Genomic DNA, 139,603 nt, shown 5'->3' with positions numbered 1-139,603 from the left:
GTATTGTATCATGAGTTACCCTGCGATTCCCACCCCTCGTCTGCATAACATTGCATCCATCTTTACCATAATTTCAAGTAATTAAGATTTGAAGGTGTTTTCAAAGATTTTCATAGATGTAAATATGTTTTGTTTTGATCAGTCCAGCTGACGCCCCCGCATGATGTAGAGGTCGAACTAACTCCAGAGACTGTCAACATCACTTGGAAAAGTGGGTATGAAAAGCACAAAGTCTTAGAAGATACCCTTGACTTCGAGCTCTTGCTTCAAACATCTCAAAGCACCGAGGACAGAGTAAGATCCAATGTCATAAAGAGCCATACTTTGAGCATATGTTCTGCAATAATAACGTCAGACTTTAATCATTTCTTTCATTGTTAATCTCTCTGCAGTCTCTTCGTCTCAGTAGACAGACGTCTACCTTTATTCAAAGATCACATCTCAACCAGGATGCTACATATTGCATTAAAGTGAGATCTATACTTAATCAGAAGGACTACAAAAGGAATTTGAGTGAATGGAGCCCATCAGCATGCATTAAAATTAAAGCAGCAGAAGGTAACGTGTGGTTTTTCTTTAGTACAAAGTGTCAATGATGCATGTAGATGCCCTGGTCTATAGTTTTATGTGAGAGTGAGAGTCTGAATGACCTTCCACAAACAGTTAAGATGTCCTCCTTCGTAGAATAATTCAGCTAATTCATGGATATCAGCCACACAGTAGACGCACAGTAATCTTGGTAGTATGACTCAATAATTCTGTATTATTCTGTGCGGCTTTCTCAGAACAAGATAATATATTAGTCATTTTGATGAAATCTCTGGGCCCTGCGTGTGTGGCTGTTGGCGTCCTGCTGTTTGTATTCAGCAGTCCTGCTGCAAGGTAATTTATCTGTACATTGAGATGTTAGTTAAACTGGAAATCTAAGATTATTTTAATCACTCATAATCTGCTCCGGATAATGATTGCTTGCTTTTTAAAGTACAGTGTGTTTCATTGTTCTCATCTGTCTTCGTGTGTTCGACAGAATGAAGATAAAAACTCTGTCCCACACCCCGTCGCCAGCCCCGTTCTTCAAACCTCTGTACCAACAACATGAAGGAAACCTTCAGGTGGGGCTAATACAATGTCATCCTGTCAGTTATCTGTCAGACAGCTGTGTCTCTTTTTCTCAAGTTCTCAAAGGAGTTTGTTAACAACATTTGCTATTTAGCACGAGTACAGCTAAGATGGTAGATAACGTATTTATCCACGTGTATGAGGTGTCAAAAAGGTCATGCAACTTCTCACACCTAATGCATGTCACTGCTGCTGAATTTGCAGGAATGGCTGTCACCTAAAGGCAAATTTCTGCTTACATACAATCCTGAGGAGATCGTGACAACAGATGCTGTGGTTGTTGTGCCGAAACCCGTTCCAAAGGACCCAGAGGAGAACCAGGTCCTCCAAAAACCTTCAGTAACACAACTGTTACTGAGCCAGTGCCCAACCTCTTACGTTGGCTTACCTGGGATACACGAGGCCTCCCCGCCTTTAACCATGGTCTGCCCAGGAGACATGCCTTACACTCAGCTGCCCTGCTCTGTCTGGGGGGTCAGTGTGGGAGAAGCAGAAGTCGTCTCCACTCCAGTGAAAGATTTCCTGAACATCAGCCGCGCAGACTCTGGCTGCAGCTGTGAGGACCTGCCTCTACCAGACTGCAGTTTACCAAACAGTCCTGTCGATGACAGTCCGCCGCCATGTTTCTGTAATGACTACTGTATTCTCAACAAAACAGCAGATGGCTTTGCTCCTGTATTAGTGTCAAAGGGAAGCAGCCTTAATGTTCAATCTGATTCCCTGCAAGAGGATGACAGCTAAAATATTATATAGAGTGCAATGTAGGAACTGGTGTTAATCAGTCTTGATGCTTGCGTGCGCACATATATTTTACTGTATGCTGTACCTTATAGTGCTTCTTATTTAGCCAATGCAGGCTTTTTGTTTATATGCCATTAATTTCCTTCATATTTGAACTTACCTCTTAATCTCTCTTTTAATGAAGCAAACATAAACACAGCAGAACATGTATGTATATTAGGCTTACACTTGATGACTGCAGAATGTGATGACATATGAATGTTCTGAATCTTTTTTAACGCATAGGTTACACTTTATATTTGCCTGGGTTTGTACTTCCCTTTCACCCATGAATATGAAGAAATTAAAGTTATTGAAGTAGCAGTAGTCTCTTCGAGATTACAACAAAGTAGCTTTGTGACTGTTAGCTGGTTAGAGATGCTTGTAGATACCTGCTTGACCATCATCAATCTTTTAAAGGTTTTTACAGCGATATACAGAAACTACAGTCATATTGTCTCGGTGAGGCCAGACAATTAATGAGGGGATTAATAAAGAACAATCTTAATATGAATGTTTCTATTTATTTATCGATTAATGCTCAAAGGGTAAACATATATGTGTGTGTGGAGGACTATATTGAAAGAATGGTTATATTTTGTGTACTTATTAAATAATGAAGATGATAAAAAGAAGAAAAAGAAAATATAAGACATTTTATTTATTAAGCACTTTTCCAGCTTAAAGATAAACTGCTTTCTAGTTTAGGGGATTCACAGAATAAAAAATGTGAAATAAAAACCCAGTGAAATGGAAGTGCGAGAGCGAATAAACGTAATAAGTTCTTAGACAGTATAAATCAGAATAAAAATGGTGAAATGTATCGACGTGATAACCAGTTGTGTATATAAATAGGATATCAATAATAAGGGATGATCTCATAAAAAGAATACATGCAATTGTCCTGAATAAGACAATTACATATATGGACAATATTGTAGATTATACCTACTTGAATGTCAATAAAATAACAAAATGCTGTTTAAATACTTTTACTTAAATAAAGTTGTACTTCTTCACCACTAGTAATGAATTGACAGTTGATATAATGCTCTTTTTAAATCGATTGAATTATTATTTTATTTCTTTTAAGTTTGAATTATTAATAATAATAATTAATTGACTCATTTATTGGCACTACTTTTCCAAAAAAATAAAAAGCATACTATAACAGGCACACTTACACCAAAACATGCAGTTCCGCAACAGTCCAGTAGTTGGCGGTAATACAGCTTTTTAAACCGTCGACTCAATTAAACTGCGGATCCAAACCATAGACGGACGACATGACAGTTCCCTAAAAGTGAAGCCAAAACATTTCGGGCGCCCCCTGCTGACTGTTAGCAAGTGGGACATGGGTCAAACTATAAAATCAAAATACACGCCCAATACATTTTTCTCAAACATGGTTTCTGTCATTATAGCTAGTTCTTATCGTGCTGATGTCCGTCCAATTGTTCATTTTTCTGACAAGTTTATTTTTAATTAGTTATTTGATGCTGTCAAAATGATGATTGACAGCTCTGTTGACAAATTCGGCTCCTGCAGCCAATCAGTTCCGGGTGAGTAGAGCGGAGGACGATCCGCGAGTGGAAACGTAACTAAAACAATCACTACAGTCATTGAAATTTCCACACCTGTGAACGTTAACCTCAGACCAACGCAGAGAAGCTGTTCTGCTGATAAACACGCAGCCCTGCGGGATCCTAGCTGTTTTTTCGGTAAGTTAAGTCTGTGTTTGGGTTAGCGGAAGTGGCTACGGCCGCTTCCCTCGCCAATCTCTACTGCGCAGACTCTGGCTCCATATGACGTCGCCATCGCAAGATGGCAGCGCCTATCACAGGGGGCTATTTTGGCATCAATTTCGTACAATGGGAACAGATGGAGATGCGTTGTCCATCTATATATACAGTCATTGATCCAAACACACTAGAAAAAGAAGGTGCAAGCAACGGTCGTCTGACTAAACTGTTGTCTAATAAAAAGTCTGCCAACTGTAAAGCATTTAGACACCACACTGTGTCTGTGGGAAATTTATCCTGAATGTATTTATGTCGATGTTTGTGTCGCTCGCTGGCAGGAGAGCAAAATGGGGGGCAGTGTCGGCTCATGAGTGATAATGTTATTAATCACCACCTGTTTAGGATGCTTCCAAGTTGGCTCAACGAAGACGAGGTTCTGGCCATAGATAAAGCCACCAGGACGGCTATGAACGTTTGAAATGAAGGGGGTGTGCAGGCAGCGCGTACATCTTCAGAGAGCTAGAGGACCTGAAGTACGGTGGCCGACAGGGACGGAAGGTGAAGGATCCGGAGGCTGGAGAGCAAGATGGAGAAAATGAAAATGTAAGCCAGATGTAAATTCCTGTGGTGAGCAACACTGGTCGATATTAAGAGTTTAGTATATGGGGTGATAAAAGACGACACCTCTGTAGATCCACTTGAGGATGTGGTCAGGAAGCCCACCCACTCATTTTTCAAATAATTTATCGTTCATCAGGTATAGGTACAGAATCACCCACTCAAATTTCCGCTATGTGTCGTGTCATGGCGTTGGCTTTTCCCCACCAACATGCCCAGACTGAGGAACCTTCACGGGGGCAGAAAGAGCAGCTGAACGCACCACCTTCCTGGTGAAAGAGGAACCCTCTGACTTGGCGACGGTCATTACATGGCAGTTGTGTAAGTGAGTTATTTCAATGTTTTTTGCCTAAGCACACTGATAAATCTGCAAAATCAAATTTTCCATCGCACAGGTTGTTGCAGACCAAAATATTGTCTATAAATACTGTGATAAAAGTGATCTGCAGACATCGCTGTCTTGATCTTTCTCTCCTATATCAAGTTGAGCACAAACAGTCCGGAGGTGATATAACTTCCCTCCCACACTGCTTCAAGTTTTAGTCATGTGTGGTTGGTAAACTGGTAAATGTGCCCACTCACTTTTACCCATGAAAAACCAGAGATAAGCTAAACATTCAAACGTCTTAGTGTTTGTTAAACACTCTCTCCCCTCTAACAAGGGGGCACAGACAGTCTGACATATTGGGGGGTTTTAACTTGTCGGTCAACTGCTTTGTTTTTTTCACTCTTCAAGACTACTTCCCGTTTTTTTGTGCTTACAGGAGGGTGTTACACAACTAATGCTTTCGAGGAAAATTGTGAGCCATCAGAGAGAGATTACTCACAATAAATTTTAAGATACTTAAGAGAAAAACTGCTTTGTGCAACGGGTGAATTTAGAATTTCTCTGAATTCTGACTATTTTTATTATTGAGCAGTTGTCAAATTCTATCTTTTTGAATTTGCCCCCACATGCCTGACAGCTCTGAGCTTTTCCACTGTCAAATCAGCAAGTATACTAACGTACAACTCTATAGATGAAGTAGTTAAAAAATAGACATAAAGTTAGAAAGAGAAAAGCTTTCATTCTGTTTTCCAAAAAAAATACACACACTTGTCAATAACCTGCACCATTGCAGTATATCCTACAGTACGACAGTATACTCTTCTAGGCTTTACAGTTTAGTTTTTACTGAGAGATAAAGATACACCAAATTCAGACATCAAATAAACAGCAACTTTTGCAGTGACTTTCTAGTAAACCTTCACCCCTCTTCTCTGAGGTGTTTCTGTAGCCAAGTGATAAGAAACGTTATCTCTGGAAACTTTACAAATAAACGGGTCTAGACCATATACTTTGTTATATTACAAATATCAATGTAATGTCATGTATTTGGCAATTAGTTCTGATAAAGAAAGAGCCTTGTTATTTAGTTGAGTTACATTACACATATATTACGTTATATTGCTGGAGCCCTATTCAAGGTTCTACCAACTCTTAGCTCACCTTTCCTCCATACAACCCAAAGTACCTCACACAGGAACAAACAGACAAATTGACAACAGATACAATTTAAAAGACTAAAACAAGGAAGTAGAAAGTAATAAAAATATTTTTAAAAGATAAGAATAAAAGATAAATTAAAAATTGAATCACTGCATCAAAATACCACAGATAAAACTTTGTATGAAACAATGATTAGAACTTTGGAAATAAAATTACACCAAATTTAAAATCAGATTAAAAAGAAAGTCTTTAATTTCCTTTTAAGAATAGAGACAGAGCTTGCCGTTACGTAACACCGCTAACACGTGTGCAGCAACACTTGACTTGGCTGTGTGTAACTTATTCTTTAGGTGTTCTAGTAAGATTTGATCTCTGAAACGATAAGAGTCCTTCTTAGAACTTTAGGTGCCTTTGGTTTGCTTCCTCTTCTGTGAACCACCAGTGTGTGGTTTGCGTCTTTCTGCCCCTCTGTGAAAAGCTGCTTCCTGCGTTGGCGTTTGCACCAAAAATGTAAAAGGCCATTTTTCTAAACCAAAAGTGACTTAAGTATTTTTGCAAGTTTCATTCAACAGTAGCAAAAAAAGCACCACAAGTTTAGCTTTGACTTTGTTAATGAAGGCTGACGATAAACTGCCTGGTCACAGTTGTGGTGACATTTTTTGGATGTCATTTAGAGTCTCTTAAGTCGAGAAAGTATAGTTTTTAGTAGCCATGGTTTATGTCGCAGATGAACCGATGCTTTGATGATGTCCTATCAGGTTAGAGCTGCTGTTGCTTTTCTTATTGAATACAAACAAATCCCAAACACAAAACAACTCTACCTTCACTCTCTCAAACGTTGTCTGTGACAATCTGCCCAAAGCCCAATCTGGCAGCACAAACTTTTAAAAATTCACAAATATCATAGTTTAATTTCTTTTTAAAGAAAAAAATGTTTACTGTTGTTTTGGCAGCAAATGTTACTCAAACAAAAGTTAAATTGCATTTGTATGAATACACATTCTGCATGAATATTTACAGCAGCAGGACGGTTTATGAGTCCACGTAGATAAAACTGATGATTATCTGGGATTCTGCTGAAATAATGTGATTTTCTTAAGTAAAATACAAGCTGTGAAATGTTCCTTGTTGAGTCCAGACAACCATTTCTGTGTTTATAAAGTAGTAGCAGAAGTTTTGAATCCATTGTGACTTTAAAGGCTCTTCTGCCTTTACACACCTAAAAAACAAAATTCAAAATGTGCGGTGTCACAGCCCGGCTCTTAGACTGTGACAAAAACGGGAGACACACGGGTATACTATTATACTATAAAAACAAACAAAAGAGCAACGCAGAAATGTGTGGTGATAGGAGGTCTGCTGACTGGCTGCTGGTCTGGCTTAAATACATGAGGCACACTGGGCCCAGGTGTGTCCCATTCTCCTGATTAGGCCGCTTCCCAAGTCTCTTATTTGACATCTCCTCGCTCCTTGCTCCTCGCTCGAACCGGAAGTAGTTCCGGATCCGCCATATTAAGGACCGTCTTAATATCATGAGCGTCTTAATAACATCTGAGTAAAAATAAGTTAATTGTCTAAAAATCAAAAGTAGCAAAAAGAGATTCATTTCTATTTAATTTAATTAAAAAGAAATACCTCTTGTCATGATCAGTTATTCCTCTGCTAACTTTTATTACGGATGAATGAATGAATTCAGAGGGAGCAGGAGAGTCTCTCTGTCAGCAGGTAACACTTTTGTTACATGTGAGAGTGATCATCAGTGAGGTCGGGTTTGATCAGTGTGACGTGATTTCTATTTATCCTGAAACTTTTAGCCTAATCAATAATGTTCGTAGTTCATGAACAGACAGTATTTGGGCTTATTAAATAATTAATTCAGATTTATCAGTGATCAAAAATGTAAATAATGAACAAATAATATAAACACATAGTGCTGGTCAGAAGTGTCCGTATGGCTCTGCAGCAGGAACACAGAGTGCAGCCTGTTCTTCATGTGCAGGTGTTTGTTACACAGGTAACAGGATACAGAGAGGAAACACTGTTACTGTGTGTTTCATTAGAATGAATACAGTGCACATGTGTGCAGACACAAACAGCTGTTAAAGCAGACTGACAGCTGATCCAGCGGTGATCAGCTGACGCGATCATCACAAACGGACGTCGCTGCACGTGACGCTTCATCGGAAAGGACGTCTCATGTCTCTTAAAAAACATTCCCTTGTTTCTTCTCTCCTCTCTTGGTTTCCTCGCGTCTCTCCATGCATCTCTGGTAGGAGGGACTAAGGCGCAAGTGAACGACGCAAGTGAAGGAAGCATGGATGCAAATTAAGAGACATGAGAAGCAGCCGGAGAGCAAAACAACAGTAGAGCGTACCAAGTACAGGAGCCGTGACATGCGGTAACAACTTCCTTTCAGTTCAGGTAGCAAGTTGCAGTTTCCTGCATGAATAGAAAGTAAGCATCAATCACAGCCTCAGAAGTGTCTGCTGCAGGCACTGATTTCTGAGGCTACAGTGGTTTTATATGTGTCTGCATTATACAGCAGAGAAGGATTTTCATGACTGTTCTGTGACAGCCATGTATCTCCAGAACTTTTTATGAGCTTAGAGAAAAAGTTCTGATTCTTACATTGAGTTATACCAACATCCCTGTAAACATCTCCATGTGGTGTTCTTCATGTGCTACAAAACATATCAGGGACAACATCAGCAGTCATCTCCATGGCTGGGCCTGTCTGCTTTTAAACTGCAGTGTACCAAGGACAGGCTGAACAACACGATTTCAGATCGGCAGGTTTGAGACGTCACAAACCTAAGGAGCCAATCCCGTTAATGGACGGGGTGACGTTATGCATATCATTATGTGCAACCTATGGCAACCACTTCGGCGATGCACGAGCAGCTGTAACCGTCATCGTCATTTTTGCAAACTCACTGCTGACTACTAACGTTTACATGCTGATGACTACATTTTTGTTTTCTGCTGTAATTTTACGAAAGGAGAAACATAGCACATTGTGGGCGGGGCCTATGCAGATTGGGTAATTTTTAACGAGGGAGGAGGAGGAGATGGCTTGGGAGGATTTTTACAAGGTAATTCAATGTATTTTGCAGAAACACGTTATTATTTCAAGCAGAGCATTTATATGTCTTAAAACATGACCTGGCCTTTAATGCTGTTTTATTTTTATGTCTCTATATGTTGCCCTATTTTATATTATTTCTTAAGTTCTTCTTTTACGTGTGTAATTGTATCTTTTATTTTTAACATTGTTGGAGAATGTTTGGAGATTTTAAAGTTTCATTACAAACGACTGCTTCTGCGTATTTGTTGTGCACATGACAAAATCTCAATAAAAATCTAAAACCTTATATCCTACTATTTGTTAATTAAAAGTAACACAAATTACAGCTGAAGATGGTGGCAGTGTCACTGGTTCTGCAACAGAAGTATTTGGCAGGTGACAATTCTGACCTCATGGTGGTGCAAGAGACAATGTTTAGGGATTACCGAAATGATGGTGAGTGTTCATTTCTTACCTCCATAGTGTTCCTTCTTCTGCTCCTTGTTAACACAAAGTCTGAGTGTTAATATTGTGATCAAGAGGGCGAGTTTATGCGTCTTCATTGAAATCTTATTTTGCAGAAAGGCAGCCTGACTTGGAGACAAAAGCTGAAAATCCTGAGATGAACCAATTGATGGCAACAGAGTAATAATGCAAATGCTTATCCCATCTAAAACATAGATGTTTACACCCTAATAGAAAATTCGCCTACAGATAGTTTGTTTATCGACTAGAAACCCTGGTAAAAACACGCTTCCCAATAAATAACCACAGTATTTTAGGGAGTTGAGCAAAAATGCAGTCTTTTGTTAGTTTTGTGAGTGCTCAGTCTTGTCTGAAATAGATTCTTGGAGGTCTGATAATGTGCTTTGACAGAAAGCATTTCCTGTAAAATCATAATTTTGAATGCAGAAAAATAAACTAATGCCACCTGCCTGAGAGTAAGGATGAGGAGGTTTTCAGGCAGAGCTGTAATGCCTCTTAAACTTAAATGCGCCCCCCCCCCCCCTCATCACTTTTAAAAAAAATTTACTTATTTTTTTCTCTAGGAAAATAGGTTAGACTGTTTGTTAATAACAGTAAATATGTATTAATTGCCACAACACTTCTGTTTAATGTTTGATCACTTAAAGACAGACATACAAGCCACAAGGTGGCGCTGTGGCCGACATCCACTGACAAGCGGCTTCAGCGAAGAAGTGGACGACGCAGGAAGCAAAGCTTCATCTGATGTAGTAGATTCAACTTCGGCTAAATAAAACTTTGACTTCTGTTTATTTCTTGTTATGTTTAACGGAAAAGCTGCAGAGTGGTGTATTGCATGTACATATTTTATTTTAATTGACATTGTGCGCGCGGATTATGTCTTTTGAGCCGAAGCGTCTGACAGCTTAGCATCCTTGTTGTTAGCCTGACGCTTTCCACATAGCTTTCTTAGGTCAATACAGGTTGGCTTTGAGGATGAATTTGCTCAAAAACAAAGCTTTGCACCCACACCTGCGCGACGAGGAAGCTCTGGTGGTGGAAAACGCCATCCGTCTGGCGGTGGACTCGATAATAAACGTGCTGTACGGTGTAAACAGTGCCAGGACTCGTGAGTACCAGCGGATGGTGGCCGACAGGGACAAAGAGATCAAGCGGCTGGAGTGTAGACTGACAGAGATGGAGCACGAGCAGCAGGTGCTGCGCAGACAGGGTTGCACGTGCGAGCTGTTTGAAAAGGAGCACAGCCTGGTCGGAGGATCACAGAGCTCCGGTGACCCACAGGGCAGAGAGCAGGGCGGGTTTGAACCAAGCTGCATCGGCACTGAGATGACAGCAGGGCAGCAGGAGTGTGAAATGAGTATTTCCTGTAAGTAAACATTAGTGAAAAGAATACATCCTGTATGGTTTTATAAATACAAGTCTGCCAGGTGATGGGACGAGTGCTTAATTTTATATTATAAGGAAGCAAAGTATTTGAATTGTGACTGTAACACGTTTTTTATTATTGGCTTTACTTCCTCACTACCACTCTGTGACTGTTGGTATATTTATTTATTGGCCTGTGTTTACAACAGTCAGAAAAGTGTTTCAATTAGTAATCCATTTGGAGGCATATAACGATGTACTCTAAACCCTTCGTTAACAGTAATAGGGGCTAGCAGTGATCTATTTCTTCAACCACTGAAAATACCCTGTCCTTGCCTCCTTCTCCACAGTTGGCCTTTTTGCCCGCCCCCCCTCGCACGTCTCCTCCCAAAGCCACGAGTCGGCTCTTCCGTCTTCCCCCAGCAGACTGGGTGTGGACCAGACCTGCACCTCCCGCTCCTCCGAGTCCTCGGGTGTTTCAGACGCAGCCCGGAATCTGCTTACATCTCCCAGCAGCAGCGTCGTAGTCAAAGAGGAGCCGTGTGACATGGACACGGTTTTAATCAAGTGGGAGTTGAGCGAGGAGAGATTCATGGAGGGTCCAGAGAGCACAAGCAGTCTGTGTCAGGACATAGAGAACCCCAGTGTGACAAGTAATGTATAATACATTTAATTCTTATTATACCTAATATTGAAAAAATCTCAGGGAAAATGATCTCTTAATTTAAGCTTGGTCTATGCATGAATGGTATGAAACATTTCCAAACAAAGCCCAGCCTTGTTTAACAGCCCTAAAAATTCTCCCCGTATAAATGCATTAGCAGGGCAGTGGCATTGTGTGATTAAGAACGTGTTCATTCTCTTTGATCTCTTCAGAAATACTGGAGAACCGAGACAGAAGAGAGTTACAGGAGAACGCTCATGCAGAACCTGGCGGACACATCGTCACAGAGGGAGAACACCTGAGGTGGGCTATTTTATATATTCAAAACTTCGGAACCGATTGTTGGCATCAGCTATGAAATATTAGGAGCTTCTCAAGGACTTTTTCACAACCAGCATGTTAATGGGGTTCTGATTTAGCTCAGTTGGTAGAGCAGGGGCCCCAAATACAGAGTCACTATTCAGCTGTTCTATCAATGAAGGCAAAAAAGCCTTAAAACAATCATCTTTACCAAAAACGTTAATAGGTGAGAAGGCAGGATCTTTTCATCAGTTTAATTAAAAGTTTAATCAGTAAAGTTCCAAACACAATATCCCACAATTTCTAACTACAAGTTTGAGTTATGGGGCCCTTCAGGAGCCATGTAGTAGGGTAGGTAGTATCAGCCTTGTCAAAACCTGGAGCTCGCATGAACTGAGCCTGGGTCTGTTGATGGTGACGATGCTGCATGGGATGCTGTGACCACTAAGGGTCATGTGGTAGGTAAGTTATAGGTGTTAGGATGAGGGCACAGTGGGAGGGGTTTTTTCACTGAGCGATTATCCTTAGGGCACAAGTATCTTGTGTTTAATTCAAATTCTCAGACCCACATGTGGTCTCTTCAAATGTCCTCTTTTCACTTATTAGGTTTTTTGCATTGCAGTCAGAAGCCATGCTCACTACTACATTCGCCTGTGATTGAAACATAATTGTCTTCGGTAGACAACCAACAAATATCAGGCGAGGTAACGGTAAAAAAAAACCCAGCCAGAATAAATAGTTGAGGACAAAAGCTGCCATTTTATACAGTCATGTAGATAAGTATCTTTTTTTATAATGGTGGATAGTGTTGTGACTCTCCTACTTGTCGAAGAGCAAAAAACATTTTCAGCCTGCTCACATTGAAAAACATGTAACAGACAGTTTATACATTGTAAAACATGATCATCTTTGTTATTTTTAATGTGCTCTATTGAGACTAAAGTGTTAAAGAATGTTTGTAAACTGTACACCTACTCATCAGTGTGATCCTGTCTCACCTCTCAACCTCCTCAGGAACAGTAAGAAGAGCGTGCCCATGTCCGAGCTGCCGGAGGAGGCTCAGAGACTAAAGAGAGCAGCCTGGAGAGCAGCTTCCAAGCGGTATTATGCCCGAAAAGTAGCCCGCCAACAGGCAAACCCCTTACGCCCCGCTCCCTTCCCCCACATCACCGACTCCCGGTACTCACACCCGATCTCTTTTGTGGATAAGAGGAGAAGGATGCTGATATCCGAGTTACCTGAGGAGTTTCAGACGCAGCGGAGGGAGGCGTGGAGAGCGGCGTCCAGGAGGTATTACGCTCGAAAAGTAGCTCGCCACCAGACCGACCCCACACAGTATCTGCGGCAGAACAGAGAGCCGTCTGGAGAAACACTGGGACCGGACCGAGGAGGAGGCCACACCAACAGTGGAGGAATCATGTGCAGCTGATAGACAGTTGATGAGGTTTTCTATTGGTTGAACACTGGACTTTATGAATGTTCTCTGATATGGTCTGACTGGTTTTGACGTGCTGTTTTCAATCAACACAGTTTAAATGTACAACCAGATCCCCAAAAAACAACTCTGCATTATTGTTACTTCGGCTGTAATCTCACTGCACTTTTCTTTATTTCAGCCATCTTTTACTACAGGGGTTCTAAAACCTTTTCAGCCAGCGAACCCTTACAGGGGGAGAACATTTTTCAAGGACCCCCTCATAATCGTAACGCCGATTAAGCATATTGCTACCATTTGCACTCTTACATGCCATTGGAAGTATTTGTCTTGTAAAACGTATCAACCTAAATACTTTTATTTGAATCATGTTAATAACACTTATATGCTTTTAAACAGAGAGTCATTTTTTTCAAACTGCTTGTGGACTCACATTTGCATTAATCTTAAAAGCTTTCAGAAAATTAACATTATGACAGCGGCAGGAACGGTTCGCTTCGACCTGAGTGAGTTGAGTGATTCATGACAGATTGACGTGATGTGTCACAGTCATATCAGTTTCTATTGGTCCAAAGCTAACGTGGTCGGGAGCAATGGACACAATATGCTTGTTTCATTGGTGTAAATGGTCCTCATCTGTAGACATGCAGTTTTTTATGATACAACACAATTTTATAGTTTATTTTAAATTTATTATAATTTGTGGACCCCCACTTCTCACTTTGAGAACCACTGTTTCAGTGACCTGCAATGCACAAGGGTTTAATAAAAATACTGATGTGTGTCAATACAGCGCCCCTGGAGTCCAACATGTGCAACTACAACCAATCATCTCTAATGTTAAAAGGATGAGCGTTAATGTTGAAGAATAACCAGCTGATTTTGTTTTTATTGCTTTGACCTTAAATGTATATTTTGTTCTTTTTGGAGCATTTTAAATAATAAAGAGAATATTATTGAATACAACTGTGGTTCTGTCTGAAAGCACTTCCTGTAATCAAAGCATCATTTATGTTACACTGTATCTCTATGTAACAGAGCAAGAGATACAGCAACAACACATGTTCATCTGTTTTTGCACCAACATTTATTTTAGTTTATCAGCAGGCAATCATTTGATTTCATGCAGATTTAAAGTAAAAGCCTCCTGACACGGGAGTGATAAACGCTTGCTTTGTTCCCAAATATCACATTTTTCTGTGGAAGTCAACTTCAACTTTATTTATTTGTCCCCAAGGGGCAATTTGTTTTGTAGCAAAACAAAAACAACAATACATAACAACACATACCCGAGTACAATGATATGAGAGGTCCACCACACCGGGAGGTGCAACCGCAATCAACAAAAGAGAAAAATAAATACAATAAATATATGTGAAGGATAAAATACATAGTGCTAAAAGGACCATATGCCTATTACATAAGTTAAAACTGTGGCCACAGTAAAAAATAACTATAACACTGTCAGGTAAAAGCCTGCTCAGGTAGAAGCCTGCTCAGGTAAGAGCCTGCTGACTTCTCCTCTGTCCTGAATTTAAAATGGAGATGGCTGTGGGGATAAAAGAAGGTTTGTACCTATTGCTCTTAACAGGGGGGAACCTCAACCTGGAGCCAGAGGGCAGGGTCTGAAATTCTGTACAGGGGGTGGCTAACATACGACCTGATGCTATTAGCCTTCCTCACCACCTGTCTGTCAACAAGAAAGAGAGTGTGCTCTCCTGCACACCTAGAATCCTGCTACTCATCTTCTCTATTTTAGTGAGATTTTTTTGCCTTGATGCTGAGGTTCCCATACCAGCAAATCAGTGAGAATGTCCGGACAGATTCAATTCAAGATTTACAAAAAATAGTCACGAGGGACCTGTCCACATGAAAGAATGACAATTTCCGCAAGCCGAACAAATATTGGCCCTTGATGGTGGTCTGGGAAGATGTGGGCTGCCGCCTAAAGTCAATACACATCTCCTTAGTTTTAACAACATTTAGATGCAAGAAAGACTCATCACACCACTGGACGAATTCATTTACCACAGGGCCACGGCTATTCTCATTGTCACATAGGAGACTTACAGAATAACCGAATCATCAGCAAATTTTAAAATAAATCTGTTGTCATACTGACTCTGACATTCGTTAGTGTACAAAATGTAAAGGAGTGGTGAAAGGACGCAGCCTTGAGGGGAGCCAGTGGATGAGATTAAAACATCTGACAAGTGCTCAGAAGAAGTTATGCAGAATGAAAGCAAAGAAGACATGTACTTTAATTTCTTTTCATTTTTATTTTAAAACATTTACACAGAATTAAATCAGACACGTACAAATAGCATAAAGGCTTGTTTACACTACACAACCCAGTTTATCCGCAACAGAGAAAAAATACATCGGTCGTTTCCTTTAAATAAGTAGTAACTTGCCTTTTGCAGAACAAGAGTAATGTGCAAACACAATTCCTACTAAATATTCATGTTAATAACAGAAAGTCTCGGTGGATTTGTACCCACAGCCCCGTGCCTCTTGTTCAGTTTTACTCACTGCCTCGGGACATTGTTGTGTCTCAAACCGTCAAACAGCGCTCCTCCTGCCCCCCAGCTAAAAAAAACAGAGCGTCTTACAACAGCGCCTGTCTGTCAGCCTGGATCCTCAACATTACACATTTTGACCACAGACAGCTGGTGTTGCACAAGTGTAGCTGCATCAGTCTCATATAGAACTGTGAGTATTCATCGCACTGTGCATTCAGTCTGAAATACGATCTGTTTGACAGCTGCTGCGACATGTGCACAATGAGGACAGGCGTGCGTCCGGCTGCAGCTCCGGCTGTGCCCTGGTGCTGAAACAGGCTACACATGCGCACGTTAGCTTGACGTGGAAGGTCGTTTCTGAGCAGATAACGAAGGCTTTGTCATTTCTAACGGACACTCGTCTTTTCATTTCTATTTTTTCTTCATCTTTCCACTAAAAGCGCAAGGGGGACAGGGCTTCTGTTGTTCTGCTGCTGCCTGAGGCTTGGAGTCTGAGAGGGGATGTAGGGTCTTAAACCTGCTGTAGACTCAGGTCTGGACACGCTGGGAGGTAAACGCCCATCTTGTTTGTGACTATATGTTGCTGTAATATAGCTGCGACGTAAACATAGACGTCAGCTGGGATCTGAAGGGAACAGGATTGTCCTTTAACGCTCTGCCGGCAGCTGCCAGCATGATTTGCATAGACGTTTATTATGGGGAAAACAGCTTCAACCGCCGGCGCAGTCTTCCCCAACCTCCGAGTCTGTTGGATTCGTCTGCAGGAGTTTTCATGGAATGATTTTTTTGTTCTACGAGACTTTATTTATTCCTATTCGAGCCTGGATAAAGGACCAGGCTGTGGCTTGTAGCTGGACTGCTCTGGCGCACTGAGTGGTTGCGTTTACTGCTCAGGTTTTTGCTTGTTTTATGGTTAGTGTTGGTCAGAAAGACAGAAATGTTAATATGTAGCTATGCAACTCTTCTGTTTGTTTCAGGACATATATATTTAAGTACATGATATGTTTAAATACGTGACGTTGAAGCTTTGCTGTCTGAAGTACCAGTTGCGCCATTTGGTTCAGTTTTCTCGGTGCAGTTTGCTTTCAAATGGACCTTAAATTTGACTTTCTTCGAGTTAAGCTTGCATTTTTTACACATAATTGTTTCAATATAAACACAATCAATATTATAATTACCTATTAAGCTGGATAAACTTCTCCTTTTTTCTTCTGGAGCCTTCAAAAAGCTCCCTGTGCCTTTGGATACACCTGCGCACTTTTGGAGATGCCCATTTGGATCCAGAGCTCTCCTTTGGCCTGATTGGATTTTTCGCGCATGAAAACATTTTTCTTCCAGTTTTTTTGGTACAGTCCAAAAGAAAAAGGAGTCTTTGACTCAGAAATACCATCAATGGACTATGTGTAGCCTCCAAAAGCTGCTCCAGGGCTTAGGAAACGCACAAAAAGCGACGGAAAGTGTCTATGAGTTCAGCTGCGTAGTGACTGACAAATGCGCTTCAGTATGAACTGTATGCCTGCTGAATGGACCAGAATAAGTTGAAAATATAGGGGTAGGACATGGTGTATTTGAGGAGTGGGCTTTGCTGTTTAAGGCCAATAAAATATTATTTTAAAATCATAATTTGGCGCTTATGTATATTTGGTGCCAAAAGGGCCAATTTGGGGTTCTAGGGGCTCTCTGGGCCCTTAATAAATGGTAAAGTCCAATTTGGACACCCCTACACATTAGACACACATGGAAGTGTCCTTTTTTGCAGTGATTGCTGGGAAGAAGAAGGAGGCTGTCGAGGTTGGGACTTTGGAGAGGGAGGTATAGGCAGAGCCAGGCTCAAAAAGGTAAGTAATCCTGTCTTCTGCTTTGGCCAATGGTGCCCAATGTTGGCTGGAAGGCAGATGGAGACTGTATACTCAACATTTAGAGAGAGAAATTAAACTTTTAAGGTGTATTATGGTGTATTTTTGGTGTGTTAGAGAAGGGAGGGTCAGGGCATTATGGTGTGCATTAACAAGGAAATATGGAGGCACGGCTAGGGGGAGCCATAGCTGGCAGGAAGGCAGTTGTCTGGCCCTGAGTTGCAGGAGAGGGGATGTTGGGCTTAATTTAGTACTCACAGACAAAGAGGAACTCCGGAAGATTCCTCATTGTTGTATGTTAGTCTTCGTTTATGTAAGTTGTTGTTTGAACAGCATTATCCTGAAGGGTGTTCACCTCCTTAGAGAAGTGCTCCAACTGCCACACAGGCTGTCAGCTGTAAATACACAAAACAAACATGAAGAAACGACAGATATTTATTAAAATCAGTCATGAAAACGTAAATTGCATGATTTAGGAACAGTTTTAAAAGAATATAGTGTGTATATTCGGATTAGCATTAGCATTGCTGTGATCATAGAAAACATTCAAGATGGCCACTTCACTGCAGTGACATGAGCATGACACTTCCTGATTGGACTGAGATAGCCGTCTTATTCACAACCAACATGTGTTAAAATGTATTTAAAGGAGTGATTAAGCTTTGTATCTTTTTTAAGCTCATTTTTGTATTGAAACCCAGAAAAGCAGAAGCTGAGTCACTGGAACAAAACTTAACGTCATGACTTTGAGTGAGGTGTGGGTGTGTCTGCGTGTCGTGGGTTCTTTAAAGACCATGCTGCTACAGAGCAGTGATTGGTTAACCCATGGACAAACATCTTGATTAAAAAAACTGTATTATTTAGTATTTATGAGCCTTAATAACATTTTTATTATCGTAAAAGGCCAATATTATCATACATTTATCTTCAATTGTGTTCAGATTGATTAAAAATGGCACAAATTAATCAAACTCACTCGTTATTTAATGTCTTTAAGTGAATTTATTGCTAATTTTACCGACACTAAGGGTTAATTTAACTCTATCGGGTTTAACTGCAGCAGTAGGACGCCTTTAGGTTCACCCAAAGCATCCAAATTTAGATAAATATAGCACACATTATAAAGACTCTAAAATAATGTTATACCGTATTGTTATAGAGAGATAGCTTGTGTCAGAAACCTGTTGTTAACCCTTTCATTACCTGCATCCGCGCTTGGAGTTTGCCCTGTTGTGCCGGGACATGGAGGGTTTCCTGTTGTAGAATATCATCTGTAAAAGCAACGACAAATAAATAGATATTTAGCACATAAGAATGACATTTGTTTATGATTTATTTGCAATTAAATACCAGCAGTCGTACTAGGAAGTAGTAAAAAAAAAGGATTAATGGGTAGAGCAGGTGGCTTTCAGTATAAATGCAGAGAAAATATGATAAAAATGATGAATAAAATACGCAAAAGTGACCTTTTAAGAAGCTTTAAATGAAGATTTAATTTCATTTTTCATGTTTATTCAAGTGTAGGTGTCATACATACTTAAATAAAGTGAAACATTTGTGTTGAGTTTGTGCATTTAAACATATGACCTCGAGTTAACCTGAAGCTAAAGGGTTAAATCCTGCTCCTGAGTGCCACTGTCGCTGTCAGTCCACAATGGTGGTGCTGAAATCAGATGGTGGAGAACATGGAAGGCCATGTCATTATAGGTAAATTAGTGCCCCCTCTGGAAGACACAGGTATTTCAAATAGAAAGCAAACACACACACACCCACACACCAGCCTGTTTATCACATAGCATGTGTGTTTGTGTTTCAGGGCCTGTTTGAACTTGCACAGCCTTGTTCATATCAGCTGTTTGGGTCCCCATTGTTGTCACAACGCCAGTGTTATCTTTGTTAGTAGATAGATCTTTGAGTGTCGGTAGTATCAAAGCGTGCATGCTGAGCTATAAAAGACTCACCGAGGTGAAGTGGATAACAGAACACTTAACAAGAGGGCTTGAACCACATTTAACTCAGTGGCTGATTTTAATGTCTAATTTTCTGCTTGTGTCTGTGGAAAAACACCTCAGTGATCCTGCTTCATGCGATATCGGTTAGCTCACAAACTTTTGACTTAAAACATGTAAATCCAGCCTCTAAACAAGCTTGCAACCTCATACTAGTTGCTATAACAGCTCCTGTTATGTAATAAACAAGTCTTACAGCTCAGTCAGCCATAGCATTGTTTGTTTTCCCAGTGTACTGCAGCTGAGCGTCTCTGCGTTACGCCCCTGAGCTGCTGTCTGCTAGCGTCTCAACTCGCCTGCTGCTGAGGAGCTATCAGCTCGGCCCATAGAAACGCACAGAGAGCAGCCTGGTGCTGAAAGGCTCGAGTGCTGCTCCGTGAAGCCGTGTCGTACTGAAGCAGAGAGGCTGTTAACTCCTTCACTGCTGAAAAACGGCAACAGCAAAAATCTGTCCACTTCCTGGTTCAAAGAGACAGAATGAAGCAAAATCAGCATGATGCGTCCTCTGGGTTTGATGCATTCAAACTGTGTCTTGTGTCTGAATCTGTTTCTTTTTTGTTTCAGGAATCACTGATCAGGACCAGAGTCATTTCTCACCGTAAAAGCCCAGGAAGAGGCGACTGTGTGAGCTTCAAGTGAAGCTTTTAATGTAAGAAGCTACAAATGTCATCCAGCATTTCACAATTACAAGATTCAAACTGCCTTTAAATGATTATTCTTGTTCTTGGAGGCTGCCGAAGCAGTAAGAGAAACATTCCAGGCTACTGCTGGAATGTTCTCTAATAAGATTTCCTGGAGAGATCTTTGCCACATGACGCTAACTTTGGGGAAATTACACATTTCCTTGAAAGAAAAGCTCAATTTAAACACAGGAAAATTGTATTCTTTACTGAACATTATGTTAAATATCTTAATGACATGTTTGTCCATAGAAACCCCCCTTGTTATATGTTCAGCTGACCTGCTGTGTGCTTATAAAACACTCTTAATAATAGACAAGCAGATAATCTAACTATTAAAGGTAATTGTGTAGGTTTAAGTGCAGCTGAGACAGACGCCCTCACCACAGCCCATTAGTATTGCAGCATCACAGCATATACACCAGACTTGTTAAAGCAGCAGAGGCTGAGCTCAACCACTGGATCCTACATTTCCCATAATGCAAGTGTTTTTTTTGTCAGATTCTTTGACTCCTAAATACCAACTTCTATTAAACCCCACATTAGAGCTGTCACTTTTCAACCGAAATTCGAAATATCGTTCGATCCTGGTGAAATATTAACAGTTGCAGAAGCTGTAGCAGCACGCAGCCAGCAAGACAAGGGAGCGCAGCGAAGTCGTAGGCTTTATTATGCACAGACACAGCCTGAGCTGTACATTAGTTCTGTTGTTCATACAGCTACCGATCACTCTTATCTCTGCTCTTCCGCTGCTCCGGTCCCCGACACTTCGCGTAAGCCGTGCACAAACTCTTACGTTCTCTCTCACTGCCGCTCACTTAGCCCTTCCCAAAACAGAGCTCTGCTTCTAGTATGAGACCGTGCTACAGAATGGATCATCTCAACACCAGCGCACTTCAGAAGTGTTGTGTGTACCGCTACATACCCAGTTAATTCATTCAAACTTCACCTGGCAACAATACCCCCCAAAACATCTGTGAATTAAACTGTGATCTTTCTCTTTCCATCTCTTTCACAGACGTCCAAACGGTGACATCGACACCTGCAGCACCTTATAACCATGACAGACGAGGAGATCTTGGAGGACCAGGCCACACTGAAGCAGGGCCTGTGCAAAGTGCTGCAGTGTTTGGCCACCATCTCCTCGGCAGCAGCTGTCGTTAACCCCATTTTTGGCGTGGCGGGTTCCCTGATCCGGGTGGTGCTGCACCATGTGGACGACGAGGACATCCGCACCCTGAAGCGCGAGTTCGGCTCGGTGAACCGGGCGCTGGACAAGCTGTCCCAGGTGAACCGCAACACACTGGCTCTCATCCAGAAGGAGACGGTGGACAGCCAGTACTGCCAGGTGGAGGAGAACCTGAAGGACCAGTTCAAGATGTTCATGAAGATGGTGGAGGCACCGCAGAAGGACCGTGAGCAAAGGAAGACCGACTTCATGAAGAGGTACTCCAACGACATGGGAGACCAGAACCTGCACACGCTGTACGATGGCGTGGTGGGCACCCGGAAGATCTTCAGCCAGCCCATCCTGAACGTGTACCTGGAGCACTCGCAGGGCGATCGCCAAACTATGGAGCATCTCTGCACGCGTCTCACCTACCTGTTCCTCATCGGCCTCATCGCCTTAATGGCCTTCACTGCCATCATCGAAGATGACGAGGAGGAAGTGAGAGACTCGTGGTCAGAGAGGATGGAGAAAGTGCAGGAGAAGATGCAGGAGGCTCTTCGCAGTTGCAAATGAAGAAGAAGAAGAAGAGCTTTTTTTCTTCTCGGCTGCTTTTCCTTCATAATCAGGACTCACATGTCCACATTCGCTCTGCGTCTCCTTCGTCTTCCTCTCTCTCTTTGTGTCCCTATAAGCACTTTGAAAAAATCCTCTCCACTGTGTGATATGAGCAGCAGCATGTCTCATTCTTTCTAAGACACCATTTGCATTTTCTGACATTTTATTTCCAATTTCACTACATAATTGTTTTTGTTTATTTTTTACTTTTTAAATGTTATTTTTCCTCTTCCTGTTTTCGTCTGTGCAATTCCCACTCTCTATTTGATGTGTCCTATCGCCCTATAGCAACGCAGGAGGTGCACCAAGTGTGTTTGTAAAATAGAGATGCATTTATCAGTTGGTTTCTTTGGTGTTTGGCCATTTAGATCAAAACAAACATTTATTTTAAGGGTTTTTTTAAGATACATTTCGACTCTCATTGTATACACGTCCTCCTCTGACCAACAGTGCCTAAATGTGCCATTTATTTTATATCATTTCTTCTTTTAAGGGTTTCTGTCTTAATCATTTAAGTGTATTTTTATGTAAGACGTTATATTTTTAAAAGGTCTTTATGCGACAGTAAGACTTCAGACTTTTGCTTAAATAGTGTTTGTAAATGTCTTTGTTTTTTATTTTAGCGAACAGATGGTATCAGTAGTTTAAGGTGGGTTTCTTTCTGCACTAGAACGGTTCAAGTCATCAGGTAATAGACAAAACATGAGATCACTCAACAATCAAACAACAAACATCTGTTCATCATATTTCACACAGCCTGAGGTCCTGTTTAACTCTCATATAGTTCCAGTACATAACCCTGCCTTTAACTGCTTCATGGATCTGTGGCTTCGTGCCATCTCTCTTATTATTACATCACATTCAATGTAAGGCTGCATAAAGAGTATACTGTCAAAATGCTGGAATGTTACATGAACCTATTAAAGGCTTTGTATGAAATGTCCCATGTGAATCTGTTGCCTTTTTGTGCTGGTTACGCCTGGTTATAAATGTACCACTATAAATAAACATGGGTGATCAATGGAGATTTGAAGGAGTCGTTATTTACGATGTTAAAAACAGATGTGTGGCTGAAGAGCTGCAGCTTAAGGAAAATATTAGTGTTAAAATATATAAAGAAAATGTCTCTGGGATGTGGACCGAGCTGTATATATAGATCAGGTTTAATGTGGTGTGTTGTCAGTGTCGTCTCAATTATTTATTTTATTTTATTTATTTATTTATTTACCCTTTATTTAACCAGGTAGTCCCATTGAGATTAAGAATCTCCTTTTCAAGGGAGACCTGGCCAAGACAGCGGCAAAAAACACAAAGTTGCAGACAGACGCACAAAACAGGGACAAATTAAAAAAGAAAAGAAAGTTGGAATCTGATGGAATCTGCCTCTAAGTCTTTCATCTTAGATGTGAAAGCATTTAGCGAGAGCAGTTCCTTCAGTTTCAAGTCATTCTGCAAAAAAATTCCACGCTGAGGGTGCAGAATATCCATAAGCCCTTTTCCCAATTCCTGTCCGGGCATTTGGGACAGAGAGTAATATGAAGTCCCGAGAACGCAGTAAATATTGTCCAGCACTTTTCTGCGTGATAAAAACACATAAGTAGTGTGGAAGCAGACCAAGAATTGCCTTATATGTAAAAGTGTGCCAATGTGTGAGCCTACGGGTCGCCAGAGGAGGCCATCCTACCCGAGAGTATCATTCATATTAGTGAGTCAGAGCTTTACAGTTGGTAATGAACCTCAGGGATGCATGGTAAGCTGTATTAACCATATGAAGACACTGAGCAGAAGCGTGCATATACAAAAGATCACCATAGTCAAATACAGGCAAAAAAGTAGCTGCAACAAGACGCTTGAATGATACAACTCACAGTGATATTATATCCACTGCTTCCAACTTCATACTTGACTGGCATGGACAAAACCCTGACCTCAACCACACCAACTACTCACCAGACTTCACTCAAGCTCCTGTGGCTGAATGAGAGCAAACGCCTGCAGCAGGTGCAGAAATAAAGTGCAAAGCTGTGCGAAAGCGAGTGGACGCAGTTTATGTCCAACTACAGGTGTCCTCACACTTTTGTCCATGTGTACTTTTTCTTCGGCCTGCAAATTTAGCTTTATCAAATTCAGATAAATCTGTTGTAAAAACACCAGAAAAGCACAAAACTAGACTTGTGAATTATTATCAGAAAATTAACTTTGTGCAATTCTTTTAAATCGTATGTACAGATGGTTTTTTTCACTAGAATATTTATGGTTATAAAAAAAATGGTTGATTGTTCTCTTTATTTAGAACATGTTAATTTAATAAAATAGATTATTTAAAACAGAAATAATATATAATATAAGTATATATAAGTAAATCTGAACCACAATTTGTACTCAACACAAAGCAAACAGCACATGTTCAAAAAGGAGCAGAATAACGTTTATATTTATTCCTACCACTTTTTACTTTTTACTATAATGCACGCAGACGTTTTTCAAACATACGCCCAGTGTCAGCAAAGGAAAGAGAGAACATCATGAACCAGCGGTCACAACCTTCCCTCCTCCCTGCACCCGTCTTTTTTTAGTACAATTTCTTTAACAGAATAAAGTTCTTTGAGTTTCAGGTTTCTGAATATTCGTGAGAATTTTTAATACATTACTTTTGTGCTGTTCACTTCAACCAGATCCATGAAGCAAGATGATTTTAGAGTGTTGGTGTGTTCCTGGTATCCACATCCTTACTGCTCTCCTTTTTAATATACATACTGACACGTAATGTTGGGTGCTTTGCAGGTCTTACCACAGACCTCAACACAGTAATGACTTTACTGAGGACAATACGAAGTAAGCAGCACTTATGATCAAGAATGTCTTATGTCATCTTATATAGTGTACATCATGGATACACACAAACACGGACACACTGCACTTTGACATTTTATTTCTAGTTTTATATTCTTTCTATATTTATGCATCTTCACAGTTTATCCTTGTTCTGCGTGTTGTCATTGCGGTACAGACTTTTTACTGCCCGTATGAGCGTGTGACAAATATCTTGACTGTTAAATGTCGTGTGAGGTTTCCAGCAGATTTTAAGGTCTCATATCACACACACAAATTCACTTTGACATTCTATTATAATATTTTCTACCAGTATTTGTACGTTTATGTCTATTGCAAAATGTTCAAACATTCACTTTGTTTTGTTTGAATTAATTGATTAATAATTAGTTCATGTAAAAAGAGATTTCATTGTTGTTGCACAAACAGACTACAACATTGTTGTTTACAAGTTATAGGTTTTGCTTTTGAGGTAATTTTGTGTTTGTAATTATTTTCATTAAGTTTGGATAAAAAATATTTCTGTTTGACTTTTTGGAGATTTTGTCGACTGGTTACAGAAAATCCAGAATATCAAAATCTGAAACAAACAAGCTGCTCGTCCCAACGCTGTGATAATAAAATATTTAACACACCTCAGTCCATTATTTTCTAATATTTTATTTATATATACACCATATTTTTTACCCTTCATGCAGCTTATTTGGCATATCTAAAAAATCAGAGGCCTTTAATGCTGTTAAATGTGTGTAAATTGAGGGATAGATGTGGAAAAAGTCCTCTGGTGGTGCATTATGAAGGTTAAGGTGCAACTTGCTATTGTGAACGCAAGAGGGCGTAAGTAGCTTGTCTCACCAGAACACCTGTTATCGCTGATCTGCCCGGGGGCCCCCGCAGGACTGAAGCATGTTTTCTGTGTCTCCAAATGACGCGCTATGAACGCCTGCCTCCATAAACCAAACAGATCTGCTACGTGACCTGCGCGGAGGCGATCCAACATAAACGTAAACGTTAAGGATGAAAAGCGGGGAAGAATGTACCTGAGGTAGTAAAAGTAAAACGGGCACACGGCCTGGGTTAAGTACCTCTGGAATGGCCCTCATGCAGCATTTTCCAGCTGAACAGGTTTGACTCAGCGCAGAGTTGGGGAACCAAACAGGAAAATGTGCATTGTGTGCGTTTGAAAAGCAGATTACTGAGAGACAAAGATTTAAGGTTCTTACCTTCCCCGCAGACTGAAGGATGAGCGTCTTTCACACACTGACGCACCTCGTCTATCATGTGATGGAGCTCGTTTTCTCTCCATGACACGAGCTCGTTTCAGAGAATCCATTTCCACCTGAAAAATGAGAATTGTTTCAGAAATTTAGACAGAAGTCTAGAGCATAAATCAAAGAAATCTTCATACATGCCGTGAAGCCCTTTATTGTGTGGAGGATTAAACGATTTGCGTAATGATTTTTTTTTTTTAAGGGAGGTTCAGTCGGAGCGCTCACAGGGCGCGTCGTGTGCGCGCGGATGAGGAGCTGCGAGGTTTCATTATAACATCAAGAAGTCATTTGAAACATTAAAATGCTATTTGGTTTTAAACACGATTTTAAAAACATGTTTTGATCTGCTCTATTTCTGGTGCATCTGATACAGTTGTGAAGCACGTCTGTGCAGTGGCTATAAATACACACAGTAACAAATTCCCTCCTGCACGTTGAAATGTCAGTTTATATTAGATGTAGTAAATTTTATAACAAATCCAAACGCCATAGGTGTGTTTCAAATCACAGCTGTGGATTTACAGGACATGTTCCTGTGATTTCAGATGTGGCTGTGGTAAATATTAAGACTATAATGATGCTGATCGAGGTTTTGTGTTTAGATACGACAGAGACAAAACACGAGAACAGTTTTCTTATTGTCTTACCTTAAATCTGAATCCTCAGACGTTCAAATCAACTGAAGCGCAGAATGCTGATGAGACATTTGCACCAAATGCGCAAGAGACCTCTCCCAGCAGAAAATCCGTCGAAATCATGTGAAATTAAACAAAGAGGGAAAAAATGTGTAAAATCAGCTGCGTTTTGTTGGAAGGAGTCTGAAGCGTCCTTTCATGGCGAAGACTGAGAAGAAAATGGAGCCGAACACATATCTCACCTCTTGCAGTTTGCGCTGTCAGTCTCTCTCTCTCTCTCTCTCTCTCTATCGTTCCCCTTCTCCCTCACCTCCCTCTCTCTTTCTGTTCTTTGCAGATATTCAGTGCGCATCTTCTTCCTCCTGGTTTTGGACCCCTCCTCAGCTGAGCGGGTGAGAGAACCGTGGGAATTTTCTCAAACTTGGAGAGGGGCATTAGTTTGCAGCTGTTGGAGCTCATCAGGCGAGAAGGAGCAGCTGTCATTTCTTTAAGGTACAGGGAAAAAAAGCAGTTCCTGTATGAATGTGATGAATGTCCTTATCTTCCACCAGAAGTGGTGAATATATGCAGTAAGGTGTGTCCGATGATCTCAGGGGGTTCGTGCGTAAAAAGGCTGCCTTTGCGTATTTCTTTTGGATGCGCATGACTGAATGTGGTGCAGTTTGGACACATGACAAACCGTGTCTTCATATATTTACTTAAAGCATGTTTGACGCTCAAACACTTAATTTACTAGATGTTTGATGATCAGATTTAGATTTGCCATTCTTTTTAATAAATATCGAAAATAGCGACGGTGTATTTGTTTCTTTGTCGAGTTTGGTGACGCAGAATGTGATCTCCATCCACAGACAAACACACGAACACAGAGGTCTCGGTTATGTATGTGCGTCAGGTTGCAGGCAGGGATGAAAGGGGACTTTTAAACATGCTTTGGCCTTCGTCTGCTCTGCCTCTCACGTGAGTCATGTGCAGACCCAAGGACATACGTGTCATTTTCTCCTCCGAGTATCTCAGGCCCCATTTTGTTTGTATGACATCATTGCGTGCGTCTTTCTGGGTGGGTAGTTTTTCTAAGATGGACTGTATCAACGTTTAAGAGCAGGCAGGGTCAGGGTTAACATTTGAACACATTTTTTTAAGCCCTATTGAACCTGATATTTATCCTCGTAAACCTTCATATTGAAGACGTGATGTCTTTCCTGCTCGTCTGAACTAAATGATTGTTTTATCGATTAATCTGCAGATAACTTTTACAATAGATTGTTTCTTGTAAAATAAAGAGATTTAGAAAAAGGAGTTCCTTTTTGTTTTGTCGAACTAACACTTTAGTTTATTATCACATTAGACAAAGACATCCTCACTCCGGAGAAGCAGCAAGCAGGTAACTGAAACTACCGTCTCTGAAATGTTTGACGGATTTGTTTTGTCTTGACTGGTGGACTAAATGTATCGGCTCCAAAATATATTGATACTTATTTACACATGTACAGTAGCCTATATAATAGTCTAGATGAAAGTAGTGTTGGTGTCATGAACTTGATTGTTATATTAAAAGTGTATTATAATATTCTAGCATCTTGTTGTATTTGATGTATTTTCTTGTCTGCTACTAACCTCTCAGTTTCCTAAAAGCCCTTCTAGGGACAGATGGTGGAAACTAGCAGACACTATAAACACTAAGATACTTGCATTGGATAGCCATTGTCAGTTTGTGTATGTGTTTTGGATGTGTCCCTATCAGATAAACCATAAATAAAATAAATAAGATCAGTGGTTCTGACCAGAGAACAAAGGGTAGATTTTAAGGGCCTAATAGTTTCAGGAGCAGGACCACACCTCAACCGCACCTTTCCGGCATTCCCATCGATTCAAACGTACTTTCGCTCTCGCATCCTGCACCCCTCCCTCCCACCGCTGCTCTTTGTCTGTTTCTTTCTGTCCTCTTTTCCCCTGAGCGGGTTCGTCGTGCCAGGGTGCGACGGCGGATCCCCCAGTGAAGCTTCCCCAAAACGCTGACCGCAAAAACTCTGATCTCTCCAAGTCCAAGCGTCATTATCATCAATCTCAATAATCAATAACTTGTTGGATCGCATCTTGCTGAAGGTGTGGTTCGTGTTAGTTAAAGGATTATCTATTATTTATCAAAATATACAAATGAAACAATCCCAAAACTTTAGAGGGAAAAATCCCTCTTGGGCCAAACTGATCACGATTTATAGACACTATTTGCGGATGATGTTAGCCAGCCTTTGCTCAACCAAATGCAGGTCAAGTATCCAAAACTGCCCTTTTCAGGGTCTATTTTTAATGAATACCTCAACAGCGCACTTCCTATCTTTCTCCCACAGGTTGAATCTTCAGGTTTTGTCCTTCTGTGTCTCAGAACATGTCGAGTCCACTGGAGCGGGTTGTGGCCGAGAAGAAGGAGTCCATCGAGGCAGTGATGGACATGTTTGAGAAGGGGGCCGAGGTGTTGGCCAGCGCTGTCGGCGAGCTCTTCCCCCTCTGCGAGGCGGCCGCTCCGGTTCTCCGCCTGGCCTTAGACAACGTCCAAAGCAAGGAGGTCTTCTACGTAAAAGAGCAATTCCTGACGGTGAGGAACAGGCTGGACATTCTCTCCGCCCAACTGGAAGACATCGACTGCGAGATCAAGAAGGGGAGGCTGGACTCTCAGTACTTCTCAGTGGAGGAGAACATTAGGAACCAGTTTCGAAAGTACATGGACATCATTGAGGCCAAACAGCAGTTCAAGGAGGTGAAGACCAGACTTTTCCTGGAGCACTTTTCCACAACTGGAGGAGAGAAGAACCTGTCTGTGCTGTGTGATGCTCTGATGGGGACAACCTGCTTTGGAGAGCCGGTTCTGGAGGTGGTAGAAAGGTAAAGTCTTATTTCATCATATTTATCTGCAAGGCATTCTCATCCCAGGTCGTCGTTATGTACCAACGATTTGTCACATCCATATGGAGACTTTAGAAGCACGAGGTAGTGTCTGCTTTCTACCGCTCTTAAAAGTGGTTCACGTCGAACAGTTCAGATAGCTTATGTCACCGAAAGCTAGTGGTCTGTGAACATTTTTAGTCATCTGGAGTAGGGATGTGAGATATTATCCGCACTTTATCGGCTTGAAAATGATCAGCATCAGCAGATATGTCATTTTTGTGCCGATATTTTCCACCGATAAAAAAACGCTTTAATTCTGCCTAAATGCTCGATGATTCCCTAAAAAAGCTTGATGTAATGCTACGACATTAACTCGGCGTGCCTCTTCCGTCAAGCGCGAAGAAGGGTGCAAGATGTCTGCGGTATGGCAGTTTTTGGCCACTACAATAAGAGTAGGCATGATATCAATACCACTACAGGGGAGACTTGATGTTCTCTGCAATTAGGTGGAAACAAAATGTGCTGAATACATCGGTATTGAAATCGGCAATTTGCAAAAAGGGTGGGAATATATCGGCATATCAGATATAGGCAGAAATTCCAAAATCGTGCATCCCTAATCTGGAGCAAGATAGTTCTTGTAGAAGTTTTTGTCCAGTGACCTGCAGAGGCTCATCTCTTTGGCTCAGTCCACCAGTCGGTTCTGAACCAAAGAAGCGTCTGAAGGTGAGAGACGAAACAACCTCAAGAACTTCAACCAAGCCCAGCTGCCTTTTCGATTAATGTAGAAATCTAGAGTATCTAGCTTCCGTATCGTGACATATTTCTGAGTGAAACAGGACGTGCAGGCGGGACATATCATTAGAGGGATTTGATTTGATCGTTGAGAAGTGGGTGTAGACAGACGTTCTCCACAGCGCAGTAGCTAGCTAACTGACCGAGCGTTCTTGGTGCTCTGCGGCTACATGTTGCAGATTGATTGGTTGAAATTGTTTGGTGCTAACTTACGTAAGCACGCGTGAAATTTAGTTTTACCCGAAGAAAAAATGATCGGATTTTGATATAAGAATACGAAGAAATTGATTTTTTTTTTGGCCTATATTGTCAAATAGATGCACAATATTACCGGGGATGTGATCTTAAAGGATTAAAATTACATTTTTCATTTCACCTCAACTTCAATATTGGATCCTGTGTTGTTTGACCAAACTGCGAACCCAAACGGACTTTATCGTTCTTTCTCCTACGTCACTGACAGCTGTCTTCTCTGACTGTCGAAATCGGGTGTGGATGGGTTAACGTTACAGTAATTTCCAGCCCCTGTGCAGCCCCAGGCGCTGGAAGTTACCTTGTGCGACTTATTGTGACTGCACTCCATGATAAAACAGTATTTGACGACCTGGGAAGGAGAACGAGCTGGGATTCCTCGCAGCTCTCATGTCTTTTCACCAGGGTCATTGCAGATTTCTGGTAAGAGGAGAATCAGATAAATCACCTAAATGTACATGCAAATTATTTTCTGTTTTGCAGGTATGTCGCAAGGAACCGCCGCCTCCTGGAGGATTTCTGTGTCCGCATGAAGGAGCTCTTGTGTTTGGGCCTGATTGCTCTGCTGGGACACAGCGCCTTAACCCAGGGCCAAGAGGAAGAAGAGGAGAAAATCCGGGAGTGGAGCAGCCAAATTGAAGAGGTAGAATCCAAGATGAAGACAACTATCGAGTCCTGCGTCGCTGCCTTCCCGGAGCAGGCGAAATTAGACTCCCAGCACCTCCTGCAAGAAAACGAAGCGGAGAACCTGCAGGATACGACTCAGCAGCTTCTGGAGTTCCTGGTGAAAAAGTACGATTGGGTCAGCTGGTCCGTGCGGCTGATCAACCACTCAGGCAGCACGTACCGGAACTGGCGAGCGGGGGAGCACTTCCACCACGTGGCGGGACAGAACTGGTTCGAGGTTCTCCAGGTGAACAACATCAACCTGGTGGTGTCGTTCAGCACCAAGCCCCAGCCGGTGCCCCGCGACTTAATCCGGCAGGTGATGGAGGGCCAGGGGAAGAAGGGGAACGCCCCGACAGTGGTGGAGGTGTTGGAGAAGCAGCTGTGCGGGTATGTCGTTCACGCTGTCAGTCGCCACAAGGAGTCTGCGGCTGCGTGGAGCTTTCCGGAAGACAGTCACTACTGGGAGAGACACAAGAATGTGGCGGTGTGTGTGCACTCAGAGTGAAATTAAGAGGCGGTAGTTTTTCTTGTTTGTCCATCTGCAAGACAGGCCTTAGAATATCAGTGTGGAGGTTCTCAGACACGTCGGACTCAGCGGTTCAACATGCTTAATAGGTGTGAGTGACGATAAAGCAAATCAGGTACAGATACAGCCATCCTATGTAAAACCTTCCCTTAGTCATCGTGTCTTTAACTTCAATCATTCCAGTTGCATGCAATCTCTGACTGAATTTTGAGCAACATGCATTGGCCCCCAAAGTATTGTCTTTTTCAAGTATTTTTCAATGTTGGGCAGCAGTCATTGCTCACTGTAGCCATGCAAAGGGATTTTTATAGCAGGTATTTTCTGTTCTGCTGCATCAGCAGTGAGCTTATGCAACAGTATAAATACTAACCAATAGCATCGAGCTAACAACTCATAGACGTCTTAAATAAAAACTAGCTACCTGCTTGCTGTAATGGAATGAAAGCATTGGTTTAATCCTGAATTACACATTATAATTTGATTATTTATATACTTTTTTAAATCTTTGTCCAAGTAGAAACTACAGAGAGTTAGAGGTATATATACATATATATATATATATATATATTAAGTAGCATAAAAAAGATAAATGGTAAATGAACTGCAGTTACATTGTGTTTGTCTCGTCTTCAGACCACTCGAAGCACTTTAACACAACATGTCACATTCATCCTTTCACATGCTGCCAATAAGCTTATCATTCCCACACATTCACACACCGACGGGTATGCCTTTGGGGTTCAGTGTCTTGCCCAAGGACACTTCGATATGTAGACTGCAGCAGCCAGGGATCGAACCGTCAGCCTTGTGATTGAAAGACGACTGACTCTACCACTGAGCCAACAATAATCATTTTATTTGTAGAGCACTTTTAAAAAAAAATACAAAGTGCTCTCAATAAAACAACAAGAACAATAAAAGAAATGATGGGCTATAGATAGGCAGGTAAAAATATAGATCACTAAAACATGATTTACATAAAATGCTGTGTATTAAAGGTGCAGTTTGAGGAGAGATTGAAGCCTAAAATGCTCTGACAGGAAGTTCCAGTACAGATACGCTCAAGTTAAATAGCAGTAGCTTCACCATACCCGAGTCAATACTTAAAAGTAAAAATGTCTCCTCTCAGATCCACGCACAGAAACAGTTAAATAATCAAAGATTTAAAGGAAAAGGAAAAGCAGCAAATCCCGAATGCACTTTAATTCGCTCTCTGGTTGTATTTGAGTTATAGACACGGTTTTGTCTGCTGACTGTTTTCATATTGTTAACCGTGTATCTGTTTTGTTTGTTTGGCATTTTATGAAATTTTACACTAACACTGTAAATAATGCAAAGCGTCTGAGCTTCAACCTCAGCTGCATTCACTAATAATCCCTCTCCCATGAGAAAACGCCTCTGCACCTAAAGAGCAGCTTTTGCTGAGGCTGCATCCACTGAGCTGTGCTCCCGTTTTTGTCTCCGCTCAGCAGGCTGGCCTACATAACTCTGACAGGGGGACCGGGGTCACTTTTTCAGGCGTGTAACACAAAAGCGGCGCAGAGTTTGGCACCGGAGACAAGACAACGTGCCTTGTGTTTTAAACACATTCAAACCCTTTGAACCAAAACCTGAGCTGTGCCTGTGGTTACGCCGAGCTTCATGTCAGCCTGAATGAGACGTGACACGCTCTGCATTTGTGCATTTCATTTTTGGTGTTGTTTTGCACCACACAATCGTGATGCATATGCAGGTTACATTTCTCTTTGTTTTTAATCACATCTTTGCTCTTTAATTTTTGTTACAAATTTGAAATCATTTTACTCTCCGGGTATTAAAGGATCTTCTGAGGTCAAGGAAATCTATCACCAGAAATGTTCCACTTTTACAAACGTTATGTTATTGAAATGAGAAATAAAGTAGGAAAATCTGCATTTTTATATGAAAAATTGTCATTTATTATAACTAATAACACATGTTCAAACCAAATAATCTCAATAAACTCAGTGCATGATCATATTGTTAATGCTTCCTGACGTTCAATGACAGAATATGAAGAGCTAATGTGTGTAAACAAGTATAATCTAATATCTGCCTCTGATTTCTTGTTCACATGTGAGTTACGCAGCACGGTTAGTGCCTGTATCCATTAAAACAAGGTAGTGCAACCTCAGCAACAGCAATCCGCCTAATTTAATTGATATTTACACATAAGTCAGCGTTTCCTGACCGCAGCTCTAGTTTGATAGTCCATGAATAGCCTCTGGCTGAGCTAATACCCTGCAGACGAGCAGCAAAGTGCTTGTCTTAGCAGGAACGGATCAGTCATAATGCATGGTGGAGGTGCAGAGCGGGCGGAGACGGCCATCATTTCATATCTCAGTGGATCTGGAGGGTCTCTAGCTGCTCGGCTTCTGTCGTACATCAGGCCTGTCCGAATCAATCAAGTGTTATCTGTGTAATGCAGCACAGCGCAGGAGGAAGTAGGCTGCATCTTATCGGCTGAGATTTCCCTGCGTGCAGTGGAAAATAACTGCTGATGACGGGAAGATGAGGCTGTTATAAAGTTTCAGAGGTACGGTTTAAAGCATTTCAAGAGATACAACTATATTTTACAGAAGATAAACTTTGTACAGAAGAGAAATAAAGTTTAATTTCAGCCAATATTCAAACTATAAATGCAACAAAAGAAGAATTTGTTTGTTTTGGTGAATCTATTTGTCATTCTCGGTTATCACGTGATCATTTTCCTCGTGTATTTATTCGTCTAATGTTTATTTGCAAAGGGACGGGTACAAAACATAAATGTGTGAATTAAGAGGAATAAATCTCCTAGAATAAAAATGTGACTGTTTGCCTGATAGCAGGGGTCCCTGATTCATCAAAACAAGTGTTTCAGGAACATTAAACCTTTTTTGTCTTTTAGCTTTAAATAAATAGTTTTGGAAATAAGTCTTAACATATTCGCGTACATGTCAAAAGTGAGATGAAAGATTAATATCACTCTCACGTCTATGTTTTAGGTACCTAGCTGCAGCCAAGAGATGATTAGCGTGACTTAGCATAAAGACAGCAAAAGGAAACAGCTAGCATGGCTCCCTCCCTCTTCAAAGATCAGAAACTCAAAGGCCGGCACCGCTAAAGCTCACAAATTTTACACCAGTTCCGCTCAATTTTTACAACAGTAGAAACAAAAACTGGACGTTTTATGTGTGTGTGTGTGTGGTGGTGGTGGTGGGGTTTACAGGTGGACTATTTCTTTAGGAACAATAACGTCCTGAAATCACCTCTGTCTGTTACTAACATAACCTGCTTGTCACTTTAGTTACTGTATTGGTAGAAGAAATTAAATATGATGTGCTAAATGATAAACTTTATACGTGTGGCAGGTAGATTTAGTTACTTTGGACAGAGCTAAGCTAGCTGTCTCCCCCCTGATTCCAGTCGTTTTGCTTAGGTACGCTAACCAGCTGCCCCATGTAGCTCGATACTTAGCGTTCAGACATGACAGTGATTTCAATTCTCAATAAGAAAGCCGCTAAGTGTGTTACCAAAATATCAGTTTATCTCCTCAATTAGTAAGCCATAGCTGTGTAGGTAGCTATATTCTTTTACTTTGGAAGATGCCAAGCTAGCTGTTTCCCTCTGCTTACAGTCTTTACGCTAAGCTAAGGTTTTTTGTTTCCTGACTCTAGCTCTAACCTTGGATATGACAGTGGTCAAGAAGCAATCGTCTCATCTAACTCTGTCAGAAAAGTCCACAAAATGTAATAAAATTAAACTAGTCCCTTTGATTTGTGGGGGTTCACTTCCTTATTTGGTGAAGAGAGTAGAAATCTTAATGCTAACGCTCAGCTGGACTGTGAAACATGTGGGGAGGTCGCAAAATGGGAAGAATTAAACATTTGTGTGTACACCCTGAGGGTGTTTTCACATTTGACACGATTGCTTCGTACCGTGCCCAAGTACAGTACACAGTGTTCACAATAATCTGGAACTGGACTTCAAGTGTACTCAGCTCCGGGCCTTCCCCCCCAACAGTGTCAGTCTACCACCGTGCCAGACGACAAAAGGAAAGCAAATCATTGTTCAAATACTTGTGTCGCTGACACTGCACCTGTTACCTTTTTATAATTATCCCAGACGGTGACTAACACAGTTTACTACCTTTGAAATATCAGGGCTTTAATCCTACGCTGAAAAAGACAGACGAATGGGTGTGCCAGACTACAGCTCAGTCCTCAAACGCACCACAGAACCAGTCCAAGAGAATAGACCACTGAAATGTAGCCACACAATACAACAACAAAGAACTGAAACTGGCTGTGTTACACCTGCACCTACTGCTGGACGAAGGCCTGTTCCCCTTTTGTTATACACTTCTGCTTATATTAAACCGGCATCGACATAATCGCTTCATTTTTATCTTCTGATCTAAAGCAATGGATGGAGTGCAAACTATTTCCTCAGTGTTTCTCCTGTGTAGACCTAAATAGCAGCAGCCTGTTCTGTAAGCCAGAGGATTCATTAGTGGTTGTGTGGGCTTTGCCTAGGTAACAACTATTGATCCGAGAGGCTCTTCCCCTGCATAAAAAGCTTTGCCTGTGGTAGCCCGTCAATCCTGACCGTCATTATAGGAAGACTGAAGCATGTGTTTACTGACAGGATCTTCTGCAGCTCTCTCAGGCCGCAGGAGCCACAGTTTGTGTGTTTTGTGGTTGAGGGAAGGATAAAGTAACGTTTTCTGGATAAAAGAGTGAAATCTGACGAGGAGATGGCACCAGAGCGGGTTTGCAGACAGAGGGCGCTATAAACATACAGATCTAAAGGCAGTCATGGTCTTTCTATGAAAGAAGAAGGGAGCTGTCAGCCCGTTAAGGGCTTACCTGATATTAAAAAAAAAATGTAGTCCTACAATTTGGATCATTTTTACCAACAAAGATTATTAAATAGAGTGTAATGCTTTTGCAGCTGCTTCATGTTTTTTCTCATTCATTTACTCTCACTTTGGACATTTTAAAACACAGTAAAAGTGCAGAGTATGGGAGTCAAATTTTCACTACAGACTTCTGACGACCCTGGTCCAGATTTTTATGGTTCAGCGGAAATCTTATCGGTTTCCCTTTTCTCTCCGGGGACTTAAAGGAGCAATTCTTCCCTGGAAAAAGCCACAGTCAGTCAAAGCTGGTGTTCTCTGTAATCAGTAGAAGCAATAATACAACACCCAGAGTGCATTGCGCCCCTTCCTCTGGAAGGAACGGCCCAGCGAGAGAAACTGGAGTGAAATACTGCCATTTTCCAAGGACATAGATCGCTGCAGGCAACGGCTCAGAGCGGTACAGAATCCGAAATACGACGAGAATATACCGGTGGATCGTGTAAAAAATCTTCAGGTCTGCAGTCTACATTTCAAAGCTGACGATTTTGAACTAGACAAGACATCGGAGGCGGGCGTCCTAGATTGAGGAAGTGTAGTTTAACAAGCTCCCTGGCCTCCGCCAGATGACGCGTTTTACGTAGTCTGGTGGAGGTTTTCCAGGGCTCATTGGAGAAGCGAATAGCGTCCTCCAAAGGCACAGACCCAAATTCCCTTTTTTTCCTACCATAATGGCATTAGCTTCTCATAATAGCATGATAGGACTGAGGTCAAAAATCACTGGCCCTTTAAGGCTGTGGCTCAATAAAGCTACTTTTATCCCTTAAACTTTAACGTTACGAAGCGCCCTCTAATGTGCACATAAAGTGGAGAAAACACAACAAAGGGATGTCTAAGGTACCCTTCCAGTGGGGGAGTCCACAGCTGAAAACTACTCATTAAAAAATATGACTGTTGTGTGATTATCATCCATGATATATGCTTAGTTGTTCTGTGCTGAAAAATATCATAAAAAATATTTAAATCAACTTAAATTCCTGCATCTGAGTCCTTCTAAAAACATCTAAAAAGGTGAAAAATATTTAGCTCCTTTTTTTAATATTTGGGTTTTACAGGGTTAACGAAGGACGTAAAAAAATCCATTATGATGTAATTGCAGAAATAAACTGATTACACACCCCCACATAAAAAACAGAGGTTACAAAACCTCAAACAAGACCTTCTCCAGCATCCCCCACACGCTCCCCTTCCATCAGGCTCAATCTCCTCATCTCCAAGAGGAGATAGCAGCCAATATCAATATTTCATAAACAAATGAAACAGTGGATGGAGGCGAGCGTCAGAGTGGCCCTGGAGGGAAGAGTCGATCAATGGTAAGATAGGTCTGTCCGCTGGTGTCTGCCAATCCCGGCCCACACAGGATAATGCTATTACCCATCAGCCCGAGTGGACCATCGACCGGCCGGCTGCTCTGTGAGTGGACTAATCCGATAAAAAGCATTAAAACATTTGTTCAGTGACACACTGGCTGCAGGTCCGAGCCCAGAACTCTGAAGGACTGAAGACTGACAGTTGAAGACATAAAGAAGATGGATTTTGCAGACATTGTGTAGTTTCATGTTTCACATTTTATGGGACCAGTAAGTCTAACATATGGCAGTGTTCAAAGGTTGCTTTAGAAGAACCAAACATATGGAACCTGACAGGTTGGCTTTGGGTAGGTGTAGGCCAATTAATTAATGCTCTTATTTCATGTAGGTATCAAAAATCTAATGACCCTGACCCTAAACAGAGTAGCCTTTAGCATTGACAGTTACTGTATGATTTACTGAACAGCTGATGATATTAAAGTGAGAACTAATACAATCTAAATCTCTTATTCTTATAAATGTTCAGCAGGAAATAAACAGTAAGCATTAATTTCAAGCTACTTGCTGTAAAGGGTACTACTCCCACGGCTAGTAGGCTAAAGGCCACAATATCAGTAGCATATGAGTGACATTTTAAGGAACACTATCACCCAAGTGTGGTACAGTACATGGTGAGGAGTTACCACCTCTGTCAATATAGTGAATATGCAACTACAACTATTAGTTTCTGCTTAGGGATCAAGAGCGGAGCAGCTAGCAGATAGCTGGTTAGCCTACAAGCTAGCATCTTTAAAATGTATCAGATGAGGTTTTTCCAGCTAGCTTTCTAACAAAAACAGGACAGAAAGCTAGCTAGCAGCTAATGTATAGGGGTTGCTTTCAAGTGCAGATTATATCTTGAAAAATCAGGCTTCAGTGTTAATAGTCTGATAAGTTTTCTATCAAAAACAGCACAGAAAGCTATAGCAGCTAGCATCCAACTTCCTTTGGAACGTTCACAAGTGGACATTGTTTCACAAAAAATATAACAAATGTGGGCTTTCAGTTTTTGAATAATAAAACAATCAAAATAATAATCAAGGCAGTAAATAGTTGTGTCTACTTAATAGAGTCAGGCTGACTGTGTTTTACCGGTGGAAATGCAGGTGTTCAGAGGCTCGGAGCTGACGTCCTCCAACATGGCCGACAGATGAGTGGACATTGAAGAAAGAATGTTTTACCAGTGACCTCAATGCTAACTCACCAAAGAAGTAACTTTTAAATTAACTTGCAGACATTACCAGGGGCACACAGGGTACATTTTAGCAAAGTGCCGTCCTCTGGGTGTTTTACAGAAAGTGCAACAAATCATACAACAAGATGGCTGCCTCTGTCAATTATCCAATCAGATACAAACACATCAAGGGCCTGTCTCTTAAAGATACAGTGACCCCAAACACAGAAGTTTCCAAACCACTCGAGAACATATTACACGAACACCAAGAAGTACCATACAGATAAGGTCTGACTTTACACCTATTTAAATATTAAAACCTGCAAACACAGCAATGCTCTTTTCTTAGTAATACAGAGTATTTTAGTATTAAAGATAATTAATTCAAAAATGTAAACAGGGAGTAAACGTCATCTTTGATGTGGTTATAATTTTGTCACTCTTAGATGTGTTGTTCTTTTATTTTTTATCTGTTTGTACAGTCTGATAAAGTTTCCGACTAATTTAATCATGCATTTATTGTTTTGATTAGATCTCCAGGCGGCTGCAGCAGATCAGAGTTCACCTTTGTTGTTCGCCTTTGAATGGATGTGTTGTGTTGTGTTGTGTTGTGTTTGATCAAGAATAATGTATTCAACTGACCAGGCAACATGAACTTAAATGTCCTTTTATTTATGTTTGAAAGTAAGTAAGGACTATGAAGATGCAGATAAATAGTTAAGCTTTAATTTTACCTGCTGTATACATCCATAGAGGACCTTTATGTGCCTGAATGCGTCATGAAAGTGCGGGAATCCATCTGTCACTGAAGCTTTTAAGTGGAAATCCACCGCCTGGTAAACACGTGTCTCGGCCATCTGCAGAGCCTCAAAATTTCCCTCATATTCTCCAACGCTTCCTCTTCTCCTTGGATGCCATCGCTGTCTGCCTCCCCTCTTCAAGGCCCCGGGTTGTCTCACTCAAACCCCCGAGTGCTGTGTAGTCTAAACCCCCACTACACACACACACATCATTTGAACCATTTCACCTTTACATATCTCACTCTCTGTTTCTGCTGCTAACACATCTGCATTTCCTCATTTGTAGTCTGCAGCTCTTTACCTGTCTGCCTGTCTTCTCTCATCCTGCCTTTCTTTAGCAGCTCCTCTATGTTCTGCTAAAGAGAAAACAAAACACATATTGCAATAATCAGGAAATAATAAATTAAAGTTACAAGCATTTCCTGTAACTAAAAGCAGAAAAGCTTTCATTTTTAAAGAAATCATTTGGTGAAGAAAATCCCCACTTTCTTTGGTTTAATCCGTAACAGCCATAAGTAAGCCAGTCTGTTTGTGCAACATGACTGGGGGAGGTGAATTTGTGGATAATGACCCCAGGGGAGTGGGAGGTAAAAGAGTACGCGTGAGAAAAAAGGAAATGAACAAGAGGAGAACCAGGAAATGCCACGTCACTCCGAGTCGTTGCCTTCAGTGGGTTAATCCCTCACAGTCTGCATCAAATCCTCATGAGAACATCAACAAATACAGAGGATCCGAAGCAGGGGCGGACTAACTGATTTAAGGGCTCGAGGCAAATACCAGAAAGGCCCCCCTGAGTCTGTTTTCTAAAGCAAAGACAAAGCTGGAGCTGACCTGTCCTGACCATAGACTGTATTATAAGATGGATGACATGACAGCTCCCTAAAAGTGAAGCCAAACCCTCTCTATCGCCCCCTGCTGACTGGCTGCAGTATAATGCAGTCATAAAGCCCGCCTCCTCCATGTTAACAGATGGGACATGAGTCAAACTATATAATGAAAATACACGGCAAACACATTTTTTTCAAACATGGTTTCTGTCATTATAGTTAGTTCTTATCCTGCTGATTTATGTTCAAGTGTTCATCTTTCTGACAAGTTTAGTTTTAATCAGTTATTTGATGCTGTAAAATGATGATTGACAGCTCTGTTGACAAATACGGCTCCTATTCACAGATATTCACAGATATGGAAACTTCAATGACTGTAGTGTTAGTGTTACAGTTTGTTACGTTTCCTCTCACCGTTCCTCCTCCACTCTGGTAATACATAACAGATCGGCTGCAGGAGCCGCATTTGTCAACAGAGCTGTCAATCATCCTTTTTACAGCATCAAATAACTGATTAAAACTAAACTTGTCAGAAAAATGAACACTTGGACGTAAATCAGCAGGATAAGAACTAACTATAATGACAGAAACCATGTTTGAAAAAAATGTGTTTGCCGTGTATTTTCATTTTATAGTTTGACTCGTGTCCCATCTGTTAACATGGAGGAGGCGGGCTTTATGACCTATACTGCAGCCAGTCAGCAGGGGGCGATAGAGAGGGTTTGGCTTGTTTTTTGAGAAGCTGTCATACCGTCCATCTTTGTAAGGAACTTCTTCTGTACTACATTTTTGCAGTTGCATTTTTGTCAGAGTCACTCTGTAACTAACGCTGTGTGGTTTCCTGAAGCAGCGACAGTATAATTTTAGGAGGAGGCCTGAGGATGACGATGTGTAACCTCAACATTCAGGGAGGTGCTGGGAGTTTCCCCCCCTACAGCAGGAGTATAAATAGTCCCCTAGGCTTATTTGTCTGTCCACAGAAGCATTAGTGAATTACAGCTGTAATTGCTGTATCGATCTGCTTTGTAAAACATGTTCGATCCTCTGCATCAGTTTCTCTTTTGCATCGCAGCAACATTAAACATTCGGCCCATTTGTTATAAAGATTCTTGTGTTTTATCGTGACTTCCTGTCATACCCGCAGATTATTACTGCAGTCAGCGCTGTGATGTGTCCTGTGCTGCTTCCTCTACATTCAGGACAAAATGACAGCAGGTATCGGCCACATAGTAGTTTTTTGATATAAAGGGATATTAAGGAATAAATCATGAAGTAAATGAAGTTGAATTAGTTTAACTTCTGTAGCTTGATTGATACAAACTGGCCGTCTTTGGAGACATTCGGTAAATCAGCGATACAACAATATGATTAAGCTAAATGTCTGCTCGCTGGAGAAACTGTATTCTCGATTATCTCAGAGCATGAAGGCGGTTTGACTCTCTCGTGTGAGGGCAAAGATGGACTCTTGGGCAATCAATAAGTCGCATTCTTCCGGCAACTAAACCTTTGTCTGTTTCCTCGGATCTAACATGATTTTCTATTGATTTGCTTGAGTGGCAGATGGGCTTATCAAGGCTGTGTGTCGCTGCTGTTGTGCATACTGATCGTTGGTGGGTGACACAGGCTGGTCAAAGTTCAATTGTGATTAAAGCAATAAATAAAGGGCTAGGGAGAGATAAGTGACAATGTGTTGGTGTATGATACAGTCGGTGTAGCTATGGTAACAGTTGATTGAATTAATTGAAAAAATTATCCTTGGACGGTAATAAGTTGTCATGAAGTGCCTTCTTATTCTCTCCTGAGATTTGTTGTCATTTTGGACTTTGGACACGCTTCTTAAGTTTCAACACAAGATGAGCAGTAAAGATAATCAGAGAGGAACGGATAGCAGCTCTCACTTTTCTTTTCCATGAAACTGGCCTCGAAGTGAGCTGAGGAAGCACTTTCCCTCTGGCCCTGCCCTCCCCTGACCTCTTCAGGCTGAGTGATGCTTCAGTCAGACCCTGAGCACCATGTTGTCTGTGACCTGGAAACATCTGGAGAGTGAAGTGGGAGGGCGGGCGGCACTCAGACTGAAAACACTACTGGGTTTCACTCTGCACCTTTTGCAGGGAATATGTTGCAGAAAGACTGGAAACTGAGTTAATCTCATTGAGCGCTTTTAAATCCAAACTGAGAGTTCTTGAGGCCAACTCCACAACATGCACTTGCTTTTTATAATTTGCTTGTAAATTTAATCTTTTTATTTGTCTTTTTGTTTGTGTTTTAACTTTGTAGTTTTGTAACTGTGGTTCTTAATCTCAATGGGATTTCTCCTGGTTAAATAAAGGTAGAATTAATAAGATAAATAAAACTACCTTCACACCTGTAGAAGAAATTAATAATCTTCAGGTCCGATTCAGTGGCTGGTTCAGATGAGTTGTATTCACTGCGCAGTGGAGAGAGATCATCACAGCAAGTTGTAGAAAACCTCTCTAATATATATCTTGGGTGACAGAAAACAAAGGGCTAACCAAAAGGGCTATGCTAATTGAGATAAAGCAGCAAAGGGCAATACACAACCAAGATGAAAGAAGCTAAGGTGTCATTCTCAGAGGGTGGTGTCTGGAGGACCCAACTAACAAGAAGGTTAAAGCTAGCTTCTCGAGGCGTGGTCTCTGGGGTGACGAACTCACAGCCTGATGGCTAAACAAATGTATATAAGGAAGTTCCTCTGGAAACTTCAAAACCTTTATTAACACTGATGTGATAAGAAAAAGAGTACACTCTGTTGTTCTGCACTGAAGTTACAAGACCATTTGTTGAGACACACCAAAACTACAGACTGTTAAAAACAGTGTAGAAAAAAAATCTCTGAAGGCCTGATTTAAATAAAGTCACGCCGAGTCAAATGTGTTTCTTTATCACTACTAGTACACTAGTTTCACAACTTAACTGAAACAGAGGATGCGTCATTCATAGCCTGCGTAGGCCGCTAAAGCCGAACTGAAATGAGACGGTCTGGTCTACAGAGGATTTCCTGTTTGTGTCACCAGCTGTTCCCACCTTTACCCTTACATCACCAAACGCTGCTCCTGACACCTAGCAACTGGTAGATAGCAGGCTAACTAGCCAGCATAACAAGCGTCTTGTAACAATTATTATAAAGATAATCTGTTTCAACATCTTTTTAAACATGTGTAACGCTAGCTATTTGATTGAGTTGAAACCAGAAACTTTTACATTTAAAGTGTATTTCTCAACTGCGTAAAAGTCAGCCATCTCTCGATTTTGCTCGCAGTGAATCTGGGGATACGTTGGGCCTCGAAGGATGCACCCGATGCATCCTTCTAAAATGTAAGTTTTTGGTTTCAGCTTAATTGAAAAGCTAGCGATATAGTGATGTTAAATACACAAAAGGGGCCTTGAACAATTTGTCTTTAAAATAATAGGTTAAGTTACGTGACGGTAGCTGTGTTAGCTACTTAGCTAGCTACCTGCTGCTGGATGACCGGTAACTAGCTTGTGACGCAAAACCCTGGAGTGGTTTCATGAAATGTGGCTGTTGGGCTTCGTCTTTTTTGTCATCAATTAATTTACTTAAACTTGTAAAAAACTGCAGACGACTCTTTGAATCTCTACTCAGCCGGACAGACCCTCTCAACTGAGCGCACTTTCAAACATTCAGAGCATGTACGCATGCTTCTTTATCGTCATCATGTACGTTCTGAACTGGAGGCTAGTAGTCCAGTAAAGTGCCGGCCATTTTGCTAATAAGGGGGCAGCAATTCCCCCTCAAATCAGATACTTTAAGGCACGCTAAGTTAATGTCATTAAACTCAAACAATGCCTCTCTGCATGAAAGGGATGGGTGTGCTCCTTATCTCTGAGTGGTATGTAAAAAGGAGGGGGGCAGCTCATTCACCCTGATGGGGGGTCACTCAGACCCAAATTCCCCCTTTGGGTATGCAGATTTTGGCTTTCCAACTTACAGTGTGTCCTGTTGCAAGTTAGGATCACTTTGCAAGTCAGATCTGTCATTATTTGTGTCATTGGGTGTGAAACAGAACAAGACATGTGTTTATTTCAACATTAGAGTTCATCCTGCAATGCAAAGTCGTTCCCAGTGCTGTGTGTCTCCGAGGTTGAAGCTTTTTCATATGTAAGCAGTCAGTGGAGCATTCCACCCCTCTTCTAATTGACCTCAGCTTCATGGGGGTCCTTTGTGGCTCCTAAAGGCCTGATTTTATGCCCAGAGATCGATCTTATAATCTGTGCCGGGGAAGGGAGCAGCTTGCTTCCTGCTGGTTTCGGCCTCTGGCAATATCCCACAATCCAGATTCCCCTTACACCGGTTTAACGTTTTTATTTTTACAGCTCAGCTTTATTCCAACCTGTCAGCCCCGCCCACTTTTATTTTCCCATGGGAGTCAGCCAAAATCCAGCGTGACGGTTACTAAATCCCGTCTCTCCCACTGACAGCTTTCTATTTGTGAAGCAATCCTTCGATACGCTGATGTAAGATTGAGGTGTGGATGTATGGAGGAGAGAAAATGTCTGTTAGCACACATTACTTAACATCCGTCTCTTTGCAGCTTCTTTCATGTGTCGTGGTTTAGATCAGGTTTGCTTAATGAGGTTGCACTGTTTGTTCAGCAGATTTGCACAACATCCTGGTCTGAGCAGGTACTCAACATTTCTCTGTTTAAAGCTCGGCCATAATTTAAGTTACTATTTTCTACTATCTTAATCTTCCTGTGTTCCGTCCTATGAGCAAACATCTTCGTGTTGTAATGCTCACTCTTCTGTAGAGTTGTACAAATGATTTCTCTAGTCTCACAATCATTGCTATTGATGTTTTCAAGCACCAACCCTTTCCAGAAAATGCTGCATATATTCTCTGATGGGGCGAGCCGCTGGGGGCTTTTCCTGCGAGCTAAGGAGACATCTTGTGGTGAAGAGGAAACACTCGCCTCTGGACAAGGTCAAAAAGATAGAACGTGGTCAATAGCTTCTGCAGACCAGGAAGTCATTTAGCATTTCAGCTTGTCGACAAAAACAAGAAAGACAGAACAACCTGTCGCTGGATTTTGCTATTAGATTTATTGTAACGAGATTGAATGACAGATTGTAACTTTACAGATTCCATGAATCTCCTGACCTCCTCTAGCTTGTATTGTTCATGCAAATATTATAAATAGGCAAAGAATAAAGTTATTCTGAAGCTGCGTTTCCACTGCAGGGTCCAGGGTCTTTATTTAACCCTCCCAAAAGGTTCCTGCTCGGGGTTTGTAGTTTCTGAAAGTAGGCCTACTTGAACTTTTGTGGTAGGATTGCATTGTGACGAATTTCTAACGTCAGCAGACTCATTTTCCTAATATTCCTGCGTATTTAGACCTTTGTAACTCGCAGACAACTTTCGGCTTTCAATCCCTCAAAAAGTAACTCCTGGGATTGAAAGTGTTCGATACTTTGGGTGGAAATGTGGCTTTAGCTTGAAAACATCTATTTACAGCTCTATTCTACTCTATCTGTGCATCAAGAAGTGGACTTTTAAGCATCTCTGTTTCACACAAACATGAAAGAGATTTGCTAACATGCTGAGTAAAGCGAGACAAAACAGCTAGATGCACAGCTGGCTTTCATTATCTCAAATATTTCACTCGTGTTTCCACCTGGTGAGTCTGAACAAAACAACAAAGGCAGAACTTTTCTACTATTCAACACTTTCCATTGACGCTGCAGGCCGAGCCTCTTTAATAGGACTTGTCAGATCTTCAGAGGGATATGTCTGGAAAAAAACAACAGCACAACACTGATAGAGACCAAGAGAGGTACTCCAGCTGAGTGACATCACGCTCAGGCCCTGCACAGTGTGTGTTTACCAGCATCACCCTGCATCACCCATCACGCCACATACCGTTGAGTCCCTGCGAAAGCTGCTCTGCACTTTCTGATGCTCACAAGCGAGTCAAGTGTGAGATCTGACAGTGGGACGACACAGGCGGTGGCGGGCGTGCTCGCAGGACCCTCCTCTTGCTCGGCTGACCAGCATCAGTTTGTTGCTTCCCTCCTCTTCCTGTCTCCGACAGCGACGTTTGGGTGCGCGTGTCACCGCCTGCTTTATAAAGCACAAAGGCCATGAGTGAGCTCTGACTGTCGTGGTGTGTCCTCGGGAACACAGGCGCTCTTTCACTGTGCGGCTCTGTGACGGACTGATTCTGAGAGAGCTGCCTCTGCAGGGCAAATGTCAACCCTCTTTGCAATGCTTTAATGAGGTAGCCAATCACTTTCCATCACTAATAATCAGTCAGAGGGAAGGACGTCAACATTTTCGGGCCTTTCAGAAAACTTGTCTTAGCCTGCATGTCTAACTAATGCATTTTATGTAAGACTTTATGTTTTTGTTGATCCCAACGTCTTGCAAAGAAGCTGAATTTAGTTTTAAAGCATGCACAGTTGCACAAAAGTGAGAGGAAGCAGGGCAGTTGCGATGGCAACCTTGTTCAAGCCACAACAAAAAGGGGTTTGTCCTCATGGGTTGCTTTGCTGGACCCCTCTGCAACTGCTCTCCTTTTTAACTCTCTCTCTCCCTCCCTCCCTCACACACACACACACACACACACACACACACACACACACACACACACACACACACACACACACACAGACAGGGAGAAACGAGTCCCTCTTTTTTTTTTTTTTTTTAAGTTTTCCCAGGGTGCACGGTGTCCCTGCATGGGGAGTGTTTACAGGATGTTATCTGTGTCAGTGTCGGCCCCTCATCCCTCTGAGTGGGTTTCTGAGGAATGCTGTGAACTGGATGGAGGAGTTCCAAAGGGGGAGTGACAAGAGAGAGAGAGAGAGAGAGACAGACAGACAGACACTGGGAGAGAGAGAGGGAGGCTATATATACATCATCAAGGAGGCTGGTTCTCACAGGCACAGCTGGACTGCTGAAAAACTGGACTCTAGCCTGTTGGATATTAAGCAAGAAAGGTGAGTTTTATTTTGTAATTCTTCTTTTTTTTTTCAGCATCTCCATCATCTACTTCATTACATTAACATAAAGTTGGGTTTTCCATAAAATGTAAAGAAAGGAGCAAGAAAGGCAGAAAGAAAGAGAAAGAAAACTCTGATAAGTTTCCTTTCTCCAGCTTCTATCACTTTATTTTAAATTGGACTTCATCAGAACTCATTAAAATCTGATTTAACTGGATTTGTTTTTAAAAATACCTAAATTTCTTCATCAGTGAAATTCTTTCTTTTCCTGCAAAAATTCTCAAATTCTAGAGGAATGCCAGAGGTGGGTATGAGCCTCTTGGGGGACGTGTTCTTGTTAAGGACTGTTGACGTGGTCTCTATTAAAGCCCTGTAGCTGTGTAGCTTATCACACTGAAATGGTGGACCAGTGTTTGATCAAGTGCTGTGTGGGACTCGCCTTTTTTTCCTCTAACAATAAAGATTTCCTACTTTTAATGCTAAAAGAAGAACAAACTTTTTGTTGAAGATATTTTCAAGCACAAATCAACAGAATTAATCTGTAAGTATTTATTTTAAATTGTTTTTTTGTTTTTAGTTGAATGGAATTCGATCTGTTGTGGAAATACACATTTTGAATGGTGCACTTTTTGTTGTTCTCATTAGCAAAAAAAAAAAAGATCAAATGGCTCTGATGGCATGTGAGTGAATTATAAAGTAAATCTAATCAGATCAGTAGTAGAGAAAGGCTGTAAAACGACACCACTGACCTCATCACTGCAGCAATTATTGGTGAGCTTACGTTCTGTTGTGCTATTATAAACCTGTATTTGTCTTTTTTTACACCAAACTCTAAAAAAAACGTTGTATGTGCTTTAATTACATTAAGGCCGTTATAATGAGTGTGATTACTTTATTGGACAAGTGCACTGGTGGGGGTTTTCTTCCCTCAGACTTGGGTGTGCCTTTTACTAAACTGAATACGGCCTCCAGGGAACACGACATGAGTCATTTCTCTCGGGTTCTTTACACTGAAAATCGTACTATCATGACCACATAAATCCCCCTCTTCTACCATGTTGTGAACATCTGTGTTTGCTTTGGGTCTTGGCTATTGTTAGAGCAGTAAAATGACATCCCAAAGGGCCAGTACTGCAATGTTGCACAATAACTTCACGTCATGATTCATGAGTACACACACCATGTTTGATATTTGTTCTGAGTTGCCATCGATGTGTGCCTCGTTTGTGTGCTTTCATGAGCTTTTTGGATTTGTTTCAATGCCACTAAGGCTTAAAAAAAAAAGAGTCCCTGTCATTAGCAGAGGCTGTGAGGGTGCGGCATGAAACTGGATGCCTACGTGTGCTGACATGACCTGCCGTTTGCTTTATTGTAGGGTTTTGTTTGTCAGAAAAATGTCTTGTGGGAAAAAAATGACTTAAAGTCAGCTGATTACATGTGCTTCGTCAAACGGAACTGAAAAACAGAAGAATGAGCGCCATAATTCTTAATGAAATGTCAAAAAAATCACACTATAATGAACTTTACAAGGGTTTCATGTTTCTTCTTCTTTCAGGCTCCAGCAAAGTCTTTGGCTGTGGAAAGCAAAGTAGCTTAGTAAGCGTGAAACACACGATACAAAGATGAACACCGTGGCAGATTGGCTCGTGCAGAACAGGGACAAGGTCGAGAAAGGCGTGGAGATCATGGGGCAAGCGTCGGAGGTGCTCGCTGCCACTGTGGGCCAGCTTCACCCCGTCCTGGAGGCAGTGTTCGTGGCTTCTGCCGAGCTACTCAGCAACCCGGAAAGCAAAGAGGCTCGCTACCTGATTCAGCAATTCGAAGTTGTCAACCAGAAACTTGAGGGAATCCAAGACGAGATTGATCAAATTGCCCTGGAGCTGCAGAGGATGTCGCTGGACAAGCAGAACTTTGATCGAGAGGCGCATATGCTGAGCCAGTACGAAAAGTTCCAGGATTTCGTCAACGCTGATCCAAAGTTCAGAGAGAAGAAGATGGAGAAGTTCCTCATCCAGTACGAGAACACTGAAGGTGACTTGAACTTGGACGCCCTCTACAATTCTGTCACCGGGGAGAACCTCTCAGGAGACCCTATGCTCGAGACAGTCGTCACAATAGAGCAGAGGAGCAGGAGGGCAGTTGAGAATTTTTGCGCTCGACTAAAAAAGCTCTTTGTGGTTGGCATCATTGCCGTCATGGGCCATGCTGCCCTCAAGGAAGGGGAGATTGGGGAGGAGATGGTGAAGAAGTGGAAGGATCGGATGGAGGATGTGGAGAAGCGAATGAAAGCAGCCGTGGACGAGTGTACAGAGAACTTTGCCGATCAAGCCAAGATGGACGTGGAGCACATGCTTCAGGGGAACCCCGGCACGGTGGACAGCGACTTCACCCAGACCATCCTGGATTCACTTGTTAAAAAATACGACTGGGTGAAGTGGTCCATCAGAGCCTTCAACGACAGGGAGCGCATTTTCTTTTTCAACTGGCTGGCAGGAAAGAAGTGCCACGGAAGTGGGGGCTCCAACTGGTTTGATTTTTTGACCAAGAACAAGATCAAAGTGGTGGTTTCTTTCTGCGTTGACCCCAAGCCCATTAACAAGATTCAGATCCAGGAGAACATCGAGGCGAGGAAGCTGAAGGGGAACATGATGGCACTGGCTCTTTCATTGAACACCAGCTTCCCCAACTGCCTGGTCCATGCTGTCAGCCATTACAAGGAGGTGGTGCAGTCCAACAACTTCCACGAGGATTGTTACTACTACGGAAAACACAAAAGGGCCTACCTTTGTATCCACTCTGAGTAGACTAACAAAGAGACTTAAAGAGAAGCGTCATTCTTAGATTCATGAATGTCTTTATCAGAGGCCTGGACATGTTTCCATTAAATTTAGAAATGTATTCATGAATGTCGCCTGTGTTTATGCGTAATCTGCTCTTGAATGTGATTCATTGCCTTACTTGTGATGACTTTTATTCTTTTATACATCTTTCCGCTGTTGATGATACAGAAGCCATACATCTCGATGCCAGCTTAGACTTAGTGTTATGAATTTTATAATCATACCGTCCCTATTGGAAATCAGTAGGGTTGTTTGAAATGATGATATTAGTGTGTTTGTTGCCTGAAGCTTTGCCGCACTTTTATACCGAGGTACCCGTCCACTTTAATCCCTTTAAGATCTCTTGGTATTGGATTTTTTTGTGATTTTTGTGTAAATGTAACGCAGCATCAAGACTTTTCTGTTTGGATATGCAAAAGCTCCACTGTTCATTAAAGGCCTTTCATAGATCCAGATCAAGGAAATTCAAAGGACTATAAAATAACAGGCAGGACTTTAGGGGTTACAGAGTTACATAAGAAGATTAGTGCCGCTCTTTTGTCTGCCCTTTAAATGTGAAGCCAAAGCCAGGAGAGAGTTAGGTTAGCTTAGCGTATGAACTGGAAACAAGAGGAAAACGCTAGCCTGGCTCTGCCGAAAGTAAACTGTTGACCAAAACTTACCAAAAGGTCAAAGTTCACCAATCTTTTTGGTTGAAACAGTATGAAAAGTGTGATCATGTCAATGACTATTTCTTTGCAGTAGCTTCCTGGAGTCGTGTGACGCACAATCTCCTGTAAAACCAAAAAGTACACTTCAGTATTTAAACTGATTTAACAAGTTAGATATTATATGAAAATAAGTACGCTTTTTGGGTGCGAGCCAGGCTGCTTTGGCACTTTATATCAAGCTAAGCTAAGCTAAGCTAGCCTTCTGTTGGTTTTAGCTTCATCTTTAGCTGACAGATGTTATTTTGTCAATTTTGTTTCATAATTGATTTTCCAGAATATAAATCAAATCTATACTAGATCACAAATAAATAACATACTATTGTAGATTATTTGATATCGCCCTTTAAATAAATGTTTACAAATCAAAATTAATTTGAATATTTCTGCTGCTTTCTGTGCAAAAGTATATCAAAATATCTTCCACAATCTTCCATGAGAGTCATATGTATATTTTACTTTCATTTGCAATAAACAACAAATATGAATGTTTCTGTCATCACTGGTAATCATTAGTCCATTATATGTATGCATTATTTAATTTAAACCGAGTATAGTTATTCAAAGTCATGGCTAAGCATCACCTGTAATGTTCTACTGACTATAACAAGCAAATTCAACGGTAAATATTGCTTTAATAGCACGCCATTGTTTACTAAATGGGTGGAGGCTGACCTGTTATAATTTCGCCACAGCAACAACCTCTTATGCTATCAACTTTTCTTTGTCCAACACCCAACTTTTTTTTGTCTGTCTGACTGGGTGTGCCTCTCCTCTGTAACACGAGAGCTACATGACCAATAGGAAGACAAACAGTCTGGAAGCTATACTATTTCTTCCGTAAACTTTTGAAGGTGAGTGTACTCCTGTTAAAAATGCCTCATAGTAGTCAGGAACATTACGATTAACTGCGTGGTAAAGACAGGATACTTTACTAGGACGTGACAGATTCAAAATGATCGACTTTATTAGCGCTGTTGTTACATAATCGATCATTTTTTCCTCCTGACGCAGCGTAATGCTGTTAAAAGCGTCAAATACTCTTGTATATCTTGTTAACGCAGCTTCATTTAATAAAGTGAAGTGGATCATTAGATGAATCTGCAATATTCAACGCACTTCAACAAAAACTGTGTACTTTTATGGGCGTTGGTTGCCAGCTCTGGGGTGGCACCGCTTTACTTTTTCCAGGAAGTGTCAAACTTTCTAAAGGCGTTATGTACTTGTTATGCGACCTAACAAAAACGCAATCTGTTGTGTTAACCTGCGATGTTTGTTTGCCTCTCTGCCCTAAGGCTGCAAAGTGATACAATTAGAGCCCTTGTACACGGACAGATCGATATTGTTTCCATTAAGAGGACGCATTAACAGATCGTTTAGTTGTTCTCTCGGTGGTCAGGCTGAGTGGTCAGCTGGCAGAGGGAGGGGGTGGTCATCTTTGTGTTTAGAGGAAGCTCCGGCACAAAACATAAATTAAACATGAACATATTTGAACCCTTAAAGATGTAGAAGGCAGCATGCACATGATTTGTTTCACTTCCGGTCATTTTTGTTTTTTATCGTAATAACATGAAACAACAACTTTTAAAAGTAGGCTACTTGTTTTGCAGATAAAGGTCCCCTGTGACATACATTTTATTTGTGGTAATATTAATAAATCAAGATGCAGCAATGGTAGAAGTGGAGCTAGTTTTAGACACATTTTGGTTCAAAAACTAAGGATTGGGACCCCGCATAGGGTCACAAGATAGATGTGAGGGGTCCCGACCTGACAAATAGGGTAGGAAAGAAAAACATGATCTGAAAAGTAGTATTAGTGTTTAAAATGCAGTTAAGTGGAATATAAAGTGTCCCTCTTGAAATGAATTATAAAGTACCTCAAAGTGCAGTACAGGACGAGTAAATGTACTCATTTACGTCCCGCTAATGTATATTATTGATTATTAGCGGAGATATTAGTAAAAACAAGACTTTTATCATTCATATCTCTGGTATGCAAACTGCACATCAAGCCCTTTGTCTCTGAAAATTTGATTTCTTCCACTTTTATGTTTGAACTGTCTGTGAAGGAGATTCACATGCACTCAGTCTGCAGTTACATAACCCCTGGGACGCTGAGAGAGCAGAGAACATCAGTGGAGAACAGGAATCACAGTTTTAGCACGGTCAGATCCAATAACAAACCATATCTGTAAATGCTCTAACATCCTGCTGGAATATCCTTGACTTTGTTGCTTTTGTTTTCAACGCTTACATGGAAATTATGATGTTACATATCAGCATTTGTAGAGCTTCATGGTTGATATCAAAGGATGCTTTGTTACGGGACTAGTTTGGTACATTGAAAAATGTTTATTGGCTTTCTTACTGCGAGTAGATGAGAAGATTAATACAACTTTCATGCATGTCCATTAAAATTTTAACTGCAGCAAAAAGCTGGTTAGCTTAGCTTATCACAAAGAATGGAAACAGTGGGAACCTCTAGCTTAGCTCTGCCCAAAGATATTAATTATCTGCCTGCACGCACCTTTTAATCTCACTAACTACCAACTAACTAACTTACCAACTAACTAACTAACACGCTTTATGCTAAGGTAGCTAACTAGATGCAGGCTATTACTCGATATTTAATAGACAAACATGACAATGTTACCAATTTCATCATCAGCTCTCAGCAAGAAAGCTAATAAGTGTACCTTATGTCAAACTATTCTTTGAATTTGAGCAACATCAGACAGATCCGTGTCCATGCTGGAATTTGATCACTAGACATCCTTCTTGTCTGCAGATGTGTCTAACTGCTGCAGAGGTGTGCGATGCATTGGGCTGATAAATAGGTGCTACCCTCTTCTCACTGCTTGAAAACCCCGCAGAGCAGACCTCAGCAGAGACTCGAACTAGCTGACTGATTATTTTCCGTTGTCTTGTTGCCGTGGTAACATGCTGAGTTTCACTGGGAAACGCACCCTTGCCCAGCAAGTTTAACCTCTTATACTAAATCACTTCCCACGCCTGCTGCACTGTTATTGACTGGGCTGGCTGGGAGAAACAACACTACTGCTTCTCCTTCAGTCACAGTTTAAATACTGAACATGAACAGCACTCTGACGGTCAGAAACTTTAATGAAAACACGTGACGACAGGTTCTCTAGACTGCACTATAGACAATGAATGTGAGACTCAGTTTGTGGAAACAGTGGATGACTGTACCGTTACTTTGTGCCAAAGTTGGATTTCCACCAAAATAACACATTTCCAGTTTTGCATAAGGACATGCCTGAACATGCCCAGGCAGACAATCTGGTTGTCTTTAACAGTCAGCTTTTTCCCTGTTTCCTGGCCTCAATAAGGAGTTGTTATTATGACATCTTATTATCCAAATCTAATAGACTCCTAGTTTTTTTAAGTGCTGGAGAGGAAGTCATTTCCTTCATATCAACAACACACGTTTTTTTACTATCGTGTAAGGGCCACAAAAAACCTTTAGAGGTTCACTTACAAACTTTCAAACATATAGCAGCCTTATTCCTTTTGAACTCATCCTTATTAGCTGAATGTTGTTATCAGAAACTACAGACAGTGGCTAGTTAGCCTAGCCTAGCCTAGCCTAGCCTAGCCTAAAGACTGGAAACAGGGAAAACAGTTAGCCTGTCTCTGTAAGAATACAATCTCATGTACAAAAACTGGAGACTGCAGGAAGTAGGACATAGCCCCACTTAAAACTGCAACTGTTATTTTGACACTTGGCTTTTTGAACACATAAAAACTAAGAGCTATAACATGATCAGTGAGATGAAGAGGTGCTAACAGTGGGATTTGTAATCTTTGGACAAGGCTGGCTAGCTGTTCCCCCCTGCTTCCAGTCTTTCTGCTAAGCTAAGCTAACAGTCTCAAAGCTATTGTGTCATATTTAACAGGCAGTTGTTGGAGAGTGTTATTTATCTTGTCTTGTAACTCTGGGGACGGAAGTTAAAATTCCAAAGAAGTTTAACTATTCCTTTAAACATTAAAGTTCAGACTTAACCTTGAGAATGGTGCAGGCAGCGAGTCAGGGGAGATAGTGGCACATATCATACACATAATGTGTAACAATCTTTTCTACTTTAAACATGTGCGTTGAGTGATTATAGTTGGTTAGCTTGCTGTTAGTGCTCCTCCATTTTGTCTCCAACAAGTCAAGCTGTACATAGAGTGATACTATAGAGCTTTTTAAGGATGAATATCACCTATTTCCTCATTGCCGTTCTTAAAATGTCAACGATGTAAACTTTGAGCCCTTTAACAGTAAACATCTTACAGTTTAACCCGTACCGGCCTTCCGGCATGGCTGAATTCCCTCTGCGTAGTTGACTCATTGCTCACTGGGTGTGGCCAGCAGCCAGACCTGAAGCTCACTTGGCTGTTTCTCTCTTTCCTTATCAGTTTTTGCTGTGTTGTAAGAGCAGCGAGGGAGAAGGCCACAGTCCAACAACGCAGGATTAGAGCTGTAAGTACATAAAGAAAACCCAACATTTGTGTCATGCAGTAGAACTAACATGGCTGCCTCACTTTGTGTTCAGTTTTTTAACCTCTTACTTTGTTGTTAGAAGTGGTTCACTTGCTTAAATCACAACAGGACCGATGTTTACTGTGTCTGACCATGTAAACATTTTCTCTTGTCAGAACACGTCGGCAAAATGTCAGAACTACAGAGGCTTGTATCGGAGAAGAAGAATGTGGTGGAAAATGTGATGGAAGTGTTTGAACAGGGAGCTGAAGTGGTGGCGAGTTTCGCCGGCGACCTTTTCCCTGTTTTCGCCATCGCCGCTCCAATTGTCAAACTGGCGCTGGACAATGTAGAAAGCAAAGAGGCTAAATACATGAAGGAGCAGTTTCAGAACGTAAGGGACCGCCTGGAGGTGGTCTCAGAGGAGATTCAGCGCATCGCAGAGGAGATCAAGAAGAGCGGATTGAATGTTGTGTACTTCCCAGTGGAGGAGAACATCACCAACCAGTTCAGGAAGTACATGGACATCCTCAACGCCAAACCCAAGTTCCGGAAGGTCAAGAAGGATCTTTTCCTGGACCACTTCGAGAAATCTGGCGGTGATAAAAACCTCGACACCCTCTACAACTCTGTGACAGGAGATAACTTCTCTGGGGAATCCGTGCTTGAGATCACGCTGAACTACGAGGAGAAAAGTCGCCGGCCACTGGAGGACTTCTGCGCCAGGCTGAAGAAGCTCTTCTGTATCGGGCTCATCGCTCTGTTGGGCCACGCCGCTCTGAAGGGATATGATGAGGAGGATGCGCTTCTGAAAGAATGGGGCGAGAAGATGAAGGTTGTCCAGGAGAAAATGAATGCTGTCATTGAAGACTGCATCGTCAGCTTCCCCACACAGGCGGAGCTGGATTGCCGCCGCCTGGTGAGAGACCATCAGGATTTAACCCACCAGCAGCTAGCTGATGCTATCATAGAGAAGCTAAAGAAGAAGTATGACTGGGTGGGATGGTCCGTGCGTGTATTCAGGTCCCCTTCAGGCATCTTAAACAAAAAGAAGACTTTCCACTGCCCGGCAGGGAAGAGTCGCTTCCAGGTCCCTTCATCGGATGAGAAACTGAACGTCGTGGTGTCCTACAGCTCCTCGGCCGAGCCTGTGGATGGGAATCAGATCCAGCAGCTGATCCAGAGTCAGAAGAGACTCTCGGTGGTGAGTCTGTCAGAGTTCCTGTTTGAGAGTTTGCCGGGCGACTGCGTGGTTCACACGGTCAAGATGAGCAAAGATCTGGCCTGCTCCTGGAGCTTCACAGAAGAGCTGCACTACTGGGAGGAGCACAAGCCGCTGTACGTCTGCGTTCACTCGGCTTGAAGTTTTGGGCACTGAAAGAACTCTCAACAATCACTCTCTCAGTCTATTGCTGCCGTTCTGCTTGGCCTTAGCACCCTATTTCTCCTCTCTGATACTCTATTTTTATGTACATTTTTCTCCTTTGCTATGATTTGTTCACTGTTAGTTTCTTGCAGGAGTTGGGATGCATCAAGTCAAGTGCAAATGCAAATTTATCAATGAAGCCAAATATCTCAAAAAGTCCTCTTTGGGGCTCACGCTCCGTGCAGCTCATGACATCCTGGATCCTAAACTCTCGTCTCATTAGGATAAGGAAAAGAAGGCTCCATGAACTTGATGTTAAACTGATAATGATGTCCACATGCAGCTGTACTTCTTTCTCAGAGCAGACAAGAGCGTACTCTTTGTTTAGGCTGTATCAGATCCCAGTGTCGACATAATAACGTGCAACTTTACAGTCGCTGAGAGATTCCAGAAAAAGATCCACAACTATATTTCACATCGACGTGTTTGTTTTGTTTAAGTGGGACATGCTTGTAAAGTTTTTGAAGTAGACTCCAGCTGTCTTACAGAGATAACGTCCTGCTGGTACCGATAAGCAGTGACCTCGCACTGTGGCCATGAGAGAAAGTGTTTCCAGACATTTACAGAGACGGTAAAAGCCTTCATTTGGATTTCACCTCTTTTATTTATCAGACAAACATACCCGTTACTAGCTGCTGTACAACTTTAACAAAGCACAAGTAGGCTCAAGAGAAAATAACATTAGCTGTAGTGAACTTTATTTACACCAGCTGCCACGAGCATGCTGAGGCGTTGTGATCGCATCACTTTGTTTACATACAGATGCCTAGCATAGCTATTTTTCTATTACCTGTGTGGTGGTGAGAAACTCTGAACTTCCTTACTTTTGTACTTTTATAGCGGATTCACTTTTAAAAACAGTTGGTTGAAACTGGGAAAATATATATCTTAGGTTTGGGATCAAAGTCCGTATAATCTGACGATGACTTTGACACTACTTCTATAAAAGGTGTCAGACAGATTATACATGTAACCTTGTGCAGAACTGACCTTATTGTTTTAGATATCCTGCGTGTTGTTGTACACCGCCTGTGTGTCTCTTCCTTGTTTGTGTATCTTTTACGTCAACATCTAAGTCTAGAAAAAGTATTCTTATGTTTTAATATCAGACCAAAACAAGCCTTATATTCACTGTAACAGATCTGGTGGAGTGTTTATGTTGCACAATCTTTATTATTTGTATCCTCAGACAGTATATTTGGGTTGTGAGCTGCCGGTACACCAAAGCAATGATTGTAATAAATCTTCCAAATCAATTCAGACAGACTTCATTTGTTCTTATAGTTCTTTGAATGTCTTGCGGCTTGTCTAGTTGCAGGATTAAGACTGATGGTTTTAAACGTATATTAAAATGTACTAAAATGAGACTTAACCTGTGTAAATGAGGACATCAGCATGAGTTGTAATCAATAACTAACTAAAACACCTGAAACTATCCCAATATTATTAATTCAAACAGTTTTAAATCACAGCCTTTTTTGTATACAGTGGAGCAGAACATGTTCAACATATTGTTTGCAGTAAAAGTCATTCATCAAAATGTGTACCTGCAGCAATGTGTCTGTTAATATACAGTGTACAACAATGATAAGGTTTTGTATGAAGACATAGATTATAACTGTATGTTCCTATAGTGTCATTAATTTCCTGTTAACGAACACCTACAGGGGCCGTTTAATTGTCACATATATTTATACAGGGGATCATGCTGTTGTGCAGCGTAAATAAGAAGATAAATAAGTAATAAAGGAAAGTGGTTTGGCTTTTTCTGAACCTCTTAATGCCGGCCGTTTGACTGTAGACGATTAAATTACAAATGACTACAAAGAATGTTTTAAACTACATCCATCCATCCGTTATCTATACCGCTTATGCTGTTCGCGGTCGCATGTAGGGCTGGAGCCTATCCCAGCTGTCATCGGGCGAGAGGCGGGGTACACGCTGGACTGATTGCGAGTCAATCACAGGGCTCTGAGAGTCAGCAATGAACCTAACGAGCATGCCTTTGGACTGTGGGAGCGAGCCGGAGAACATGAAGGGAACCCACACATGCACCAGGAGAACATGCAAACTCCGCACAGAAAGGCCCGCTACGTCCGAAATGGGAATCGAACCAGGAACCTTCTCGCTGTGAGGAAGCAGCCTTAAAACTACATTATATTGTTAATATTTATTTACAGTATATTATTGCTTGTTTTTTACTTTCCATTAATCCTAACAGGATTCTTAAAGGAAAACATAATAAAAATTGGTCTCCCCCTCCACAGAAGGTTCAGATATCAGATATCATTAGGGCAGATAAACTTCATTTGGACTTGTGTCACTGTCAGAGACCATTCATCATGGCTGCTACTTTACCTGTCAGCCCCTCTGCTACCTTGTCAAACCAGTATCGAACAACAGCGGCAGTGTTATATAACTTTATTTTGGAAGTTTAACCACACCCGTTCAAATATCACATGCACCGATAAACAACAAAAACTCTCTTAATAACCAGGAAATAAGAGAATAAAACCTAATTCCACTGCAGAGAGGTGATACTGACCAACGTATCACTGAGATAACAAACTGTCCTGTTGAGAAATGTAACAGCCTAAAAAAAGAGAAAGAAAAGAGAAAAGGGATGTTTTGGTAAGCTAGTTTGGAAACACCCATAGTGCTCTATAATTATGTGGTTGTGGCTTTTCTATCTTAGGCATATGCAGACTCATGTCGCAGCAGTACATCACACTGACGGGTCAAGTGAACCGACAAAAATGAACAAGTGCAAAGGAAAACAAGTGGGTCAGAAATTGTCGTCTAAATCTATTTTACTACTAAATTTCTTGGACTGGACAGAAACAAAAAGAAACCCTGAGAAATGAAGTAAACAGAAGTCACTACAGGGTGTGTGTATATTGTGTATATGATATTGTCTCATACAGAATAAACCTTAATGCAGAATTATTATACTATGTTGACTTTATGATCAAAGGTGATTATTCACTGTCAGAAATCACAAGTTGTTGCTTCCTGGACGTAGTTTTGACCATTTAACCCTTTAAATATCAAGTGCAATAATAACTTTCAATATCAAGGCCTATATTTATAGTGCGCATTATCATGTGCAAGACTGCTGCTTATTAGTAAATGGTAAATGGACTGTACTTATATAGCGCTTTTCTAGTCTTTGCGACCACTCAAAGCTGCTTCTACACTACATATCACATTCACCCATTCACACACACATTCATACACTGATGGCAGAGGCTGCTACGTAAACTGTCAATCTGTTAACACATTCATACCGTTGGCTATGCCACCAGGAGCAATTTGGGGTTCAGTGCCCAAGGACACTTTGACATGTAGCCTGAGGGAGCTGGGGATCGAACCTCCGACCTTCCAATTGAAAGACGACTGACTCTACCACTGAGCCACGGCCACCCACCATGTACAATATTACTTTAACTTTCACTATCATGTACAAAATTTACCTTCAATATCATTGGCTCAGTTGTTATTACTTACAACACAATGTTACAATTTTATTTTGCGTTTCTGCAAAGCGACGTACACCTGAGAGTTAATACAACACAAGCAACGATCAAGACAGGCGGGAACGAAGTCAGGAAGTGCCAACAAACAGCTTCAAGTGCAATGGGACAGTGGTGCTGACAGGCTGTGCACAGGGCGTTATTCTTTTGTTGTTGTTTTTTAGTCATCATCATCAACTACTTCTTGGTATCACTGCAAATATTTCATATTATTCATCTATCCTTCTGGATAAATTAAGTTATATTCATCTTATTCGATCTAAGTCATGACTGCGAAGATAAAGGTGACCTCTGACCTTTCATGACAGTCTAAAAGAAAAAGCCAAATGAAGACAATTTCCTTTGTTGGAGCTATTTATGTAGATTTCCCGTTCACTAGAAATAACTAGTTAGTCTAACATGCTGGAGAGATAGGTGTCTGTGGAGTTGGTGTCCAATCCAAACCCAACCTGGGTTTCCCCTAAAACTCCAGATATCGAGAGGTCACAACTAAGGTAACAAGTTGGGAAAGAAAAAAATATAAAGGTTTCTGGGTTTTTTTGTGAATTCTTGTGAAGTTTTATCTTCACATTGCTTCTGGAATGACCCAGTCTGAAAAGATAAAACTCACTCTTTGTTTAAAGCGCTTACACATCACAGACATAACTACTTTGATATTTGATTGTTATTGCGGTGACTGGTTTTATTTATGATGTGTTTAGCTAAACTAAGGTTTGGAACCTGTCGAGACCTCTCTGTATCCTGATCTATTCCTCCTCAAGTGCACATTCAAAGTGTTTCATTTATTCACACAGGCCTTTGTGAGTCTAAACACACTGAAAGGAGATTGTGAAAAAGTCAGGCACAGAAGAGTCGAACACACAGGAGAGAAAAAACAGACTGTGATAAACGAGCAATAACTTGGACAAAGACATGGAGTTGAAGCTTTAAGAAAAGGAACATAGAGAAGAGAAAATACAAGCAATTCTGTAATAACATAAATTAAGTGATTTCAGAAAGTCTTTTAATGTTGGAAAAATACTAATTACCAAGCAGGGCTTTCAGAGGAGACAGACTTTGTTGTCTGGATACCTATTTGCCAATGGAACAAAACTGAGACAGAAGGAATTTAAACTTTCCCATTTGCTTCTTAACGAAGCAAATCTCTCTCAAGTGCTTTCCAAATTTCCACTGGCAACTGAGCCAGTTACATCAATGCTCAGTGATCTGAGGCCCACATGCTGCTTCATCAGCAAGTTTCACACAAAGCTTAGAGAGCTTGAATAAGATCAACAAGGAGAAACACTGACAAACATTTGCAATATGGGAACACTTCTCAGAATGCTCTAGATATGTTACAAACAAACTGACGTGAAGTGAACACAACACTTAGATTATCAACCTTTTGAATTAATGTGGCTAACATTTGTGTGTTAACACGTCCAGCTTCTACAGAGCTATGCTATCATTCATTTGTTGTTATATTTGTGTGCATCTGATAATTTAAAGACCAACATTTGAGCCTGTAGCTCAGTTTTGGTCTCTACCAGCTCCTGAGAAATATATCTACTCTGTTAGTGCCCGATCAGACAGGACGCGTTTTAGCAGCTGGGGGCAGCTTTTTTGTCATTGTTTTCAATGAGAGGGGCGCTTTTTGCATGCTGCTTTTGCTTTGCAGAGCGCCTCGCTTTTTGCGCTCTGTGCGCATCGCGTTTTTGAGGAAACGCTCCGAGTGCCTCAAGTTGAAAAAACTTCAACTCAAAGCAGAAAAGCGCACAACCTCATGGCGGTTTTTTCTCATTGTCCAATCGGATGAAAGGAGAGGCAAGCCTTCTGTCAGTTTACAATGTAACGGTTAGGTTAATGACAGCAAATGACTCGGTGGTTTCCTTAACAACAGGGGGGGAAAAGCCGCCCCCAGCTGCTAAAACGCGCTCTGTCTGATCAGGTGTTTACTTTCACAAAAAGGCAGTGCAGTGCACCTCGCGTTTTACGCCTGCAAAACACGTTCTGTCTGATCGGGCCCTTAAGCTGCTAAAGGCTACACGGTGTTCAACAGCTAGCTGCTAACTCTGTGGTGCTGAGCAGTTAGCGTACAGTCTGTACTTTTGAGATAAATATCTGTAAAAAGCTGCCTGCAGTGGCCAGAAAAATGCTGAGAGCTTTTAGAGTGAACTTTTTTATGATTTTACAACTCTGACCTGAACTTTGACCTGTGGGTAATGTTGAGGATGTCATGAGGAGAATAATGTACAATACCAAGACTTAACAAAAGATAACATAAAAACACTAATTAAGGGGAATAAAACATACATAATGCTATTAATGAGCCAACTGACCATATTCACATAGCAGCCATTTTCCTCTGACATCACGCTCAGAGTGGGAGGCCCAAATGTTGTTATAATGTCATATGGCTGTTTTCCAGGTTGTAAGTTGTATAAACTGAGAAATAGTTCATATCATTGTAACACTTCCAGATTCCAACTTTAAAGACAATGAGTGAAAATCAGCAGGGACCATCATCCTTTTTAAACGTAAAATATATTTGATAGCTAGCTACCGTTAAAACAATAGCTAAAGTTAGCATTCTGCCACTTCCTAGCTAACAGTTCCGTTAGCGTGGAATTAAGGGGCTGAATGCTAACATTGCCTTTTGAAAATGTTCAATATGATAGTCGAGTAAGTTTTGTTAAAACAACATAACCCATTAGCTTCTATCAGAGAAAAGCTAACGTTAGCATTCAACCTTTTTCAAGCAATTTACAGCATGTAACAATATTATCTAATAATTTGCTGAATGCTAATGCTAGCTGTAGTCTGACAGTAGCTAACAGCTTATCGATATGTTGTTTTCATTTGAAATATGATCCGATGTCCCTGCAGATTTTAACAGTATATTTTAACTCCATTGTCTTATCAGTTTCGGATCAATTAGGAAGTTGTCAAATAAAAACTCTTTTTAAATTCTCAAATTTAACACAAATAAGAACCTAAAGACACAGCACAACAACATTATAACCACATTATCTTCTCACCCTAAGAGTGATGTCAGACGAAAATGGCTGCCATTTTTTATTTGGTTAATGAGGATCAAAAACTTTTATTAAGACTCTAAACTTGTGCATCTACAAAATTGTGAACCTGAATACCAGATAAGACCGTTCTATAGAAGTCAAATGACAGCAGAAAAAACATAATAGAAATAAAAGCATCATTCATTTTTGGCGTGACCTCTCGGCTCTGTCGTCCTGTCTGAAAGGGCTGCTACAGGCCGGTTTCTGCCTGCGCCCAGGTGGGTTTGAGGGGCTGCTGATACGAAAACAGTTGAATAGGCGAAGTGCTGCTTTTAATCAGACCAGAATTACTCTTCCATGAATATGATTTGGCCACACAGACCTGCATTGAGTCCGGCCCATCAGGTGACCTGAGGAACGCAGACAAACATCACGAGGCAACGAAAAGATTCGCTCGCTTTGCAGGAAGACATTGTGGTGCTACCCGTCACCTCATCTCGGCCTTAATTCAGTCGTCCTGGCAACAAGAATCGTTTTGGGTAATAAAAAAATTGTTTGCATCGGCCTGCTTTAATCAGAAGATTTGTGGGAGGGGCTAGGTTTCTGAGATGCATCATCTGCCCAGGCCCCTGAATGCATCTTACTTTAACATTAGGAGTAGATTAGGGTCAAATGAGGAACGGGACATAGTCTGTTGATGCCATACTAAGTCAAGGAGACTTCAAAGACAACCCAATGAAGTTAGTCTGTTAATGCTGTGCTCCCATGAAGAGTCCATGTTTAATCTTTGATCTACATTCAAGGGACTTCATTGTGTGTCAGATGTTGCAGCCTACATCCAAACTAATTCATCTACAGCTTTCAGTGAGGTACTTTATCAGTGGTGCAGGAGGAGGGGTTGTGGACCTGAAGCTGGCCCCTAGTGGCAGAGTCACCACTCCTTCTCTGCACTGATGAGTGATGTTGAAGAATTTGCAGGTAAAACCACAAACCTCTTGACTTGTTATCACTACCTGTTTTCACTCAGCACCTCTTGGTCCCCACCCCCACCCCTGTCACTCTGACATCCCTGTCTTCCATCACCACATACCAAAGTCTGGGCAAGATCAGACAGGCTTATTTGGCGCTGCTGGCAGACAAAACTCTCCACTATGGCGCTTTAGTGACACCAGCACAAACTATGCAAGCCCTCCAGACATCATCTCCACCTTTAAAGATACTCTTTAAAAGATCTCATGACTGATTTCTCTCCCTTACGCAGCAAACTACTGCAGTGATTGTCAATCTCTTTTTGAGCAGGGCACTGTATGTCCTTAGCAAACAGTAAGACAATGTTTTCCCAGTATTTATAGATAGATCGATCTTTGTTTTCAGTGTTATAAAGACAACGAAAGGCAGTTTAGCAGCTTTTTGGCGGCAGCAGCACAGACGAAACACGGCAACAATGATGAGAACACACTAGTAAATGGCACTGTAGTATAAAAACATGCAAAAAAAATGGGCACATTAATGAATAAAGAATTTATAGCAAAAAAAAAAATAAAGTGCTGGTGCTATGATCGTGGCTGGTACATTTTAGCGCCTGTGGAAAGAAGCTGTTCATTAGCCTGTTAGTGTTTGTTTTAATAGTGCCGTATCTCCTTCCAGAGGAAAGGGAGGAGAACAGACAGTGTCCAGGGTCGGTGGGGTCTTTTATAATACAGCTGCCTTTCCTATGGAGCTGGCCATGTCACTGATGGGTGGTAGCGTGGTCCCAATCACATGTTGCGCATCTTTTCATATTCGAAAAACGCACGTACATGCATCTGGTTTCTTTACACTTCATACATGATCAATTCACATCATGATATTTGAGACCATGAATGTATTCACTTTAATGCATGTGAGTTGTACAGTTCATAAGTAAAATATGAAGAGATATTTTATATGTAGATATCATATTTCATGTATTAAAACATGCTTTTTAAGAAGGGGATCTTAGTAACTGTAATGAAGGCGGTGCAAGCACTGTTACTTCACCTTCCCCACAGATTAAACCTGGTGGTGGAGTTTGAACCGGCATTCCTTTGGTTCACAATCCAGCTCCTATATTTACTTTGCTTCTCACCTGATTAACCCTTTATTTTAAGGCCTTCCACATGCTAAGTTTTAGACCTTGCAGTTGTAAGCATATCAAAACTCACTATTAACTTGCACCTAGTTGTTGCCTACTGTTAGTCTGTCTTAAACAACAGATCCATCAAACCATTTGTGAGTGATATTACATTCCTGGCTGCTGTAGCTTTAAATCCCGGTGACGTAGACACGTTACACGTCATCATTCAGGACTGATACACACACATGAAAAACACAGACATACCTGTGGCTCGGCCTAAAGCCTTCTCTGTGTTTGTTACTATATTGTGCAACAGGAATTCGACGTGACACGACAAGTACGTTCGACGCACCTGCTGTAAAGAGAGCAGAATACTGAAGCTGCACTAAAATAAAACAGGTGCCTTGCTTGTGTTTAGATATTCATCCAAGAATAAAACTGGAAAGTCTGACTCAGCAGAAAAAATGAGCTTACATCATGTGTGGCAGCAGGTGAAATACACATTACAGATTTTGTTTTAGTCAACATATTTCCCATAATCCAACAGAAGCTAGTTAAAGTGACACAGTTTTACAGGAGTTACCTGGGAGGGAATTTAGACTTGAGTGCTGTTAAAAATCAGACTCCCTGAACCAAAGCAAAATATGAAATCAAACTATGTCAGATCTCTGTGTCATTCAGGGGTGATTCAAATGTTATTAAAGGATAATAAATGTTGATATTAATCACACCTTTAAGAGATCTTCACATAGATACTTATATTAAAATGTACCTGTTTCAACAGGATGCAGGCCATGCAGCTTAACTCTGAATATATTTGCCTAAAAACTCTGTAGCGCCAGATCATAAGTACATTTAAATCAGATTAATGCTCAGTCTTGAATTCAAACCAATGCTTTAGGTCTTCAAGGGGCCAGTCAGTGTGTAAGTATTAGTCAGATTATTATCACTTCAGAGACGTGTAAGAAAGAGTTAAACAATGAAAATATGCAAGGCCGCAGCTAATCCGTCTCACAGCCATAACACACTGATAAGTGTTGGTTTAAATAATTTCTGTTTTGTTTTCTCTTGTAAAGATAAACAAAGCGCCCGAGCCGTTTGCTCTTTATCATTTTCCCACACTTTTTTAGTTCTACAATAATATTCCTCTTTTGTACATTTCATTCTTTGTTTGAGTCATTTTTCCCAACATGTTGTCCTTCAACTTTCCTCACATATAATACAGCTAATTATTGAAGTTTGAAGAATGAAAATATAAAAACAGAAAAAACGCAGAAAAAACGTTTTTTTTGTTTGTTTTTAGCCGCCAAAATGACACATGTGATGTTTCTGTTGCTTCCTAACCTGATATTCAAAATTCGCTTTAGGGATTAAAACAAATATAATCAATGTAAATCAAGTTTATATTAATTTAGCAAAGTGTTAAACCTGAGGATGGCATGTGAACGCACAGGCGTCAGGAGGAAAAGCCTCATTTCAGCAGTAAATGTACAGGTAGATATCAGAGAATGAGCACCACCGAGTGGCAGAAAGAGTCATTACAGGTTAAAGTCATTAATCAAATGAAACCTGCAGCAGCCGTTGAATGAGGACAACACCGGCTAATTAGGTTTACCTTAAACTAACGCAGTCTCATACAGCAGTCCTGTTTTAAATCCTCCCTCTATGAAGGTTATTTTGGGATATGAGTTATGATCACCTGACGTTACAGTGGTGCAGCGTTATCTTCAGATAACGAGATAAATTCAAACTCAAAACTTAACCCTAAATTAATCCTCAAAAATCATTCAGGTTTCCCTCATTTGCAATGATGTCGAGATACAGAAAACCATACAATTAAAACAACCAAAAACATAATACCTAATAAAAACAATTGCAAGCTGAGGTGAAGTGGTTTGAGACCATCGCCTTCATTTGTCCGAGAGAAATTAGAGTCGATCCTGACAGTGTGTTTTAAGTAATTCCACATATTCAGAGCACAAAAACTAAAGGCCGATTTCCCAAGCTCAGAGTAAACGCGAGGGACTTGAAGCATAAGACAGTCAGAAGAGCGAGTTTTATAGTTCAGCATGCATGACATGTAGGGCGGTGTAAATCTTTATCACGCCTCTGTATCAGAGGAGACCAACCAACTTTGTTATACAGAATACAATGATGAGTGTTGTAAGGATCTCCAATTACTAATCAATAAGGTAAGATCACGAAAAAACAACCGGAAATTACTTGTTATCAGAGGAAAACAGAGTAAACACAATGTATGGATGCATGTCCGCTTAGGGCTTCCGTGGAAAAATGTCTCATTTGAAAATCAGACGGCCACAAACGCTTTCACCTATTTTACGCTCAGTAGGAAAATAGCTCCGAATGAAAAACAGAGATTATAAGATAATTAAATATGACTGAAAAGATCTGAAACAAAGTCACAGTATTTTTATAGTCTGGATTAAAAAATGTAGTTTTGTCTTGTCCTCTGTGAAATGTTATTAAAAAGAGAAAGCAGACAGACATAGTGTAAACACATTTCAGCCATGTTTTGTCACGGTGGGTCCTGGGATTACAAATGACCAAATTATTAGCATCAATTTAAAATATCTCTGACTTAGAAATATTATCAGCAAAGGTAAATTTGCTCATAAGCTGGTTGGTTGAATTAACATGGTGAGTCCACCAACAGCGGCACCAGGTGCAAGAAAGTGTGAAAAGTGCCCTGTAGGCTGCTCTTCACGTATGTGTATGATGCCCAGGTGCTGCTCTCCCGTTGCTGCAGCCGGCGATTAAACTCACCTCTGTCAGCTTACCGAAGAGCAGGAGAGAGGAGGCAGCGGGGCCAGTGGGCCACTCTGCTGCGTGTGTCAGACTTTGACTGCACTAGTGCTTACACCTTATGTGGAAGGAGGGTGTTCTTCTTCGAGGCCTTCGTGTTTCTTTTGCTGTTTGAAATTTAAGTGACTTGAACTTGTTTTAGAGAGATTGGCTTCTCTTTTGTTGTTTGTTGTTTGAAAGAAGCTCACTTTGTGTTTTACTTTTGCTTTAGGTTGTTAACAACATTTTGCAATTTAATAAACAGTTTTAATGTCAGCCAGGGTGTGGAGCTGTTTCACCATAAATGCATCATGACCGTCTCCTCAGCTGAGTCCTTTTTGTTTTTAACTGGAGCCATTGTTTGTGTGTTCAGAAAAACTCCTGAGGTTCAAATGTGCTGACTAAAGAGGACAATGAAACTTTAAAGAGGAAGCTGTCAAAGTAAACTGTTAGCATCTTTGTTGTAAGGTTCCCCTCTGATTACCGTTTAGAAACAGGCTTTTCATAACTCCCACTTCAGAGTTGTTTCTGGAATAATTCATATGATCAGAGTCCTCTGTTTGTTTAGAGAACACGCCTGGTTGTACAAACACTCTCTTTAACTAGGACAGTGTTCAGTTGGCAGCATTGAAAATGATACTTCCTGACTGTGCTGTTCATTTCTCCAAAATAAAAGGGTCACAACCACAAACTGATGACTTACAAGCGCTCTGCAGCGTCAAAGCCCCGAAAAAGGGAAGCAAATTAAAGGGAAATAAAAGTTGTTTTGTCTAGAAAATGATGTTAGCAGACAAAAAAATAGGGTTTGCCAATAGCCAATTGGAATAATTATAATTTAAAGTAATAAATCCAATCAAAAGTGTCTGTTTCCAGCTTCTAAAAAGGAGTGATTTGCTTCTCTTCAATGCAAATTCAAAGCTATTTCTCCTCATCACTTTGGGATCCAGGAAACTGTCATGGTCACTTTTCATGAAATAATCTGACATTTTAAAAAGCAGGATGTAACTGATGAATTAGAATAAAAAAGCTAAGCTAACAGGCTGCTTAGCTGTAGCTTCATATTGAGCACAAATACATGAAATCTGCAAGTAAACGTCTCTCGAGCTCTTCAAAAGAAGTTACAAAACACGGCAGTGAAGCAGCTGCACAAACTCACTTGTAGAAACTAAACGTTGTTCCACGTTGTGGTTTGGGATCCCTCCTCCTTGAACTTGAACGACCCTGACAGTCCAAATTTTAGCGTTATAGGTGTGAGAGTTACCTGAGCGAAATCATAGGAAATCCCATATTGCCCACTTACGTGTTATCTAACTATGCAAATACTTTTCCTTTTTAAACACAGATTTAGAGACGTCTCTCTCACCAATGACGAAGCGAAAACATTGTCTTTGAGCGACTTTTTTACCTCTTTTTATTCTTTAGCTTTAAAACAGAATTCAAGCTGATAGAAAACAGTTTTAAAATATATTCCGAATCCCCGTTAAAGTGCATGCATAAAATGGTCTTTGTGAAGAAAAGCCGTTGTGATTATTGCTTAAGCTGATATATGTTAAAGGATTGAAAAAATGCGTTGCTGATCACACAGCTACATGTTAGTGTCTGGATGAACTGATTCTAAGCACAAGGACTGGTCAGGAGGGCTTCCTTCAAGTCTGGGTGGTAGATCTCAACATCCCCGAGGTCCTGCAGACACACAACACAAGAAAAATCATGAAGCAACAACACAGAGTCTTTACTGGATCTCTTTTTATTCAACATGACACCTTAAATAGGTGTTACCAGCTGATGACGCTAAAACTGTTCGCCTACTACGACAATACCAGTACTAATAAGGCTTCTGATATTGGTAGGAATACTTTTACATGTACTTTTTACAGCTGTTAAACTAGGATTGTGATCTTTTTTGTGTTGACTCATACCTTTTCCTTCTTCCTGTTGATCAGAGCCTTGATGCCCAGAACAGCAAAGCTGATGCAGACACACAGGTGGAGAACAGTCAGGACGATCAGCGTGATGTCCATGCCTGTCAACAAACGCTGATACAGACAAGAAATAACAAAGAGACAATTTAATGTGACTAGCAGAGGATTTTTAAATACACTTGTACGTTTTAACGCTGTAATACATGGATATACAGAGTATCCTGCACTGTGAAGGAGTGAAAGTCACTTAAGGACTTTATAGCCTCTTTCACACATGCTCAGCACTCCTGAAAATATCCCCACATTGTCTGGATGGGCTGCATGTGAGAACGCAAACAGCTGAATTTTTCACCCTGACTTTATGGAGACTTTTACCTGTCAGCCTCCTAGTAAAATGTCCACAGGAAGTCAGGGTGAGCCAGTGTGTGACCGCAGCAAGTCAAGAACATTCACCAAGAGCAAGTAGGCGGGGTGACCGATGCCAAACCAGGAGAGCGACATAAAACAGGATGATTAAAAACACCCGAGGTTGAAGAAGAGGACTGTAGCAAAGATGTCTGCAGACTGGAGAGATTAAGAGATTCGGGAGCAGCCAGACGATGAAACTGTTCACCAGTTGCTGGGAACGCAGCGTACTTTTTATGCCATGTCCTGCCTCATCGGACAGGGAAAACCTCCCGCTGTGAGGGACATGTTTGAAAGGGCAAGTCTGGAAAATTTCAGGGGCAGACTGTCTTGAAATTGACTGACTGCCACGCTCGTCAATGTCACTTCTCACTCACCGACCAATCAAAATCAAGAGGGGAAGGTATTCCAATATAAACTTTGTGAACAACAATGGCGGAGGAGAAGCTAGTCCTTTAGTTTTTCCGAGGGTAAAATTTCCAGGTGTGGAGCTGCTGCTAAAGCCAGGACACGATTCCTCTCTCTTGTTTTTATGTTTTCTTTGTCAGATTTAACGGTAACTACGAAGGGAAGCCGAAGTGCCGCCAGGCAACGTTCATAACCTAGCAACACTAAGCCCCAGTGAGAGGCGCTCTGAAATTACGTTCAAGCGAAAAAGCGCTGTTAGTGTACACAGGCCCTAATGTACAACAATGTATTTATTTATCCAAAGCATGTTATATATCTATAAATAATCGTATCTTTTTCTGATGATTCCTTTGTGCCATAAAACTCCATTGTTGCCCATAAGTTGTTAACAATACATTAATGTGTAACATGACATGTTCCTTTGTTACAATGTACTAAACCACAGTGATTTATTTTGATTAAATCCCACATTCATTGTCCTCCAGTTGGTGAACATGTATAAATCTGCAGCTGAAAATAGTTCCAGACAAAAGCTCCATCACCTCCTCTAGTAGTAACATTTGCTTAGACTACAGTGGCCATCTGTTTTAAAGGTTAAGGATACTTTCATGACACCAGTGGCAAAAAGTGTACATTTACAATTGTTAACAGATTAGTAAAAACATTGTTTCTCTGTTTTTACTGATGTGGCAGTATAAGAGAGACAGATCTAGAAACCAGCTTTACACTTAAAAAGTTTGCTTACCCTGAAATAGTCTGCCACATAATCACAGGTGTAACTGTGTGCTTCCCAGCCACACAAATTGTTTGTAATGGTTTCACTCAGGTCGATGCTGTATCGCACGATGCCAACGATGGAAACAACAGATCCCACCACGTTCATGAGCACAGCTAAGCCCACCTGAGAAGAAGCGTTTTGTTATTCTTTTGACTTCACGTTTTTATACATTTCCTTCTGTTTTAGTCACAAAGCTGGGTAATCAACGTTTTACAAACAAGCAAGAGTACGATAGATTTTTAAAGTATCCAACCAATTTTTTTTCACACAATTTTAAACATTTTGTGACACACTGAGAATGTCTATAACATTAACTTTGTATTAAATCATGCTGAATCCTGTACAATTAAGTAACCTTTGGTTCTATTTGACATTGACCCTTATTTACGAGACTGTCTTTATGTATGAAATGAAGTTCTGTGCTGAGAAAAGCTATTTCAGATTTAATAATGTCATGCCTGCCCGTTAGGTTAAGTTTTCTTTTATTTTTTCCTCATGTGTCTTGTCTGGTACTTCCTGTTTTATTTTGAAATCACTCACCCCTGTCTCTCCCCCGTCGTGTGCTCACCTGCTCCTGATTGTGCTCTCCCCAGCTGTGTCTCATCACCCTCATTACCTCATGTATTTTACCCCCTGTCTGCCCCTGTCTCGTTGCTAGTTTGTTTGTACCCTTGTGTCGCGTTCCAGCATTTTTGTTCCTAGCTCTCGTGTATGACCTCTGATTCTGACCCTGTTTGCCTTTTTACGTTGCCTTTTGCCACACGTCTTTTGGATACCGTAGCTTGATTTTGACTGCCCTGTCTCCTGTTTCTTTGTCAGAGTGGGATAATGAAAGTGTGTATGCTAGAAAAACCTGCTCCCTGTTTAACAATATCTAACATGAAAAGTAAAAATATAAGAAGAGATTGATGGTCACATTATTACTGTTGTTAAGCAGACTGCGAGGGGAAGACAGGTTTGTGATTAATCTGATGTGAGAATTACCTCATCAACTTAAACCTGCGTTGTCATGGCCTGTGCCTTGGCTGCAAGTGTTTCTCCTGTGTTCCCTTCCCTTGTCTCTAGGCGTCCTCACCTGCTCCACTAATTACCAGCTCCTGCTGCTTCAGCCTGCTCACCTGTTCCTCATCAAGTCATCAGCATCACAGCATCAAAGACCCTGGTCCTTCAGTCACTCATCGCCAGATCGTTCAGTCTACCTATGTGGTCCAACACTAAGGCCAGTCAGAATATTCTTGTGCTTAATATATTGTTTCTCATGTGTAGCCTGCTGCTCTCCTGTTCTACTCAGCCACTCACCGCCTGCCCACTTCTTATCCGCCCCTCAGCCACAGATTTGCTTTTTGTAACTATAAGCGTCATTAAACCTCTTCAGCTGGTACACTGCGTTCTTGTTCTGCTCTCTGGGTCAAACAAAAACTGTCAATCCCATAACATGGGTCTTTCACAGTGTTTTGTGCTTTATTCATCTAAAACCTATTATCATAGTGATCTTAGAAGGCTTTACTACACAAGATAGTGACCAGGGTGTTATTCAATCATGAACCAGACTTGTTGCACTTAAATCACAACTGTCATAGAAGAGTGCATGTTTCAAAAAGGCTTTGTGCTTTACTTACCAAGTAAACAGAGGGGAACCGGCCGGCGAGAACCGAGAGGAGTCCAGACACGAGGCACTGAAGGGAGGAAAGCACACAGAGCAGTGAAATTCATTACAATTATAAACACTTAAATATACATTTTATTTTTTACAAGATAGAGAAAGTAAACATCTTTGTAAAAGCAGGAATTTATCTGTGGGTCATTTTCCAGTATCACTTCAGGCCTCTGTCTAAAAGGCGGTATTGCATAATCAAGCGTGCAAGTCAACGCACCATAATGTATAAGCCTCCCGCAAAATCAACTGGTTTGAGGTAAATTATCTTGTAAAGATAACATTAACCATGTTGCAGTGCTAGCTGAGAGTGTAATGTTAATCAAAGCTAGCAAAATGTGAACATTCAGTGTTTTTCCTCCAACAATATGTACGTTATTTTATCACACTGGTATCAGGTGACGGCTCTGCATCAGCCAATAACAAAATCCAGGTAACAGAATCGATAACGAGAGGGAAAAAAATCAAACTAAATCACTACTTGCATTTGTAAAAGTTGTGGTAATTGTGTCTGTTTAGCTAAAAAAACATAAAACATTCCTACTTTTGCCTTTGCACTCTACAGTAAAGTTAAACTACAGATTAATTTGCTCTTACCACTCCACCCAGCCAGTAAGCCACTCCCAAGTGGCTAAAATCCTCAGGATGCTGGCTAACTCGTCCAGGCCCGAGTCCAATAGTGACCAGGCCCACCATGATCTGTATTGTCTGTAAAGATTGAAAACAATGAAATCAATCAGGACCACCACTTTAACGCTATATATGAATAATAATATTTTAACTTCTCTAACCCCGAGGACTGCAGTCACGCTGGTCTGCATCGTCACTTTGTACGCGGAGCGGCATGAGGGAACGTAGCACAGAGCCTTGAGGATCTGACACACCGGGGGCAGCAAGCTCTTCTTGTCCGTCGCCACAGTGATCACAGTCACTCCTTTGTCTTTGACAACAGTGACTGACATGTCTGACACCTGGAGCAGGACACAGTGATGTGTGGATAGATGGAGTACCTATAAGGACTGTTTGGAAACCACAGCATTACAGCAGCAAGGTAAAATGCTATGTGAAAATGAATTAATGAGCAGACCTAAAGAGATCATGCCCAACAAAGTGTTAAAAAAAACTGATGAGAAGTTGCAAATCAGACAGGTTATTATTTGTCATTACTTTTTGTTTATTTTAAAGCCACTATGAGGACTTTGGTGGCAGCTGTGGACAACACTGTATGTCTTATGTCAGCCCTGTGATTGACTGGCGATCAGTCCAGGGTGTACCCCGCCTCTTGCTCAAAGGCTTTAACTTTCCAAATGTGATGATTATTTACTTTTTCCTAATTAATTTCATAAGAAACTGGATATTTGGGGGTTGTTGGCTGCATAAAACACAATTTGAAGACAAATTGATTAATCGATTATAATCATCAGATGTTTTGATAATGAAAATAATCATTAGCAGCAGCCCTAGATTGCTGCTACTATTGCCTTATTCGTTCCAGGAGTACGTTATAACGTCCAATAAACTAACTCTAAACATGGTCCACTTGCTTTAGATTAACACATCCCTGCCTACGTTGTGTTTACTGAAGAAGAAAGCAACTGAGAGTCATGAATTCAGTAAAGAAAAAAGAAAGCACTTGGATAAAATCATCGACCACATCACAGCTGTTATATGTTATGTGATACGAGTTTCCCAGAAATCACTTCCTTGTTTAGTCAAGCCCCCATCCTGAAACTCTCACGAAATTATGAATCACGGTCTTTAATGTCTAATGACCACACAAAAACACACTTTAACACATACAATTGCTAAATATCGCAAATAGTTAAATCTAATTAAATAAAATACTTAAAATGTGGATAACATCCTTACTTTCTATTACTCTGCCCCGCTATTGCAGACTGTAAACAACATGACGAGTCGATAATTTATCAAATCTTCAGAGCACAGAGGTTGTCTCATTGAGAAGTAGTTATCAAATAATGTCATATTTCATCAAAATAACTATATTCTGTGTTTTAGGGGGTAGATAACTCACCTTGTTCGTGGCAGCACACTCCTTGTAAACGCAACTGTCTGCTTTGCCGATCTGACACTTCCTGTTTATTTCTTCAAAATAAAAGCGAATTATTATCTTTTAAGATTTATTATGGAGAAGAAAAAAAGGTCGTTGTATTCTTTACTTGATCAAAAGTGGAAACATCACAATTTAATTTAAGTAGCCTATTATTATGTGTACACATAACCAGGTAGGCTATTGTCACTATACACAGACCACTTAGTTATGCCACTCATTTGTACAACACTACTGGTGAGCATGAGCATTACCAGTTTTGGAGGATAGACTACTGATACTAGTTTTGGAGGATAGACTACTGATAGACTACTCAGATAGCTACTAAACAAATGTGCAATTTCCCCCCTTTTTAAATGTCTTGCTTTTTATTTAAAAAGGCTATTTAGCTGGATATCTACTGCTAGCTAACAACTTTTAATGAAAAAAAAATGTACCTGAAATGTTTGCACCACTAGCACTAATACACGTTTTATTTCTAATCCTTTCTCAACATCCATCCATGGATATGTTGAAAGTGCTTCTCTTGTTAAATTACTGAAAAATATTGAAACTCATGTGGTGCTGTATTTGGGTTTCATTGCACACCTTAGAGAAAAAAGGGTGAAGAAATCTGCTTGTTGACAAGAGTATGGTATTACAGTCACATACCTTCAACCTTCTTATTTTCTCAGGTACAGCATCTTGAATACAGTCAGCTGCCACAGTGATAGCACAAGGTGGCGTAACGCTCAGTGTGCTCAGTGTGCTCAGTGTTTATAATAATGTGGTAAGTGTTGTTTACATCCTCCATGTTGTATGAGATCACTTTTTCCATTAACTCTAACTGCCATAAAAGCCATAGAGCACATTGTGGTGCTTTAAAAGGTCAGTGCACTTAAAACTTAAACACCTACACGTTCCGAAGAACCTGTAACATTTTGACGCATCTTTTCTCCTTCATACAACTCGGGTGAATTTAATTAAATTGAGTTCTGTGGTGTCTTTTTTCACCATTACATGTTTTTATTGAAGCAACTTCAGTTTAAGAATATTTCACAAAAAGATTAAATGATAAAGTGCTTTAATGGAAGTGTCATTTATAAAGCAGTTTAAATACTTTTAGCAAAGGGTGTTTAAAGCAAAAGTTTGACATGAATGAGCTGCTCTTTCGTAGCCATCATAGCATCGACAGGTAGAAGAGAAGTAGAAAAGTAACAGTTCGTAGTAGTAGTAGAAAAAGTCGTGGTTAGTTGGTAGTTTGTAGAAACGACTTTAAGCACCAGGACTGGTCAGGAGGACTTCCTTCATCTGTGGCTGCTCATCTTCTACATCTTTGCCACCCTGTATGAACAGAGACAAAAGTGACTTCACCAGAAATACAACTATAACACGTTTAAATAACTAATTTGTACAGTTTTACCCTATTACATTCTTTTCCTACTTTGATATTTTCCCTACACTGTGAATTCTAACAAGTTAAGTTTACTTAAAAACAGTTAGGAAACCGATCACCTTGGGAAAAGTAAGTAAAAGAACTAAACTGTGTCAAGTCATGTGAAATGATTGTGTGTTTAGAATGAACGTGTTATTTGAGTCAGCTGTACTTTTTTGAAAGATGTGAGCGCGTAATGTTTCCAAGTACACTGTAAAACCTGATGAGTTAGTTCAGCTCAAACCATTTGAAGAAACCAACTCTTTTACTTATTGTTAAGGTAACTTAAATAACTTGAGTAAAGAGTACCCATTCCATTCAGTGTAATGAACTTTAAATGCGTATTTTGAACTTATCAATTAAGTTAGATGAATTTAGATAAGTTGTTTATCTTAACTTAAAACTCTCCTATGTCTTCTCATTTCAATTGAGGAAACTGATGACCTTAAACCGTTTAAGTTGCATTAACACAAAAGAAATACCATGTGTATAAGACACTTTTAATACATTTTTTTTCTACTATTTATAGAAAAATGTTTCAATAGCTTCCGTGTCATGTGACCCAGTGTCCTCAAATCAACATCAGATGTTAAAACTCACTTGGACAGATGAGACACCTCATTACATTGGATTTAATTACTGCTAATATTTTATATTAATATTTATATGAAAATTGTGTGGGGGTTTTTTTCCAACAGACACGCACCGTCATGTTCGCCACTGCAGCCGCCACCCTCACATCAATTAACGTTACCTTAGGCTGCCAGCTACCGCACTTCTTAGACATCATAAGTTAATGTAACTAACTGTACTCAACCACAGTGCAATAACCTAATTTAGTTTAATCGAACTAAATACCAGGTCAATTACCCACTGTTTACTTGTATATTTTCTAAGAGTGTAAATTTTATATATTTTATCTAATTTTGTACTTTTTATATATATATATCTATATAGATAGATATATATATTTTGATCTTTATTTTTTACCCTCTGTGTGCTGATTCTTTCCTATTGTATTGTACTGTATAAGCTGCTGGAGACTGAATTTCCCAGAGGGAGTCATCCCAAAGGGATCAATAAAGTTGAGTCTAAGTCTAAGTCTAAGTAATCCATTACTGCAACTTAGTGTTCTTAAAATGAGTATCAACAAGTACAACAATAATCATTTCTGAGTCACTGCTTATTCATCCGGATGAGTTACGTCTAATTTCTTTGAGGATTGAGTTAACTTACTTCTTTCATTAAGACAGACTGTTTTTACACTGTAATATAAGACAAATCCACTTGGCAATAAATCAGATCAGAACTATACTGTTGCTAATCCAGCTGCTTGTACTGCTCATACTTGTCTCCATCTTTCTGAATACAACACCCAGCTTTCATCTCATACATGTGGACACGTGTGCATAGTTTCCTGGTCGATACCTTTCCCTTTATCCCCTCACTGATCAAAGCCATGATGCCCAGAACCGCAAGGATAACACTGACAAAGAGCTGAAGCAAAGCCAGGGCGATCAGCGTGGTGTCTATGGACATCAACAAAGTCTGAGGGATCAGAAATTAAGAGATCAATGTTATTAGAAAAACAGGCTTTAAATTTAGTGAAGTTTAGTTTAGTTTTTTTGATAAGTAACATTTCAATGCAGGACTTTTACTTCTCAAATAATATTTTTTACAGTGTGGTATTAATATTTGATATAAAACAAACCCCTAAATACTTCCTCCACCACTGATCGTGTTTTTGAGTTTAACTTCAGAAGCATGCTTGCCTGTGCTCGGAGCGCCACACTCCTGCACTTGTCCTCACGATAATGGCGAGCACTGCTTCTGCTGCGATCACACAGCCAGAGGAGGGAAGCATCTCGCAGGTCTATGCCGTACAGCACGATGCCAGTGATGGCAAAGATTGCTGCAGCGATGTTCATGAACACAGTGAAGCCCACCTGAGAGGAAAGATACCTTTAGTATAAATTAAGTTCAGTTCAAGCAGTGTTTAATTGTAGAAAACAAATGATCCTATTTCAGACTCAGAATCAGCTTGATTCAGCAGGTATATGTGCACAAACGAGGAAATTGACTGTATTTACATTATAATTAAGATGTTTAACAGTACATTACATATTTTATGTGATTAGTTAACTGTGTTCTCTACTTACCAAGAAGCGAGACGGGATTTGTCCGGCCAAAATGGACATGATTCCAGTTACAGTGAACTGATTAGAGATCAGCAGAAAGCTCAAATTAAAGTATTGTAGCAGTTGTATTACCAGGAATTATTAAGTTATTAAGTTATTATTGAGCTATTAAACATGACAAATTACAGTAATATATTATCAAGGTAATATTAATGACAGGATATTATTTTTACCACAGCACCCAGCCAGTAAGCAGCTCCCAAGCTGGTCAAATCACCAGGAATTAAGCTTGTTCGCCCCGGACCGAGTCCAATGTTGACCAGGCCCACCATGATCTGCAAAGTCTGTAAAAGATTCAAAACAGTTCAATCTCTTTTTGTATACTGATAAGCAGTTAATTAAGAGATATATGGGAATACGTGTATCTAAATATCTTCTCCTCACCCCAAGAGCTGTGGTGAAACTAGACTGCAGCATCAGCCCATCAAACACCGAACAGAAGGCCTTCAGGATTTGGCACCGTGCAGGAGACATGCTCTGACTGTGAGATGCTTCTTCTCTGTCCTGCAGACACCTGAAACAGGAAATAAAAAGACTTCTCAGGTTTTTAAGTGATAGAATCCTTGATCGAGTCTGTGCTCTTAGAAACTAGCACTTTTGACCTGAGGCTAAAGCCCTTAACTGGCTAATTTTGTTTTGCAGGTGTGTGTCTGTGTTTTTCAGCAGAATGGGTCAGTGAGTGAAAGTCTTAGCACCCGGCAAAGTAAACAGAGAGTCACTGGTATCGTTCAACAATCCTATCAAAGTCAAATATGCATGTATTACAGCTGTGGTTGTGCTTTAAGGCAGTGAGATTGTACGCATTGTTCTTGTTTTTATTCAGTAACTTCGAGCTATGCTGCTGACGCTTTGCTGCCAAAGTAAAAGCATTGTTTGTTTCAGTTTAATACCTGCATGAGAAGATTTTCAGAAGGAGCTGCCTTATGTTAAACTTTTATATCATTCATATGAATCTATTAAACCTCTTACAAAGACGTTAGAAACAATAATATTTTGTTCTGCCTTTAAGTACTCACCTTTCTTTCACGGACGACAGAAACATAATTGTATTGTTACATTTCGCCAACATTAAAAAACTGTCAGTAACAGCGAGTCAGAGCTCAGTCAACATGCTCTCTCTACGCAGCATCGCGATGCGTGTTCATGCAGTGAACTCACCTGTTGATGGTGTGATGCTGCGGTGCTACAGTCGCGCTCCTCTGCCAGCAGCCTCTGTTCATTTCGAACCCACAAAAATGTCACTTCCCATTACTCACATTTTGTTTTCAGAATAAAAGCCCAATATTACGGAGCCCCCAAGTCCCAAAAGTTGAAAAAAAGAAAGTAATTATCTTGTGCGAATAAACATTTTCACCTTTTGGGACTACAGTGGCTCCGTACAATTCTCACATAGAGCTAGTTATAAGTTGTGCTGAACGTAGCGGTCAGACCTCTGCCACAGAAAAACATCAACGATTGTGTCCTTTTAAGAACAGCATCAAAGGTAATAGCATTGAAGCTGTTTTATATTCTCAAATTCACTCATGTATCAGCATGTCAAAGATACAACATCGAAATTTCTAATATTTGTGCTCTTGTGGGCCTCCAACTAGTAAAAAACTGTATGCAGTGACTGGTAGCTACAAGGACCGCTCGTCCCAATTTTACCAGACGTCTAATGCTGGCTGTCTTTGGCATGGTTCTAACTTTTGATTTTCCTCGCTTTGATTTGTAGACTGTTTGCCTTCATCTGAGCGTCGAATTTGTTTCTTTTCTTTGGATTTTCATTTATTTTTTTAAGTTGTATCTGTAGTCATCGTCTTTTCTTTGTTTGTTCAGCCATAGTAGATTACAGACCGAAAGTGCAGCCGCTTAGCTCCGCCTACCCTCTCTGGCAGACCAACCACTGCTGGGTGATGGAAAACACGTCACTAACTGGGCGCTGCTTGTGATTTTTTTCCGCGAAAGTCGCCACAGACACCCAGTCCATAAAAATACAATATACTGCAAAGGCTTTCATCAGTGGGCCATAGGCTCAATCACCATTGTGTTACCTCATTCAGTGATAGACAGTGACTTTTCATGCCTTCATTAGTGAGAGAACAGTGGCGGAAAGTCGGGGAAGAGAGTGGGGATGACATGCGGCAAAGGGCCAAGGGCAGTAGTTGAACCCCCGGCCGCCGCATCAAGGACTATACACTCTGAATGTGATCGCTGATTTAACCGCTAAGCTAAACCAGCACCAAGAGATAGTGACTTAAATGAAAAACTTTGACATTGTTACTTTAATACTTATTTAAAGAAGAGGATGATTGGCAGGTCAGGGGAGAGTCAGGTTTGTCATTTTGAATTTAGTTATTTTATAAAGCAGCTTTTTAAAATGAACAATCCTTTATGCATCAAGTACAGTAAAAGTTGTATTAACATATAGTTGAAATAATAAAAAAAGCTTTAATTTTTTTAAATTTATTGAAATCCAGTAAATACATTCCTACAATTCAGTGAACTGAATGAATATAAAATTTATCATAATTCCACCCAAAAAGTTAAAAAAAAATTAAGATTCAAATTGCAAGAATGTGAAAGGTGATGAACCTCGCTGCACAAATGGGAGGAACAATAAACAACAGCTTAGCAGGAAATGTTTTCAGGGTGATGATCAAGTTTAAACAGGCCCAGTGTGATTGTGCAATTTACAAGGAAATTTGCAGCCAGAAAAGAAGTCACACCAAACACACAGGACTGAGGGGCCGATGAAAATAATAAGTATCCTGGTCTGTGAATGTTACGCTTCTCCAGAGAAATAAGAAGTCATGCTTCAATGGTGTGATTGATTATGTTCTGTGAAAAACAAAGACGTAACCGGGAATGAATGACCAAACAAATCTAACATTTGCAAATTGTAAGAAAAGACTCAGAAGTTTGGCAGCTGAATTTGCATAAATCAGTGGTTACATAACATATGGCATAAATGGTACAAGTGCACAGGACTGCAGGTTTTGGTAACTAAAAGCACAAAGCAGATTTTCATTTAGACTGCAGGGTTACTGGTGACTTCCTCCAGCAGTGGTTTGTAGCACCCTTGTTCATCAGGGCTCTAAAAAAGAACATAGATTAACAAATAAACACTTTTCACTCATCAACTTAGAGAAAATAAAATATAATTTAGCAGCAAAATACTTAATTTGTGTATTAAGATTTGTTGTAGATTGTAGACCACAAATTACAAAACACTTTGACTATCTTACCAAGAGTTAAAAGAGAGGATTTATACGAAGCTACAGTCAGCAGGCGATTAGCTTAGTATAAAGACTTGCTTCTAATCCTTTCCCACCAAAATAAGCGCGTTGACGTGGGTTTTTCAGACCCCGGAATACCCGCTTAGAAATACAGATGGTCCTTTTTCCCATTGCCAGTGGAGCATACTCCTTTCGGTCTCTTTAATGCTGTGTCACCGTCTGACGTCACACACGCGCCAGAGACAGGCTTAGTAAACTGTGATGATGTTACGGTCGTTAGGTCTTTATTGTATATATTAATCATTCAGTCTGTTTATCAAACTCGGCACCGACAAATTGGAACGATGTTCGTAGCTGCACTCAGTCAACAAATGGGATAATAAAGACATTATTTGTGTCGAGACAGCCTTTAATGTGTACACGTTTACTCTACCTTGTTCTGTTCCTCCTCTTTGATATGCAGACCACCGATCCCCAAAACAGCAGAGATGATTGTGACGGCAAGCTCCAGGAGCGACAGGACAATCTGAACAGCATACATGCTTCTCAAAAGGTTCTGATGGGACACAAAAGAAACAGTGTTAACAAAACTAACTTCAAGAAACAGAAAACATTATCTCGAAATTAGGACTAAATATCTCATTACCAGAGAAGATGTCATAATTATGAGATGACACTAAAGACTATAAAGTTCAGCAAGTCAACTGTTTATTTCTGCTGTACATTTAGACATTTTAGATGAGGCCTAATGGGGATTTATCAAGCGGTAACCCCCAGTATTGAAAACTTAAGCCAAGGCGGAAGTGCAAAAACCTGCAGTTCCTCGAGTGGCCACTTGAGGCTGGCTCCAGAAAACAAGAAATAACATGAGCCCAGATGGGAAATGCCAGTTTTTACAGCAGAAATAAATATGTTTACAGCCAGGTTATAAATAGCAAATGTTACTGTTCAAGAAAACTGTATGGGGGGTGATTTTTTCTACACATCTGTTTTAATTATATTAAGCCTTAAATTATAGGGGCCGATTTACTTGATTGACAGGTGGATCCTGCTGGCTGTTTGCTAGCTAGACGACAACACAGACACAGTCACTGAGCTTAACTTCACCTGTTTGTGTTGTTGGAGCCTTTTGGGCTTTTGATTTTTTCACTCAGAGTTTGGACAAATAATCTCTCTCTGTGGGATTTATGGAACTTTATGGCCGTGCAAAAGAAGTCTGAGCTCCAGCTTTTCAGTGAGTTAAATGCTAGTGTTATTGTATTGAAATATTTTTAGCACTAAGTTACAGATATGCTGTGCTCGCTTTAGCTGGCTTGTTAGCCTGTTCAGTGTTTATCAAACATTTATTTAATCGTCGGCCAGTATATAGGAGTTGGCTTTTCCCCGGAGAGATTACAGCGGACCGTAGTGATGAGAAGATCGGTTATTTTAAGTTCCCCGTTACGTGTCGTTCACCCACCGCTATCTCACCGGGCGAGCGAGTAAGCGAGTAGCGAGTCCGCTACTTGTTTGCTCTGATAAATAAACACCTGCAGTCAGTCACCTTCACAAACAGAATCTCCACTGTGGGAAACACGAAGTTAAACTAGCTCATACATTATTTATACCGTCTATGGCCAATAACCGCTAGCTACGCTTAGGAGCACATAGCCTAGCTTCATAGCCATAGCTGGCTGATTCATGCGGCCCGCCCATAGTCCTCAGCCACAGGCTTCAGCTCGAAGCTGTTATCAAATTGCTCCATTTCAGTAATGATGTGTGTTTTTGTTTTAATACAACAAATCAGTTATACAAGCAAGCTAAAATAAGGAATACTATAAGTGGAGATACAAATAAACAAACTTAATAACTTGATTAAAAACTCTTGATACCTGGATAAAAGGATAAGGTGGTCAAGAGAGATACTAAAAGCCCACGGAGCACTGGCAATTTGGCTCACAGGCAGCTTTCTATGTTAATATAATAATAGTTGAACTCTCCATCAGCTGCTCTATTTCACAAGCATCAACATACCAACATAAAGGTTTTAATCTCTGATATAAAATCTTTCACATCAAAGGTTAAATGCTGACTCGAAGCAAACCAGAGCTTTATTTTAAATGACTTATTTGTATCATTGTATAGTATTTGTGAGCTGTTATATTATGGCATATATTTTTAACTGTTCTTTCATATCTGTAGGTCTGTGTGCATATGAGACTGAATGCTTTATTTTTTATTAAGTTGTATATGTTAAGGGAACTAGGGACAGGAGTTGTAAATTAGCGAAAGCTGTAAACTCGCATCGGTTTCGTGCTCTGTACTGGAACTATGTTAAAATGCATCGTCCATGTCAAATAAAATCAATTCAATTCAATTCCAGTCATGGGGACATCTGATTGGTTATTTACTTAAAGAAAAAACTGACCAGAGTCAGTGCTTGGCCCTCCAAGCATTTGTCCATCGTTAACTCCTCCTCAGGAGAAGAAGGCCAATTGTGTGATGTGTAACCGTAGTAGTTATTAGAATTACATGTCCCCAACCCCAAGATGTTTGTCACGTCGACCATGTAGAATGTGAAGGCTGTGATGGCAAAAGCAGCTCCTGCTAGATTCAGAATCGCATTGAGGATGACCTGAAAAACAAGACTTGTCAGTTAATGCACAAAGACGCATAAAAAAACAAAACAGAAACTGGAATAAGAGTGGATATAAAATGAGAGCTGACATGAAGATAACTCACCACACATGGACTGGGGTGCTTCTCAGACACGATGCACATGGCACCACATAAAATGAACTAAAGAAAAGACAAAAAGTTTAAACATCCATTCTTTCACATAAACATTACATTTTATTAACAAAAAAATCCTTTTAAAATACATCAATTACACTGAAATGACGCAATAAGCCAGAGAGAAGATGTACGACTCTCTTGGAGTTAAAAAAAAATCGGCTTTATTTTGTTTTAGCTGGACTGATTCTTTGCATCAACTGAGGAAATCCCAAGAGATTTATTAGTTCTTTATTCTACATCTTTAAAGTGAGCTCAGAGTGTGTTTCGAGACTGGATCTCCTCCACATTCAGATGTGAATTTGTTAAAGAAAAAAGACAACATTAGCTTGCTTACCAATCCACCTGACCAAAAAGGACACATGGGATACCAGTGAAAAATATTGACATTGTAGAGGATCGCTCCGAGGCCGATGTTGACCAACCCGATCATGATTTGCAGAGCCTGAAGGGGAGGAAACACAGTGTGAACAACAAACACCTGTACAGTGAAACTACAGTACCCAGGTGACACTGTCAAAGTTAAGTGGAGAGCTACTCTGCAATACTCAACAGACTGTTAACGGATCTTTCTCTCACAGTTTCATGGTGTTTAGAAATAGAGCTCTTCTATGTACACATTATAAATTGTAACTCACCCCCAGCATTGACTGATAATTTCCCTGGATCCTCTCCAGTTTCTGGGACACAGTGCCGCACATGGGGCTGATGCAAAGGCCTTTGAGGATTTGGCAAATTGGAGGACAAAAACTTTGGGGGTCAGAGGTCAAAGTGAGCACAGTGACCCCATCAGCCTTGCTCATGGTCACCGACATCCTGCCTGCTGCTGTAGACTGAAAGAGACAAGAGAGTGGATTTAAAATCTGCTGAATCAGGGTACTCATGCTCGTTCTTTAACTTCAAACTTAATATTTGCTGAAACAAATAGCTAAAAAAAAAGCTGTTAAAACTGATGTGCAGAACATTATTTCCACTGTAGAGCAAAAAAAATGATGCAAACTATTTAGAGGGCTGAGCATCATGATATGTGGGAATTGCTTAAACAAATGTCCTGGTTTTTTTTTACCAACACAAACACCTTGACATGTGATTGTAACTGAAGTTAAAGCTCCTGTGAGGAACTTTCGGTTTGTGTTGATTTTGGCACCCCTATTGACAAATCCGTACTTTTGTCCTGTACATGTTTAGAGGGCCAGTTCAACAATTTTCAACCTCAGTCCTAGGAGCTAATGCCATTATAGTAGGAAAAAATGCAATTTCGCTCTGTGCCTTTGGAGGATGCTATCCACTTCTCCAATGAGCCCTGGAAAACCTCCGTAAAACGCGTCATCTAGCAGAGCCGCTGCCTGCAGCGAAAAACAGTAGTATTTCACTCCAGCGACTCTCGCTGGGCCGTTCCGTTTGTACAACTTTCTCCACAGCTATGGCGCAAATTTCAAATATTTATAGAAATAGAAACATAGAAATTGAACAGTCATATGTATCACTCACTTTAAATTTTTGCCCTGGAAAATGTAAACAAAGGCAGCGTGCAGTTAATCACTTCATCTGACACCTACCCACCGCCAGCAGTTTCAGGCATTAAAAACAACTACAGAAATAATCAATCTTGTCACTGATGGTCTGGTTTGCTTTTGTAGATCATATAGAGTAATCCAAATTAATTTCAGTCTGTTTCATAACCAGTGAAAAACTCCTCACAGGAGCTTTAAAGTTACCACTCCACAAATTCTGCAAATAAGTGTCAGTGTAGTAAATAATGCTGTAGGAAGATTTATAGTGTCTCATGATGGGCGTGGATGGAGCTTTTCTTAACAGTGATTACATCAGGTTTATATCAGATAACTGAGCTTGAACACATTACCTGCGAGCAGCCCTGAAGCGCCATTTTGGATCTTGCACAGGTTGTTTTTTTGGCCCTTTTTTCCCCAAGAAGTTAACCTGCCCTCTGGCAAATTAAAATCTGCAACATTCATCATTTATAAGTGCTATGAGTTTTGAACTACTTTCAAAACTATATAGATGCATCAATGTAATACTGGTGCCTCTATTGACCTACAAAAGCAAACCAGAGCATCAGGGCGAAGTTTGACTTTTTCTTCACAGTTACTTTTAAAGCCAGTCATCGCTGCCACCGGCTCAGATTCCAACAAAGCACTTTACAGCAGTTCACTGGCAAAGTTTCACACTGAGTAGGACATTAGAGAGTTAAAGGAAACGGGAGATTTCTCATTAGAGAATACTACACAAGCATTGACTGAACAGGATCTGCAGAGAGATAAGACGTAGTGTTTTGGCCAAAGGAGCAGCCAAAATCGAAACATGTTCCTAATTTTTTCTTTAACAAAGTTGTTGTGCACTGAAAGGCTTAAATAGATACATTCACTTAGATATTATTCCAGGACTGGAAACACAACAATGATGGGCTAATATGTATTCATATGGCTGTATAAACAAGTATTCTTTCAAACACGGTATAAGAACTTACCTGTTTGTGTCTAGTAGAGGCAAAACCAAAAGTAACTTTGCTCAACCTGACAAAACCTGTCCCACTGCACCTGAGGGGGCGGAGGGGGAAGTTCCACCTTGTTCCGGCAGTACCTCCCTCCACCTGGGAACTGTAGACGAACTTCACTCTAAGCACAAACATAATTGTGAATACTCTGCCTTTTTTTTTAACTTTCTGTTCTTACAAGCTAAAACAAAAGAAAGGGTGGCAGTGACATGCAGGGCCGTGACCAGAAGTTTAGTGAGTTTAGATTTTTAGGTGTCGAGTTCAAATCAACTCTGCACAAACCCACCTCTCTAAGGAGCTTTAAAAATGTTAAAATGTTCAATTATACTTTCTGTAAATGTTGACGAGCTGTTACAGGGGACCAGCGTTTAGGCTTACCGAGTGACTCGCTCTCTCACTGTTTTAGCGCAACAAGCAGCGTTCAAAACACTACTGAGCATTTGTTGCCTACATGACACGTTTGCACAAACACTTAAAAGACGTTACAGGTAAGTATACGGTGAGATCGTAATGAAAAACAACAAAGAGGCATTCACAAGGAGAGCTACGTTTTCTCTTCCCGTGTTCAACAGCTGCTGTAACCATGACAACCACAGACGCACTCGGCTGAAAGTCGGTAGTTAACATGACGAGGTCATTATTAGTATGCTAATAGATGTGTAGTCGAGGGTGAGTTGTTAGCCTGAGCTGTGAACCCAGTATCACTGAGAGTTGTTAGTACCCTCTTGTGTCGATGGCCTTTTTGATTAAGTTTAGAATTACTGTGACCTGGATGACCGACAACCTTGACAGACAACATATGGTCACTTGTTCAACCAAGACACCTGAACTGCCGCTGCATGAAAAGACACCCGAAAAGTGAGGCCAAATCTCTCCATCGCCCCCTGGAGGAGTGGCTGATAGAGGGCCCGATCTGACAGAACGCGCTTTGCAGGCTGTAAAACACGAGGTGCACCTACGGTTAAAAAAAGAGCAGCTCACTGCGCCTTTTTTTTTTTCTACTGTTGTTATGGCAACCACCGAATCATAGCTGTCATTAACCTAACCATTATATTGTAAACTGACAAAAGGCCCGCCTCTCCTTTCATCCGATTGGAACATGAGAAAAAACGGCCATGACGTCGGGCGCTTTTCTGCTTTGAGTTGAAGTTTTTTTAACTCGAGGCGCTCGGAGCGTTTCTTCAAAAACGCGAGGCGCACAGAGCGGAAAAACGCGAGGCGCTCTGCAATGCAAACGCAGCGCGCAAAAAGCCTCTCATTGAAAACAATGACAAAAAAGCCGCCCCCAGCTGCTAAAACGCATCCTGTCTGATCGGGCCCAGATTAGGCAGGTTTTCTACAAGCGCTTTAAATGTCAATATCGCTGTCCATCAGTTGGGAAGTCAGAATCGTAATCAGGATTAATATTCTATTAATTGTGCAGCTCAAGCTGGTGTGACATGAAACCATATAAAATGTATAAAAACCACTTGTGTTAGCAATAAATATGATCCGTAAATAGATGACAGCCTACAAACTACAGTCCAACCATTCAGTCAGTTTGATACCTTTATTTTTGGAATGTCTTAATAACGTAAAGTAGCAGAGAATAACCCCATAAGTCCATCAATGTGACACACACATGCACGAACCTTCGTTAAAGCTACAAACAGACTGACCTCAAGGCACGTTCCTCATAAAAAATAAGATATTCTTTTAACAAAGCAAAAACAGAATGAAAATGAAGGCAGCATATATAATATAGTGCATATCATTATTAAAATGATCTAAAAGTGCAGATATTTTAAGAAACTTGAAGTTAAAAAACCCAGATGTTTGGCAGCTGTATGTATGTAAACCACTGCCGTTACAGTGAGTGGAGTCAAAGCTATAATTGCACGTGATTATAGGGCCTGATAGCCATTAGCACAAAGCAGAGGTTTTCATTTAGGCTGGAGGGTTACTGGTGACCTCATCCAGCAGTTTTTTGTAGCTCTCTGGGTCCTCAGGGCTCTGAAAGAGAAACAAACACTCCAATAAATCGCATAAAAAGGTGCAGACATACTCAGATCTTAAAGAATAGCACATTTTCACACAGTGCATACACTCATTAATTTTGCAGCTGAAGACAAATATATGTACATTTTCGTAAGCATGTTTACGTTTTGATTTTAGGCACATTCTGAATATAACAATAATAAGAAAAAAATAAATTATAACTACGCAGGAAACGGCAAAACTACATTGTGCGTTCGTGTCAATAAAAGAAAAGTATTAAAGAGTGTCTTAATAGTTTGACATTTTAAGAAATAAGATAATTCCCTTTCTTACTGAGAGTTACACATTAATTACACTTTCTATGTGTTTATGCTAAATATGAAGCTACAGCCAGCAGGTGATTAACTAGGCATAAAGCCTTGAAAACAGGTACAGGGGGGAAACAGGTAGTCTGGCTTCCTCCAGGTAGCAAACCAGCAGTTTTGCTTTTATTGTTTGAACTAACTCTTTTAATTGATATTCACTGTAAATTCAGAAACCAACAAAGATGTAAATAATGCACCGACATGGAGTTCTGAATGAACATGGAAATAAGATTTCAAATCAGCAACTCAAAAGTGGAGTCCGAAAAGTTTGCCAAAGTGAGATTATAGCTTTCTGAATTGATCTCCTTTAAAAATGTAACAAAGTCTTTATTTGCTTTAAGTCGTTCATATTGAAGTTTTAGTGCTAACCTAGAGCTAATGAGGGCCTGTGATCAGTCAGCCTTTCATACGGAAATAACAGGTTTACTCTACCTCATTTTCGCTCTTTGCACTTCTTCTCAGAGATTTGATCCCCAAAACAGCAGAGCTGATGACGATGCAGAGCTCCAGGACGGACAGGACAATCAGAACAGCATATATGCTTGTCATAAGCATCTGTTGGGACACACAGAGACACACACACAAGCACAAAAAACAGTGTTACCTTTAAAATCTTTAAGTAAAATGTGCTCTTACTTGACCCTTTAAATGCATGTATTTTTTCAATACATAATTTCACTTTATGTACAGCTGCAACTATATTATTATGGACGCACACTGAACTCACCAAAGGAAATAAAATATATATATATATTATATTATATACATTATATATTGATTAGCAAAAATCTTATTGATCAACTTATTGTCAATGTACGGTTAATTTACAGACACATTTATTTTATTATATTTATTAATTCTCAATTGAAGCCTGCTGTAAACTCATCTTCAGAGTTTCTTCATAATAAACTTCATTAGAAAAAGGATCACAGAGGGAAACTTTAACATGATGTCTGTTAATTTATTAGAGCTGCCTGTTTTTCAGACATCTGTTACACAACTTGTGTTTTAACTTTTTTACACACTTACCTGAACCAGTCCTTTGCTCTCCAAGCATTTCTCCATCATCATCTTCTCCTCGGGAGATGGAGTTTTGTCATCATGTGAGCTGTAGTCATAGTAATCGTCATCACTACACATCCACCACTGAGAAGTGGTTGCCATATTGATGCTGTAGAGCACGATGGCTGCGACGGCAAAAGCAATTCCGGTTAGATTCAAAACCACATTGAGGATGACCTGAAAAACAAGACTTGTCAGTTTGTTTACCAGAACATAAAAGCACCGCAGGCCAAAACAGCATGCATTACACACAAGGGAATTAAGCGGAACTACTCACCAGGCATGGAATGGGCCGCTTCTCAGACACGATGCACATGGCACCAAATAAAATGAACTAAAGAAAAGACAAACAAATCTTTAAGCGTAAACTTAAAACTCATATTCATGTACAGTTTCCATTAAAATGGTCAGCATCATATTTTAAAGTCATTTATTGGCCTCCAGAGCTTTGATGTTTGCATCACAAATTAAAAAATGTATGAATATTAGAATAGTCAGATATTCAGGTTGAGCCCTAATAGAGTAAAGAGCTTAATTTATCCCTTATTTCCGAAAGCAGCTGAGTTAAACCCTGTATTACTCTTTTGGACCTGCAGCAGGACCTGATAAAACAGGGACAAAGTACCAGGGCAAACTTCAGCCTGAAGGTGGATTCATCCTACTGTTGGTGTGTTTTGTTGCTGCAGGAACTTGACGGTGTGACTAGCATCATGGATTCTGCCCTGTGTATGGGACACTATGTGAAACATGTGTTAGTCTGTGTTGTTAACGTTGCTTTCAGTGCATGTGGTAACTGCATGTGTATCTTGACTGTCCCATCAGACAAAAGAACATTAAACAATACAGTACTATCTTACCATTCCTCCTAACCAGAAAGAAAACAGATAGTCATATGTATTCCACCAAGGAGCATTTCCAGTGAGGATCCCTCCAAGACCGATGTTCAGCAAACCAACCATGATTTGCAGAGCCTGTGGAGGACCAAAAACACTATGAGCAACTGTATAAACAACCAACACCTGAACAGTAAAACTGGAGTTAACAGGTGTAACTGGTCAAGTAAAAAGTAGAGCTACACAGTTGTGCAGGAAATTCTGTTATTGGACCAGTTTTTCTCAAAGTTTCATGTTTTTACCCAAATGCAGCTTAACTACATAGACAGTATATGTATAGTCTCAAAACTTAAGTCTCAATTAAGCGGAGAAATCACACATACAAACTACATTTTTTAAAAATGCATTGTAACATTAACTTAAAGGCTTAAGTAAAGGGAGAAACTTAAAGTATATATGGTCTTAACCTACCCCCAGTACTGATTGAGATGTTCCCTGGATCCTCTTCAGGTTCTGGGACATGGTGCAGCACGCGGGGCTGTAACAAAGGGCCTTGACGATTTGGCAAAGTGGTGGACAAGAACTTTTGGGGTCAGAGGTCAAAGTGAGCACAGTGGCCCCATCAACCTTGGTCTTGGTCACAGACATCCTGACTGCTCCTGTAGACTGAAAGAGACAAGAGAGTAAAGTTAAAATCGTCTGATTTATTCAATTTAAACTTAATGCTAGATGAATCTTAAAGTTAAAGTATTTCATCCTCATCATTATGATTTCCAATAAAAAACAAACTGCTGGCTCAGGCTGGCCTTGGCTCAGCCCCTAGTTATGCTGCTATAAGCGAAGACTGTCGGGGACTCGATGCACTGAGCTCATGGAGTTTTTGTGCTTTCTTGTCTCACAGGTCCCTGGGGATAGTTGTTGAGGACAACCTGCCGCCGTGGTTGACTCTACCTGCTACTATTACAACCCTCAGTTATATTTCCATTATTATTTTGGTTGCCATTGCTGTTATACGTCTTACAGTCATGTTATTGTGGTTGCTGCGCTGTGTTTGTCTGACTGCCTGTCTCTCTCTGTCTATTAAGTCTGTGACCAGTTTTGGTAACAGCGCATAAGAAGGTGTCAGAGTTAACTCAGGTAATGACAAAGCCTGCAATCATGATGTATGTCATATTTCTTTGTTTGGAGTTAAATTGTACATTAAATTTTACTTTTAGCTGCCAGCCATAGCATTTCGACCAACAAACCTAATTAGACCAAACTTTTACTCCACTTCCTCTGCCTGTCAACAAACACTGAGGTAAACTGGTTTTTAAACTGCGCTTTTTTTGCTACACGTATGAAAAAGCACAACATTACATCAGGCCTAAACACAGCTGTTCTCTGATTTCTCTGGAATCATATGATACTGATTGAAGTAACTCAAATATATATTGTAAAATGGTATCAACCTCAATTAGTAGCCTTGAACTACAGTCGTAGTTCGTTTTTACAGTCCCTAAGCTATTTGTGCTTTAGCAGAGTTGGCATATAAACATTTAAAGACATTCAGAAAGAACACATACGGAGGATTGTTGCAGGAGTTTTCCGAGACCTACCAGAAGGAATAAAAGTCGATTTGAAGCAGCAGAAGCACTGATTAGTCAGATGAGCTGTATGGGCGTTTTGAAAAAAGTACGACATGTAAATTCCAGGAAAACAACGTCGTTCTAACTCGCGGACAGGAGTGCTGCCACCTCAGCAGTATTGTGCTCGGTGCTGCCACTGGTGGTCGGAAGCTACATTGCATTCACTAAGCGTCAAAATACATTTTTGGCCTTGGAAATAGTTCAGAGACAAAATAAGGATTGCTCAGAAAAGTTACATTGCCTTGTCAAAACACAGTTGTCGCAGCGCAATTACAGCCCCCTTTGTGTATTTTTTTATGTCAAATGTGGTCTTACAATATGTTCAGTTAACCTCAGTTGCATTCTGAATGAGTGTTTTTTAACCCACTTCATAATTCTCTAAATGTACCATCCAGAATTTTGATTTATAATTGTGTTTGATTTATATTTTGTGTTTAAAGAAACATCAAACATATAGGAACTAATCTGAAAAAACTCATAGCTACATAGCTAGCATAACACAGGAAATAAATAGACGAAGTACATATGACTTGCTAATAGATGACAGATTGGAAGATAGTAGGCAGTGCCAGTGTTCATTGTGATCATGCTGCCACAGCCACCACAGTCCAATATGTTATATGTTATAATGGGTATAGCTGCAATGGCAATGCAACCCGTTTTACAAGCACACTCACAATGACCAGAAGTCGAGGGGTTTTCAGTTTATACCTATTTTAGAAAGAAAATTACATCACAGTATTCTTATATTTTTAGCCTACCTTCACCTTGAATGGGCAAAATAGAGCACAACTAGTTAATTAAGCGATTCAATTACATGCTTTAAATTGTCGTATCAAGTACACAGCAGAGATATAAACAAAAATAAGACATGCAGCAGTCATTCCTTTTAATTCCTTTATTCTTTTAAGATTACTGGATGTTGTAAAATAAAATCAGAAATGCTTTTAGTCCATTAATGTCTAACACATGCAGAAACCTCCCTTTTAGCTACACGTCATGACCATAAGGCACATAAATCAATAGAAAATCATGATAAACAAGCACATAGGAAAAAAATGGAAAGCAGAACACAATACCCAAAAATACTCTAAAATATAAGTGCAAATATGTATTGTAGGAAAAGTCGCAGAATTTTGGCAGAGATAGTACAAACTGAATTGGTGTAATTCATGACATATCAGCAAGCACAGTCAGTGGTATATATGCACAGGATTATAGTTCCTGGTAACTAATTTCCATTTAGGCTGCAGGGTTGCTGGTGACTTCCTCCAGCAGTGGTTTGTAGCATTCTGGATCAGCAGAGCCCTAAAAGAGGAGAATAATGTCAGTATAACACATGTTCACACAGTGCAGACACTCATTAACTACTTAACTGTGTTTATGTCTTTACAAGCAAATTCTTAAAGGAATAGTTCCACATTTCAGGATGGAGGTTTCTTTGCTTTTCTTTTCTTTTCAAGAGCTGAGAGTGGAGATCATTTCCACGCTATGTTTAATATGAAGTCAAAGCCTTAAATATGAAATTAAAGCCAGCAATGTATTAGCTTAGCATGAAGGCTTGAAACAGGGAGTTACTGCTAGCCTGGCTTCGTCCATGTGTAACAAAATTCAACAACCAGCAACTCTCATTTAAAATGTCCAACTATTCCTTTAAAGTTGTAATCTCGAAGATCTCAGTTTCGTTCCCTTTGGCGGCAACTATGGTGATAAACGGTAATTACGGGAGCACACTTCCCAGATATCCAGGCAGTGTTGCGTGTGTGACGTCCACGGTTGGCTCCGGTTGTTACTCTTGATTTCGTTTTTAGACTGTTTGTCTTCATCTGAGCGTCAAATTTGTTTCTTTTCTTTGGATTTTCACTTTTTTTTGAAGTTGATCTTTTCTTTGTTTGTTCAGCCATAGTAGATTACTGTTTACTCGCAACACTTGCAGAGACCGGAAAAGCAGCCGTTTAGCTCCGCCTACCCTCTCTGGCAGACCAACCACTGCTGGCTGATGGAAAACGCGTCACTGTCCATAATATGCATAAAGACAAATGCAAAGGCTTTCATCAGCGGGCCATCGGCTCAGTCACCATTGTGTTACCTCATTCGGTGATAGGTCGTGACTTAACAGACTTTTATTTAAGTGAAAATCTTCGAGATTATCACTTTTGATTAACACTGTGCAGAGGATTTCAAAGCAACAGAAGACAAGTCGTTGGAAATAAATACTTAAAGCAACATTTTTAAGTATGACTATGACAAAAAGTCATAATTTAAACCTAATTCAGTTTTTGTGTTCAGTGAGCCTTTCCTGAACGGCAGGTTAAACACTAGGATCTACCTTGTCCTCTTTCTTCACTCCTCTTCTCAGAGCCTTGATCCCTAAAACAGCAGAGCTGATGACGATGCAGAGCTCCAGGACTGACAGGACAATCAGAACAGCATTGACGCATCTCAAAAGCATCTGGTGGGACACAAAAGAAACGATGTTAGATTTAAATGATTTGGTTTAATTTTAATTTGCACTGAATATGATTTGCTCTGTCTTGAGTAATTAATTTAGTGACAAATAGTTTTATCACTGTTTTTTATGCATTAGTTGTTACTGAGTGATGCCTGTTGTAACATAATTATAAGAGGTTCTTCACAATAAAACTTTTGTTAGATAATTAAAGCCGTCTATTTTCCACTTCTCAGTTATACAACTTTTATTTTGACTGCCCAGATGACATTTTCCCCACACGTACCAGGGTCAGTTCTCGGCTCTCGAGACATTTCTGCTTAATGAACTCCTGATCAGGAGATGGACTTTGCGTAGTACTGTGTCGATAGGAATAATAATAATCCTCATTACGCTCACACGACCACCAGAAATGAATAGATCCCATGTTGATGCTGTAGAGTACGATGGCAGCGATGGCGAAAGCAACTCCTGCTATATTCAGCATCACACCGAGCATGACCTGAAAAACAAGACTTGTCAGTTTGTTTGCACATAACACAAAAACACACAAGGCAACAAACAGCATGCAGCAAAGTCATGGATTTTTGAAAAAGTCTTCTCAATGTTATTGTCTTTGAGAAACAGAAGAATAAAAGATGCCAATAGAAGAAGAGTAAGAAGAGGATGTTATAATGCTTACCAGACATGGGCTGGGGCACTTCTCAGACAGGATGCACATGACACCGAAGAAAATGAACTAGAGAAGAGACAAAAAAAACAACAACCTTAAACTTTAATTTTTGTCACACACACTGATAGCAAAATGGCTATGACTGAGTGAACAACATTTTGATCAACAAGAGGGTAACTCTCAGGCTCTCAAACTCAGGCTCCTTTTAATTTAACCTGAGAACTAAGAGATTAAAGACACTATGAGGACCCTTCATTTTGTGTCAACTTTGGCAGCCTCTATGGATAATTTGGAAGAATACACAGCAACTAAGTCCACGCCATATTGGCCCCGAGTTCAACTCTGACCCTTGGCCCTTTGGTGCGTGTCTCTTTATATTTTGTGTCTCTCTTTACTGTCATATTAAATAAAGGTAAAAAAAAAAATCTTAAGATAATAACGATAACAGAATGCATTTGGAATCATGAAAAAATAATGTACTAAAATAAAACTTTTCCACGTTATGAAGGTTGGCGACAGAGTTTATGAACTCGCAAAAGCTGGTAGAGTTTTGGAGGATTTTTTCTGTGGTGGTCGCTCAGTAACCTAGCATGCTTACAATTGTAATGCTAAGCAGGTACTGTGTTAGTTTAGCGTGTTAGCATGCTTACACTAACTGATTAGCATTGCCCACAAAGCACAGTTGAGGCTGATGGGAATGCTATTTTGTTTAAGTAGTTAGTCTTAAATTAAAGCACTGGATGTTTTAACATTTTGACCCTTTGATTGCGCTAGACGGAACATGATCACTAATTATTACAATAGATAATTTTCACACTTTGTCTCTATCTTTTATACTTTCCCTGTCGAGTCCTCTTATGAGGACCTTTCCTTAGATAAACTTTGGAGAAAAGATGTCCCAGATTTTAGTCCTGATTTTGACTGGGATTCTGTTTGGGCTAATGTTCTGCTGGCCTCTCCCTAACCCTGACCACCAGCAAATCCATCTGAACTATGCTCACAGAACCTACCTTACTCCCAGAATGGTTCTTCTGGCTGATTCCTGTCGCTCTTGGTTACATTTCTACATATGTTCTGGGAATTCCCACCTGTGGAATATGGTCTCCTCACAGTTGTCAGATATATTCTCCTTGATGATGCCCAATTCTATAACTGCTTCCCTTGTGAATATGTCTCAGGCTACCGGCTCCTGGGTACCAGAAAATACCTTTTTTTTGCTGGTCTTACTGCGGCCAAGAAACTACTATGAGGTGGAAACACGCCGACAAGCTTTCACTGAGCAACTGGACTCTCACGTTTCTAGATGTTATTTACTTGGAGCTGTCCACTGCTCGCGTGATTGGAGTTAAGGAGTCTTATTGGTATTGGTTTCGGGGGTGTTGGTAGCTGAAAAATTGAAAGAAAGAATCTAGCCATCTTATCTAGGCTCAAATTTGTTTGTCCTGGAGATCCCTGGGGTGGGAGGATTTATTTTAATCATTATTATTTTGATTTTATTTTCTTGCCCTTGGTTTTTATCCTACTGTAATTTTGCATGTATTTATTTATTTTTTGTCTGTTCATTTATGTGATTCATGTCAAATTGTATTATATGTCTGTGTTGTATTATTGTACATTCTTGTCTTTATTCAAATTTTTAAATAAAAAAAAATATTTGATCAAAAAAACAAATCATCATTTTCACAGTTTGCAAGGCATAAAAGGACGTGCACAGGTGCAGTTACTAACATTTCTGATGGCTGAATCCTGTTTAGTTTTTCCAAATGTGGGTCCTTGGTAAAATACATGGGTCGGGCTTTTCAAAACATTTGAATAAACCTGAGCGGATATTAATGTTATTAGTTCCACCTGGGCTTTACCTGCTCTCACAAGTCAATATCTCTGTTGTGAGAAATTATCTATTTGCACAGAAGGGGAATCAATGTGAAATATGTGTGTAGTACTCTGTACTGTTATGTTATACATACGTCATACATGTTATGTTTACATGTGTTATGTTCCACTTCAAGAGAAGCCGTCACCTGAATCTACTTACAACCAACTGAACAGCCCCAATAAAGGTGTTTCTGACTTTACTCTGGCTTTACGAGAGACTTGTATGCGGTTGATATTTTAAAGACAATTTCTTAAGATTTGGGTTATGACAAAAAAGCACAATAAATTAAAACAAACATCAGTTTGCTTACCAGGCCTCCCAACCAAAAAGGAAACTTGGTTTCATCCATTTGCCACCAAGAGCCAGCGCCACTAGCAATGAGGATCGCTCCAAGGCCGAGGTTCAGCAAACCAACCATGATATGCAGAGTCTGTGGAGGAGCAAACACAGTGTGAACAACCAACACTTGTACAGGACATACGGTTATTTCACCACCTTCTGTCCTAGTTTTATGGTGCTTTCTTAATGAAGCTTCCCTATCTAAACAGAACTGTACCTGAAGATCCAAGGCAGGTACAGAGCTGTGTAACAGTCAGTATAATAGGACTATGACAGTAACTCAGCTTTTGGCAGAGGGAAAATGTTTAACTGAATAACATTTTGTTTCTGTTAAATTATTCCACCATAACAAATGATTCACTCAAAGCTAAAATTGAGTGGAGTGGTGAGAAATAACAACAAACCAAGCAGGGTACGTTCAATTAACTTTAACGCTGAAGTCCACAGAGCGACTTTAAACACATAAGGTTGTAACTCACCCCCAGTACTGACTGGGAAGCTCCCTGGATCCTCTTCAGGTGCTGAGACACAGAGCAGCACACAGGGCTGTAGCAAAGGCCTTTGAAGATTTGGCATATTGGAGGTAGAGTGCTTTGGGGGTCAGAGGTCAAAGTGAGCACAGTGACTCCATCAGCCTTGGTCATGGTCACAGACATCCTGCCCGCCGCTGTAGACTGAAAGAGACAAGAGAGAAAAGTTAAAATCTGCTGAGTCAGATGTGCCGGATTCTTTAACCGTAAAAATAAGTTCATCATTCTTGTGAGAGCCCAATTTAAAGAAAATACAATACTTAATGGCTGAAGCATGTGTGTGTAGCAGACACTGGCTACTGGTGGGTTTTAGCTAAGTTTGTATGTTTCATTTTATCCATCCCAATGATATCAGTGAGGAAAGGGTAAGAGAAAAACCTGTCTGTGTAATGTCATACAGCCTGATAAGTTGATCCAGCATCTCTCCAAATGCATCCGTTAAATAGGTCACACATAGCCTAAATTTGAAATATCTTTGATTTAACTTTCCTCAAGTTAAATGTTGGTAAAAACACAATGTTACCGAATGCTGCTTCTCCTACCTGTTAAATAGCCACTTGATCTGTTTTAAATCTGTTTCATACAACTTTTGAAAAGCAAACCTTGATACAAACACTCGACATGAGTGCTCAGAGATCTTCCTTCATTTAACTTGACGCAAAACACATACATTTCTGACTGTTAAAATTAAAAAGGTGTACCTTGACCTCAATCAAACAACGAAACTGCTATGAAAAAGTGAAATACGGTCGCATCTTATTGTGCAAAGGAGAAAACAAAACTGATATAATGCGGAAGTAGTATGAGGTTGTTATCCGTGACATACCCAACACGACATACAAGGATAGCTTAAAGTCAAGCCAGGTTGGGTGTGGTCTTGCACAAACACGACTTGATCAGATGGACTGTAATACACAATTGTTTTAGTTAAGTAATCACGAAATGTTATTGTTTGTATGTCGCACTTCGTCTTCCCTTCTCACAGACTGTAGCTCTGCTCACTCACTGCGCAGCATTTCGCTCAGTGCTGCCACTAGTAGTCAGAAGCTATATTGTATTAGCTGAGCGTTAAAATTCATAATATACATTAAAGACAGAAAAAAAAGCCGATATTACTCCACAAAAAAATCTTTTTTTTTTTCTTTTTTGTCATATATTAAAACATTTTGATAAGATTTTCAGTGAGTTTTGTAGTAATACAACTTCCAACCACTAGTGGCAGCACGGGGCGCATTGCCTTTGAGCAGTTTTTAGGCAGCAGCTAAGAAGAAGTGACGCACAAATAATCTTTTGCTTCTCGTCCGTATTCAATCCGATTAAAAAGTGTTTTTTTTTAATTATTGTTTTAACCCCCATACATACCTGTTCTCCTGATAAATGACCCATAGTTTAAACAATCCTTTCTTGGACTCAAACTTGAAATACATTTCCATAAACAAACTTTATAAGCTCCGATTTATTTAACATAATGGGTTCGATTCGTTAGCAGTATAGGTTCATATAGATACTGATTGGCTACATTTTCAAACGGAATCAATCTTAGAATAAAGACTTACCTGTAGTAGCGAAATCTAAACGATTGAATACCAATTCGACGAAATATGGCTGAGTCTGAGTATTGCGCAGTTAATGTTTGGAAAAGGGGAGGGATAGGAACCAATCTGTTCCCAGAAGTACTTCCTCCTATCTAGAACTATAAAGAACTTAACTCTTTCCTTTGTTCTCAGCTGAAATTCATGGCAAATGTCGGACTCTCTGAATCACACATAATAATCTGAATGGCTAAGGCTCTTGTAATCTTACATGAAACCTTATGAAGTACAGGTGTTATGCTGGCTTGAATTTATTGATTTAAAATCACAGAAGAAAATAAATATGTTAATATGACCTTTTTATGGACGACAACAGAAGCCCATGTTGATATTGACAACTGAAAATAACAAAAATCTAGCATTTGATCGAACCCATTACATTTGTTTTTTGTCTTTGTAAGAGCTTTGATCATGACTGGTACTTATTTTGCAGTTGAACATTAAAATTTAAAAAAACACTTCCATCTAGTGGACAAACTTTGCAACAGCAACACTGATATATAATATATTTTTGCATTTCTTTAGTGGAAGTATCGTGTATCTTATCAGCCAATGTAAATACCCGTATGATATATCAATGAAAAAAAACAGCTGAGCATGGCACATATATGTATGAGTCAAGAACCTGATTTTCTCCATGAATACTGAATACTGCGAATGAATACTATGCAAAACCAACATCCACATTGTTTAGTGTAGGCTTGTAGTTTTTAGTTTAATATTTAATGTTTAATGCTATGGTACATACCTGGCCAATAAAGCTGACTCTGATTCTGAATCCGGAAGTTATTCTAAAAGCTGTTGTGTAAATAATGAACGATAGGTGGCAGCAACACGTTATTTCTCCCGGAAGTACCGAAGAAGAAGAGCAAGTTGCAACTATGGCGGATAACAGCAGCACAGATCACACCGGGGATACCCAAAAAGATGAAAATGTAGCCCCTGAAGGATCAATGATTGTGGTAACCGTTAAAACCCCCAACGGAAACAAGAAAATAACAATTTTGGAGGATTCTTCTGTCGCCCAGGTGCGTTACCTGACATTTTATCCATATCTGGCAACTGACAAGATGCTAGGATGACAAAGCGACAACTCGCAAATCTGTGAAAGTGAAAGGGCAAAATGTGAATTATTTACCTGTTGTTCAGCATCAGTTTGTAACATCACGGTTATTTTCGTTTTGGCACACGTGTCTCCTGTCTGCCAATTTAAATTAAATTTGTTTCTGGGTCAAAATCGATGTTTAGACTGAAGCTAACCAAAGACAGAAGACATCTGTGTGATTACGGAAATGACAGCAAAGTTAGCATATCAGAGCTAACGTTAGCGTTGCTATCTTGGATCCTTTAAACGTGACTCTAACGTTAACAAACAGAGTTTATAACGACTGATCGCTATCTTTCAGTAACCCCCACACCGGTTTGACAAGTGACCCTTTTAACTGTCGACTTTTAGACCATTGTTGATGTCGTTGTTAGAGCCGCTGTTGAAAGCGGGTAGAGAATACGTAGCCGTCTACGTCAATGCCTTTTAATTTAATTTAAGAAAAAAAAATTGTGTCATAACACACCTATCTTCTTCGTCTTTGGTGTTTTATTTGTGACATATGTCATGTTCCTAGTTTTCAGTTGCTGTTGAAACTACTTAAATCTCCCGTGAGGAGTTTTGTTGCTGGTTATGAAATGAAAACTGACTGAAATTAATTCTGATCACTCTATATGACAAGTGACAAGATTGATTATTTCTATATAGTTATTTTTAATGCCTGAAACTGCTGGTGGGGGGTAGGTGTCAGACGAAGTGATCAACTGCATGTTGCCTTTGTTTCCATTTTTCAGGGCAGTGTGAGTGATACATGTAACTGTTATAGACAGCTATCCTTTTAAAGTCACCAGTTGACAGGGTCACTTGGTAAACCATAATACCGGTTGCAGTTATCTGAACACATTCACCAAGTGACAGTATGGCAAAGTGTTGGCCCACTTGACTAAGTAAATCTAATTGCTAATCCTGATCTGTGGAATTCTTTGCTGACACTGTGCACTAGGGGTGGGGATCACAGGGTAAGTCACGTAAGTTGCCCATGATAATGATCATATCACAATACAGTGATTCTGCGATAAATGATATATTGCAAGACAATCATATCAATATTTGACGCAAGCGATGCGATAATTGTATCACACCAGTCGGAACGACGATATATATTGCGATATCGATATATTTTGTCCCACCCCTACTGTGCAAAGTTAACAAATAAAACCAGTTTGCTTTGAGCATTAACCCGTATAACCTGTTTGAGGGCCTCGATGGAAAAATTGACATGTTGGCCATAATTATTTGCCCCTTCAGTAAACTCTATAGATGGCAGTTTCATTGTATTTGCACAGACACAAAGAAACCACAGTCTCCTACTTCTATGGTGGGATAACTACTGGATTTATTTAAGTGTTCTGCATGTTGGAAAAAAGTATTGTGACACTGCAACCTGCTTCAAAACAGGACCATGTGATTAAATCATAATGCAGTTGATAGTGTACTTCTGTTAAATTTCACATTCATAATATTTCACATGACCAAACCTCTGAAGAAGCTTCATCTTTTGGGGACCTCCAGGCTTTTCCTGGTTCATAATTTTTCGCTTGCTCTTGTTTCTTTCGTCCAGTTCAGACAGGAGGTATCCAACCAGTTCCAGGCCAACCTGGACCAGCTGGTGTTGATTTTTGCTGGAAAGATTCTGAAGGATGGTGATTCTTTAAACCAGCATGGTATCAAAGATGGATTGACTGTTCATCTTGTAATAAAGACCACCCCAAAGTGAGTACAATTCATTTGAAGTGTTTAGGGTTAGAGGCAAAGCTCAAGCCTATTAAGATTTTTTTTTTCCTGGTTGCTTTCTCTCTTAAGATCAACAGCTGGAAGTACATCTCAGGCAAGTTCCAGTGCTGCAGCCCCTCCAAATACCAGCAGCAGCACTACTGCCACTGTAGCAGACAGTACAGGAGGTGGCACGAGTCAGAGACCAACACAACCTGCTAATGCAATGAGTAAGAGTGTATTCCTTATTTGGAATATTATGAAGATATTATTAAAAAGCCACATTCCACCCATGTGAGTCAACACAGACCTTCAAGTAATTTGCCACTCCTTCTCCTTAGGTGGTCTTGGTGATCTGACTAGCCTGTTAGGTCTGGGCTCTCATTCATCCAGCTTGATGGAGATGCAGCAGCAGGTGCAGAGCCAGCTGATGGGCAACCCACAGATGCTGTCGCAGATCATGGGGAACCCGATGGTGCAGAACATGATGTCCAACCCAGACCTGATGAGACAGATGTTTGCAGGCAACCCTCAGATGCAGCAGCTCATGGACCAGAACCCAGACGTCTCTCGCATGATCGGCAACCCGGACCTCATGAGACAGGTCAGTGCCGACACAACTGTCATGTTAGGGCCCTGAAACGTCACACCAGCCTCAATGAGATGCTGTAGCTCCTGGGAGATTCATGCTTGATCAAATTTGTATGCTGCAAACTTTTCTTGTTGCAGTTGCAAAATATATGTTCAAATTGAAAACTTTAGTTTTGTTTACCACATCAACATCGATGAACAGTTTAAAAGCGGTGCACAGTGAATGTAGTCTGAATCGTGTTCTCTCTCTGGGACTTGAGGCTTGATACGGATGGCCATTATTCGATTAACAAGCCTTTTTCTGTTATTTAAATCATCCTTATTTCCCTTGACAGACCAAAGAGCTGACAACAAACAATTCTGCAGTAGTGCAATAAAGGATGTATACACAGAAGTGGGTGCTTAGTAACCCTGCGAGCATCCTCTGGGTTTAAAATCCTCTATGGAGAATTTATGCAGACATGCAAATTGTTTTCTTGTGTGCACCTTTTTGAAAAGTGTGTCATTTATTAGGATTATGGGTCCTTTACTGGGTTAATCGTTTATGTGTCATGTTTGTCATTGAGCAGTTACAGAATCCAGCAACTATGTCCATGCTGACCAACCCAAGAGCCATGCAGGCCCTCATCCAGATCCAACAGGGCCTGCAGACCCTACAGACAGAAGCCCCAGGATTCATGTCCAGGTATCAGCAGCTTAAATATCCAAATCCTTTAACTTTGTATATTTGTCTTAATCTGGCAGTCCACTTCTGAATTAATCCTTTCAATCATTTATATCTTGAAAAAAGAAAACCAACATTTTGAATAACTTGTTGAAATTTTCTTCAAACCAATACAGTGTTTAAAGGAGCAGTTAAATAGTATTTAATAGTTAAGTGTTGTTAGTGGCCATTCAAAGTCATAGTACTGTATATTAAGCTGAGATTAGCATTTACACTTTTCCTTTCTCTCTCCAGATTGTCTCCTGGAGGTCTCTCAGTTCCTCCATCCACAGGGGGCAGCATCCCTCCAGTGAGCCCGCAACCTCCTTCTGTGGCACCAGCAGCCAACCCCCTCTCAGCCACCAGCCCCTCTCAGCAACAGCTCATGCAGCAGATGTTACAGATGTTTGCAGGCGGAGGGCCTTCAGTATGTATCATCTAATTGCAATTTCAACAAGAGTACCTCATAGTTGTCTAGACATACAGTATATTGCAGCTCCATCAGTTTAGATTCAACTTTTCACATGCGTCATTTGTGTGCTCACTGCTGAAAAACTGCCCTGAAAATTGACACTTAATTCAGCACAGAAACCTTTAAATTTTAATTGGTTATACAACTTATTTGAGTTAATACACAAATAAAAACAAGTTAAGGTGGGAAAAGTGTTAAAAGGCCATGACTTCACAGACATTTATTCAAATGAAAATCTTCGAAATTATACCTTTAAAACCTGTGGCGTCTCTTCCCTCACAGCTTCAGACTCCGGAGATTCGTTTCCAGCAGCAGCTCGAGCAGCTCAGCGCCATGGGCTTCATCAACCGCGAAGCTAACCTGCAGGCACTCATCGCTACCGGAGGGGACGTCAACGCCGCCATCGAGAGACTGCTGGCCTAACTCATTCAGTTCATTCTGGGGTTTTGGGTAGAAGACTGGTAGAGATGGGGACTGTCATGGGAGATTTTAAAGTTCTTTCTATCAGAATTTGTCCTTTGCTAAATGCTGTGAATGGCTACTGCGAAATGATGCCTAATGCGCTGGGACCAATAAGTTACTCCTGCAAGTGCATCTGGAGAGGATTTCTGTAAAAACAAGTGCTCTTTGACAAATTTCTACATTATTTAATTTTAACAGATTGTATTTGGGTGGAAAGGAAGAGTTTTGAATCAAGGTTCTGTTGCAGTAGGTTGGATGATGGTCTTATTAGTTTGTACCTGTTTTGGTTTCCCTCTTGACCGGTTTACTGGTATTTATTGACATAATACAAACATTTCTCATTCCTGAATCTAGTTGTTGCACTGCTGCCTAAACATTTGAGGTGGAGAAAGTGAAAGCTTTCAGGTTGTAGGACCAAGGATATAATGTTTGTGGATAAGGGTTGGATGATGTGATGCTATGTACAGTTGGAGGGAAGAGACTTTTCCACTGATTGAGTTGTTTTGCCAGACTGATTGTGGATTTGCAGGATTTTCCCAGTGACTGTGTGTATATATAGATGGACGACACGTCTCCATCCGCTCTCATTGTACTAAATTGAAGCCAAAGCAACCCCAGTGATAGCTGCTGCCATCTTGTGCTGGTGATGTCATTTGGAGCCAGAGCTGTGCAGTAGAGATCGACAGGTGGAGCTGCCGTAGCCACTTCCACCAACCAAAACACACACTTAATTTACACGGAAAAAAATTACAAAGTTCCCACATGCCGGTGTATTTAACAGCAGAACAGCTTCTTGTGTTGGTCTGAGGTTAACGTTCACATATATGGAAACTTCAATGACTGTTGACTGTTACGTTTCCTCTCGCCGTTCCTCCTCCATTCTGCTAATCCGGAACTGATTGGCTGCAGGAGCCAGATTTGTCAACAGAGCTGTCAATCATTCTTTTTATAGCATCAAATAACTAATTAAAAATAAACTTGTCAGAAAAATGAACACTTTGATGTAAATCAGCATGATAAGAACTAACTATAATGACAGAAACCATGTTTGAGAAAAATGTATTTGACGTGTATTTTGATTTTATAGTTTGACTCATGTCCCATCTGTTAACATGGAGGAGGCGGGCTTTATGACCTATACTGCAGCCAGTCAGCAGGGGGCACTCAAAATGTTTTGGCTTCACTTTTAGGGAGCTGTAATGTCGTCCATCTTTTTATACAGTCTATGGATTTTCCCTATTCGTCATTTTTTCATTCTAAGAATTTGCCAAATTAAAAAAAAACCTACATCCTACCAAAACTCGAAAAAGCAAATTTGTATGCAACCTCTACGTTTATTTTTGATTTCCAATGGCTGTTTTCAAAGGGCGCAGACCAAAATGCATCTGGACACTACAACCAAATCTGAGCAGCATTTTGTGTAACATAGCGTGAACCTGCTAGGCTAGGTAGAACGTGCCAATATTCAATATATTATATGGCTTCTATTTCAACATAAAACACGGATGTGTGGCAATACATGATTTAGAAGCCAACACTTAATATCTGTACAGAATGCCAACTAAGGTCCAGTGTTTGTATATACCAATGAGACGGCAGATTCAGAACTTCAGTGGCAGCCATCTTGGTTATTTTCAGCAATAATTTGGCCCCATGTTAGATAAACATTTCTGATTGGCTCGACCGGAAACAGACCGGATGGAAATCTGTCTGAACAGGAGGAGGAACTATGAATCCTTCCATGGTGAAGGTAAAACCCGTCCTACTCTACCTCTTATTGGCTAGTTGTGGCCTGTGGTTCAACTTGGTGTCTTTACAACAATGCAAAAGTAAATAAATTAAGACTTGTTTTAAATTATAAAATGTTGAAAAAAGTCCCTGATTAATTGTGTTTATAAATTACTTAATATAAATTGTAGAAATGCGTTTATTTAGTTGTTGATCACTGTCAAACTAAAGCTGTTACAATTACATTTTTTAAATAAGCAGTTTAGTGCCTAAATAAAATGTTGAGTTCTGCAGTACATTGTATAATGATCTGTGAAATCTGTTGTTGTATATCTACCTATGTACACAGAAATAGACCTTTTTTGTATTCAATAAACTACTTGCAATGTGTCTATCTGTTGCTGTATTACGTTGAGTTCAATTCTGGTTGTAATTTCCATTTGTCTTTACACATTTTTCTGAAAAGTCATATGTAACATCAGTGCAATTGTCTTTATTAGTTAATTAAAGCAATAACAAAATCATTATTCCAGGAACTTTAAGTCTATACTTTGTCTTTATTAAATGTACACAATTCTATTCAAAGTAAAATGAACTAATGAATATTCGTTGTTTTTGTGCCCTAGTCTTTTCTTTTATTCTGGATTTCTTACATTTATATTATTAAATATTAATAAAATAAGAAAAACCAAACACTAAATATACAATAACATAAGAAATGCACAAATGGGAGGTCGGCTTTATTTGCTTGCTTCAAAATTACAAATAGTCAGAAGTCTTTGTCTTTAATGTATTCCAAGAGGCTGAATAGTAAATGGTACAAAAATTTAAATAAAACTTTGAAATATCTTAATAATAGCTATATACATCATATAAATGAAGAAGAGTTCTATGAGTTATGTTCTTTAAGTAAATATAATTTGCAAATGTAGCTTAACATTGTAAATATGGAAGGATTTCGGAAAAACGTCATATAAATTATTATTATGTTCAGTATAATTAGTGTGCATACAATTCCCACAATGCATTGAGAAGGAACCCGGAAAGGGAAGAAAACATAGTCACCTGACTTGACTTTGTGTTGATGAGTAGTTTTTGACAGTTTAAACGCAGTTTCTTGGTAGTAAAAAAAACTGTTTGTTTTTTTAAATAAAGGGTGAGTGCGTAAGTAGTTATGTTACGACCGAAGGCGTTGACGCAGGTTCTCAGCCAAGCGAACACAAACGGAGTCCAAAGCACACTGTGAGTACTGTTAGCTAACTAGCAGCATGCTAGCGAGATGCTACTTGGCACCTGTGTTTATACAGTATTTGACCAATATATAATTTGATGATTAACGGTTATATAGCTGGGATTTTAACATAGACGAAACTATAAAGAGTCTTCTCAATAACACTGTGACCCTTTTCCTCAATGCTGCGGTACAAGAATGCTTATAGGACTCCTATAGGCTTATAGGAGTGTATAATATTACAGGAGAGCCAGCTCCTCAGGTAAGGACTCAGTTGTCCACCGACATGTAAAGGACAAAGGACACTGCTTTGAAGACAGCAAGGTTCACATGCTTGCCAGAGAAGACCGCTCGTTCGAAAGAGGTGTCAAGGAAGCAATGTATGTTAAGCTGGATAAACCATCCCTTAACAGAGGTGGTAGCCTAAGACAAACAGCTGAGATCACACTCACACTTAGGATCATGTGAGCCCAACGACCCATCAAGTGCTCTTAGGTCAACAGCTCAGGTTAACGACTCACCCTTGGTTACACAGCCATTAGCATACTAATGACCTACAGAGGCTTATATTTCTAGTTCCGTCCAGCGTCAGTTTTGAAGAAGCCTTTCGGATGAGAGGTGAAATGTCTTCAAGAACTTAGAATCACTATGAGCTGAATGACTGAGAACCTTTACAGACAAAATATTATAATGTTTTAGTTACAAAGCGTGTAAACCTCAAGTTTTGTTTGCAACTAATAAATTATATTTCACATTGTCACCAGCCTACTGAATAATGAAGGTTCACTTCTGGCTTACTCTGGGTATGGAGACACTGACGCACGAGTGACGGCGGCCATCGCCAGCAACATCTGGGCGGCCTACGACAAGAACGGCCACCAAGCCTTTAACGAAGACAAACTCAAGTTCATACTCATGGATTGTATGGTAAGAGAAGTGCAGTTCACCAAAAAACAATGCAGTTGTTATCAGGTATATGTTAATTGATTCTGATACAGACAGTTTGAACTATTAATAACTCAGCTTTGGAAAAATGAAATCAGTGAATTAAGACATCTGACTCTGTGTCTTTCATGTACTCTCTCAGGAAGGAAGAGTGGCCATTACTCGTGTAGCAAACCTCCTCCTGTGTATGTACGCCAAAGAGACGGTGGGCTTTGGAATGCTTAAAGCCAAGGTGAGACTTTTTACACTTTTGCGATCATTGCCTTGGAAGTCATTTGCTCCCAAAATAACCAGTGTCTTACTTTCAGTGGAGTACTGATTTATGAATTCTCCATGGTTCGCTGCCTGGCTTCACCACTTACATGTGATGGGACCTTTAACAGCTTTGGTGAAAGGCCTCTGACCTCCAGCATGTCATAGCCAACAAGAAATTAATTTCTCTAAAATGTATTTGGGTTAAAAAGTGTTTTTAATGTACCATTTATCAGTCAGCAAGGTTTGAGACGCACATCAATGCTGATCAGTTTTAAAATGTATATGAAAGGAATGGTAAATAATTAGATGCAGCCCCAAGTGAACGGGTTAGACAAAGAAATATGAGACAGTTGCACATTACGTGTTGTAAGTCTGAATTAATTTACCAACATGGACTAACTAACTAACAAAAGATAGGTTAACACTGAAGTTATCTTCTTTCATCTTTCAGGGCTCTACGCTAACTTTTAACCCAAAGGAGTACATCTGCTCCTAGATGAAAAAATGTATGACCACACAAAGAAATTTAGGAGCACAGTGAAAAATGTTCAAGAAACAGCGAGTTTATTTACAATTTACTATATACATTTGTAAGGTGCATGTGTCTGTGCGTGGATATTGCAACATTGAATTATTACAGTTGTGCTGCTTGTTAAATCTGCTCAGAGAAACATTAAGAAATGGCAAAAAAGTCAACTCAAAGCAATTTGTGTAATTATGATGGTGTGCACATGCACGGGTAAATGAGATACGACACTATCCACAAAATAACGTCAACTTATCGTACTATCACACTCCTTCTTCTTCCCTGACCGGAATGTAACATCAGGGCTTTACATACTTCAGGTTAAAGAAACAAACAAAACAGAATAAAATAAACAATGTATCTCACAATTAAAGAAGAATAAATAGAGACTTGCAGCATTCCTTCATTACCGTACCGATCCAGCGTTCATCTTCAATCTCTCAATTGACACGGCTGCATCATCACAGAAAACGCTCCTGTGATTGGCGCATTGTGGCTTTTGGAATGTGGGAGTTGTAGTTTTTGAACAATTAGCAGGAGGGCGGGGGATTACGGTTGGTGGTAATCTTTACTCGCATACTGTGCTCGTAAATTATCTGTCCAGTTTGCACACACCTATTTTAGGGGGAAAAATGCGAGTGAAATACTTGCTCTGTAGAGCCCTGTCTTTTGTAGTGTTAACCCTAATGCATCCCTGACAAGCAGGTTACAGGAGAATGTGCCATTAATGCAGGACGTGGTGGTTGTTTTGGTGACATAATGGAAGAAGGGAATGATGTGTAATGTAGAGTGTGATTAAAGCCAGATGCCAGTTGGAATAACCTGTATATTTGCCTGCTTGTATGTTAACGGCAATGTGTCTCAGTTTCCACCCGTGTTTGACTCACTGAAACACATTTTCTAACCAAGTGTAAACAGGCTCCTTGTTAACACTGATCTGTGTTGGTTGTGTTAACAGGCAGAAGCCCTGGTGCAGTATCTGGAGGAACCATTAACCCAGGTGGCAGCGTCATAGTGGAGACGTGCCTGTTGCTTCTGTCTGCCTGGAGGAAAAACATCATGTGATCCAGGTTTTTCATGGACTACTGTAACATTCTTTATATATGCGTACATCTATGAGAGTGTGAGTGAACTTGTGTGTGAGGGGAGGGGGGCCAGGGTTGAACAGTGTATTTATAACAATGGTATTGAAACTAAAAACGTGTATTGGTTTTTAACTGTTTGCCCTCCCGTTCTGACTCGTCATCTGATGGCCTGTTCTGAAAGTCCACATAGTTTTATGGAAGAGGAAGTGTGAGCGTACAAATGCTGAAATGACTCCATTATCAGCGTACTTTCAGCACAGCCGTGTCGGTTACAGTTAAGCAGAAAATTCATGATCATTTGAGACCCATCAGAAGACTTAAATGAACTTAATACAAAAGTTTGTGAAAATCTTCATAAGGATTTCTGTCTGATTAAATGCAGTGCAGTTTATTTGCTACGTGTTGTTTCAAAGCTGTCAAATAAACAACTTTTGGATGAATATTCACACAATCTTATTTTGTGTTTATGCTCTGGACTGAGTGTTTGGTGTGACATGAATGGGCCCAAAGATGGACATGACACAATGTAGTTCAGAGATTACATATCGGGGTTAGCAGCATTCTCGCCAGGATGGGGCCTAAAATTATCCTTAATGCTCTATAAAAGATATTCGCTTGCATCAGTGTTTTTAATGTCAAATTAGAAAGTCTTCAATCAATGTGGAGCAGCTTAGATGTAATATGTATTAGCTAAATTATACGCCTTTAACAAAGCTTAGCATTGTTGTTCATTGATTCTTCAGGGACGGAGCCAGGCAATCCTCATTATTTTGCAATTATTGAAAACATTTAAAAGGATCACAGTCACATTTCCATGATGCTGTCGAAATTGATTTTTTCAACAGCAAGTAGTCAAGTCTCGATTTTATTCCAGCTTCCCCTTGAATATGTGACAACACTACAGTTTGTCAAATAATCACAGGATGTACTTTTTAATCATCAGATTTTGACTCATTTGCATTAAAACCTGATTATTAATTTCGATAAGAATCATTTGAGTGAAGTAATTTTATGTAAAACTGAAAACCTTCATTATAAGCTCAGTTTAATGACTGCCCAAGGCTTGCAAAATGTTTCTTTTAACTTTATTTATCCCTCTAGCGTCTGTGTCTGTGTTCAAAAACAAGCATGGAGAGTAAACGTTCTGATTTAACATGGTAACAGTCTGAGGAACAGAGCAGAGTTAACCATGACAGTGCTTAATGATAATCTCAAAGATTTTCAAAATAAATGTCTGTTAAGTCACTATCTACTGCTGAATGAGGTAACACAATGGTGACTGAGCCTACGGTCCACTGATGAAAGCCTTTGCATTTGCAGAATTACAGACTGGGTGTCTGGTGCGAGTTTTGGGGGAAAAAATCACAAGCGGGCCCAGTTAGTGACGCGTTTTCCATCAGCCAGCAGTGGTTGGTCTGCCAGAGAGGGTAGGCAGAGCTAAGAGACTCCCTAGAGCTTGGGTGACCTTCAACTCTCACTCAAAGAAGGAACATAAAAGATGTCTGATTAAATAAATCTTAAAATAGTAGAAACTACACAAAAAAAATAGAAGCTTCTTTTGACAATGCATTGTAAAACAGTTATTACCAAATTGGTCTAAAACAATTATTTTCATGGCCTGGACTCTGTGACCACTCAGGCTGGAATAGAAACATGTTCAGCCTTTGACGACGCTGTTAAAAATTACAAATCTAATCTGTGCAGCACTGTCAAACCATCAACCACCACATTTCTTTAAGGGTGGTTTTCATCTGATGAAGCAAGAGCTCCTACTTCCTGCTTCCTGCATGCAGTGGTTAGATTGTTCCAGCAGAAGGCGCCTGACAGACCCTCTCAGCTGTACCTGCGAGTCGCCCCACCTGTCCAACCTGCCCTGCACCGACTCAATTACTAAGACACACCTCCGCAGCTGCACCACCACTCCCTGACACAGGCCCCTCCTGCTGCAGCAACAACCTGGATACAGTCAGCATGTCTTGTTCAAACAAGCCAGCTTTCTATTAGCTCAGATAGAGAAGGGTAGTGAAGGGCAGAAAGCTGGTGACTCGTTTTCATGTGACAAAACACGTTTTGCAGCCGTTTTCTCTCCTGAAGCCGGAGGATCTGAGCGGCAGGTGGGTTGTGTTGTGGACCAGTGTCATCTTACGTCCTGCAGGCAATCTGTGAGGGCTGGAGACTCGGCAGTAACCTGTGGGGTGGCAACATTGAATGGACACAATATGGGGTCAGATGAGGCCTACAACTTAGTCTTTAAGGGTGAGTACCTGCTTACCTGATCTCTCATACAGCGTTTGAAATGTGTGCTCCATTGTCCTTCAAATTAAACTTCCTTGTTTATTATTAACTTTTCCATGAACAGGAATATCTGTGTCAACAGTGCATTACAGTATTAGTAATGAACAGCTGAGTGTACCATATAGTTCATAGTAAAACATACAGTAGCTAAGATAACTACGAAGCTACACTTGTGTCTCTGGGTGTTTGCAGTTCAGTCAGTTAATAAGGTAAATAATGTAAGTGTCAAAGCAGCTCAGGTGAGATGCTATATTATAAAACCAGCTCAGCACTTTATGACTGGGTAAGTAAACTAGAAGCATCCATAATACGGGCTATTGTTTAAACCAGGATGTGAACTTTAATTCCTGTTATTTGGGACATTTCGTGCAGATCATTGTGACAAAGAGCATCTGGTTTAAACTGTACATCAGAGCCAAAAGGTAAGGAACCTCACCTCTAAAACACATCCAGTCTGTAAGAGTGATGTCAGTGTGTTCTGCTCTGGAAGTAAACAAGGCGGCTCTTTGATTGTGCTACTCACGCGGTTCATTCTGCACCCAACCTACGTGGCCAAGTAATCATTTTCTTTCATGCAGCTGGTTAAGGAACCAGATGGCTCGTAACAGCTGCACACAGGAGTGTTTTTGAAATGTGATTTGGTTCAGGAACAGACACTTGACATTTGGGTGCAAAAATGCCATGTTGGTAAAAGGCTCTGCAGGAGAATTGTTAGCCAAAGTAAGTGTGTCCAAAACATCAAATGGTATCACTTAAGTTCCTCTGCAAAATGAACTCTGCAGACAATCAAGAAAACTGTTTTCATGTGGTCCAAATTTACCAAATAATAACATCAAACCTGGTTTTCTATCCACCTGTGGAGCCTTGTTGCATGTCATATTCATCTCGCTCACTATCTTTGCATTTCCCATGTATCACCTCACAGTCAACTATAAACTAACGACATACACCATTGGCGTACACTTTCTTGTTGCGGGTCACCGTTTCCAATTCCCACTCGATGTCCTCTTCCACATAAATGCTGAGCAGGGCCTGCACCTCGTCGTCGGACCATCTGTTGTGGGCTTTCTTCGCTGACTCCATCTCAAACACGGTGGTCAACAATCTCAAAGCATGGTCATAACAGCGAGTTTGCGGCTGCAGTCTTTTAAACATGGCGGGTGAAATAAAACACTGCGAGTACTTGACCAATCAGAAATGATCAGCACTGCAGGCCCTGCCCCAAAAGTTCCTGGACATTTGGAAAGTATAATTCCCCCGAGCAGGGACTTTTCAGAGGGTAAATCAATTACCCTGGAACTAAATTTAGACCCTAGTTCCTGCTGTCGAAATGTTCTTCAAAAGGTTCCTAGTTCCTGGGGAAAGTACCTGCTGTGGAAAAGCACCTATATGTGTTGATTTAAAGAACTCCAAATATATGCCTGTTTATCGTCTTGCAGAGAGTGAGTTTCGAATATTGTTACTCTCTTCTCTGCAGAGCATCTACAGTATGATGCTACAGCTAGGGACCAGTTAGCTAGCTAAGCTTAGCATCAATGCTGCAAACAGGGAGAAACATTAAACCTGGCCCTGTTGAAAGATAGCAAATATCGTCTACCAGCTTCTCTCAAGCTCGACATTTAGCTCGTTATTTAATCCATGCAAAGACTAAAATCAGACATGTTATGTCGCCTTCTTGGAAAAGGGTCTGGCTGCAGCCTTGTGGACTACAAGCTTTACTGCTTTACTACAAGCTTTATCACTTTACTAAGTGATAAACGACTTCCCGTCAAAACTTCCTTTTCCGCGTGCTGCATTGTTACAGAAAGAGAAACTGTTTTCTTGTGGTTTACTTGTTATTAACGGGTCTCACCTTTGCCGAAATTTCTAAATCATGATGCAGATTTGTAAGAAATAAAAACTCAAACTTTGTCAGGTCTGTCCTCAAGAGGAGAAGAAAACTTTTAAAATGCTCGTTTGTTGAATGGAGGACGGATCGATCTGATGCATTCGAGGAAGTCGGGAGATCTGAACTGACTTTTAGATCTAGAACAGATTGTTAGCTGTTAGCATGCGGATGTCTGTTTTTAGAGATTAATAAGAAGCTAAATCGTTGTCAGATCACGCTGTTGGGAGCCATTATGGCGGATTATGTTCCACCTGCTTTTGATCTCCTCTCGGACTGTTTTTCTTGCATACGCGGCAGCCTGCTGATACGTGATTGGTCAATATTACTTGGAAAACCAGAACACTTGCCTTCCCGGAAATCCACGTCCCTGCCTACGGATTCTACTGTGGAGACTATTCTACTATGTAGAATCTGTAAATAGAGATTATGCTAAACCTAACCATGTAGTTTTGGACTACCTCAGGGGTGTGTCTTACCTGCCTCCTGAGCTAACTACCTTCTGTACGTACCATACAGACTTGGGAGTGGTATTCATCTCTTTCATCTAAGCCTCATCAAGAAAGCAAATAACAGCATTTGCCAAATTATTGAACTACTCCTTTAAAGGAAAACCTCAGCAGCATTAACAGAGGTAGAATCTCTTCTCCACCTGGTCAATCGTGAATATGTTCACAAACGGATTGTTATCAACAAGGAAACTTATTTGCAGCTGCAGTGCTCCTAAGCTTTTATCTGAATAGTACGAGCAGGTTTCCATTCCTCTCGGTGATTTACTGATAGCTCAGAGAAACTAATCAGTACCATCAAGTTCTGTAGTTTGCTTGGAATGTAAAGCCTGCATACTCTCGACCTTACACATGCTGTACATGGGCACGTTGTAGAAGAACACTGCTGTAGTGGATTTGTTCTAGGCTTTTTCACGTTTTTAAAGGTATTCCCTGTGGATTTTATAATTTTGCTAAATAGTTTTTATACTACATGAGAAGTAATGCACGTTTTAATATGACCACTAAACATAAAGGAGTATGGAACATGTCCGATGGAAACTTTCCTCTGTGATATTCACCGAAGTTGTGTTTGAGTTTCACCAGGATTTCAGGGCTGTCTGCAGTGACATTTGTGTGTGCAGAACGGGAGTTACATTTCCAGTCTTTGAGGTCATTAAAATAAACAAAATGAAACTTTAATCCTCCCTGAAACACATCAAGCAACCCAGCTTCCTCAGAATTAACAAACCAGGACGGAGAGCGTGGAGGCCTCTTGGGCTGCACAGCCATAGAAACCAGAGGTATTGTTTGCATAAGAAGTTATTCAGTTGTGGAGGAGAAGAGAGGCAAAACTAGGAAAACAGGCATTCTCACCTCACCCACAGTGGAAAAAAAAAACCCTCACAGCGAGCCGGCTGCAGAGTGAACAATTCAAGCAAAACTTGTCAAACATTCTCTGCCGGGACTTCAGACTTCAGGTTAACTATTTTGAAAGTTAAGAACAAGGCAGTCATTTGTTTTCACAGTGAGACAGCAGGTGTTCAGGAAAACATGCCAGCTCTTTTTGTTTTGTGTCTGGTAAACTCCAATCAAAGAGCCGAACCACAAGGTTCTTTTAGTACCTGTTCCTGCAGCGAGTGTTTAACCAGCGCCCGATGAATTGTTACGTTCAAATGTACATTCTTACGGAGCATTTTAAGAACCTCGTGTCCATTTTGGCTTCAAGAGGAGGTTCAAAGTTCATTCTTCGTGTTAGGAGAAAATGTTCTTCGTGTTAGGAAAACAATGTTCTGATTCATCAGCAGAAAGAGAATAAAATTTAAACATCTTCTCTTCCATTAATGGGCAAATTCAGTATCCTATTTAAGATCATTGAAATTGGTTAAAGGCTCCTATGTGCTTACTTAAATGTACTTTGTGGTGAGTTTGGTTTGCCAGGTGGAAGAAGAGGTATTTAGGTCTGTTGTCTGACAGATACTCGCTTACAAATAAAAGCCCTTCATTCAAAATCTCATTTAGGTTGAAGTCTGCAAAGTCCCAATTGGAAAATAAACCTACGTAACAAAAGTAACATCTCTTACTAATAGGTCAATTTTACATGTAAGCGGAGTGGAGCTAGTTTTAACAACTTCTATCATTGTATATTTTAAAGATTGCAAATTTTGGTTGTTTTTTTATTGGAAATTAAAGTTAAACACTTCCCAGATATCCAGACAGTGTTGCTTGTGTGACGTCCACCGTTGGCTCCGGTTGTAACTCTTGATTTTCCTCGCTGACGGTCGCTTTCCTTTTTAGACTGTTTGCTTCATCTGAGCGTCGAGTTTGTTTCTTTTTCTTTGGATTTTCACTTATTTTTGAAGTTGTATCTGTAGTCATCCATCTTTTCTTTGTTTGTTCAGCCATGGTAGATTACTGTTTACTCGCAACACTTGCTGAGAACGGAAAAGCAGCCGCTTAGCTCCGCCTACCCTCTCTGGCAGACCAACCACTGCTGGGTGATAGAAAACGTGCCACTTGTGACACCCAGTCTGTGATACTGCAAATGCAAAGGCTTTCATCAGTGGGCCATAGGCTCAGTCACCATTGTGTTACCTCATTTGGTGATAGATAGTGACTTAACAGATATTTATTTACATGAAAATGTTCGACATTATCACTTGAATGTAGTGGTGTAAAAGTACAGATATATAATTTTTATTATTATTGTATACAAAAAATACTGCTCTACTATCAGAGAGGCTGTTATTGAGTCTTATTACACAGCTGTGTTAAAACTTGATTCTGATTGGTTAGTTACAGGATTCCAAGGTCTGCTATTTCTTGATAACAGACCATGAAGAACAAATGTATAATTCAATATATGATAGCCCATATGAATTTGACTGTTTATTTATTTATTTAATTTTTATTTGTATTGGGACAAGTATGAAGCAAGCAAACCGATGCCACACACTACAGCATTTATGGCCTTGGCTGTAATTTGCCATGCCTGAGATGGGCCTTTAAAATACACAATACACATATGGAACTCTAACCAACAATCATCTTAGCAAATGTCATGTTCACATTTTCAGTAATATTGTGTTGTATAAATCTGTGGCCGGTGGGTAGAGCCCTCAAAAGATTCATTATATTCTCAGATGTGCATTAAATATGACGCTAGAGCTAGCAGAGCGTTAGCTTAGCTGATGCAGCTACCAGCACCTCTAATGCTCATAAATGACACACATCATGCTGCGATTAAAAGTGGGAAAAGGAAAATATTTAGCTCTAGCATAGCGTAAACGATGTGAAACAGGTATAGTCTGTTTTATATAAAAATCCTTTAAGGTTAAAACCAATCCACCTACCTCCACCTTTAAAAGCTTAACGCTTCTTGCACTTAACTTTCCTGCAAACCAACAACAGATTTTAGTTTTTACATGTTTTTATTTTTCCCTTGTTGGTAGCTTGATCTTTTATTACACACAGACAGAAACAGGCGAGCTGTTTCCTCATGCTTCCAGTCTTTATGCTAATCCAAGCTAATAGCCTGCTAACTATACTCTTATAATTAAGCACAGCCATGACAGTCACACCAAACTTATCCAACTCTCCGTCAAAAAAGCAGATGAGTGTCTTTAATCACCTCTCATCACACCCTAAATCCACATTTAATGGCTTTAAAGATGTCAAAAGAATAGTGATAATTATCTGGGTGTTCAGAAGCTCACACGCCTCAGCAATAAGCTGTGACTGTGTCTTTTCCAGCTCTGCAGTTATCCCTCTCTTACTGTGTTTCCATAATGTGGTCATACTTTCCCATCTGTGCCAATTAAACCGAGCCTTTCTGCTCTCTGAGTCAGCTGCTAACGACTGAAACCCAAACATTAGTCACTGACATGTGCAGAGGGGGGTGTCTGTGGTATTTCTCGTCCTGTTTACCCAGTGCGTTGGTTCCTCTGACCAAGATAAAAGGAAGTGGCAGCTTGACTCGTTCCACCTGATCTGGAATCACCTCGCTCGCAGAGAGCGCTGCATTTCCTGAAACAAGGGTTCACTTGTGAGGGGGAAGTGTGTCCTCTCAGCCTACAAACGTACGAGAAGTTAATATGAAATTTGTCCTGCAGTTTTATTTAAACAAGTTCCCTAAACATCAATAACCACAGGTGAGACATGACAACGAAAAGGAAACAATTGTCTTTTTAAGGCCTCCACTTCTAATACGACACCACTGCCCCAACTTGGGAAGGTTTGAATCCTGCTCATGCTTTGCTTCCTTCTCTTTTCCTTTTCATTCCTTGATGTTTGAATCACAAAATAAACAAAACAGTCAGTTTATTTTAGAACTGGCATCTCACCAGTGCATGCTGGGATAGCCAACAGCTTCACAAGATCCTTGGTTAGCTCTGTGGTAATCAATAACTTGGTGTATCCTGTTACAGGCCAAACTACATCATTGTTCCCCAGCTTTTCTCAACATTTCTTTTCCGCTCTGCATGCTCGAGTTAAAATGATTCCCATATTTACCATGAGGGTGCGGTGCTGTTTTTAAATTAGGACATCACATCCCTCATGGTGTCATAAGACCCACTCCTAGACAGCTCAGACTGAGGACTTACAGAGCAACAAAGTAAGACACACCTTGACTAAAGGCTCCAATTAAAAGACGCTATAAAGGATAAAGTAGGCGTCACAGGATTGGCCAATATTTAGCTGTTTGTGAATATGAGTTGTGTTTATTTTATTCAAGAAATACTGGGATTAGTTTGGCAACAACCAAACCCAAATAACTCTGATAAATAAGTTTTCTGTTTTTGTGTCCTCTGCAGTGGTTTTAATAGGAGAATCTGGCGTAGGAAAGAGCAATCTGCTTGCCCGCTTCACCAAAAATGAGTTCAACCACGACAGCCGCACAACCATCGGGGTGGAGTTCAGCTCCCGGACGGTGCAGCTCGGAGGCTTCGCCATCAAGGCCCAGATCTGGGACACGGCCGGGCTGGAGCGATACCGAGCCATCACTTCAGCGTGAGTGTCAGGACCCATCACAGCTTTAATAGCCTACACTCATCAGTATATAAATGTGTCACATATAAACACACAATCATTGTATAGAATGCACGTTTTATTTTTTAGCACATCTGTATGTCTGGGTATTAAATCCACACCACTTTCAGCAGGTTAAAGGCATTCCTGTAGTTATTTTATAATTAAACATTCCTTTTTTCATCATCCATTTCTTCCACTTTGTCTTAGTATCATTAAAGAAACTGATATTCTTTATTATTCTACAATGATGTCGAGCTTTATAAACTTTAAAGAGGCCATATCTTTTAAATGGATACTCTCATATTTTCATGGGTTTCACATTTTTGCATAATTCCGTGTTTTTCCAGAATTACATGTTTAAAAAGGTCTCCCCTGAAATGGGCCGTTCAGAGCAGCTGCAGGTTTCTACCTAGAACCTTGCTTTGGCTGAAATCGACCAATCCAAATACTGTCAGCCAATCGTGGCTAAGGTCTGACCTTTGAACAGCCTGTTCGTTTCAGGAGGAAGGAGAGGTTCCGGAAAAAAATAATTAAATTAAAATATGTATACAATTTTTAAAACGAAACAAACTTTACCAACGTGATTCAAAAACACATTAGGAATAATAGGAAATTGATTGCATAGCTAAAATATGTCCACCATGAACGTCAGTGCAAAAGGCCATTACCTTCTTTAGTGTCTGTTTAGGACATACAGGTGAAGCCACAGATAGGAAAGAACTTCAGTGATTATAAAGAAATTACGTGGAAATTTAATTTTTCAATTTGCTGCCAATATTGAGCTGAGAAGATCAATGAAACTCTATACGAAGTGTGATGCTACAGTCAGCAGCCAGTTAGCTTAGCTAAGCATAAAGACCAGGAACAGAGGGAAACTGCTAGCCTGGCATTGTCCAAAGGGGACAGAATCTGCCCACCAGCACCTAAAGCTCACTAATTAATACAGTATTTCTCATTTGTGTAATCCATTTAAAATAGGAAAGTGCACAAATGACAATATGCCTTCACTGTATGTGTACTATTATTAGCAGCTAGCTGGGATTTAGCTTATGACAGAGCCAGGTAGCTTGTTTCCTGCTGTCTCCAGTCTCTGAACGATGCTGAGATTTTTATCTTTTCATCTAAATCTCAACAAGGAAGCAAAAAAGCAAACTTCCCCACATGTAACAGGAGCAGCACAATTTCAAACTGCATAACTGCAGAACAACAGCTCACCTTGTCAGTGGCTTAATGCAACACCAGGTATCTAAGCCCCAAAGTCTCAATTAGTGGAGACGGTGGTTGACAATGCATCCTTCCTTTGTGATTAATAAAAGTGTTTGTTCATAAAGAACATGCCAGTTTTAACTTTCAGGAACAAAGTGGGCCTTTCCCTGAGAGGATGTGAATTAGTTTTTAAGTTACATGTTGTGCTGGCAAATGCACTTCCTTTAAACATGTAGAATTTTAAAGCACACAGGAAGTAAAGACAGTTATTTAAATCAACATTTCATGCTGTTTTTCTTGCTCCATAGTTCTTGAGCAAACCTGTATGACGGCATCTTAAGGTGGTGCTGTTATCAGCCAAAACACACGCAAGGACAGGCAGTGATCCTCAGTTCCCTCCCACATTACCTGAAAAACAACCAGCACTTCTCGTCTCCTGTCAGCTTTCAACTGGCACTCTTGGTTTACAAAAATCCAATTGGTTAGAGCGGAGACTTTGTTTAAACCCTCAGCCCTCACTGGGTCCGCGCTCTATCTGAGGCTGCTCCTGATTCATTCTGTTTTTAATTAAACTTGGAGGATTAGCAGTGTGGAAACTGGTTTTAAAACAATAGAACCATGTCAACTTTATTTTTAAGACACGGAAAAAATCTGAGGACATGCTACACTGCTGGATTAGCTCTTTTCTGACAGCTTGGCTTTTTGGGTAATTACTTGCAGACTTCTTCCAGTATGCAAATTCTCACTCCCATGGAATTTCCCATTTGTGCTATAACAAGCGGCTAAAACCTATTAAAGAGGAATTAATTATGCTACTGGATGAGGGAAGCGGAAATGTAATTGTGCAGGAAGTATTGATTGGTTCTCCACTTCAGACCAATTGTCAGTCATTACATTTTTTCAATTGACAGCAGGAGAAGCTGCTTATTCTCAATGAAGATTGGACAATGCTCAAAGCGGCCATAATCGATATTTTTTCATAAATGACAAATTACAAGATTAAGTGCATTGTGAAAGGGGTCATTCTTTGTGATGAACCCACAGAGACGTATCACCAGACTCTGCAGTTTCCCTCAGCTCCGAATTACTTCATGGCCCACAGCTTAACCGTTAAGGTTTACTGTCACTGCTCTTTTTCACTGCCTGGAGCACCTAAATAATTAAGCAATATCACATGAGAGGGAATAATGTTGTACTTATTATCATCACGACCTTGAGTGCTTTTATACAACAGTTAAACAAGCTGAAAATAGTAGTGAAAAGTAACAATCAACAACGGATTACTTTTTGCTCCAACAACTCAACTAGTTCCACAACTTAACTGAAACTGGACTTTTGTTGCCAAGCAACCCGAACATTCTCCTGCACTCTGTGTCTCCAGGTTACCACAGATCCTCTGTTTTTATTATCTACATTTATCTGTTTGTTTTAATTTGTCATCAACCAGTGAAATAAGAGTCTGCCGAGTGATTCAGAGGTACCAGCTTGATTAATGTAGACACACACGGTCTGCTGTGATGTTCATTAACAGTATTTAAAACACGTGGCTGAGGCGGCGTGATACACAGAGTGAAAAGTCCCAGGAATGTTCTACTTAGCACTCATGGAATGCATCTTATCCAATCAGATTACATGGTCGAAACTAACTGTTGTATAATGGACGATATGCTATCTTATGTAGCCTCCAAGGTAGAGTAAAGTTAGCATCTGGCTTCTGAAAATCAAAATATGAATCTAAATAATTGCTTATGTTGCTCCATGACTTGTAAATATGCTATGGCACTATTTGCTAACAAGTATGCGATATAAGATTAGAAAATGATATGATGTATGAAATGATATGTAGAAGTTGTGTTTACTTTTTTTTCTACTGCTGCCAAGTGGCCACAAGTATCTTTTTAGCTTTTCATTTTACAGTACAGGAAGCACCACACTGGCCTTAAATGTAGCATTCCCACAAGGACTAACTGTGAAGTTGATTTCATCTGAACAGGTATTACAGAGGTGCAGTTGGAGCCCTGCTGGTCTATGACATCACCAAACACCTGACATATGAGAGCGTGGAGCGCTGGCTGAAGGAGCTGTACGAACACGCTGACCCAAACATCGTGGTGATGCTGGTGGGCAACAAGACTGACCTGGAGTCTGAGAGATCTGTGCCCACTGAGGAGGCTCGGGACTTTGCAGGTCAACAAATTTGACCTCTATGTAGAGATTTATTCCTTAGGATTTGTATGTAAAATGTATTATTAGTGTACATGTGTTCACTCAGCAAACTGTGAAATGTACTTCAATACCCAGTCTTTTATTCTTCATATAGTAACTCTAAATTGCTGTCCATGTTTTTTGATTCAAACTGGTGATTAAAGATAAATGACATGATGTTTTTATAGGGACCAAATCTGCTCTCCAGATTCATTTCATTGAGATTCAAGCATGACAATTACAATAATGTGAATTTTATAAACAACATATAAAAAACTAACATGTCATATTTGTGTTTTCTAGAAAAGAATGGGCTTTTGTTCCTTGAGACCTCGGCTTTGGAGTCAACCAATGTGGAGGCAGCATTCAATAATGTCCTAGAAGGTAATTCACTCCAAAAATGTGTAACATTTTTCTGCTTTGTTGTTGCTCAGATCTGTTGTTAAAATATGCAGAGTTAAAAAGAGAAGCATCATCTTTCCACCTGTTGGTTTTCTTTCCCTCCCTGTCTTCCGGTCTCAAGAAATATAAATGATATAAATCAGATACACACCTGAATTTGACCCTGAATTTAACCTCACATAGCCAGACTTCATCTCCTCATCTCATAGAGATTTGGGAAAAGTCTTGCATCCAGAAAAGGGTCAGAGAAATTACCTCTTGTAGTCCCGAGGCGACTTTTTGATTGACTGTTTCTGGAGGACAATTGTCTGTCCAGTTTGGTTTGAAAAGAATTACTTTTGTCTATTTATTTCCAGTGTTCACATTGATCAGCTTTTATGCAGCATGGAAGCGACACTTTTATGCGATAGGGGAACACTGCAGGTTACCATAACTTCAATGCATAATTCATGCTAATTTTCTGCCACAGAGATTCGCAACAAGGGGGGCAGTAAGCAAGTGGGTCGGAGCGCTATCAGTGCTGTGACCTTGAACAGCTCCGGAGCAGAGAACACAGAGGAGAGGAAGCCCTGCTGCAAGAACATCTGATCACCAGGTCCTTTAGGCGAGCAGGAGCCTCAGGCTGGCTGTTCTCCTCCGTCACCCACAAGAGCTCGACGAGTGGACGGCGACATTGGAAACCATGGGGCCAAATATTTACGACCCTGAGCTGGCTCAAGCAATGCCACTTTCAAAAGACTGACTTACAAGTTGTACAAACTGCATGCTGGTGTTGTATTCAAAAGAGAATTATTGTGTTTTAATGAATGTAGTAGGAGACAAACATTAATGTGTTAACAGTCCCTGCTGACTATTGAACATAGGTCAAAAGTACAACACTTAACCGTGTTACTTGTAAGATGTTATATTTATAATCCATGTGGAGAAGTTTAAATGCAAATGACTGTTTAATGTTTGTTTTTTTTAATCAGACTGGTGGCGTATGTACAGAGGACGAGTCTTGTAGGCTTGTACTGAAGTTGATGATCTATGAATGAGTCTAGTTTCATTTCTGAAATAAAGAATTTATGCAGACTGTTGGCCTCGAACGTTTTTTGTGTCTTACAACAATAATTAGTCACATTAGGAAATAATAATATGAATTATGGCTGAATTTAGTTAAGTTATAGTTAAAACCATGTTTCGCCAAAATCTGTTGATTTTTTATTTTTTAAATTTAAGGCAAGTCATTAAGAACAAACTCTTTACAAAGACTGTTGGCAAAATCCAAAGCCTCTTTGATATGGACAAAAAAAATGATGTTTGCTGTTGTCTCTGTGGGTCTCTACCTGTGGGTTTTATTACTTGTTGTTTTATGCTCATGTTTTAATCATGTAGAACTTTGAGAGTTGCTTCAAATGTAAAGTGTGTTATGAATAAAATATATTATTATTATTGTCATTGTCTTTTCAAGAGTTAAAAGACAACAGCACACATCCAAAAAAAAACAATTTAAAATTTCAACAAAACATCTACTGACTATAAGTATTGTACAAATGACGTCCATTGTAACATCAGCAGACACAGTGTAGTATTTAACAGATAACAAAAAATGCATAGGATAATATAAAGGCAGCAAGACAAACTAAGAAAAAAATAGTTCGTCCTTTAGCAGCTATGTATCAATAATAATGTCCTTAATGAGTCCTATAGGGTCACAAAGTTCTTTCAAGTCTGGTTTCTTCTGTCTTCCTTGAGAGATAAATAATCCGGTAAATCGCTGTATCTGTATTGTAAGGCTGCAGTTATACCTGTAGCATTGAGATAATTGTCATACCACTGTTTGCCAGCTGGGCTTTACTGCTACTAACTAACCTGAGTCTTGATATTACCTGTTGAAGCTTGGGACCGCAGACGTCATGCAAGTTAACTACCAGCGGTTTAACCATGAATGACATCGCAGTGGGCCAATCACGTCAACGCTCGTGACAGGTGTCGATCAGCTATTGACCATTGGGAGCTAACAAGGGGCGGGACTAAGAAACTGACGTTACGTCGCAGCCTCGGTAATGGCAAGTGACAGAGGTTGAGGAAGACGAGGCGAAACTTTTTTTGAGCTAGTAGCTGCTGTTGGATTTTTCTAATGCTTGATAACAAGAACAGTCCCAATTTATTTTTCTTTGACATTTATCCGGCGTTTTTGTCGTCTGAGTGAAAACTGACCGTCTTCCGTGTTTGGCTAAAGTCGTAAACGGTTGTCTGACGGTCTCCAAGTAGCTGAATACACCAGAAGTTTGTTCGACTTCGAGTAAATAGGTAGAGTCACCAAAGAAGAGCAGCTATGACGAACAGAGAAGACGAATATGACTATCTTTTTAAAGGTAAGTCGGTTTTCATCTTTTAGCTAGGTGGCTACATTTCGACACCAAACCTAGATACACCTGTGAGCAAGTGTCATTTGATGCCGAGGTGTTGACCCCCGGGTGCCTGACAACAAGGTGTACAAGACGACATTTATCAGACCCAGAGACAAAGGCACCTGCTGTGAGCTGTAACTTTGACTGGTGTTGGTTGAGACTACATGGTGTGCCAGCTTTGTGATTGCAACATGGTTAGGACTTCAATACAGTATAATCTAGGAGCATCTCCGGTGGAGTTATCATCTTGCAGGCCGATGATGCAATCATCTCAGGATGCGGTGTTGATGGTCTTAAACTGGTGGGACGACAAATTCCCATCAGACTATTTTAGAAAATAAACAGAGTTTCGTCCAATAGATTTTTACCTGAGGACTAAGTGTTTTACCGGAAATCACTTGTTAATTGTTTGAATGCAAATGCAGGTCTTGACACCCGGGCAAAACCGTCAACACTTGCTCCATTTATAACATCAAACAGAGTCTAAAATTCAACAGATGTCAGTATGGGCTTACAATGGAAAAAATATATGATGAGCGTCATTTTTATATATCAACAGGCTTGCCTGGTGACAAGATATTTCTGTATTTGTAATATAATCCCACAATGTCTCATCTGGTTTAGAAGATTCTGTAATAAAAGTAAAAGTAAATATTCCAATATGGCTATGAGGTACACACCAGTTCATACTTTTACCTTGTCATGAACAAGGGGAAATGAAGTGCCTATGGTCTGTTCAAATATAGCACACTAAACAGGCATGTGTTGTCGAACTGGAAATACCTGCATGAAGTGTGTGTGTGTGGCCACAGAGAAGCTCTGTCACCAAGCACAGAGAAGATGAGATTTGCTAACTCACTCACTCTCCGATAAAATGAGTTTTGCAAAGTTATCTGAATAATTTGCAGTGATTCAAGGAAGCTGATAAGGCACTGGCTGCCATTCAGTCTTTGTTAAAGCAGTAAAGAGGTAACATTATTGCAACAGCTCTTCTTTGTTTCTACAGTCTCCCTTTGTCCCTATAGCTGACAGCATGAGTCAAGTTTGGTGAGCTGTTAGTGAGTCATGTACACCTTTTCTTACTGATGGAGACACTAGTGCAGGGAGTCACCCTGCTGTCCTGCTCAAGCCATACCTCTTTCTTTAGTAATTTTTGTGATTTGTATGAATCTTCTTTGGTATTTTCTTTAGAAACTTTAAATACAAATCATCACCTTTAATTTTAGTCTCTCTCCAAATGTATTTTTGTTTTACTCAAAGCACATTTAGGCTACTCCAAGTGAGTGGATTCAGTGTTTACTGATTCGTGTTTAATGCTTTGCATGCAATTGATCATTTTAATGTCATAGAATCAGCTTTGATAAAGTACTATTTATCCTACCAAATGCCAACTTAGCCAGAATTATAAATATAAATAAAGAGATTTTATTTAAAATAACTAGAAATAAGGAAATTGGTGATCTTTTATTTCAAGACAGACATACTCAAGTATAATTTATTCTTGATCTATAGGCTAGGCTACAGATACCACTGGGTGCAGGGTTGTTTAATATAATAGAGAGGTGTCAAATCTTTTTAGCTGAAGAATGCAAACCCAACAATAGGTGAGTGAAAGGGTGTGTAATGCAGCCATGATGATACCTGTCTGATGGCGGGGCACCTGAAAACGGTTGCATAATGATTTTTGTCCTCCGCCCAAGATCTTTTGTGTCAGACAAAAACAGGGAATGACAGTGTGGCTGTTTGTGACACGTATCAGAGCAACACTTTGACTTTTGGACTTTATGTACTCCTCATAGGTTTCCCATATGTTCATTATTTCTTAGTTTAAAGCCAGTCATTGATGTGGACAGGTTTCTACTTGTTCTAGTTACACCATAGTAACACTGACAAACATTTGTACACAGTTTTCCTTAAGAATTAGCAGCATTGCTTAAATGCAAGTGGAGACACAGTGGTCGGTTTGTTAATGCAATTTCAACATTCCATCAAGTTCCTATTTCCTAATAGCAGGGTTGTGTGCTGCTGGCAAGATGATTTGGTAGGTTCCCTTTGACAGACTGACTCACCTGACAATTGTGGAAGTAGTTATCTGACTAACACTCTAATACTGGCTGTTTCAGTTCATTTTCAGAGCAGATCTAGTAGAGAGGAGACCGCTTTAAAGCCTCTCTTTTCATCCCCTTTATCACACTATTGTTAGCATTAAAGGAAAAGCTTACTATATAATGTAAATATGTTATTTTACCTGTCTCTATCGCCCATAGTTGCACAGATGTTTAAGTATGTAAGCCAAAACAAAGCTTTTCTTAATGTGAAGTCATTATGAGGGATGTTAGCAGAGATTTGTTTGGTTTTCAAGGCTTTTAATGGTGGCAATTTAAGCAGCCAGGTTCAGATGGCTGTGGTCTTGCACTCAATGGGCTATCAAGTGATGACAACCTAGCCTCTAACCTAGCTGCTACCGCCAGTATTTTAGGACTTCAGGCGTGACCAGCCGAAATCGGGATAAGTCATAAAGAATATCCGGGCCAAGACTTCCTTTTCCATGTGCTGGTCATTGTTTACAGTCTTTAAGTAACTTCAGTCTTAAGAATGTAGTAAGAGTTAAGAGCCAAGATCTATTATGAGATTACGATTGATTTTACATGTGAGACATGTGTCTATAGTCATTAATAAAAAGCAAAATTGTTTGACAATAGCAGATGAGATGCAGGAATTTATTGCAGCCAATGTGTTGTCCCCCTTTTGCTCTGTACAGAGTTTTTTCTCCATTCAACCAAAGCCCACCCAAACACAATTGGTCAATATTAATCCGACCACAAACGTAAAGCTTCCGACAGCAGAAATCTTGTCCCTCGCCATCAGACAGATATCTGTTATGAGAGATAATGATGGCTGAGACAAGACTGAGTGCTCAGAATAAGTCTTTATTTTACTGTGAGTTTTTAGACTACATAGGCTTTAAAACAGTGGGATACCTTACTCATGCAAATTGATTTCAGCACACATGTGGTATTATTATTGTTTTGTCATGGGTGAAAAAACATTTATTCTATTGTAGTCAAATACTGTTATGTTTGAAGTACATTTGACGAGTGAAATAAGAAAGGAATCATTAGTTTCACCTAGATTAATGTGCTCAGTCTGCCTGTATTTCCTGAAAAGAGCAGGTGGTTGTAATATTTTGTATGCTCAGTGGGAGTCCCCTGAGTTTCTGCTCTACCTCGGCTGGGAGCCAAACGTTTGCGTCATTGGCAAGGCAAGGCAAGCTATCTAATAGAATAAGAATCAAATTTCATTAAAAAACCATCCTGTTTAATGTAACTTCTCCATAGTTGAATACACCTAAAATGGAATTGCCTTCGCAGCTGCAGCCATAAAGTACGCTGAGCTGCTCAAACATAATGCTTAGTCTGCTCTCCGTGTGGGTTTTTGTCTCGAAAATGACCGATCTGTCAAAGGAGTTAAACAAAAACAGAAGAAGTCAACAGGTATAATCCACAATACATTGTATAACCACATTGACAATGATTGTTCTTCTTCCTTTGTTTGTAATCCCCTTTTTTCCTTTGCAGTGGTGCTGATAGGAGACTCCGGTGTAGGGAAGAGTAACCTGCTGTCTCGTTTCACTCGGAATGAGTTCAACCTGGAGAGCAAGAGCACCATCGGGGTGGAGTTTGCCACTCGCAGCATCCAGGTAGAAGGCAAGACCGTCAAGGCTCAGATCTGGGACACAGCGGGACAGGAGCGGTACCGCGCTATCACTTCTGCGTGAGTACAGTACATCACTGGAGCCTTTGTGGCAGCATAGACTCACTTCATTCTTCAAATGCATGCTCACCTTATGGAAATAGTGGGCCTGTTTGATCTAAAAGCCCAGCAGACATACAGGTATTCACAAGTCCACATGCACCGTTCAAATCAAGCATGGTCTTGATACATACAGGAATTTACTTTCTCCATCCATAAATTCAATTTAGAATATGTCAGTACAGCCTTATCATTCCTAAAACGAGATATAAAAAGAGAAATCTGAAGTGATTGGGATACGAAATGCACCTTTTTGCCTCTGGGCAGGAAGTGTTTTGTTAATCACAGCTTCCTCGTCATCTCTCAGTCAAGTTCCCATCCAAAAATTTTTAAAATCTTCTCTACAGCAGCCAAGCCTGAGGCAATGGCGTGTTCTGTGTCATACCCCCACAGGTATTCAGGATTGCACCTTTGATGCAAATGAATAACTGCAATCAGTGTGTCTTATGAGCTGAATGTTTTATTACATGTTTCTTAGTTTCTACATTTGTTGTTGATCAGACTTTGTGCTTCAAAGTTAGCTAAGCTCATGTCACACAAGAATCCTGAAATGTCTATGACAATAAAAAAAAGTTCTCTTCTCCTATTTATGTTCTGTCCTTCTTCTCTTGCTGTTGTCCAGGTATTACCGCGGAGCAGTTGGAGCTCTCTTGGTTTACGACATTGCCAAGCACCTGACGTATGAAAACGCTGAGCGCTGGCTGAAGGAGCTGCAGGACCATGCTGACAGCAACATTGTCATCATGCTAGTGGGAAACAAAAGCGATCTACGCCACCTCAGGGCGGTGCCCACAGACGAGGCCAAGGCCTTTGCAGGTATTGTCCCTGTGACCATTGTGTTTTTGTCGTGTGAGCCCATGCAGTATCTAACCCATGTAAGTCTGTAAGGTTCTAAAACTGGGGTACTGGGCTCATCCTGTAGCGTCTTTACTGTAGCGACAGTGAATTTAATTCATGCTCATGTCATCAAGTGGCCTATCAGTTTATTTCGTGTTGGGTTTTTTTTTAAAGGCTTGTGCACTCATTTCCTCTGGCAACGCCCATGTTAGAAAGGTTTACACTGTACGGCATTTTCCATAAATGCGTCCACCTAGCAGCACGCGTCCTTGGCTACATGTAAGAAAGCACAGCACAAGGTCAAAAGGACTTGATTTGAATACATTTAACGTCAATGTATCTCAACCCTCCGAGAATTTCAGGGCTTTTTCCAGAGCAGGTTTATTTCTTGCAATCAGCCTGCAGAACTTCACAATAATTTAAGAATAATTGTTGATCTTTTGACACCCTTATTGTCTCAGAGTATTTGCCCCACACATCTATTCTTAACCTTGAGTTTATCGGCTTGTGTTTGAATCAGTGTTGCACCTGCTTTGACTGGTAAACGACTCCTGAAGGGACTGCCTGTGAGAAAGTCGAACACGAGTCCTGTTGATCCGTATTAGGCTAAAGCAATTCATTTTCTTTGCTAGATAAAAGAGTTTTACCCGTCAGTGCTTTCTGTTGGAGCTGATTTGTTTTTCCATACCACTGACCATATTTAAGATGCTTAATTTACATAAAGACCATGTGAAGGACACGTCCATGCAAAGTGTATTATAATGTCACGAGTGAAGGGTTCCTCTCACAGAACAAAACAGCAACAGTGGACCAATTTGATATTGTACTAAAACCTCTGTGTGACAATTATCTCCTCTTTTATGACACTAATCATTTTATACTAGATTTTAATATTTTCATGCTCTCTGTGATACTTGGGTTAGGAATTAAGATTACCTTGTGATTAACTTGTATATCCATTGATAATGATTTTTTTCAGTTTAAAGGTATAATAAGTAGGATTTTTTTCTTGCATTTTGTCAACAACACATTCAAACTGGGCCCCTCCTCCTGGGCTCTTCGTCACCAGAAGCTCACGCCCACTCCACCGGACACCGACAGCATCACGGTTATCTTTGTGCTAGCATCCTAACCGCCGGTTAGCTTGTCCTACCCGGTTTGAGGCACCTACCTGTCCAACAGAAAGAAGGCCAACTCTGTGTCGGTCTTTCGCCATGTTCGCCGGTCTGACTGGGGCCCAGCTGCTAATTGGAACCACTCCCAAACTCACCTATACGCTGTGAATGGCTCAGAGAACCACAACAGTGTCCCTCCTGAAAACGTCCCGAGCAAAGCAAAACAACAGAATAGATGCAGAGGGAAGGGTCTCACAAGGGTCTGCACACACACTCACCAACACACATGTATAGAGGCCCATAAGTGATGATTTATATTATATTTGTAAAAGTCTATATTTTATTTTACTAGGAAAATTCTTATTAATATACCTTTAATATAGGATATTATAATTTTCTTAAATAATCGCTTTGTGTACAAAACACAAAAAAATGGAAAAATGTTGGTAACAATTTTGAGCAGCCCCAGGTGATGTCATCAAATGTCTGTGTTGTCCAATCAATAGTCTAAAACCAAAAACTATTCAATAAACTATAATGTTAAGTTAAGGAAAAGCTGCAAATGATCATTTAATTAGCTTGATTCATCAAATATTCTGCAGTTTTGCTTTAAAGCTGACTTAAAGGTATACAATTTAACATTTTCACATTAAAATTCTTAAGAAAGACTCAAACTAACTACTTTTATATTTCGTTGAGTTTTGGGCTTACATTATCCCAAATGTATTACAAATGAGAAATTCCAAAATTTAAAAAAATATTGTCTTATCTAAATCAATTTTATATTCAGTGTGAAGTTGCGTTTCATGGTGGTCGTCTGTCTTTGGGGGAACAAAGGAAACATTTGCAGCTAAACTGTTGACTTGATTTTGAACTGCAAAGAGGAGGAAGTGCACATTACCACATTGAATCTACAACATATCAGCCTTTGTACAGTTTCTTTTTTGTTTACCTTGTACAACAATCAACAGAACATATGTGTTAAACTGTTAAATATTATAAAATGAGCAGATTGATTGTCTTTGTCCATATATGTAATGCAGGAGTATAACCTCTTTAATAGGAGTGTATATGAACCACTGAATCATACTGTTGCTCACAATGGTTTGTGTATATCAGAATGTAACCCACATATATTCTTTTGTGTATTTGTGAGAAACATGGTTGCATTTTCTCAGATTTTAAGATTACATTACAGGTCTGTCTGCTTTCACACAACGGATTAAACTCTATAATTACAAAGCAATGTAATACATTGAGCAAACAAACAGGAAGTGGTTGAAATGACAACATTTGTGGGGAGAAACCTAATGAGTGCATCACCTCTGCAGTATACAGGTGCCTCACCGCCTCGGCTCAGTGTAGGCAGTTTTACAGTTAAAAACAATGCAGGCGTGTAACATGTTGTGTCATTTTGTTCATGTGATTTACAGAGAAGCATGGCTTGTCTTTCCTGGAGACATCAGCGCTAGACTCATGTAATGTGGAGCTGGCTTTCCAGACCATTCTCACAGGTGAGCTTCCCATTTGTGTCTTGCCATTTTTTTTACTGTTTATCAAATCATAGAATGAAAGTGTATTTGATCCTGAAGGGGACTGATGTCTGAAGCTACTAAGCATCTAATAACACTGTTTTATTTATATTGTATATTGATTTGTCTGAAAGTGTTACATTTTCAGTCAGACTTTGATGGTTTACGTAACAACACATTTCATCTACCACTAGATGGCAGCAATATCCATATTATAAGATCTCCATGCCCATCACTTTTATGCAGTCTTTGGCTAGAAAACCAACTGAATGTGTGTTTTTTTCAAAGGTCCAAAATATAGGTAATGGGTACAGTGAAAGACCACACAGCCAGCCAGTGAGTCTTGGTGCGACTGTGAAAAGACTAAGAAATGGTTTTTATTTATAGGGACAAATACGCTTTGACCCACTAAACCAGATGCAGCTGTTCAGGAAATAAATTGTTATAGTGGTTCACAGATATTTCTTCTCTAGAAAATCTCGATGAACTGTTTCCCTTTAAGGCATAAAACCATGCTAACAAGGGTATCTGATGTTGGAGATTTGGTAACATGGAGAAAATAGCAATTGTTGTGGCAGAGTCAACCCCTGGAGTGCTTAAAGGGACAATCCAACAGCGAGTGGTGCTTCCACTTCAATTGCTCCAGGGGCTATCAGTCTGCGAGTATGTGCCACTCGCTGTTTGTTTTCTGCCTATTCTCTATGTTGAATACCCAGACGCCTCTGCTTGAGCCGTTTGAGCCATCCTGGCCAAACCACAGCTTTGTCAGTAATTTCTAATACATAAAAACTTCAAACCAACAAGCCCCATTGAGCTAACGATGGTAATTAGCTCATTAAGAGAGCAGAATAAAGGAAGCTCACAGTACATTAGCAGGCTGGCTTTAGATCCAGTGAAGCAGGGAAGATGTCATGTGTGTAGATATTATCATCAGACAGATTGTAGGTCAGAGAGGGTCATCCTGATTATTGTCTATATGGGCTCAGCAGCTGGTGCTGTGTGGAGTCCTCAGTAATGAGTCATAGTTTTACCACCTGACGTGTCACGTCACAGTCAGCCAGGAGTCTTGTTTTGCTTCAAACCTTCTTGCTTAATAGGCAGTTTTTATTTCAGGACTGTTTTGTTCCACATCTGGCTGTAGTTTAGAGTTAAAGCGGCAGTATGCACCAGTAAACTCGAGGGGTGTTTGTACTCGTCCTGCTCCTTCTTCTCTCAACTTGATGAACTCACCACCTCAATGGTATTGAAGTGTTGAAGTAGGAAATGACGACGATGAAAGGAACAAAAAAAATCAGTTCTTGTGCGCCAAAGACTTTTTGGATTCCGTGCTTGCTGCCAGCTTGAGTGTAGGGTCACAGAAGCAACACCTACAATGGTTTTCCCAATGAAACGTAAAGTGTATTTCATATTGTAGCATTGGGGAATGCTTAAAATGAGACTTGGTACTGGCACATGACATACCGATGCCAGTTTAGGATGGAAAGAATCCTTCACTGCTGCCAGGAGTCTGGATAGAACAGTTGTTGTTCAGTGTTGCCATGCTGTTTGTCCTTATCACAATATGTCCCACTGTTGGCTGTATTTAGAGGCATCTACACATAACTCATTCCCTTTCACCCTTCTCTCCATCACAGCCATCTACAACATCGTGTCACAGAGGCAGATGTCAGGGCGAAGCGACTCAGACTTCTCACCAGCCTCCAACGTAGTGCCCATCACAGTTGAGCCCACCCAAAACTCAGCCAGTAAGGGCGTCTGCTGCCAGAACAACTGAGACCTTACCACTGACCTCCTCCTTCACCTCCAGGCTATATTGGAGAAACAGCCAGATAGGCAAACTGAGACAGACAGATGGACAGGGAAAAGGAGAGACAGGTAGAGAGAACCGTTTTACACAAGGACACTTGTACATGGAATGATTTGTCTGAATAAGGGGACCATTGAAGGAGGGATAGTAAGAAAGTTTAGATACACAGACCGGGAGGGTTGCAGTGAGGTGAGATACACTGTATGCTGTGCATTCGGCTTTGAAAGAGGTACATGATCACAACTGATTCACAATCTAATGAAAAATTTAACACATTATTAGGTCCCCTTTGTATCTCATCACGATTTCTGTCTTTGCAAACTGCCTCCCTTTCAAAGCTGCACTTTACAAGCCAGTAAATGCTTTCTTTCAGTTTCTCACTACCCGGATATTGGGCAATAAAAAAAATCGACATCCAAAAGTCTGAACTGCAACCCTTCTGTCACCACAATCATTCCCATTTTCCAGCGATGTATAATATTTAAAAAATAATGTCCCTCACCATATTTATTGAACACTAGATTAAGGTCATGTTTGGCCAAAGGGTTTGCAGTTTAACACTAGTTGCTTTAGATTTTCCGCTCTGATCGCTTCGCAGCAAAGGGAGCTCTCATGCTTTTTGAGGCTTTTGACCACAATCGTATCTGCAGAACATTATAAGGGCAACTACGCCTCTCTAATGGGGAAGCAAGGGGCTTATAGTCATTTTTCCTAAATGCACATGCTGGAATTTGGTCAAAGTTGGTTGGTTCAAGTTGTGTTCCACCAGACCACTCAGAGCAATAACATCCCTCTCTAACAGTGACATGTAATTTCTTTCTGATTGCTTTTGATCTTTGTTTGGAAGGCTTCCCCGCTCTCTGCACACTTTGTTCTCTACAGATGAGTCATGCTCTTGCAAGCTTTGCACAGCATTAACTCCAACTCTCAACTTTTATAGCAGATAGCTGCATCACCAGTGGATGGGTTAACTGCCTCACATGCTGGTGGCATAAAGGATTTTGCTCAGCTGATGACTCTTTCACTTCTGCCCCAAACCTCTGGGTGTAGCGGGAGAGGTTAAGAAATGGTTTTAAATGCATGGACAACCTTATGCTGCTGCTGCCTGCTAGCTGGGATAGATGGATGGATGGGTGGATAATGTTTCAGGGGATGAGGTAGTGAGGGCACTCAGCCCTGCCCTGCTCCTGTGGTCTCTGATGATGTACCCGAGATGGCTTGTTTTACTGTAAGTGAAATCCTCCACTGCTGCCTGCTCAACTACTCCTTTCTGTCTCTCTCTCTCTCTACGCTGTATGTAACTGGAACAGGACTCTGCCTTCTGGGATCTCCCTGAGGTCTGCCCTCGCTCTCACTTGTCTTTATTTCCTGTGGAGAGGGCGGGGGGTTGTATTAAGGAGCCAGGATTGGGTTTGTTAGTTTCTAATAGTTTAATAGATGAGGAAAAGGAGAGAGTTTGGTAGTGCTAGGAGGGGCTTAATTAAATCCAAAGGTTATGCACACAGACGGTGTTTATCCTGCTGATGTGGTTCCACATCAACACTGACTTCTGTCGACTTCACAGGTCTTAAACTGGGTGGTGTAGGTTAGGGCTTTTTAACATTTATTCTAATATATGTATATTTGGACTGCATATGTATAAATAAATCTCCTTTGTTATAGCCTGCCTCTTCTCATGTCTCTTTTAAGATGCTTGTCGAATGTTTGGAAGAAGGCGTTTGGGTAATCTGAGAGTATTTACACAGTTATTTATAATCATTGAATGTCCACTTTAATTTAATAACAAGATATTTGCTGTGAAAGGATTGCTCCCATTACTGGGATTAAAATAAGAATCATCATCATATCATCATCAAAGGATCAATTAGCCATAAAAAACAAAAAATCCCCCTTCAAATAAAAAACACAATTTGTTTCAATTGGAGATCATTTCATTTTTGTTTTATTAGAAACATTTACAATACATCTTGAATCTTGGAAAAATAACAAAGAACCAGAACTAACATGGCGCAGATACAATAATAATAATAAAAATGTCTCCAAAAAATGTAATTCACAAAAAAACATTTGCTATAACAAATAAACCTGCAATATCACATGCCTCGTAAGGGCACGGCATACTGTAACAGAGTTCAAAGACTTCTTTTTTTTCCATCCATCAAAGTTGACGGTCAGCCACAGAGGGCCACAATGGCAACCCTCTTTCACTGTTCACAGAGAAACCAGAAACTATTGCCAGGTGATGCTGGCCCAAAAACTAATGCACTACGACCACTATTAGACCGGTATGAAACACCTCTACTGTGCTGGAAAAATTGGAAACGCTACCAAAGACAAACTGTCAGACTGTTTTGGCCTCTTTGGAAAAGGGTTGCGAGTTTCACCAGCGAATGCCACTTCAGTCCCCATCCTTTACATGCAGCAGAAAATGTGCCATTGTAGTGCTTTTGTCAAGTTTTCTTTATCTGTATCTACTCTACACAAACTAAGAACTTCAAGTTAATTCATATGAGGTGCAAACAGTCTTTCATCACCGACAGGTAACTGAGAATACAAAATCAGACTTTGTTGTGGGGACTGAAATGGTCTCTTTGCCTGGCTCCAAACTCATGTCAACTTTTACACTTTCCAAAGAGACTCCAACTATGAAAATCTACAGAGGAGAAACAGCCCAGGTGTACTGCTGTTAAAAGTTAACACACAGGGCCTGTGCCGTTCCTCCTGTCTAAGTGACCATACAACATACATGCAAACTAGTACGGTAATGAATCTGTTGTGTGTATATGTGTGCATCTAGTTACATAGATCTACTACACAGTGCGCTGTTGTCCTCTCCTAGATGCCTCCGCTCCATTTGCACACTTCACCTAATTAACACATTAGGG

General features: G+C 40.3%; 15 protein-coding genes and 1 long non-coding RNA gene across 20 annotated transcripts in view; 10 read left to right on the top strand and 6 right to left on the bottom strand.

Moving 5' to 3' along the window:
* The window catches only part of LOC138584670 (uncharacterized), a 3,287-nt gene extending 888 nt beyond the window's left edge, over positions 1-2,399 (top strand). Inside the window, exons 2-6 of the mRNA XM_069656957.1 lie at positions 143-294; positions 393-558; positions 786-882; positions 1,028-1,112; positions 1,324-2,399. Coding sequence (XP_069513058.1) covers positions 143-294; positions 393-558; positions 786-882; positions 1,028-1,112; positions 1,324-1,860 — 1,037 coding nt within the window. The 3' untranslated portion in view covers positions 1,861-2,399. The remainder of the gene's footprint in view (positions 1-142; positions 295-392; positions 559-785; positions 883-1,027; positions 1,113-1,323) is intronic.
* A 7,874-nt stretch (positions 2,400-10,273) lies between these two features.
* On the top strand, positions 10,274-14,006 carry LOC138584231 (uncharacterized). The gene is made up of 4 exons (XM_069656407.1): positions 10,274-10,664; positions 11,014-11,316; positions 11,540-11,630; positions 12,642-14,006. Exons 1-4 carry the CDS (start codon positions 10,274-10,276, stop codon positions 13,054-13,056), a joined length of 1,200 nt encoding a protein of 399 aa, XP_069512508.1. The 3' UTR covers positions 13,057-14,006.
* A 1,336-nt stretch (positions 14,007-15,342) lies between these two features.
* On the bottom strand, positions 15,343-26,848 carry LOC138583848 (uncharacterized). The gene is made up of 4 exons (XR_011305436.1): positions 26,666-26,848; positions 25,971-26,086; positions 18,644-18,711; positions 15,343-17,835 (listed from the first exon to the last, which is right to left on the bottom strand). It is a non-coding gene; the product is annotated as an uncharacterized lncRNA (long non-coding RNA).
* Positions 17,302-22,940, top strand: rpz (rapunzel). The gene is made up of 3 exons (XM_069655861.1): positions 17,302-17,422; positions 20,014-20,098; positions 21,148-22,940. Exon 3 carries the CDS (start codon positions 21,190-21,192, stop codon positions 21,871-21,873), a length of 684 nt encoding a protein of 227 aa, XP_069511962.1. The 5' UTR covers positions 17,302-17,422; positions 20,014-20,098; positions 21,148-21,189; the 3' UTR covers positions 21,874-22,940.
* Positions 26,849-27,030: 182 nt separating the features above from the next.
* On the top strand, positions 27,031-33,990 carry LOC138583845 (protein rapunzel-like). The gene is made up of 3 exons (XM_069655860.1): positions 27,031-27,145; positions 29,005-29,536; positions 31,070-33,990. Exons 2-3 carry the CDS (start codon positions 29,043-29,045, stop codon positions 31,758-31,760), a joined length of 1,185 nt encoding a protein of 394 aa, XP_069511961.1. The 5' UTR covers positions 27,031-27,145; positions 29,005-29,042; the 3' UTR covers positions 31,761-33,990.
* Positions 33,991-47,772: 13,782 nt separating this feature from the next.
* On the top strand, positions 47,773-58,546 carry rpz4 (rapunzel 4). Of its 3 annotated transcripts, none has more exons than XM_069656508.1 (3): positions 47,773-47,824; positions 55,797-55,860; positions 56,037-58,546. In XM_069656508.1, exon 3 carries the CDS (start codon positions 56,051-56,053, stop codon positions 57,221-57,223), a length of 1,173 nt encoding a protein of 390 aa, XP_069512609.1. In that variant the 5' UTR covers positions 47,773-47,824; positions 55,797-55,860; positions 56,037-56,050; the 3' UTR covers positions 57,224-58,546. The 3 variants fall into 3 exon arrangements, with proteins under 3 accessions (XP_069512609.1, XP_069512608.1, XP_069512610.1); XM_069656507.1 differs by lacking the exon at positions 47,773-47,824 and adding an exon at positions 52,142-52,228; XM_069656509.1 differs by lacking the exon at positions 47,773-47,824 and adding an exon at positions 53,479-53,539.
* Positions 48,121-51,885, top strand: rpz5 (rapunzel 5). The gene is made up of 2 exons (XM_069656505.1): positions 48,121-48,368; positions 49,383-51,885. Exon 2 carries the CDS (start codon positions 49,450-49,452, stop codon positions 50,629-50,631), a length of 1,182 nt encoding a protein of 393 aa, XP_069512606.1. The 5' UTR covers positions 48,121-48,368; positions 49,383-49,449; the 3' UTR covers positions 50,632-51,885.
* An 11,553-nt stretch (positions 58,547-70,099) lies between the features above and the next one.
* Positions 70,100-75,958, bottom strand: LOC138584247 (membrane-spanning 4-domains subfamily A member 4A-like). Its single transcript, XM_069656435.1, has 7 exons — positions 75,915-75,958; positions 74,671-74,850; positions 74,477-74,587; positions 73,845-73,901; positions 72,193-72,348; positions 70,632-70,748; positions 70,100-70,395 (listed from the first exon to the last, which is right to left on the bottom strand). The coding sequence occupies exons 2-7, from the start codon at positions 74,839-74,841 to the stop codon at positions 70,327-70,329; spliced, it is 681 nt and encodes a 226-aa protein (XP_069512536.1). The 5' UTR covers positions 74,842-74,850; positions 75,915-75,958; the 3' UTR covers positions 70,100-70,326.
* Positions 75,959-78,902: 2,944 nt separating this feature from the next.
* Positions 78,903-80,335, bottom strand: LOC138584230 (membrane-spanning 4-domains subfamily A member 8-like). The gene is made up of 5 exons (XM_069656406.1): positions 79,947-80,335; positions 79,736-79,846; positions 79,524-79,580; positions 79,165-79,310; positions 78,903-78,912 (listed from the first exon to the last, which is right to left on the bottom strand). The coding sequence occupies exons 1-5, from the start codon at positions 80,034-80,036 to the stop codon at positions 78,903-78,905; spliced, it is 414 nt and encodes a 137-aa protein (XP_069512507.1). The 5' UTR covers positions 80,037-80,335.
* Positions 80,336-81,991: 1,656 nt separating this feature from the next.
* Positions 81,992-88,090, bottom strand: LOC138584534 (transmembrane protein 176B-like). Its single transcript, XM_069656799.1, has 7 exons — positions 88,041-88,090; positions 86,191-86,385; positions 85,890-85,997; positions 85,502-85,558; positions 85,188-85,394; positions 83,214-83,336; positions 81,992-82,638 (listed from the first exon to the last, which is right to left on the bottom strand). Exons 2-7 carry the CDS (start codon positions 86,365-86,367, stop codon positions 82,573-82,575), a joined length of 738 nt encoding a protein of 245 aa, XP_069512900.1. The 5' UTR covers positions 86,368-86,385; positions 88,041-88,090; the 3' UTR covers positions 81,992-82,572.
* Positions 88,091-89,617: 1,527 nt separating this feature from the next.
* Positions 89,618-93,992, bottom strand: LOC138584600 (transmembrane protein 176A-like). Of its 2 annotated transcripts, none has more exons than XM_069656869.1 (7): positions 93,870-93,992; positions 92,776-92,970; positions 92,329-92,442; positions 91,749-91,805; positions 91,439-91,648; positions 90,842-90,964; positions 89,618-90,059 (listed from the first exon to the last, which is right to left on the bottom strand). In XM_069656869.1, the coding sequence occupies exons 2-7, from the start codon at positions 92,950-92,952 to the stop codon at positions 89,994-89,996; spliced, it is 747 nt and encodes a 248-aa protein (XP_069512970.1). In that variant the 5' UTR covers positions 92,953-92,970; positions 93,870-93,992; the 3' UTR covers positions 89,618-89,993. The 2 variants fall into 2 exon arrangements, with proteins under 2 accessions (XP_069512970.1, XP_069512971.1); XM_069656870.1 differs by having other exon boundaries at positions 93,903-93,992.
* An 823-nt stretch (positions 93,993-94,815) lies between these two features.
* On the bottom strand, positions 94,816-101,441 carry LOC138584785 (membrane-spanning 4-domains subfamily A member 6C-like). 2 transcript variants are annotated; one of them, XM_069657098.1, is made up of 7 exons: positions 101,356-101,441; positions 99,749-99,943; positions 99,241-99,360; positions 97,064-97,120; positions 96,668-96,883; positions 96,262-96,384; positions 94,816-95,240 (listed from the first exon to the last, which is right to left on the bottom strand). In XM_069657098.1, the coding sequence occupies exons 2-7, from the start codon at positions 99,923-99,925 to the stop codon at positions 95,175-95,177; spliced, it is 759 nt and encodes a 252-aa protein (XP_069513199.1). In that variant the 5' UTR covers positions 99,926-99,943; positions 101,356-101,441; the 3' UTR covers positions 94,816-95,174. The 2 variants fall into 2 exon arrangements, with proteins under 2 accessions (XP_069513199.1, XP_069513200.1); XM_069657099.1 differs by lacking the exon at positions 101,356-101,441 and adding an exon at positions 100,501-100,546.
* An 813-nt stretch (positions 101,442-102,254) lies between these two features.
* ubqln4 (ubiquilin 4) lies at positions 102,255-108,730 on the top strand. The gene is made up of 7 exons (XM_069656815.1): positions 102,255-102,419; positions 104,058-104,209; positions 104,300-104,439; positions 104,551-104,813; positions 105,370-105,485; positions 105,759-105,930; positions 106,258-108,730. Exons 1-7 carry the CDS (start codon positions 102,273-102,275, stop codon positions 106,396-106,398), a joined length of 1,131 nt encoding a protein of 376 aa, XP_069512916.1. The 5' UTR covers positions 102,255-102,272; the 3' UTR covers positions 106,399-108,730.
* Positions 108,731-109,211: 481 nt separating this feature from the next.
* lamtor2 (late endosomal/lysosomal adaptor, MAPK and MTOR activator 2) lies at positions 109,212-112,669 on the top strand. The gene is made up of 4 exons (XM_069656816.1): positions 109,212-109,407; positions 110,161-110,323; positions 110,484-110,573; positions 112,081-112,669. The coding sequence occupies exons 1-4, from the start codon at positions 109,340-109,342 to the stop codon at positions 112,135-112,137; spliced, it is 378 nt and encodes a 125-aa protein (XP_069512917.1). The 5' UTR covers positions 109,212-109,339; the 3' UTR covers positions 112,138-112,669.
* A 1,513-nt stretch (positions 112,670-114,182) lies between these two features.
* On the top strand, positions 114,183-126,293 carry LOC138583673 (ras-related protein Rab-25-like). The gene is made up of 5 exons (XM_069655626.1): positions 114,183-114,463; positions 121,189-121,384; positions 124,605-124,798; positions 125,120-125,200; positions 125,688-126,293. The coding sequence occupies exons 1-5, from the start codon at positions 114,427-114,429 to the stop codon at positions 125,804-125,806; spliced, it is 627 nt and encodes a 208-aa protein (XP_069511727.1). The 5' UTR covers positions 114,183-114,426; the 3' UTR covers positions 125,807-126,293.
* Positions 126,294-127,269: 976 nt separating this feature from the next.
* rab11al (RAB11a, member RAS oncogene family, like) lies at positions 127,270-138,537 on the top strand. Its single transcript, XM_069655586.1, has 5 exons — positions 127,270-127,578; positions 131,193-131,388; positions 132,050-132,243; positions 134,813-134,893; positions 136,546-138,537. Exons 1-5 carry the CDS (start codon positions 127,539-127,541, stop codon positions 136,683-136,685), a joined length of 651 nt encoding a protein of 216 aa, XP_069511687.1. The 5' UTR covers positions 127,270-127,538; the 3' UTR covers positions 136,686-138,537.
* Positions 138,538-139,603: the final 1,066 nt, after the last annotated feature.

This window comes from Semicossyphus pulcher, unplaced genomic scaffold (genome assembly GCF_022749685.1).
Source record: "Semicossyphus pulcher isolate SPU_LCO1_2020_fin unplaced genomic scaffold, fSemPul1.0.p SCAF_9, whole genome shotgun sequence".
Classification (NCBI taxonomy): domain Eukaryota; kingdom Metazoa; phylum Chordata; class Actinopteri; order Labriformes; family Labridae; genus Semicossyphus; species Semicossyphus pulcher.
The sequence above is the reverse complement of the archived record's forward strand: the minus strand, read 5'-3'. Positions and strand labels throughout refer to the sequence as shown.

Excerpts from the sequence above, each read along its gene's own strand:
- LOC138584534 (XM_069656799.1), bottom strand. The coding sequence starts at position 86,367 with ATGTCGGTGACCATGAGCAAGGCTGATGGGGTCACTGTGCTCACTTTG. Across the intron at positions 85,998-86,190 it reads ATTATCAGTCAATGCTGGGG|GCTCTGCAAATCATGATCGG; the intron begins GTGAGTTACAAT and ends CCTCCCCTTCAG. Across the intron at positions 85,559-85,889 it reads CTTTTTGGTCAGGTGGATTG|TTCATTTTATGTGGTGCCAT; the intron begins GTAAGCAAGCTA and ends TCTTTTCTTTAG.
- LOC138583673 (XM_069655626.1), top strand. The coding sequence starts at position 114,427 with ATGGGGTCAGATGAGGCCTACAACTTAGTCTTTAAGG. Across the intron at positions 121,385-124,604 it reads TACCGAGCCATCACTTCAGC|GTATTACAGAGGTGCAGTTG; the intron begins GTGAGTGTCAGG and ends TCATCTGAACAG. Across the intron at positions 125,201-125,687 it reads ATTCAATAATGTCCTAGAAG|AGATTCGCAACAAGGGGGGC; the intron begins GTAATTCACTCC and ends TTTCTGCCACAG.
- LOC138584247 (XM_069656435.1), bottom strand. The coding sequence starts at position 74,841 with ATGTCAGTCACTGTTGTCAAAGACAAAGGAGTGACTGTGATCACTGTG. Across the intron at positions 72,349-73,844 it reads GGTTCCCCTCTGTTTACTTG|GTGGGCTTAGCTGTGCTCAT; the intron begins GTAAGTAAAGCA and ends GCTTCTTCTCAG. Across the intron at positions 70,749-72,192 it reads ATGTGGCAGACTATTTCAGG|CGTTTGTTGACAGGCATGGA; the intron begins GTAAGCAAACTT and ends TGTCTGTATCAG.
- LOC138584231 (XM_069656407.1), top strand. The coding sequence starts at position 10,274 with ATGAATTTGCTCAAAAACAAAGCTTTGCACCCACACCTGCGCGACGAG. Across the intron at positions 10,665-11,013 it reads GTGTGAAATGAGTATTTCCT|TTGGCCTTTTTGCCCGCCCC; the intron begins GTAAGTAAACAT and ends CCTTCTCCACAG. Across the intron at positions 11,631-12,641 it reads ACAGAGGGAGAACACCTGAG|GAACAGTAAGAAGAGCGTGC; the intron begins GTGGGCTATTTT and ends CAACCTCCTCAG.
- LOC138584230 (XM_069656406.1), bottom strand. The coding sequence starts at position 80,036 with ATGTCTCCTGCACGGTGCCAAATCCTGAAGGCCTTCTGTTCGGTGTTT. Across the intron at positions 79,847-79,946 it reads GTTTCACCACAGCTCTTGGG|ACTTTGCAGATCATGGTGGG; the intron begins GTGAGGAGAAGA and ends AATCTTTTACAG. Across the intron at positions 79,581-79,735 it reads CTTACTGGCTGGGTGCTGTG|TTCACTGTAACTGGAATCAT; the intron begins GTAAAAATAATA and ends ATCTCTAATCAG.
- LOC138584600 (XM_069656869.1), bottom strand. The coding sequence starts at position 92,952 with ATGTCTGTGACCAAGACCAAGGTTGATGGGGCCACTGTGCTCACTTTG. Across the intron at positions 92,443-92,775 it reads CATCTCAATCAGTACTGGGG|GCTCTGCAAATCATGGTTGG; the intron begins GTAGGTTAAGAC and ends GGTCCTCCACAG. Across the intron at positions 91,649-91,748 it reads AGCGGCCCATTCCATGCCTG|GTCATCCTCAATGTGGTTTT; the intron begins GTGAGTAGTTCC and ends CTTGTTTTTCAG.
- lamtor2 (XM_069656816.1), top strand. The coding sequence starts at position 109,340 with ATGTTACGACCGAAGGCGTTGACGCAGGTTCTCAGCCAAGCGAACACA. Across the intron at positions 110,324-110,483 it reads TCATACTCATGGATTGTATG|GAAGGAAGAGTGGCCATTAC; the intron begins GTAAGAGAAGTG and ends GTACTCTCTCAG. Across the intron at positions 110,574-112,080 it reads TTGGAATGCTTAAAGCCAAG|GCAGAAGCCCTGGTGCAGTA; the intron begins GTGAGACTTTTT and ends TTGTGTTAACAG.
- LOC138583845 (XM_069655860.1), top strand. The coding sequence starts at position 29,043 with ATGTCGAGTCCACTGGAGCGGGTTGTGGCCGAGAAGAAGGAGTCCATC. Across the intron at positions 29,537-31,069 it reads GTTCTGGAGGTGGTAGAAAG|GTATGTCGCAAGGAACCGCC; the intron begins GTAAAGTCTTAT and ends TCTGTTTTGCAG.
- LOC138584785 (XM_069657098.1), bottom strand. The coding sequence starts at position 99,925 with ATGTCTGTGACCATGACCAAGGCTGATGGAGTCACTGTGCTCACTTTG. Across the intron at positions 99,361-99,748 it reads CTTCCCAGTCAGTACTGGGG|ACTCTGCATATCATGGTTGG; the intron begins GTGAGTTACAAC and ends GCTCCTCCACAG. Across the intron at positions 95,241-96,261 it reads GAGTGAAGAAAGAGGACAAG|GGCTCTGCTGATCCAGAATG; the intron begins GTAGATCCTAGT and ends CTCCTCTTTTAG.
- ubqln4 (XM_069656815.1), top strand. The coding sequence starts at position 102,273 with ATGGCGGATAACAGCAGCACAGATCACACCGGGGATACCCAAAAAGAT. Across the intron at positions 104,440-104,550 it reads ACAACCTGCTAATGCAATGA|GTGGTCTTGGTGATCTGACT; the intron begins GTAAGAGTGTAT and ends CCTTCTCCTTAG. Across the intron at positions 104,814-105,369 it reads ACCCGGACCTCATGAGACAG|TTACAGAATCCAGCAACTAT; the intron begins GTCAGTGCCGAC and ends GTCATTGAGCAG.
- rpz (XM_069655861.1), top strand. The coding sequence starts at position 21,190 with ATGACAGACGAGGAGATCTTGGAGGACCAGGCCACACTGAAGCAGGGC.
- rpz4 (XM_069656508.1), top strand. The coding sequence starts at position 56,051 with ATGTCAGAACTACAGAGGCTTGTATCGGAGAAGAAGAATGTGGTGGAA.
- rab11al (XM_069655586.1), top strand. The coding sequence starts at position 127,539 with ATGACGAACAGAGAAGACGAATATGACTATCTTTTTAAAG. Across the intron at positions 127,579-131,192 it reads ATATGACTATCTTTTTAAAG|TGGTGCTGATAGGAGACTCC; the intron begins GTAAGTCGGTTT and ends TTTCCTTTGCAG. Across the intron at positions 131,389-132,049 it reads TACCGCGCTATCACTTCTGC|GTATTACCGCGGAGCAGTTG; the intron begins GTGAGTACAGTA and ends GCTGTTGTCCAG.
- rpz5 (XM_069656505.1), top strand. The coding sequence starts at position 49,450 with ATGAACACCGTGGCAGATTGGCTCGTGCAGAACAGGGACAAGGTCGAG.